Genomic DNA, 116,781 nt, shown 5'->3' on the forward strand with positions numbered 1-116,781 from the left:
GGAAAATGAACCCAGTGATGAAACCTATGGCGCCCCAAACCCAGTGCTGGACAGGTTCTTGCAACACCCATGACACTGCTGGATGCTGTGATCGCCATCCTGCTGAGAGATAAGAGGATAAGAGCTTAAGTGATTTACTCCTGCCTGGAAGGCAGAGTCAGGGTCCAGGTGTGAGGCCCTCTTCTTTACTCTCCTCTGATGGCCCAATACGATTGTACACACACTCCAGAGGGCTTTGGTTTGCGTCACTTTCCCCCCAACATTATATTATGAAAAATTTCAAACATACAGTAAAACAGAAAGAACTGCACAGTATAAACCCATCCACCCACTACCTAGATTCTGCAATTAAGATTTTGCTCTATTTGCTTCATTACCTATCTCTCCATAGACCGGCTCTTAAAAATTCCAGTTATATGTTGCTTACAAAAGACACATCTGAAACCAAATAGCATAGAAAAGTGTGGTTGCTATTTATCCTCATTTCACAGCCAAAGCCGAAGCAGAGAAGTCACCAACCTGAGGAAGGTCACTCAGCTAGGGATGGGGGAGCTGGTTTCCAACCCAGAGAATCTGAGCCCAAAGCCCTGGCTCTTCCCCACACCCCCTCTTCTCCAGTGAGCCCCACCACCCTGGCCACAAGCCAGCCGTGTTGCATGGATCAAACACCATCAGAAACATTGTATCCGGCACAAAAGAGTACAATTCTATGTATGGGAAATGCTAGAATTGGCCAAACCATTCTCTCCGTGTTTGCCTGGGACGGGGTGGGGGCAAACGAAGAGGCACGAGGTAACTCTTATGGGGTGATGGGAATGTACAGAAAAACAAAGATGCTCCCACCTGCACCCCCGTCCAGACAGCAAAGGGAGGGCCCCAAGCACACCCGCTGTCAAGACACGGGCTGAGCTCAGTTGCTGTCTGCCTGTGCCCTTTCCCACCAGCAGGTGGCATTTCTGTGTTGCACGTATCCACCCTTGGCAAGACCCCAGAGGCCTGGCCATGCTGTTTGCACGTGTGCCTCTGGTCTCTCTAGGCAGAGGAGGCTGGTGTGGAGGCTGTTATAACCCGCTGTGACAGCCACCTCAGAGTTCATGCAGTGAGGCGACTGCTCCCCATGCCTCTCTCGTGATCATGGGTGGGAACATGGGGAGGGGTGGAAGCCGGAGCCAGAGCACCCTGAGTATATTTTCTAAAAGAAGCATCTTCTTGGCCGTATGTACTCATAACATTGACAGAGCATGCAAAAATGATTTGGAGGGTTCTGTTGACAACAAGCCAAGGGTGGCGTGACTGTTCAGTCACTCATTCATTCAACAAATTTTGAGTGGCTGCTCAAAGCGCCAGATACTATTCTGGGCACGGGAGTCAGCAAGCAAAACAGAACGCTCTCCTGTTCTGAGGAGGGGACAGACAACAGACAAGATGAGCAAATCTGTGTGTGGCGATGGTGATGGGAGCTACTGAGCGGGGAAGGAAGGGGACACAGTGCGTGTCGGGGAAGGCATCCTACCACGTTTAGGTAGAACGACAGGTGTCACTGTTTGAGTCCCCTGGGAGGCAGACTGACTCGGAGGTTAGTGGACAGGGTATTTATTAGGGAGTGCAGGTGGGATCCACACATGTGGGCGGAGGGGAAGGAAGTGGGCTGCGCGGGGAGAAGAGCTGTGATGCAGGCTCCACAAAGGCCTCAGCCAGCCCCACGGGGAGCTCTGGAGACACAGCCCTCGGACCCGGCTCAGCTCAGGCAGAGCGAGATGGAGGGGAAGAAGGACCCTGAGGAGGCCTCCACCTGCAGGCCTCTGTAAAGACTTTGACTTTTATCGGGAGTCAAATTGGTGCCCTTGGAGCGTTTTGAGCAAGGAACGATTTGGCTTGCATGTTGAAATGATTCCAGCTGTGGTTTCACGGGTGGTTTAACCAATCAGGTGACAGGGCTGCATGCATACCAGGGCCTCATGCAGGTGGGGAGCAGACAGAACCCACTGCCCCGCTGTAAGTTGGCAAGCTGCCTGCCAGGCCCAGGTGGGTGGGCAGGGAGCTGGCTGGGCACGGAAACTCCACTCGGGAGGAAAAAAGAGGCTTCCTTGACCTTGACTCAGACCTGCTGGCAAGCGAGCCCAGAAGAGGGACAGAATTGGATCCCTCTCCATCCCTTTCGTGTGGCCATGTGCACAAGCGGTGTGGGGGATGTGAAAGGATGGCATTGGTGTTTGGCTCTGGGCTTCCTTCACATGGAATTAGCTGCACCTGGTCAGACTCTTTTGCCTCCTCCCAGGGTCCCCTGAGCCAGGCTTGGCGCAGTCACGATTGCACCAAAGCCTGGGAGGGTCCTGGAAGTTCCCGGGGCTGAGGCTGTCGGGACCTGATGGAGACCTGTTGTCTGTGGGAGCCTGTGTAGTCCTTGTGCAACGATGGTGCCAAGGGGCTTCAGAGGGAAGAGCACGGGCCTGGGGCCTATGGGAGGACACAGGGGCAAGCTGGCCTCCCTCAGACCCAGGTTCAGCTTCCACCACTTACCGTGACTTCAGACAGCTGGTTTATCTGTGAGGCTCAGTTTCCCCAGCTGTAAAATGGGATCATGACACCAACCTATCTCTCAGGGTTACCCAGAGGAGTGAGGAGATGATAGTGTGTAAGGGCCCAACCCACCCACACCTGGCTATGGGCGCTAGATGCACGCAGGGATAGTGGGGAAGTGGGCATGGATGTCACATTCTCCCGCCTGAGATACCCATTCTCCCTCTCACTAGCTGTGAGCCCTTGAAAAAATGACCTACATTTCCCAAGGTGGCATTCCCACATCTATAAATGTGGGATAATAAGCATATTATCACCCTAGAATTACTGCAAGAATTAAATGAGATAATTTGTTAAAGTGCTTGGCATATAAGATGATCTTCATAAATGTTAGCTATTATGTACAAAACATATTTGGGGATATCCGGGACGCATGAATGGAGAATGCTATGCTATATCAGTAATGTTATTAGAAAGGACCCCAAACTACTAATAGGAAATTTGACAGAGGGAAGGATAAAATTCTCCATCAAAGTTCAAAACATTAGTTACGTATAAATACTTATAATTTCTGTCTTATAGAAGCCACCTTTCCCTGTAATAAGCCCTTAGAGCCTTTGGAAGGTAATGTCAAGTGAGAAAACCCAATGTTGCCTGACTCATGACATTCAGCTGCTTCTCTTTTTCAGTAATAAGTCTTTGCACCGTCTGTGTGCCTGGGTGTGTGTTGGGTCTGGGGATGACCAGGAAAACGTCCAGGTCTTTGTCCCTAAGTCCATAGGACCTTCTCCATTAAAAGTTCAGACGAAATCTACCAAGTGTTTGGCTCTCCTCCACCCCGAAACACACTGGAAAATGGATCGTTAGAAGAGTTTATCCAACAGTCATTTCTTGGAAACGTAAATGTCTGAGGTCTGCTGCAATCCTTTAGACTATCTTGTTTTCTTTATCCAAGGAAGCCAAGATTTTAATGCTACATCTGTGTGAGTATCGCTGGATAATAAGAACCAAATGTTGTCAGTGAAAATGACTGGAAATTACACTCAGGATGAGAATGTGGGGTTTTAGATTTCCTCTTGGAAGGCAGTGCGAAGAAACAAACACACAGACGTCCTGCCTATAAATCACGTCAGGATGTTGCAACACTTGGGTCCTCCTGCCTCTCCTCTATCCACCATGATGACTGGGATGGAACGAACATCCTGGGGGCAGGCGTCCCCCAGTTGGTAGTAAGTACCCCACAGCCCTAATTAGACCTCCAGCCCCCATCCTTCTCTGAGCTCCTCCTTTTTCTGTGAGTAGGAATCTCCACCTGGATGTCCCACAGGCATCTCAAACTCAACATGTCTCAACTGAAGTCATCGTTTTCCCCAAACCTGCTCTTCTGTCTGCAAATTCCACATTGACAGAAGGCACCACATGGTCCTGGCCGGAAATCTGGGAGTCATCCTCCACCTCCCTCCTCCACTACGTCAATCAAGTGCTGGCCCTTTGCTCTCTGATTTAGTCACCACTTGCCCATCCCCCTGCCCATTTTGGTTTGGGAGTCTTCCTCCGGAGTCTGTCCCTTGTAGCAACCTTCTCCTGCGCCCCCCTCCGACAGCCCACTCCCCACCCTTCCAGCCAAAGTGATCTTTGAAAAAACCCAGATCCCACTTGGCTGTGGCCCATTTTGAAAACTGAATTGGAACCCAAATCCATCAGTTTCTCCCCTGGAACTCCACCTTCCAAGAAAAATGTAAATAACAGCACTATAAACTCATATCTAGGGTTTAGCACAAGAAGGGACCTTCCAGGAAGTGGCCTGAGACGCGGACGCTCTGGGTGAGACTGTGCCCCTCCTTGCTGTCCACCATGTCCCACTAATGACACTGATGGTCTGGTGGCAGGATTCTGGCACCTGTGCTGGGCAGGGCCTGAGACATGGAGGTGACCCACATGGAGTCCTTGCTGGAGGGGCTCTGAGGATGGGTAGTTAGTAATGAAAGGAAAGTTTCCAGAAGGAGGAGCCAGAGAGGGGCAGGCTTGAGAAGGCCAAAAGTTTGGGCTCGTGCCTGTGGGCTGGGGCCGTTGGCATAGCATTAGCAGGCCAGTAGGTGGGCAGAGCTGGGCATTGGGCCAATAAGGCAGGCCACAAGCTCTCCCACACCCCCTTCCCAAAACTTAGGCCTTTCACTAAGGCTTTGCACTTGGGAATCCCGATGGGAGAAAGAGAGCTCCCTGGACCCACACCCTTCACCTGGGATCTGCTGCTTGGGCCGGGGGCCTGCGTCTCCACTGGGCTGGGAGGCCTGTCTGTGGCAGCCTCCGGGGGCTCTGATGAGTAACAGATTTGTATGCATTTGCTTCGCTTTGCTTTGTTCTTAGGAGGCAGCCAGGAAATAAATATTTGCTGGGTGAATGCATACTTCCCATTTCCCTAAAACAGCTCCCCTACCAGTGTGCCCAAAGGGCAAAGCTAACAAGAGCTGGGTGCAGGTCTTGTCAGCCTGGCGAAGTCTCTAGTAGAATCGTCATAGCTGGTGCTTGCTGAGTCCCCGCTGGGTCCTTTGCTTGGATCACTTCATGTCATCCCGACAACAACCTGTGAGCTACATGCTGTGTTACTCCCTTTTGTGGATGTGAAATTGAAGCCCTATTCAGTGAAACCACCGGCCCAGCTTCACACAGTCGGTTAATGGTGGAGCCAGGCTGTCCCAATGCAGAGAGCACACAGCAAAATGTCACATGGCAGCTTGCACGTTCTCTTTCCCTCTGCTGCTGGGCACAGATGGGAGCCGGCCACCCTCACCCAACCTCAGCACAGAGACTAAGGGCGTCATGTTGCCCAGAGCCCAGAACAAAGTCAGGACAGCGCTGGCACTCATCATAATGCACACGGATGCATTGTTTACTCAGATGCCCAGCAGCCACCACCACCACCAGCTCCCCATCCCACTGCAGCAAACCCTGCCCTCCCCAGCACCACCTCTTTTGGAGTTGGCCCTAGGGCAGCTGTAAATTGCTGTCTTGGAGGGGAAGTCCTCACTCTCCATTCACTTAATAGAAATGGACCCACCCACCCTTTCCAAATGGTTGAGTCTATTGCTGCTCCCTACCAGCGGTCAGCTCAGCTCCGTGGTCAATAATTTGTTGAACACCCACCAAAGCGCTCAAACGTTTCAGCGAACTCATGATAAATGATGTGTGGTTTTCCCTTGGGAAGGCAGGCGTGGGCTCCGGGCACAGGCAGATCACAGGACTGACAGGGGGGTGGCCCGCGCGGAGGAGGCCGTCCTGAAGCGCCATGCCAAATGGAGTCACGGCCGCCTCTGCGGAGCGCGTAATTGGTTCTGCATGGCGCTGTGATGGTTTGAGTCAAAATCAGAAGGAAAGAATTCGGTGGGAAGGCCGCTGTCAAAGACCACATGGCCGACTCCCTGTGGACGCCTCCGCTAACCTGTTCCCAATTAGGGACTTGGGGGGCTCAGGGCCCCCCGGTTCGTTTGCAAAGCGCTTTGACCACATTCTGCCTCTCCCTTTGTGGAGCCTTGCGCGTCTTTTCCTTTTTAAAATGCAGCCTACACAAAAGCCCCTTGGAGGTGAGACAACGCGAGATCTTGCAGTTGGGCCCCTACCTCGGAATTTATGGGAAGGACTGGACAATTGTTAAGCCTCCTTCTTCTGTACGGAACCGTGCCCAGCACCCGGTTCATGGTTGCTGACACTCCCTCCGCTGGACGCTCCAGATGTGGCTGGCCACCTTGATTCAAGAAAGAGCTAGATGGAAACTTGGAGAAGCTGTATTGTCTTCCTCGGCTTGGGCACCGATTTCACCATCTACAAAAATACACTGTACTATTTTTAGGCAGTGCTATTCACAGTTCTCTCCTTTTTATTCCTCCAGAATGTTCCTCAGGTTGTTTTTGTCATTTAATTTTTTTCCCCTACCACCTGGGGAAATCATCAAGCACTCAACATTCCTGAATCAACTTTTCCTGCTGCTTGCTAATTAAAATAAACCTCTGGTCAAATTCCAACTTTCTCATGTACCTGAGGTGTCTGTGGAAAATACTGGTGTGTATTTTGCCCACCTGGAAGGGAGAGTGCAGGGCCGCCATTTCTGGGGCATCCGCTCTGTACCAGGCTTGGCGCTAGTGCCACCAGCACGTATGTTCACTCCGGACTCTTGCCTACCGCGTGTTGTGGGAGCTGTTAGGTTATCATCACACGTTGTTCCTGATGAGAAAACTGAGCCCTGGGGGATGGAGCCACCAGCCACAAGGGCTTGGGGCACTGAGATTGGAATCCAGGCTCATTTGACTAGTTCTTTGTTGAACACAACGCCCAGGTTAGAGCCAAGGAGACACATTTGGGTCATTCACTACCAAAGTTCTGTGGATTTTACTTTAACGTCGAATTCCAAAAGGCATCTAACTCCTCCAAGAAGTGTGCTCCATGGAAGGGGTCCCGCCTGACCTGGGGGCTTGACCTCCCTCCTAATTTGCCCCTGCACCCCAACCAACACCACCTTGAGAACTCTGCTTAGCTTCAAACCTTCATCCACAAATGGAGGCGACAATGAATCACCTTCACTACGTCCTGGAGGCCCCAGGACTTGATTAAGAAAGTCCCCCTAGGGCCACATGGCAGGCCTGACAAGCTCAGTGACTGATAGTAACCACACAGGATGGTCTGACCATAAATTCCTAACTGGGCAGGCCACGGCAGTAGTCACATCCCAGGGCCATAGCTTCCTTAGCAAAGGTCAGTCTATACCTAAAGGGAGGCTGTCTATTGTTTTTACACATCTAGCATAACAGGCCTTTGAAATTTCGGAGTAGTTTTCTCTTCTAAACCCCTCAAAGGCACAACTGCAGTCATCAGAACACGAGACCACCAAAGCAGGAGACCACAGAACCCCTCACTGCTATCGTGTTGCCCACATACCATCTCTGTGCTGTAATTGTACATTTCAACTGTCCTGTGTCCACCAATGGCAAAGAAGGCAGTGTCTCTCCATTTTACTTTCTATCCAATCCCAGAGATTTCCCTGCTGTGCTTTCTCCCACCCCTTTAACTTACCACCATGGATTTCACGTAACCCTCTTTACATCTCCTTTTATTCTAATGTATAAAATAAACTGCAAAAAACTGCCATTCTCCGGAGCATTTTCTCAATCCGTTGAGATCTTGCTTCCGGGCACGTCCTCTAATATTTGGCTCAAATAAACTCATAAAACATTCCAAAAAAAAAGAAGAAAGAAAGAAAGAAAAGAAAAACCCCCCCTAACCCCCTTTCCCAATGCAGGGCTTGCAAATTGAAAACAGGCGCCTGCTGTCCGGGTGGGTGTGGTCCCTTGTCCAGACACATGGCTTGGCCAGCTTGCGGTGGGAGGCACCCAGGCCACCATTCACCCCTTGTCCTGGCATCTGTGTGCGGTAAACAGCTTCACACTGTGTGGCCCTGACTCCTCCCAGCAGGGAGGCTACCAATCATAAATGCACAGGCCATGGTTTCCAGAACCCGCCATTTAGCCTCAGGGCCTGACAAGTGATAACAGTCACAGGACAATAAAATAAGTTGCATTGATGAAACACTATGTGCCAGGAACTATTCTTAGAACTTCTAGTTGTACTAAATCATTTACTCTGCGTCACAAGCCTATGAGGTAAGTTTTATTATTATCCCCATTTAACAGATGGGGAAACCGAGGTTGTCATTTGAGAATACAGGGATCATGGGGCCAAGCTTCTTTTAAAAACACAAACCTGACTCCATCACTCTGCTCCACCCTTGGGCATCCCTCCACATAACATCAGAGCAGGTGGGTGTGGTCTCCAATGTGCTCTGTGGTCAGGCTCCGGCTTGCTGTTCCAGCCACATCTCCTCTGGGGTCCCCATACCCACTCTGCTCCAGCTGCACCCATCATACCTGTGGACCTTTGCACCTGCTGTCTGTCCCCTTGGACTCTCCTTCCCCACCTGGTTGGCCTGGCAAGCACCTCTTCTTCATCTTTCCATACTTGTTTGAGCATCAGTGGTTCCTGCCATGTGTATGTGTCATGGGACTCCTTGCAGCTGCTCTAGATTCCCTGTCCACCTCCTGCAGTTGGCAGTGGGTCCTAGGAGACAGGCACGGGCTGCGGTGGGAGCCTTGTGTCTTTGACACCCTGCTCAGGGTCTGGCAGGGAGTGTTTGGGAAGGGCCCTGTCCCCCTTCTTCCCCACCTCCAACCAGCCTCATCGCACAGCTCTGGTCCCTCATCTGCTTCCCATGATACTCTGCGTGAGGCTCCCATTGGTGATGCAAACCATGAACTTACTATTTGCTGAGACTATACTAGCATCATTCCACATCTGATGGTTGCAAGATTCTGGGTGATAAAACCTCACCTGTTCTTTTCTCACACCTGTTTGCTGATGTCCTGGGAAATGACCCTGTAAAGGCCTGGAGAGAAAGCACGCAGACGTGTAGATCTAATGGACACTTCATTCATTTCAAAAAACCCAGAGGCCATGTTCTTGGCAAAGCAGCCCAGGAAACGCCTGGGGAGGGACGCCTGGTGGGCAGCGCCCTCAGTCTCCCACTTCCTAAAGGAAGATGTGTTCTGGTTATGGAGACAGCATTCTGTTAGTCCAGGGCCAGGTTGTCCTGAGTGGAGAGGGGCTATGTTACGGACTTCTTACACTCCTAGACACGTCACTCGGAAACGGCAGCATCATTGCCTTGTGTGGCTGCAAAAAATGTCAACTGGTCTGATACCCAAGTCTCTGATGCCACTTCTCACTACTACAGCACCGTGACATTTTGGGACGCGGTCATGGGTTACGTAGTAATGTCTGGGCAGTACTCCTGTGGCCATGAAATGATGACCAGTGGTTGGCCGTGTGTGGTTGTGTTCGCCAAAGTTAGGTCCTGAGACACACTGAGCCTGGCAGTTCTGCCCATTGTGTGGTCAACCAGCCTTGCGGTTGGGTTGGGGGCTGTAGAAATAGAAAGAAATGAGTAGATTTAAGTACTAGTTAGGAGGCTCGATTGCCCAGATGTGACTCTGGTTGACTGGGTGATAAGAGAGGGGACGTTCTGGCTTGGGCAGTTGGCTAGGTGGCGGTGTCTTTCACAGAGGCAGGAGACACAGGAGGCAGGGCAGGTGTGAGGTGAAAGCGTGTGTGTAAGTTTGCCAGGGCTGTCATAACAAAGGACCACAGACTGGGAGGCTCAAACAACAGAAATTGGTTGTCTCCCAGTTCCGGAAGCTAGAAGTCCAGGATCAAGGTGTGGGCAGGGTTGGTTCCTTCTGAGGCCTGTCTCCTTGGCTTGTAGATGGCTGTCTTCTCCTCGTGTCATGGTCATCCTTCTGTGCGTATCTGTGTCCTAATCACCTCTTCTTACAAGGACACCAGTCAGATTGGATTAGGGCCCACCCTAACTTTAACTCAATCACCTCTTTAAAGACTACGTCCAAATACAGTGACATGCTGAGGTCCTGGGGTTTAGGGCTTCGACATCTGAATTTTGGGGGGATGCTATTCCCCCATAACAGCATGTGTGCCGTTTGACTAGGTTGAGTCCTGAGAACCCCAGAAATATCCAAGAGGTGACGTTGGATGTGTGGGTCTGGGTTCAGAGGGAAGGGCTTGGCTGGAGCTGTGAATTTGGAAGTGGGTGGCAGAGAGATGGTAACTGCAGCCACAGGCAAGGAAGAATAAGTCCAAGAGAGTGGAGGGAGAAGAGAAGAGATCCAAGACCAAGCATCCAGCAAAGCAACATGGGAAGGGCAGGTGGAAGCTGTGGCCGGTGGGACAGGAGAAAATCCAGGGGAAGGTGGAGTCACAGAAGGGACCCAAGGAAGGGACGGCTTCGGGGAAGAGGGAGAGCCGCCATGTTGAGTGGCCTCCATGTAGGGGTGGGTGCCTTTTTTCTGTCTGTCACTCATCTTGTTTCGTGTCTTCCACAAGGCAGCGGATGACTTGGGGCCGGGGATTCGTTTTGCTTTTGTCCAAGTCCCCAGCACTCACCCCAGGGCCTGGTGCAGGAATGGAATAAAAATTGAAATATGGAAAGATTCATTTCTGGTTTTCCTGAGGCAGGTGTGAATTTCTGTTCTCAAGAAATCAGTCTACTTTCTGGGAGCTCAAGAGGGGTAAATATGTTCTTTGATCACAAGAAACCCATATCCCCTGGCTCCCAAGGCAGTCCTGTGGCAGCAAATGGCTGTGAGCTAAAATGAAACACCCAGACGTGCTGTTCTACTTGGGAGGAAAAAAAAACAAAAAACCTAACCTGGCTGTGCTCACTGTGGCTTTGTTTGGCCTTTAAACACTGATTGGTGGAGGCAAATGATGCTTTCCAGATGCTCCCATCTCCAGCCTGGAGTCCGGCAGGCCAGCTGGGCCCCCACTGCGGGCCTCTCCTTCAGTCTGGCCTCCCGCCCAGCCAGACAGCCTTGCTTGGGCTCAGCTTCCCTCCGTCTCGCTCCAGCTGTGTGGCTGTGGTCTCGTTTCCTGCTGTAGAGGAGGGCCAGGCAGATGGTCCCCACGGACCCTTCCGGCTCTAATATCCTACCCTTGTGTGTCTCCTGGGCTTGCATCTGCCTCAGAATCAAAGTCGGGCATTGGAGGACGGCCCCCCACCCTGGGGTTAGCAGGAATGAGGCTTTTCATTTGAAAAGTGCTTCATAAACTTCTGAGATGCCACCCACAGGCCTGTCCAAGCCGCCTGCCCAGCCCTGACTCTCTGGGTACTGTTGGTGCTGTTCAGGGTACTGGTCACCACTGCCATGACAAACCCCCTTCCCGGTGGTGCCAGCCCCCCAGCCGACCCCCACCTTCTCCTGCCTCTGAACAGCTGGTCTTTGGGATTTATCACACAGTGACCGCATCGATGGAAGCTTTCTTCTTTTAGAGTAGATATCTTTCTTGGATTCTGATACTGGAACAAATTGGTGAGATGCCTATGTTAAAACTCCTTTTTAACTTTTTATTGTGAAATACTTATAGATTTCCAGGCAGTTGCAAAAATGACAGATTTTTTGTTTCTGGAAAGATGGAGTAAACGTACTTTTCCCTATTGGTCCCACGAAGTACTATGAAAACCTCTGCACGTTGGACATAAAACAAATGTAAAAAGATTCTGAGGTGGAGAGAAGCAGATGGGCTGACGAGGGGCCTGCCGGGCCCACCGAGCCACGCAGGGCGTGCTCCCAGGGATTTCTTTGGCCTCATACATCCCAAACTTGGAGCTGAAGAAGCTGGCTTCTGGAAATGCCAACAGGCACAGACGAACAAAAGCCCAACAAAAGCCTGCTGTCTCTAGCCGAGGACCAGGAGAGGGCAGCCCCGCAGGACAGAAAACTTTTACACAATAACTGCCCTACTTTAGCTAAACGCACAGAAGGAAGCCGGCTCCACCCACATCCACACCAGGAGGTGAAGAGGTGTTCCCGCATCCCCACTGGCTGGTGTCAGAGAGGGCTGGGTGGGGAGCCAGCACTGCTATCCCTACCAGCCAGTAACCTCTCCCTGGGTCACTAAAGACACATGGGGAGTCTGTACGTCTACCCTCACTTGGCAGACACAGTCTCTCCCCTCCTCCCCACAGGGATTTTGTCAGAGGAGGCCTGGTAGAGAGTCAGGACCTTCACCATGGCCCAGCAGGAACAAGGTCACCCCTCCCCCTCCCCTGTGGCTCCAGGTGGGGAGAAGTCACAAAGCACTTCTATCTCTCCTGGCCAGGGAGCTTTTAGTGGAGGCCTAGTGGGGAGCCAGAACTTGCACCCCCACCCAGTGGGAATGAGGAGCACCCTGTCTCGGGTGTCAGTAAAGGATAAGCAGGAAACCAGGACTTCTCTCTCCACCTGGCAGTCATGAGACAGGCCCCCCTTCCACTGCCAGAGCGACGTGAGAGAAAGCCAGCTGGAACAGAAGGTTTAAATAAGACCCAGACTCTCATATGGAATATGAGGAGAATGTCCAGGTTTCGACTGAAAATCACTCCTCATACCGAGAACCAGAAAGATCTCCAACTGAATGAAAAATGACAATAAATAGATATCAACCCTGAGATGACAAAGATGTTAGATTATCTGTTAGACATAGACTGCAAAGCACCCATGATAAAAATGCTTCAACAAGCAATTATGAACACGCTTAAAACAAATTAAAAAGTAGAAAGTCTTAGCAAAGAAACAGAAGATATAAGAAGGAAAGAATCTGTGAATCTGGGAGATAGAACAACAGAAATTACCCAGTATGAACAACCAAGAGACAATAGATTGGAAAAAGAAATGAACAGAGCCTCAGGGACCCATGGGATTACAACAAAAGATCTAATATTTGTTACATCAAGTCCTGGATGGAGGAGAGAAAGGGTGGAGCTGAAATAATAACTGAAAACTTCCCAAATTTGGCAAGAGACATAAACCTATAGATTCAAGAAGCTGAGCAAATTCCAAACACAATAAACTCAAAGAAATCCACACCAAGACACATCATAGACAAAATTCCAAAAACTAAAGAAAAGAAAAGAAAATTTGAAAGCAGTGAGAGAGAAAGAATTCAGCAAGGGAAATGATTCAAATGATAGCAGATTTCTCATCATAAATCATGGAGGTTGGAAGGAAGTGGCGACATTTAACAAGGGCTGGGGGAAAGAATTCAGAATTCTATACTAGGAGAAAACATTCTTCAGAGAATGAAAGGAAAACCAAGACTTTATCAGATGAAGGAGAACTAAGAGAAATTTTTGTTAGTAGACTTCTAAAAAATTTACTAAAGGAAGTTTCCTAAACAGAAAGGAAACAATAAAATAAGGAACTTTTGGAAAATCAGGAAACTAAGCAAAAATATGGGGAACTACAATGTTTTTTTTTCTCCTGTTGAGTTTTTTAAGTTATGTTTGACATTGAAGCTAAAAGTACAACACTGTCTGATGTGGTTCTAATATATAGAGAGGAAATAGTCAAGACAATTATAAATGGGAAAGAGTAAAGAAACCTGAAAGGAGATAAGATTTCTATACTTCACTCTAACTGGTAAAATGACACCAATAGACTGTGCTAAGTTATGTATGTATATAATGTCATACCTAGAACAAATACTAAAGTAATTATACAAAGCAATATATTCAAAACTATATATAAATGAAAATGGAATTCTGAAAAAATGTTCAAGTAATGCACAGGATGACAAGAAAAAGAAAACAGAGAAACTGAAAATAGAACACATGTTTCAAAAGGGCAGACTTAAGGCCTAACTTGACAATAATTACATTAAATGTAAATGGTCATTTACCATATAAACACAATTAAAAGACAGACATTGGCAGAATAAATTTTGACTATGACCCAGCTTTGTGCTGTCTACAAGAAACTCACAATGATATAGGCAGGTTAAAATAAAAAGGGTATAAAAAGATAAATTATGCAAATATTAATCAAAGGAAAGCAGGTGGCTATGTTAATATCAGATGAAGTAGACTTCACAGCAAAGCAAATTACCAGAGATAGAGAGATATTATATAATAATAAAAGGGCAAATCCACCCATAAGACATACCAATCCTAAATGTTTGTGCATCAAGGACCAGAGCTGCAAAATATGTGAGGCAAACACTGAAAATTGTGAGGGGAAATAGATAAATCTACAATTAATTTGGAGACTTCAACATGCCTCTCTCAATAGTTGGTAGCACAATTAGACAGAATATCGAAAAAGGTACAGAAGAACTCAAAAACACTATCCACTAATAGTGTCTAAACAGCATTTATAGACCACCCCATCCAACAATAGCAGAACACACATCCTTCTAACTGCTGGGGAACAAATACCAAGATAAACCATATCCTGGGCCATAGCACAAACCTCAAAAAAATTAAAGAAATTGAAATCATAGAGTCTGTTCTCTAATTACAGCGGAAGACAACAAGAAATGAATAATCAAAAGATAACAGGAAAATCTCCAAACTCTTGGAAACTAAACAACATACTTCTTTTTTTTTTTTTTTAATTTATTGGGGTGACAATTGTTAGTAAAATTACATAGATTTCAGGTGTACAATTCTGTATTACATCATCTATAAATCCCGTTGTGTGTTCACCACCCAGAGTCAGTTCTCCTTCCATCACCATATATTTGATCCCCCTGACCCTCATCTCCCACCCCCCACCCCCCTACCCTCTGGTAACCACTAAACTATTGTCTGTGTCTATGAGTTTCAAACAACATACTTCTAAATAATCATGGGTCAAAGAAGAATCATGGGTCAAAGGGAAGTCAAAAATACATTGAACTGAATTAAAATAAAAAAATGCAACATACTAAAATTTGTGAGACTCAGCTAAAGCAGTGCCAAGAGGGAAATTTATAGCACTGAATGGGTATGTCAGGAAAGAGGAAAAGCCTCAGATCAATAATGTAAAAGGGGTGGCTGGTTAGCTCAGTTAGTTAGAGCACAGTGCTCTTAACAGCTAGGTTGCCGGTTCAATCCCCACATGGGCCACTGTGAGCTGTGGCCTCCACAGCTAGATGGAAACAACTACTTGACTTGGAGCTGATGGGTCCTGGAAAAACACACTTAAAACAAATAAAAGTTAAAAAAATAATAATCTAAGAGTCCACCTCAAGAATTCATAAAAGGAAGAGGAAAATAAACCCAAAGCAGGCAGAAGGAAGGAAATAATAAAGAGCAGAAATCAATGAAATTGAAAATAAAGAAACTCTATGAAACTAGGAGCTGGTTCTTTGAAAATATAAAACTGACAAACTTCTAGCAACACAGACAGATTTTTAAAAAAGAGAGACTGTATCAATTATCAAAATCTGGAATGAAGCAGGGCATATCACTACAGATTCTATAGACTCTAAAGGACAATAAGGGACTTTTATGAGCAAACCTACAAATATAAATTTGACACATTAGATGAAATGGATCATCTTTGCAAAAAAAAAAAAATCATACTGTCACAACTCACCCAATATGAAATAGATAATTTGAACAGCCCTATAACTATTAAGGAAATTGAATTCATAATTTTAAAACTCCTAAAAAAGAAGCTTTCAGATCTAGATGGTTATACTGAAAAGTCCTGCCAAATGTTTAAAGAAGAATTAAACATTTACACAAATGAGATAAAAACAGTATAATTTTTTTTAAAAATGAAACAAAAAACTACAGAGCAATATTCCTCATGAATATAGATGAAAAAATCCAAAATACTAGTAAGTAGAATTTAGCAATGTGCAGAAACAATTGCATATCATGACCACGTGGGCTTTATTCCAGGGACGAAAACCTGGTTCAGTATTTGAAAATCAACCAATCCACTTATTAATGGGCTACAGAAGAAAAATCATGTGATCATATCAATTGATGCAAAACAAGTACTTGACAAAATTCAACCCCATTCATTAAAAATTCTCAGAAAATAGGAATAGAGGGGAACTTTATAAAGAATCTCTACAAAAAAAAACACTGCAGCTAACCTTATCCTTAATGGTTAATGCTTTCTCCTTAAGATCAGGAACAAGGCAAAGATGTCTGCTCTTACCACTCTTATCCAAGACCATGCCTGAAGTTGTAGCCAATGTATTACAGCAAGAAAAGGAAGAAAAGGGCATACAGATTGGAAACGAAAAAAAAAACAAACTGTCTTTACATGTCGATGACATCATTTGCTACATAGAAAATCCCAAGGACTCTACAAAAACTCCGGAACTAATAAGTGAGTTCAGAAATATCTTGAGATACAAGATAAGCATACGGAAATCTATTTTATTTCTGCATACAATGAACATGTGGACATGAAAATTGAAAGAATACAATGCCATTTATAATCACTCAAAAAAAAGAAAAATACTTAGGCATAAATCTAATAACACATGTACAGGACATATACACTGAAAATGATACAGTGCTGATGAAAGAAATTAAAGATCTAAGTAAATGGAGACACATACTTCATTGACAGATTCGTAGGCACCACACAGTAATGATGTCAGTTCTCGCCAAATTGGTATAAGTGTTTAATGCGATTCCTGTCGAAATTCCAGGAAGACATAAACAATATATAGATATAGACAAGATTATTCTAAAATTTATAGGAAAGGCAAAAGAACTACAACAGCTTCAAAAACAATTTTGAAAAGGAAGAATAAAGTGAAAGAAATCATGTTCTTAATTTGAAGACATATTGTACAGCTACAGTAATTAAAACTACGTAGTCCTGCCAGAGGAATAGACACGTAGGTCAATGAAACAGAATGGAGAACCTAGAAATAGACTCCCACAAGTACACCAAATTGATTTTTGACAAAGGTGCAAAGTAATTCAATGGAGGGAAGATAGCCTTTTCTACAAATAGTGCTGAAACAATTGGACGTGCATCAGAGGAAAAAATAAACCTCGACCTAAGTCTCACACTAATTAAAAAATTAACTCAAAGTGGATCACAAGCTTAAATGTAAACTATAAAGCTTTTGGAAAAAAGCATAGGAGAAAATCTTTGGAATCTAGGACTAGACAAAGGGTTCCAAGAGTTGACACCAAAAGACTCTTGGAATAGGAATTATTCCTATTCAGAAAAGGAATAATTCATAAATCTGACACATCAAAATTCAAAATGTTTGCTTTGTGAAGAAACCCTGTTAAAAAGATGAAACAACAAGCTACAGATTGGGAGAAAATACTTGCAAACAACATATTGTGGGGACAGAGCCCCAAAAAGTAGTTTACAGGCTCTCGGCCTCACGTGGAAGGGTGCTAGCTCGGGTGGTGAATGGCCGTCGGCTGTGGTGATTGGCCGTCGGCTGTGGCCGGTTAGCCAATTGGCCACTGGTATAACTGCTGCAACTACGGAGGATTGCAGAGGGGGGCCGAGGAGAGCGGAAGAGGAGGGCTGAGGAGAGCGGAAGAGGAGAGCCGAGAGAGAGGAACAGAGTCGAGAGAGTGGAGGAGAGTCGTCGGTCGGTCGGTTGGCAGAAAGGCGGCCGGCAGGTCATGCGTCCGGTGGGCCCAGCCTCCAGTGAGACCATAGTGGTAAGCCTCCCCTACCTATGGCTCCGTGGGTGTTCCTTTTCGGCCTCACCATATCCTGCGTTCTTGTGTGGGGAGCGGGAGCAGAGACCCCACAGGCCGCCCCGCCTGAAAGATGGCGCAGCGAGAAGGCCTCCGCGCACGACAAATGGCGCAGCGAGCAGGGTCTCCCGCATGACACATATCCAACAAAGGACTAGTATCTAGAATATATCAAGAACTCTCAAAACTCAACAGTAAAAAACTCAAACAATTCAATTAGAAAATGGACAAAAGACATGATGAGACATTTCACCAAAGAGAATATACAGGAGACAAAGAAGCACATGATAAGATGGTCAAGATCATTTGCTAGTAGGGCCATGCAAATTAAAACCATAGTAGGATGATTCACTACACATCTATCAAAATGGCTAAAATAAAAAAAATAGTGACAACACCAAGTGCTGGTGAGCATGTGGAGAAACTGGATCACACGTTGCTGATGGGAATGTAAAATGTATAGCCACTCTGGAAAAATAATTTGACAGTTTCTTAAAAAATTAAATAGCCAACTACCATATGCCCCAGTGTTTGTCTTCCTGTGTATTTATCCCAGAGAAATGAGGATTTATGTTCACACAAAAACCTGTACACCAATGTTCGTAGCACCATTATTCTTAATGGTCCCAAACCAGAAGCCATCCAGGTGTCCTTCAGCACTCACTGAGCGGCAATGTAGATGACCTTCATCAGGGGGGAGGGTCTCCTTTCCATTCCTCAGTTGTTGAGACTTTTTCTCATGAATGGATGTTGAAATTTGTCCAGTGCTTTTTCTGTAGACACTGAAATGATTATATGATTTATATCAATGTGGTGAATTACACTGATTACTTTTAAACACCAAACCTACCTTGCATTTCTTTGATAACTCCATGGGTCATGATGTGTTATCCTTTTCCCATATTGCTGGATTTGATTTAATAGTATCTTGTTAACGATTTTTGTGTCTACATTCACAAGGGCTATTGAGCTACAATTTCCTTCCTGTAGTATCCTTATCTGGTTTTGATAAGCAAGTAATGCGGGCCTTATAAAATGAGCTGAGAAGTGTTCCCTCCTCTTCTATTTTCTGAGGTTGCGTAACTCGGTATTATTTTATTCTTTAAATGTTTGCTATAATTTATTTATTAATCTTTGAATCTTCCCTCTATCCCTCAAACCTTCTATAAACACAGTAGATACTTAGTACATGTGGAATGAGTGATTTTGTGCTTCTAGACCAAGAGTTGCAAATTCAAATGGCTCCAAGGCTGGGCTGGTAACATAAGCTGAAACAGCAAGGTCTAAACAATAAGGGCCTGTGGCTAGGGAGTGAAGTGTGCAAACTTTAAAAACATATTTGTGGGTCTTGCCTGCAGGCCTTTGGTTCACAACCCCTATAAACAAATCTAATTCCATATTTGGTTAGGACACAGAGACGATGCCAGAGGACACCTTATGAACTCTGTCCTATTTAGAAATTAAAAATGTACGTACAAGATGTGATCAAACAATATGGTGAGTGTTTAAATTTTTAAAAAATTATTACAGTAAAAGACACATTGCCATTAATCTCCCTCAAAATACTCCCCCTCACTTCGAACACACTTATCCTATTTTTTTTGCCACTGTCTGAAGCAGTTCTGGAAGTTCTCTTTTGTGAGTGTCTTTAGTTGTGCTGTTGTGGCTGCCTCGATGTCCTGAATCATTTTGACTTTGGGGAAGAGCCAGAAGTTGCACGGTGCCAGATCCAGTGAATAAGGTGGATGAGGACACACCATAATGTTTTTATTTGACAGAAATTGTCATGTACCAGAAGCAATGTGTGACACAGAGCATTGTCATGATGGAGGATGAAGTAAAGACACTCATGAAAAAGGACTTCCAGAACTGCTTCAGAAAGTGGCAAGAATGATGGGATAAAAGTGTTTGAAGCAAGGGGGAGTATTTTGAGGGAGATTAATAGCAATGTGTCTTTTACTGTAATAATTTTTTTATTTAAACATTCACCGTATTTTTTGATCACCCCACATATATGGGTCTGGTCATTGCTCTCCTTACATTGATTCTTCCTTCCTTCTGACCTCACTTATTTTCTCTCCCTCTCTTACTACCCTGAGATCGCAAGCTTCCAATAAAGCATGAGCACATTAAAAAAAGGGGGGTGGGGAGAATGATGGTATGATGTACCTATTGCCCAGCAAAGTGGTAGATACTTACCCAAAGGTATAGGCAGGTAGGTGGGCAATACCTGGTGTCTTTCTTGCCAGCCCATCCAACCCACTTAGGATGCTTGCTGGCAGTGCACAATGTTGGCACAGCATTTCCTGGCTCGCAGGCCATCAGTGTGCACGAGCTGAAATTCTCTCTCTGGGTTGTCTTGACACCTTCGCTCATACCCTCAGTGTTTGGGGGGCAGATTCTTTGAGAAGAGGTCACGGCACTTGTCGTCATCCATCCTGGACTGCTGCCACCGCTCTCCTTGTCTCAGTATCTTCTGAGTCTCGCTGGTGGAAAGGTCCATCGGCAAACCATCTCTGCGTGTGTGTCCTGGGCTGGGCCGTGAGCTGGGTGCTGAAGGATGAACCAGACACAGACCTGCCCTTGATGACTCCGGCCTGAGTACTGATAAGCAGAAACCATCAAAGCAAAACATAATGAAATAAGCTCACGCTCTGTTCCTAAAGGCATGAAAATGTATTCCGCATTTTGGAATTCCTTCCACTCAAAAGTGTCAAAATAAGAAAACCAGGGCTTGTCGCTTTGAAGGGATAAATTTCGAGACTCGGGGGAAATTGCTCATGTGGAACTGGTCTTTTCCAAACTCATCGATGCGCCATTAGTGCATGGCGTTTTTAGAGGGGAGTTGACCTGTTGTCCTGTGACAGCACAGAGGGTCATATAGGCAGCATGGTCCCTCACTCTAAGTTTCGGTGGTGACTTCAGTGTTTCAACCCATTGTGTTGGACCAGCTTTGAAGTCTCACAAATGCTGTATAACTATAAACCAATTCTTACTTGTCTCTCTAAAGTAGGTCTCACATCTTTATGGGCTGTTTCATTTTCCCACTAAAGCTTAAAAAATATCTTTTGAATTTTCCCTGGCTTCAGAATGAAGTCATAAGACCTGAGAATTACCAACAGATGCTCTCTTGCTAGAACGTGAGTGTGTGGGGAGGTTTTATTAAAGTGATTTTCATGCACAGAAAAAGATTGGGTGTGTGTAAAACCTGCCATAAAAAGTACATACATTCTCCGGGGAAGGCTGTAGATTTGGTTTCAGGGCTCAGTTTTGCATAGATAATGATAGTCTTTAATATATCCTTTTTTTTTTTTTTTTTTTTTTTTTTTGTAGTGTAGGCTTGCTTTTTACTTGTTTGGCCTACGTCCCCATGGTGACTCTAAATTGCCAAAACTTAAACCTGGAAAACCAGCATTTGAGATGAGGCATAAAATGATGAGATTTTTACACCTCCAATTTTTTTCATGCATTTTGAATAGTCTCTGTTCCAATGTTCTTTTATACCAATAATGAACGTGTGCTGGGAGCAGTGCAGGTTGTTAAAAGTGCTGGCCAAACCTGCTTCTACAGCCAACCCCACTAGCAGAAAAAAAGAATGAGCCATTTATTGCAAAAGCCATTTACCCCATGGTTGGCCCCCAAATGTTTCTCGTTAAGTATCTTCCCCAAGGGCAGGCCGTGGACGCATTCATTCCTTAATTTTCGGTACCTAGCTCAGTGTCTGACAGTGTCAGGTGCTTAGTAGATGTCAGCTAACTGGATGATTTGAAAATTTTGGATACTAAGAGGTCCGTTAAATGGGTAGGTCCCCAGGAATATGACCCATGCCTCAGAGCAAAGGATGCTGTACAGCCCTCACTTCCAAAACGGACTTTTGGAACTCTGAGCAGACATGGTGACTTGAAATCCAAAAAGCTGCTTTGCTTGGAGGGAGAGATCCCAGAGAGGGGAAGAAGAGAGCACTGGAGCTGCAAGTTCCCGGTAGGGCCTGTGCCCGCTCCTGTTCCCTTCTCAAAACCTGTGTGTGGGGAGGAGGGGAGGCGATGGATTCCCAAGAGAAGTCTGGGGGATCCTGAGGAAAAGGGACCTTACACTCCTGAAGGCCCAGGCGATGGAGTGGAGGTAGCCTTCGGGAGGTTGGTGGCATCTACCTGAAACATCCTCCTCTCTTCCCTAGCTGGGTCTCACCTGTTCCTCAGGACCCCGGGCAGATCTTCCCTCTGGGAAGACTACCGGCACCCCAGTCTGGGTACCTGTCTCCCCTCATCTGGATCTCCTCGTCCTCCTGTTCATCCACGTGGCATAAGCTAATCACACAGAATTGAAATTCTGTTTCATCCCTAGACTGTGAGCTCCTTTGGGAGGGACCGTGTCTGATGCATCTTTCTATCTATGCAATCAGCACAGGATGCTCTCGTGCTCCCCACGTCCCCTCCCTGTCCGCACCCCAGTTTGTCGAGGTTCTTTTCAAGATAATGTATTTCCCCACCCCCACTCCCACCCTCAGCTGCTTTTAAGATTTTTCTTTGTGTTTATTTTTCAACAGTGACTATTCTGTGCTTAGAACGTGGTTTTCTTTGTGTTTATCTTGTTTGGGGTAAGTTGAGCTTCTTAAATCTGTGGGTTGGCATCTTTCATTGTTTTTGGAAAATTCTTGCCATACTGAGTATTGCTTTTGCCCCCTGCCCCCCCTTTTCTGAGGCTACAATTACATGTATGTTAGATTTTTTTATTATGTCCCATAGATCTTTTATCTTCCGTGCATTATAAAATCCATTCTTCTTTATTTTCTGTTTCACTTTACATATTTTTTATTGACTTGTCTTTGAATTCAACTTTCTTGTGTTCTGCTGTGTCTTCATCTGTTGTTATATCTTTTCACTGAGTTCTTAAATTTTCATTCTTAGAATATCAGTTTAGTTATTTGGTTCTTTTTCTCTAAAGATTCCAGTTTTCTTCTGAAAAAAATCTACCTTTCATTATCTTGTTTTCATTGTCCTTTATTTTCTTTGACATACATATCAGTATCATTTTAAAGTCCTTGTCAGCTAACTTCAATATCTGGGTCAACTGTGGTTGTGTGTCCTCCCTGTCTTTCTCTTCATTATTTGTCAGATTTTCTTCAGTCTTTTCATGTCTAGTAATTTTAACTGAATGCTAGACATCATGCATGGAAAGTAAGAAGGCCCTTGGTGACTTTATTTTCCTCTGGTGATGGTACTTTCTTACCTCCTCAAAACATTCCTGCGTAAGTGAAAAATGCTAAGTACAAAACTGTCTCTATTGGATAAAGAGTAGGAGGGGCTTTTCACCTCAATCCAACCAGAAATTGAGCAGGGAGGGGGCTGGATTGTAGAGTTAGTCATACTCAGTTTGTCTCTGGGGTGTCCTTCTTCACACATCATGCCTCCCTGAGCTTTTGATTGAAAACATGGTGGGACTTTGTCTCCTCAGCCCTGAAAGACTACAGGAAAGCCATCTCTGTCCTCCAGAGGCTACAGCCCACCTCTCCCTCCTCCTGCCTGAGTAGCTTCATCAACTGGCAAACATGTGAAGCAGGAAGACTGGCGGCATGTATGAGGGAGGTCTCCTCTCAGGCTGGTCTTTTGTGTCCTAAGCCCCAATCTGCCTTTCCGACATCCTCCTCGCTCCCCAAGTCCCTGCACAGCACCAGAACTCAGCAAGTAGCCACCAGAAAAAGTGGGCTGTGCATCCAAACCCCCTTGAGTTTCCTTGCCACGCTCCCACGTAACCAAGCAAATACTTACTGGCTTCCCTTTCCCCTGACAGAAGCTCACTGCCAGGAGCAGTCCAGTCCTTAGGCCTCAGAAAAAACAACGGCTGGAGATTGTCAGTTACCTCGAGGTCTCCCAACGCTGGAAGCTAATCTAATCTAAGCCTTATTGCTTCAACTGCTCTTGGAGGCCTTAAAACTATGATTTTAAGAAAAGCAGTTTATCCACGCTTTTCTAATTGATGCTTTGGAAACATTGATGATCTACCACTTACTCCAATGTAAAGAGTAGAAAAAGAATGTCTCCTGTATAGTCAATCCATGTATTGTATTTGCTTTTTTTTTTTTTTTTTTTTTAAATCATGCTTAAGTGAAAAAACTAATTACACAAGTGTAACTGCACCAGATCACAATGGTAAAAGTCCCCCATGCACATGAACAAGAACCAGAGGGGAACAGTAAAAAGTGAGCCTAATGGGCTGGGTGGTGGGATTCTCAATTTTCCTCTGATTTTGAGTCCCTTTAATATGACTAAAATGGGGTTTACAGAATTTGCCAAAATCCCATTTTGGAAATCCAGGTTTGGCTGTGCAGCTTCGCTGAGGTCTGCTTGCAAGATACTGTCCCAGGTTCTTTCAAGGGACCACTGACCATCCACTCTACCCATTCTGAGCCACCCAGCTGCTCTTTCGGAGAATTGCCACACCTCGTCTGACCCCTGTCTTCCTCCTCACCAAGATTAAAAGTTCGGGAAGACTAAGCATGCCAACCCAGTTGAGTCTCCTGCCCATTCTTGGTGCTGTAGCAGGTTGAGCTCCAGACTTAGAGCCAGGAGGGCAGGGGAAAGGAAGCACCCAGCTCGACTTCTCACTGGCTGCATGACACCCGCTAAGCCCCGGCCCTTCTGAGCCCCAGTTTCTCCATCTGTAAAGTGGCACAACGTTCCTATCTCACAGGGTTGTTTGGGGACTATGTTTGACTTGCCAGAGCTTGGCTGAGTCTGCATTTGAGTATGAAGTCCATGGATGTGAGCAGATGGCAGCTGCAGAGGCTCAGGCCACAGGTGGAGGGACACACGCACAGCCCAGGGCATGCTGGGTGGGGCCGGTTAGGCACAGTCACAGGTCAACCTTGTCTGTTCATTCCCCACACTTACAGGGAACAGTAAATGTGGGCAAATGCAGGACAAATGTGTATTTTGTCCAGGCAAGCCCTGAGCTGGGGTCCCTGAGATGAGCAAAGCGCCCCCTACCCAGTGGTGAGGAAGATGGGCAAGCAGCCCATGGCAGGACAGGCTGGCAAGTGCGAGACCCAGAGGAGGGCCGATGGGAGAGAAAGCCTGCATCTGACATGCCCCACAGGCCACCCAACCTGTGCCCGATGACAGCGCCGCACCCCACAGGGAATTAAAGACGTTTGGTGGTCTGAAATGTGAGGACACATCAAATATGGTCGTAATGACGTCAGCCTCATAAATTGTGAAACCCAAGACACAGGCTGACTTTTCCTGTGTCAGAGTAAACACTGCACATTTTCTATTAAGACTGAAACTAAAACCAAAGATAAAGTTGGAGCCGTGTTCTCTGGTGTGATGCAGCAGCCTATATCAGGGTGGGTCAGAAGGGCAATGCTGGGCTGTCCCACCCTGTGATGACACTGCTCCCAAGAGGGGTACCTTTGGAAGGGCGAGGATGGATTTGCTGGAGGGAAAGGGCCTGCCCGGTGAGGAAATGGCAGCTGTAAGCAAAGGAAGGATCGTTCGTGTCTGAATGGAAACTCTACCCTCCAGAGCGTCAGCTCCATGGAGGCAGGATTTTGTCTGTTTGGCTCACTTCTGCACCTACGACAATGCCTGGAACATAGTAGATATTCAATAAAATGCTGGTTGCATGGATGGATGAATGAGTAATTTGCTGGGTATTCAGAGAGAAGAGGCTGAGGATGAAACTGAAGGAAACAGATGGGGCAGAGTGTCCCAGGGGCCTCGTGTGGCAGTTTGAGGTCCTGGGCGTGCGCAGACAGCAGGGAGCCCGCAGGATGCAGCAAGATCCCTCTGCTATCGCTCAGCTGTTCCAGGCACCATGGGAAGGAGGGGCGGGCGTGGGGCTGGCTGGACCTTGGGCATGGCCGTGGGGCTTGGCCTGGTGTCTTGTAACGTCTCCTGGCCACACTCACCTCATGGCCCCACAAACAGGAGCAAAGCCAAGTGGCCAAAAGGAAGGCAAGGGGCCCAGCAGACGAGTGTGGGACATCGAGTGGAGGCCACCTGTGCCCTGGCAGACTGTGCTCCTGCCCCCAGTGCTAACACTTACCAAACTCTGCGTGCTGAGAACAGATCTAAAACTTCACGTACGTTATTGGCATAGTCCCCCCAACACCAGTATGAGGGTGCTGTCAATCACCCTGCTTTATAAAGAAGCCACTGCAGCCAAGAGCAGATAAGTGACTTGCCTCAGGTCATCCAGCCAATGAGGGGGAGAGGCACTGTTTAAACAGAAATCTGTGAGGATAAAGCTCGCTCTTGGCCATCAGGAGCCCGTGCCAGGTGGCCGTGGTCTCTAACCCTGTCCCTTGGTGCTCTACGTGCACAGAGGAATCCTGATTATTTTCCTTGGGGATTTGCTTTTCACACGTGTCTTTATGCAGGAGATTGAGCCAGGCCCAGGCCCCATGCGCCCAAACGCACCGCGCTCTCCTCTTGTGGTTCCTTCTTTCCTTGCCCACCTGGCAAACCCCTCCTGGACAACAAACACTGAGAGCCCCTCGCCCCTGCAGCCTGCCTCTTGGGGTGCCCACCCTTCTCCCTAGCACTGAAATGGCCAGCGTAGGTCTTTCCCAGACTGTGAGGTCCGTGAGGGTTTTGCCACTTAGTTACTGTGTAATTGCAGGCAAGTCCCTTCACCCATTGAAGACTCGTAGAACGGGGGCCATTTGAGGCAAAGAGAGAAGAAGGCACTTCATAAATTCCGAGTTGCCACATGGTGGTGAGGAGGGATGACGGAGGTTCCCAAGCCCAGATCCAGAGAAGGTCTGGGGGACCTGCTCCTTGCTAAGCAAAGCAGGCATTTTGTAAGGCTCCCAGCTACGTAGATTTTCCTAAAACATGAGTCAGTGCAAAAGATTGTTGCGTTCCTTTCAGCAGAACACTACCTATGGAGACTGTCTGCGCCAACCATGCAGTCTAACGAGATTGCTCTGCTTGCAAAGACCCCCGCGCTCCCCCAGCCACACAGCTGGAACCTCTGAGGAAACTTTGGGCCTTTAATTAAAACCATTTGTCCTTCCAGTGAACGGCAGGTGGCTGACCCAACTTAGAGACAGATGCTCATTAGAGCCGTGTGTGCCCTTTGACCCATCCTCCGACTTCTAGGACTCTGTCCTGAAGAAACAATCCCAAAATGCGGAAAGACTCATGAACAAATAAACCGTCCTTGCAGTATTTCTTATAATAGCAAGGAAACTGGAATCAACTCGAATATGTAATAGGAGCCTGGGTCGATGACGTTTTCCCAACTCGATGATGTTTTATTGCCCACTGAGCAGGAATGGAGGCTTTGTAGTAACACAAAGCATGTGTGTGATGGGATGTTAATTAAGGAAATCAGGTTACAAGACTGTGTGCCCTGAGATGAGCTGTGTAAACAGTGCATATAAAACACTGGAAATAAACACACCCCTGTTCCAGTTGTATCAAGAGAATGGGATGGTGGATACATTTTCTTCCTTCATCTTCCCAATTTTCTGCAGCGTGGTTCTAATTAAAAGGATATTATAAGCCTACAAAAAACAAACAAACCAAAAAAACAAAGCAAAGAAACAATGGCTGGTTTTACAAAAACCAAGTTCTGCAGAACCACTGGGATGGCCTAGTTCAGATTTTTTTTTTCTTTAATGAAAAAGTAATATATGTAGAGAGTAAAACATATTTGGTGCAGAAATATCTACAAATGTCATTATCCTAATGAAACTGCCGTTCTCCCCAATATTTCTCCATATTTATATATTTTAACAAAGACTAGTAGACATACAATTTTAAGTTCTGATTTCATTTTTATTTTATTTAATAAAAACCTCTGCCGCAAATCTTCATATTTATGAATATTCCATAGTGGGAATGTCATATATTTACTTAACAATTCCTCTATATTACACACTAGTTATGTTTCCATTTATGTTTCTGCTTCTATTATAAATCTCATGGCAACTGATGTAATTATATATAGTGTACATAGTTGTATATAATGAACATGTAAAAGCTTATAGTTTTCCTTTATACCAACAGTAACAAGTTAGAAAACGTGATGGAAAAGTACTCCATTCAGAATGATAAAATATAAAGTGCTGAGAACTAAAGAAGTGAGATGTAAGATCTGTACTTTAAAAACCTACAAAAATTGTAATAAAGGGTACAGTTCTCAAAGGAGAGAGTCATGAGCTGGGCTTAATTCCCGAAAGGTACCCACTCCTTTCCACCCCTTGGCTGCTTAGTACATTCATATACCCTTTCTCTCTATATACAAACTTTGCTTAACTCCACCCAACTATCTCGCAACCCAACTACAAATTAACTTTCTCTCCACCACAGGCAACCAAAGTCATGTTCAGATATTAAATCGACGCGGTGAAATTAGGGCCACTGTTTTCAGTGTCCGCCTCTTTAGGCAAATGTGCACTCCTTTAATTCTGTAACCATCCCAGTATCAGTCAGGACCCTCCATTGCAAGCACCGGAAACCAGGTCTGGCTGATGTAAATCGGAAGACATTTATTGAAATGGTATTGGGCAGCTCCTAGTATCCTCAGGAGCACCGCGGACCAAGCCTAGAAACTGGGCTAGAATAGGGACATGTGGAGTAAAGCCAGGGCCACAGCCAAATTCAGGCCACAAAACCAGTCAGGCGATGTCACTGCCACCTACCATCGTGCCACTCAACACCGGAGGTCACGGCTGGCTCTGCTGCCAGTGCCCACCCCAGAAGGTCCACGTTTTTCTGCTGCTGCTGCTTCTAACTGCCAACAAAATGGCTTCACCACCAACCCTGCTTCTTTCCATCAGAGTCCCTCAGCATCACAGCTCCCTCTTTGAAATCTGGGCGGTTCCGTGATTGGCTCGCCGTGGTCACTGGCCAGCACCCTTGCTTTAAGGGAGGCTGGCGTGGGAGAAATGAGTTTCGTTTCTGTGAGGCTCTTAAGTGGGGAACTCCTCCAAAAAAGGTGGGAAAAGAATAGATTCTCCCTATAACCCCACTCACGGTTCCACAACCTCATTCCTGTATCTGTGGTGGCAACGGCAAATGAAATGCAAATCTGTCCTGGAGCAAACAGAAAGCCAAGTGCAAGACTGTCCCATCCCAGTCTCCACAGCTGCCCTCAGGGCATCAGGGGGCAGTTTTTGCAGAACCTGATCAGAGTTCTCTCATTTTGTCAGAACAAAATTGCATTTGCTTCAGCCATGTAATGGCTCCTTCGTCTTCTTTTTCAACCACATGAGTTCCAATGCTTTTAATCCGTTTGAGAGGTCACGGTTTCCACTTTGCCAGTAGGACTCTTAGGACAGCCCACACTCATGCCCTTCCCCCCAGCATCGGGCTGTCTGCCGTCGTTTCTGTTTTCTGGGCTTCTGGTTGGGTGGCGGAGGAGCGTCAACCTGCAAAGCAGAGGACAGCACTGCAAGAACTGTGTTTTAGCATACAAATAAATGAAGGTGGTTTTATTTGCATTTGCCCTCATTATTCTTCTGATCCATAGAGTCCCAGGACAGCTGTGGTTCTAGAATGTTCTGGAATGTGCGTGCTCTCCCTCCCCCTTCCATCCCTGGTCCAATGTTGTAAACCACAGACACAGCACGTCTTCCTCACCCTCTCTTTTTCTAACAGTGTTTGTCTTCTAGGGCTGCATAACAGAGCACCACAGGGCAGCGGCTTAAACAACAGAAACTTGTTTCTCCCAGTTCTGGAGGCCGGAAGTCCAAGATCCAGGTGTCAGTAGGTTCTTCTGCGGCCTCTCTCCTTTGCTTGGCTTATCGATGGCCATCATCCCTAAGTCCTCACATGGTGGTCCCTCTGTGTGTGTTTGTGTCCTAATCTCTTCTTGTAAGGATGCCAGTCTATTATATTAGGGCCCACCCACATGACCTCGTTTTACCTTAATCACCTCTTTAAAGACCCATCTCCAAATATAGTCACTTTCTGAGCTACTGGGGGTTAGGACTTTAACATATGGATTCTGGGGGGGACACAATTCAGCTCATGACACTGACAAACCGGCTGGTACTATGCTGGTGGGAACTGTGGGGTGGGGGTGTGAGAAACACGTGGGCTCAAAACCAGACATGCTGAGGTTGTGTCCTGGGCCGGCTGCTGGTCCACGGGAGGCTGGCAGGTCCTCGAGTCCCCTGCTGTGAAACGGGTCCTACAGAGAGGAAAGCACGCCTGCCTCAAGACTGGCTGTGTGAGTGGAGAGAGAGGAAGGCCTGGGGAACACTAAAGTGCTGGACACACGAAAATTACCATCGTTAGATGTCATGGGGGAGACAGAATAATAAGCTGGGCCCCCAGTGAGAGACTTGCCTGGTCACCACATGCCCTGATGATGTGGGGTTGTCACTAGATGTGAAGGAGCTCCATGAAGGCAAGGGGGGGTGTCCGAGGTGCCCAGCACAGGTCACTGCAGCCCCACTGCCTGTGAGAATGAACATGACATTCAGGGGAGACTTGATTTGGTGCTGAGCTGTGTGGGAGGCACAGATTCAAGAGGATGGGAGTTTGAGGAGAGTCTGCTGCAGAGTTGGGAGAGCCCAGCCGTTCTCTGTATTTTGTGTATGTAGCATAATTTGGAATCTCTTAATGTTCCGCAGCCCACTTGCAGGGGCAGAATTCTTTTTGCATTTGTCACCTTAGTCACATGAAAGCCCCTAGGGCCTTCCTAGTCAGGAAAAGACCTAGTGTAGGAGTGGAGAAGGGACCCAGAGGGTGTGGTGAGTGGGCCGGGAGTGAAGGTGATTGGTTTTCAGCACCAGGCCAGCTCCAGGGCTGGCAGAGGACAGTGCCCAGGGAGCCCCACTGGATTTCAGGGATTCCCTGGGCTTGTGGGCCCAGCTCTGCCACTTCCGTAAGCCGCAGTCTCCTCAGCTGCTGCGTGGAAGGGGAATGCCCACCTCAGTGGTGGTCGTGGTGCTGAGCGAGACTCTGACCCCAGGCTCTGCTCTTCTCATGATGCTGCTAGGAATGCGGCTTTCTCCATTCCCACACTCAACAAGGATTTATTGCTCACCAAAGATGCGCAGACATAGTCCTTGCCCTCAGGGAGCTCATTGGCTGGAGGGCAGGGAGAAAAACCAATGTTTTAACAAAGAAATACAGGCGTATGAAGAGAGATAAGTATCATAAAGGAGTCGGTTGAGCAAAGCGGCAGGAAAGGCAAGGAGGGTGCTTGGGTGTTCCAGGAGCTGTGCAAAGGCCCGGGGGCTGTCGCCAGTGAGTGAGAGGTGTGGGGCCAGGACGCATCTGGAGGGGTGGGCAGGGGCCAGGGCAGCTGCCACCCTCAGAAAACCACCCAGGGTGTATTGCAGCATCACATGAAGAACCACTGGAAGCTTGTCCTCCAAAGGCTGGGCAGCATGAAAGCCAGTTGTTTTCTGACTTGGAGAAAAACAGTTCACAGGTGCCAACAATGATCTTTCAGAGAGCTATTTGTTATTGGGGGAAAGCAAGGAGTTATTCAGCTTCTCTGAGAGGGGAAAAAGCTGCACTGTCACAACAGAACATAATGAACGACTTCCTGCTTGGAGCTGAATCCAAAGGGGGTGGGGTATCATCTTGCCTCGGCCCCAGGAGTCAGAGAGTGGGGGCCTCCCCCAGGCCCTAATTCCCCAAATGGAACCTCTCTAAACACCAGTCCCATCTTCCATGACCTATGAGCAAATGGGCCGCTCACCGCTTCTTGACTTTCACATAAAGACCCAGAAGGGAAATGCTTAGGACCCGGTGCCACAAAGGACCTTGTCTTTCCTGATTAAGTGGTCACAAAACAGGAACTGTGTAAGCGATCATAATTCGATTTTTACTTCAGTTGCCAAGAAATTCAGGGTAAAGTTTAAGTGTAGGAATTCTATCACTCCAGGTTTCTGGTACAATTATTCCTCCTTGCCTCGACTGTTTCCTAAAAAAAGTAAAATAAAATAAAATAAAATAAATGTTAAAAATAAAATTTTTACCAATCAAATACAACATCCATTTCCATTTAGTTTTCTTTTGATCTTTAGCTACATGAAAGCAGCTTTTACAGTCGTGATTGCCGTGTGGACCTATACATTTACATGCAATTTTGTTTTCTATTGTTTGTTTGTTTTTTTACATGATATTAGTTCACAAAGATCACATTTCTTCTACTTAGGCCTCCTCTTCGGCCTTTTCAGCCATGGCACACTATCCCACATATCTAGTTGAATCCAGTCACACATACCATAAGTAGGCCATGGTTAGAAATGGCATTTTCCCCCCAGATTTTCACTGTAATAAATGATTCTGCTATTACAAAAATAAATGAGTAAATGTTATGAAAGGAGTCACAAAACAAGAAATGCAAACAGCAAGTAAGCACATGGAAAATGCTCAACCTCTATAATGATTAAAGACATACATTGGAACAATAAGACACCCGTTTCTTTTGCCTGTGGAAATAGCCCAGATTAAACAAAGACGTTGCCCAAAGCTAGAGAGAAGAAGGAGAGACCCAGGGCTCAGCTCATGCCTCTCCCAGGGATATGAGTTACTCGATTTTGAGGTGCAGCCATGGCTCTCCTGGAGCACCCACGCTAGGAGCTGAGCCCAGAGCACACAGCTGTCACTGCAGCATGATTCCTAAGGCCCCAAATGCCAACCACCTCAATGTCCACTGACAGGAGAGCAGTCAACAACACGTGTATACGACTTTCCTCGTCACTCACTAGACGTGTAATGCAGATTTCTAAGACAGGGAAAGGTTTATGGGCTCTCAGATGAGAGAGCCTGGGATTGGCAGTCCAGTGTCCTGGATTCAAATCACTAGTTAGGAGAATTTGACCAATGATCTCACGTCTCTGAGCCTGGTTTACTCATCTGTAGGAAGGGGGTCATAAAGCCTCCTAGAGCTGTGTGAGTACTAAGAAAATAACGTCTGGGCACGTACGACACCTTCTCTGGTGCTCTAGCCTCTTTCTAGGGCACCCTTATTCTCCCATGGCTTGAAAAAAATCAATTTAATACCAAAGTACTAACGAGTCTCTAATTTGTCTCCAGCTCAGAGCTCCCCGGCACCCCATATCCAACTGCCTGCAGGACCTCACCCCCTGCATGTGCCTCAGGCATCCCGTCCAGTCAAAATGGACCAGGTCATCTTCCCGAGCTGCCCAGGGTCTCTGGTGCCTGTTTTCGCAGATGCATTTGGTCTGCCCAGGAAAGCCTTCACACCCTTCTGCTCGCCGTTCAGGGGCCAGTCCCATGTCACCTATTCTGGGAAGGCTTCTTCACCTAGGAGGCAGCTAGCAAGTGGGGCCTTCTTCATGAACTTTCCAGGGCTCTCTGCAAACGTCAGCTATATGAGGCATCCTGTGGGGAGGTGAGCGTTTTGTCTTTTTGATTTTTAAATCTAACATTCATTCAGAAAAGGACATGTCATAAGTGAACAGCTTGATACATTTTCATAAATGGAGCCAACTTGTAACCAATACTCAGATTTGAAAAACAGATCATCAGCGCCGCCACCACCACCATCCCTCCTCGTGCCCCCTCCAGTCACTGAGCCACAACCAAGGGTCATCACTCTCCTGACTTGTAACTCGCCCTTGCCTTTCAAAGGCAGAATCCGTGTTCATTTGTGTCTGGCTCTAGTGTCGTGCTGTGTCTGAGAGAGCCATCCTGTCGCTGCAAGAAGTACAGAGCTGTCCCTGTTCAGAGCTGTCGAGTGCTCCAAGGTGTGGCCACGCCAGTGTTTTCACTCTGGGGCTGGTGATGCCGGGCACTTCTGGACAGGATGCTGCTCTGAACATTCTGGGACAGCCTTTCTGTGCACACGTGCACGCGATGGCATCCTGCTGGGTCAGGGGATCAGTACATCCTGCTACGTGGTGTTCCTATGGGTCTCATCCCATTGCTCCGCATCTTCACCTGCATTAGTTTCCTGTTTGTTCATTTTTCTAATAAAACCATTTGTGGTTCCAGCTGACTCAGTCACTACTGACTGGTTGCAGCCACAAATTCCTACACAAAGAAGTGGCCCCTGTCCACCCAGATCCAAGGCTGCTTCCCCTCAGGCAAATCCAGTCTCTGTTCCTCCCGGGCTTCGCTGTAGGGCTCATCATGTCCCACCAGTGTGGGGATGCTGGCGGAGTCTGTCTGCCTCTCCTGATTGGCAGTCCCTGCATGGGATACACCTGGGGTCAGCTACAGGCCTGCCGACCCCCTGGGCAATCTGCGCTCCCAGGGCAGCTGAGGGAGGGGAACGAGCAGACAGTGTATGCGGGTCTTTGCTCGCTGGCCACCTCCCGCAGACAGTCCCCCGAGTGGACACCGCCCTTATTCCCACTCCCCACCCCCACAAAGGCACCTCCAACTTTCGGGGATCCCCCGCCGCCTCAGTCTCTCCTCGCCCATTCCGAGGAGTCAGGCAGAGCTAACCTTTGATACCTAGCGGGTCCCTCGAGCCGGCGGGTGGGGAGGAGATCGGGTTTCACTGGCGTAAGGCTGTGGGGTGAGTAGGGGTGGGGGTGCATCCCGCGAATGCACCCCCGTTCTTTGGCCCCACCAGGGAGAAGTTTGGGGTCTTCGCTCCCACCCCTCGCTGTGGGCCTGAGCGCCCCTCCTGGCCGGGGACGGGAGGGAGTGGCCCCAGATGTCCAAGGCGGGGAGGCAGCCTGGGGGGAGTGGGGACCCGGCGCCCCGCGGCCCCGCCTCCGCCACGCCCTCCCCCCCGCCCTCCTCCCGGGCGGGATAATTGAACCGCGCCGCGGGGCCCAGCTTTGGCTGCGGAGGCTCGGCCGGTACGTGGAGACGCGCTGTCCCCGCGCCGCGCACCAGCCAAGGAGCCGCGCCCCGCGTCTTTGTCCGCTCCGCCGCCCGCCAACCCGCCACCGCCAGCCTCATGGAGCGCGCTGCGCCCTCGCACCGGGTCCCGCTGCCGCTGCTGCTGCTGCTCGCTGGCCTCTCGGTGCTGGCGGCCCCAGGTAGGGGCGCGGGGGGCGGGCCAGCAGGGAGGGGACGCCCCGGGTCCACGGCCCCCGCTTTAGTATCTCCCCAACCACCCAGCGCCGCACTCCTGGGAAGTTCTGGAGCTGCTGGCGACTCAGAGCCCGTGCGCCGCTCGCGCTGCGCCCCACGGCCGCGGAGGCCTGGGCGATGTTTCCTCTCCCTCACCCCACTCCTAGCTCCCGACCTAATCACCTCGCTGGTTTGCGGGACTTGTTTTAGAGCCCGGATCCCCTCCTAATACTTCCAGCTGCGGCCCTCGCACATCCACCCGCCCGGGCCAAGGTGCTGCGTTGGGGAGAGGAAGCGCTACCCCGCGGTTGCCTGCCAGCCTCCTCAGCTGTTTGCACCAGGAGTGTGCTTGGCATATCTTTTCTCACTGCATCCACCTTCACCCCTAGGTACGGGCTGTTGTGCCCAGCTTGCTGATGAGAAAACCGACACTGGGAGGTGGGGAACAGTAATTTGCCCGGGAGACAAAACCAGTCATGGGGTGGGGAGTGGACCTGAAGAAATTAGAAAGGAAGGGAGTCGTCTGGAGGTGTTCAGGGTGATAGCTATGTGTGTGGGAAACCTCTGCCTGCTACCTTGGGAAACAGAGGCCATGAGTCAGAACTTCTGCCAGGCTCCATACTGAGCTGGGGCTCGGACAGGCCACTTCCAAACCCACCCAGAGGCAAGGGGGATGGAGTGTCCACCAGCAAACCCGTGGCCCAGACCCCCCTCTCACCTCACCCCAGGACTGAAAGCAGATGGCCAGCATCCAGCTGTGCCGTTCTTTCTCCCTTAATCCTTAAGGCCTAGCTCCTGGGGGGTAACCAGGAGGCCCTAAGGATCAGAGCCATGACCTTTGACCTCTATGCTGACCAGTCATTTATCAATCATTAGCCAGGCCCACCTTCCTGGAGGCTTTGTTCCTCCTGGAGCCAGGCCCAGATAATTGCCCGACCACCCTCAGAATCCCAGATTCTTTATCTCTGGTTTAGCTGTGTTTCTTTTAACTCTCTGGTGACCACACTCCAACGTGGTCAGAAGCTCACTTGACCACCCTTGAAATCCCAGATTCGTTATCTCGGGCTTAGTTGAGTTTCTTTTAACTCTCAGGTGACCACCCTCATCCTTGGTCAAAAGGTCACTTGTCCCAGCTAATGCTAGTCAGGGGATTCAAGGAAAGGCTGAGGGCCGGGGGCAGGGGCTCTGTAGAGGTTTCTTGGCTCACTTGCTGGCTGAGCAGACCTTTGTGGATCTCTGACTGTTCTGGGCACCAGCACCACTCTGGGCATGTCCTGGGGGACATCAGTGGGGGAGATGGTGTGGGGAGGGACAGGGCTCAGCCACCCCGGCCCCCAGGGCTCACAGGAGACTTCTTAGAGGAGATGGTGCTTGGGCAGGAGCTGGTCAGGCAGGCAGGGGAGGAAGGCATTCCAGTGACTGGTGACCACTGGCTGGAGTGAAAACCAAGTGGGGCTTGGATTCAGGGCCACACAAGACTCCTGTTGGAAATGGAAGTGGCCCCAGAGAACCCCTGTATTTCACAGACGAGGAAACTGAGGCCCCGAGAGAAGGCATGAGCCTCTCCTGAGCCTGAGTCTGCAGATACTCCATTGCTGTTCTGTGCTGCCCACCGTGTGAGAAGGTCCCCCTGCAGCCTGGCAGTGCCCAACTTGGAGAGCACACCCAGGGCTGGTTAGGTTGGAGTGGCACCCTAGGCCCTCAGAGAAGGTCCTAACTTGAAGTGTCCTAACTTCATTGCACACTTTGATGAGAACACCTGGGTTATCCTGTGGCCTTTGTTTCTTGCGGGGAGGTCCCTCTTCTGAGTCTGAAAAGTTTGGCATGGTTTGGGGTGAGGGAGTTAGAAGATTGCCGGCTTCCTTTCTGTGGCTGCAAGCTCAGAAGCTGTAAGGTTCCCCGAAGCCCTGTAAAGCCAGTGGTGACACTGTCCCTACCCTCTGGAGAGCAATGTAAAAGCCATCACAGAAAAGACCATCCAGTGGTGAGCCCTTAGCTAATCTGCTGAAACTCATTTGGTGACTTGGCCACCAAAATGCCATGCCAAGGAGCAGAGCCGAGCCACCAATCTGTCCTGTTGGGAATTACTGAGGGCCCTGATGGGAGGGAGAGGAGAGAAAGAGGGAGGGGATTGTGTTTTCTCCAAGACAGTCTTGGCCTCTGGCTCCAACTGATTACAGAGAAAGTCCTGGGAGGGAGAACAAAGGGAGAGCGACTTGGCTTGCAAACATGTGGCTTGCGCCCCTGCTGCTCCTGGAAGTTTCCCAGTCGGGTGGCCGGGACCAGACAGGCGGGGTGGGGGGTGGGGGGATTGCTGGAGCACCAAATGCATGAACATGAGACTTGGGGTGCCTCGAGGGGCAGTCCAGGGCCTCTCCTGTGCGTGCCACAGAGCAGTCATGCCCTGCTCCTGGTACCACCCGAGCCCTTCCCCCAACGCAGGGCTACATTTACTCCCCACCCCACCCCCTCTCGCAGGACTGTAGTGTATGTGTGTGGTGGGAGGAAAGCAGGGCTCACTCATCTTTGGGTCCCAGCAGGCGCCACAAGTGTTTGTGGGTTGAAAACAACTCTGTCTGTCACCCCTCAGAAAAAGCCCACGGATGGTTTGGTGGTTTTCTCACTTATAACATGGACGTAACAGAAACCTACTTCTTAGGTTGCCCTGTGTTGCGAGAACAAAGGACGGTGCCTGTCGTGGTGGCTGGATTATTATGTTATTTGTGTTGCCCCCTTTTCTGAGATAGGACAGTGTTCTTTTCCCCGAGATGGCTCTGAAAGTTCTACTCAATACTGAATTTCCCCCGGAGCTGGGAAAGAGGTCCAACAGGGCCACCGAGCCAGCAGCTGAGGAGTGCCAAAGCCATACTGGTAAAGGTCATGCACAGTGGCCTCAGCTGGCCTCCTTAGGTATTCTGTCACTAAATCGCCACTGAGGGCCAGCTGTGTGCGACACTGTTCTAGGCCTTGGGGATACAGCGGGGAGAAGAGAGACCCAGCCTCCCGGCCCCCCTCCCCATGGGGCTCATCCCCTGGGGATCCAGAAAAACTGAACAATTACAAATGTCGACTGGACAAAGTAATTCTCCAGGTAGTCCACCAAAAGAGCGGTTTATTCGGGAAAAGAAAAAGAAACGAAACCACTACAGCAGTGTGTGAACGCACTCCTCGGACTGGGGCTCCAACCGGCCTCACACGTGCAAAACCAGAGCTTCCCATGAGGTTCTCTCTCTCTAGAAGAATCCCTCCCCCCGGAGGTTACCACAGAGTTTAACAGGAAGTCAGGACTAGAGAGTTAACAAGGCGGCCTAGCTTCTCCCATTAGTCCTCCCAGCTTTATGGTTAATCATCCTAAGATGCTAGTTCACTTTTATCAGAAACCAACTCCAACTGCCAGAAACTCAGGGAAGCCTTCCTGGAGGAAGCAGTCTGCAAACGGGGCTGTAAAGGAGCAGAAGGAGTTGACTAGGTTTGTGCGGAGGTTTGGGAGGAGAGTGGGGAAGGTATTCCCAGCACAAGGAAAGGCATGGATAAGGGCCCAGAAGGCGAGAGAAAGTGGGACTTCCACGGAGCTTGCAGGAGTTGGGCCTCCTCCTCAGGCTTGGGGAGGATGGCAGTGCCTACGCACGGTCCCCCGCCCATTCCTTTGCTGGTGGGGCTCTTGAGCAATGGGTGCAGTGGGGGGGCAGCTTTGCAGGTAGTTTTATGAAAACAGTTCTAACTGACACAATTGTTTTGCCAGTATATTACCTACAACAAAAGATTTTCCTTTTGTGAAACGGTGAATTATAATGATTTCGTTAATAATAGCTTGTACAGGCTCTGTATAGTTCCTTACAGTAATCTCAAATGTGGCCACATAACAAAACAGAGGGGGACACCCATTAAGTCAACTTTCCTGGGATCAGAGACCCTCAGCCTGGAGGGGAGCATGGAGATGAGAGGGTGTGGCATGGAGGCTAAGTCATTGTCCCAAGTCATCCAGCTCATAGCAGGCAGGCAGGACCAAAGGCTGTGCTGGGGGGGGGAGGGGGGGGGAGGCAGTGCCCTTTCCAGGGGTCGGCCTCTTTTAACCCCCAGCTGATCTCCCCAACTCCCACACCCTCTCTGCTTTATATGGAATGAAAACACACTCTGCTCCAAGAAATTATTATAATTGAAATGTCTGACATTGGGCCACTAATTTAATCCTCTCAACAACACTATGAAGTAGGAGCTATTATTATGTCCATTTTACAGGCGTGTAAATCAAGGCCCTGAGCAGTTAAGTACCTTGCCCAAGACAACAGGGGTAGTAAGTAGAGGCCTGGGATATGGGACTCCATGCTCCTAACCACTGGGCTGCACAGTACTTTAACCCCAATGAGTGCTGTGTATGTGAGAAGAATCCTTTGGAAGAAGGGCATTTTTCCACACACTGGGGAGGCCACAGAAGCAGGAGCCACAGGCTGGGTTCTTCAGGGGCTTGTCAGCTGGCTTGACTGGATATGACCCTCAAGGTGGTGGCCCCTGTCTGGTTGAGATCAGTGGATGAGCCTGTCTTGTGCTGGTGGGAGGGCTGTTTGCTGGGGTGTTGAGCCCATGGTCTGGCCTGGCCCTGCCTCTCCCTCAGGTATAGCCCGAGTCAGGCCCTCCTTGCTGCCATCTGGGGTGGGGTGCAGGAGCCCCGCAAGGAACCATCAGCCAGCGGTGCTCCTGCCACCGCAGGGGAGGCATTGCATGTGGGGACAGCTGGCTCCAGGAGGTCTGGAACTGTCCATGGGATAGAGAGAATCGCCCCTTCCTGGCGCCTCTGGAGAGGAAAGTGCTTTGTGCTGGTCCTGGGTACTGGAAGCAGCAGGGCAGAGGACAGCCTCGGAAGTTGTTCGGGTTGTGTTCCTGCTTGATTCCTGGGCCATCTGACCCTGCCAGAGGGCTGTGCTGACATGGCCAGAACCAGGAGATAGGATTTCCCCCCAGCTTTGTCACCAAGTTCCTGGGAGACCCAATGGGCAAGGGGACCCGTTACTGCTTCCCAAGGGACAGGGGCCCAGACCCTTCTTTTCCCCAAGCAAAGCATTTGTGATGTGCACTGTTACCTGTAGTGCCAGCCCAGGCCCCTCGGGGATGGGGAGGGGTACCACATACAGGGTCTGGGCTCTCTAGGACCCTACTCCTCCTGGTTCGTGTCAGAGAACCAGCCCTGGGGTCCGATGGAGCCCAGGTTTTATGATGGAGACTGTGATCAAACAACACGGTGAATGTTTAAATGAAAAAAAAAAGTATGGTAGCAAAAGACACATTGCTATTAATCACCCTCAGAATACGCCCCCTCGCTTCGAACTCCCCAGGTGTTTTCACGGGTGTCTCCTCGTCATTCATATCTCAGCTCGAGAATCACTCCCCACTCCACGCACCTGAGAGCTTGAGAGCCACCTGGTCCCGCTGCCACTGCCCTGGTTGGTGCGGTACTGATCCCACCATATGTTCTTGTTAGTTCATCTGTTCCTGTGTTTACTGTTAGCGTGTGTGGTGGGTGGAATGGTGGCCCCCCCCAATAGACATGTCCACGTTCTGTCCCCTGGGACCTGGGAATGTGATCTTCCTTGGAATAGGGTCTTTGCAGATGGAATTAAGGATTTCAAGAGCATTCGGATGAAGGGAACAGCAGGTTCCCAAGTGGAACCAGGTGTGTCAGAGGGGCTGGAGGCAGGTGTGTGCCGTGGGGAGAAGAGTGGAGGGTGCCTGAGAGGGTGGTCGAGGTGGGAGGGGCCCACGCAGTCACGCAGGTCCTTAAAAATTAGGCTGCAGACTATGGGTTTTATCCTCAATGCACTGGGAAGCTGCCCGTGGATCTTAAGCAGGGGAGTGACATTATTTGACTTACATTTCTAGAAGCCACTCTGGACAGCTGCGTGGTGAACGGATTATAGGGAGATTAAAGTGGAGGCACAATAGGCCAGCCAGGGGCTCCTGTAGGCGTCAGGGGCTAAAGGTGCCCTGGACGGAGTGGAAGCCAGGCGCTGGTGAGAAGTGCATAGACCCAGGGCGTTTGGGAGGCAGAGCGGACAGCACTTGCTGAGTGACCAGACGAGGAGGGTGAGGGACAAGGGCTAAAGCAGGCTGACCTCGTTATTTTGGCACAAGCTCTGGTGATGGCTGATTACTAAAATGGGGAAGGCTGGACGGGGGTGGTGGGATTAGCGTTCTTTGTGGACACTCGAAGTGTCCTGGTAGACGTCCATTCATTCCTTCTCAGACATTTATCGAGAGCCTGCTTGGGGCAGGCATGGGGCAGGGTGCAGAATGAGACAGAGCCTGTCCCAGCCTTCCTGGAACTAAGCACAGTTAATGATTTGTGCTAAGTGCTGGGAAGTTCGGGGTGCAAAGAGACCAGGCAAAAAAGGAAGTGCTTCTTCCCACCTTCGTGTGTGTATGTGTTGGGGGTTGGGGGTTAGGGAGGATTTCCCGAGGAAAGGACCCAAGGAAAGGACCTTTGAACTGGCGTGGGTGTGAATGAGCTAGGCCAGGACAGGAGTGGGCCCAGGACCACCCAACCTGAGGAGCTCTAGCTTCCAAAGCCAGGAGCAGAGGACATATGACAGTGTGACACATGGCCAGAGAAGTGAGAGGAAACCCAGGGGAGATGGATTGGGCAGGGTGGGACGCTGTAGACATGTCCGGGGCTGTGGGAGGGTGGGGTGAAGACAGTCCCCATGTCCACTGGCCTTGGTCACAGGAGGTCGCTGCAAGGAGGAAGCAGTGTAGAAGATGTCCCCCTTCCTTCCCAGAGATGTGCCGTCTGCCCTCCCCCGCTGCCTGCCTCCTTGCCGGTTCTATCCAAGACTCCTGTCTCTGTGATGGGTGCTGTCGCATGTGTGTTGAGGGCAGCAGGAGTTCTTGTGCTGGGGGGGTTCTGGAACCGGAAGTGTGGCCTCAAGCATGCCCTGCCTCTTCCTGGGGAGGTTTGGTGGCCTTGAAGGGGGAAAGGGGCTTGTCCTCATGCTAGACCTGCAAGGGATGGGGAGGCACAGGGACGCAACCCACTGACAATTGCCCGCCGTCTCCCTGGCTGTCTCCTTGAGGACAGGCTCCTGCCTTTTCACCTCTGCGTTGCTCACCCCAAGCTCAGAGCCTGGCACACGAAGGGCTTTTTGAACAGAGAGATGAGTTCGGACAGCACGGAGAACTGTGGGAAGGCCCAGGCTGGACCCCTCCTGGCTCCTCAGCCTCGGAGGGCAGGGCGCCTGGAAGGGGTGGACTGAGTCTCACCCAGTTCTCTTTGGTTGGAATTTCCTGTTGGCATTTTCGTAGTCAGCGTCTCGTTTCATTTCAGGCTTCCCAGTTATGCGGGTCCTGTCACCATGGGGACCCCGTCCAACTTTTTGCTGCAGCTTCAGACAATGCTAAACGGAGCAGGTGGGGCATGAGCTCACAGCGTGGCACGTGCAGGAGACCCACAGGGCACGTCCACACCCCCGAAACACCCACCTCTGGGGCTTTTACCTTGAGCAGAGGAAATCAAGACCAGTGACTTGCTAACTAGCTTCTGATGACACACCTTTCCCCTTCTAATTTATTCATAGAGCTGGTCCACTTTTTATTTTGCTAAATGAGTATATTAAAATGTAAAACAGAGACCCAACCAACCACCACCTCGTATGTCACCATTTTTTATACAGAAAGGGCATTTAATGCCCCAAATTTTGGAGGGACAAGGTCTCAGAATAAAAGAAAGCCTTTTACACAGAATCAGGCTGGCTTTGTGGAAAAGCTCCCTTGGTCGTTTCCATTCTCCCTCATTTGTTGCAATGCTGTGGAAATTTTGTCAGCCTAGTGTCCATATCCAGGGTGGAGTCGGGAAGCCTGTGTTTGACTCCAGGCCAGCTCCTCCCCCCAGTTTACAGATGAGGAAACTGAGGCCTGGACTTGCTCCAGGTGGAAGAACCCTCGATGGTAGAATTATAACCAGACCCCCAAGCCCTAGCCCTGTCCCACCACAGTACTCTGCATGATAAGCAACCTGGCTCTTACATCTCAGTAGCTCCCGGGCTGACCAGACATTGCCCAGAGCCCCTGTGGTGCTTACAGCCAGCAGGCTGGTATCCTGGAAGCTTCCACCTGAGGAGCCGTGCGGAACCCTTCCAACTGCCGGCCGGCATCAGTAGCCTTGGGAAGAACACATCTTTACCACTCGACAAGGCCATCTGCTCCTCAGACTATGAGCCTCAGAACACGTAACATGCTCTTGGCATCTATCAGAACCACCACGATTCACAACCTGCGCCATAATCTTTCTGAAGCCTTCATTCACCTGGAAGACATTTCATTTCAGCTGCTGTCTCAGGTGACAAATAATATCTGACACCTGTGCACCAGGCTGTCTCTATCCACCTGCTCACCGATTCCTTCGGGCGCTGGTGTGTCACTTCCCTGAAGAGATGTGACATAGTGGGTCCCCAGCCATCTGGCCTTGTCAGCCTGGAGGGCTGTGTGATCCATATCAAACAATGTTCGCCCCACACAGGTACGATCACTAATGTTTTTATTTTGTTTTGAAGATTCTGTTTTTTTTCTGTGGTCAGGTTCTGATTTAAACCCTTTGCCTGAGTTATTTATGCCCAGTTATTTATTTATTGGTTGATCTTCCCAGCCAAGCACAGCGGGCGCTGTTAGCACCCCCTTGGCCAGGAGAAAGGGGCTCAGGAGGTTTAGTGAGAGATGGAGCTGGTTCGGGGCTGGGCAGCTTTAAGCCACAGCGCTGCCTTCCTTTGTGATGTTTGAGTCAAGATCAACAAGGTTTTGCAGGAGAGTTTATTTTTGGTTTATATTTGGCATTATGCTTCCTGGATCTAATCCACACAGTCAGGTTACAGAACCAGAGATTGAAACCGTTGGATAGAAGCGTCTTCTCGGAAGAGAGGGACATGATCTATCTGACAGAAGATTCCAGACTGGCCCGAGGCCCCATCTCTCCCTTAAGACCTCCTGCAGCCCAGCAACGGGCGCTGAGTGACCAGGAGCGCATGGTGGGTGTGGGCGGGCTGCCAGCGTGAGGTCGCCTGAAGTATTTCACAGACGTTGGCATCGCTCCCAGGGAGGAAGGGTGATGGGCTCCTTTGCCCCAGGTTGCTGAGGGCTGCTCAGATATGGCGGGTCTGGGCATGGAGTGTCTTCAAATGTGCGCCCTTTGGAAGTGCTGCCTGGGAAGGGGGGTCTGTGTACCCTTCCAGAGGTGCTGCCGGGGGCTCTGTGACTGCTGGTTGGCCTGGTTGATCGGACACTGTAACCACAGCCAAAACCCTCCATACCAGTGAGGGGTGTGGTCAGACTGGGGGTATCGCTTGGTTCTCTTTGCCATCTGCCCCGTCTCCAGTATATGCCCTGTGTCCGACAGCAGGGCCATTGCCTGGGAACCCCCTTCCTCTTTCTCTGGCACTGACATTGCTGAGTTCCTACTGTGCGTGGTCGGGGGAAGTGATGCTGGAAGGGGGCCCTCCTGACACCTCCCGAAGGTCTTCCCTCTGATTGATATCCTTGGGCTCTAGGAGTGAGTGTCCCCCTTTGCTAAGGGCTTGTTCCACTCCAAGGTGACAGTCACTTGACTCAGCTGCTCCCTGAGAACAGCTGGGCTGGCACTGAGAAGGTGCGCCATGGAGGTGTGACATGTGACAGGATGAGCAGTTGGAGAGCGGGGCAGGAGAGGCGCCGGTGTGGGCCTCAGGCTGTCCCCAGCTTTGGTGAAGGTGAGGGCCCTAGCTCTCAGAGGAGTGACAGGGGCCCGTCCCCCAGGTACGAGGAGCAGGCGGAGGTGTCCCCAGGATGCGGGCGCCAAAGCCCGGGCCAGTCTGAGCATCGGGCCCTCTGGCGTCTTTGTCTGTGCCACCCTCCGCCACAACCACTGAGTCTTGGGGGGAGGCGTGTGACTCCCAGGATTTGGGGGGGTTTGTGTGCTTGTTTGTTTTTCACTTTTATATCATCTTTATTTTGGTTACAAAGTTACAAGTTATTGAACTTAACAAGTTACTTTGTTACTTAACGTTTTATCTGCTCTCCTTTGCGGTCTCATAGCTTGCCATGTGAAACATTGTATTCACTACCAAACCGCTGTGCAGGATGTTTAATACACGTTTGAACATGATTTACCAAATTAGTACTCTGTACTGTCTTCAGATTAGTGCATTAAAACGACATCCTTTGAAAACAACAAGTGAATTAATCGTCAGAACAGCCAGTCCCTTTCCTAACGAAGGTGGAACAAAATGGCACACACTCAATTTTTTTTTAAGTATTTTTTATTATGATGAAATACATAACATAAAACCTAATATTTTAACCCTTTTTACGTGCACAGTTCTGTGGCATTAAGCACATTCACAATGTTGTGCAACCGTCCCCACCATCGTCTCCAGAACTTTCTCATCGTCCCAAACTGACACTAGGTTCTCATTGGACACTAGCTCGACACTTCCCCTCCCCCCAGCCCCTGGCACCACCATTCTCTCTGTCTCTATGAATGTGACTCCTCTGGGGACCTCATGTAAGTGGAACCATACAGGATTTGTCCTTTTGTGACTCGCTCATTTCACTGAGCGTATCTTCAACGCCATTTTAAATGAGGTGTTTAGGTTAATGTCAGGTGCTCAGCTTCCCCAAGCAACCATCAAGGGGAAGTTAAAACTAATTTTAACCCAAGGATGCGTATGCAACCATTATTCTGCAGGACATAAAGAAAGATAGATAATGGTCCACAGGCCACTTCATGCACTCCAGGTGGTTTTAGCAGGATAAGAAGTTAGGATCTTTAGAATCTGAACACAGAAGGAATGATTTTTCATGCTCTTTCTCTGGGTTACCACAAACATTTATGGTGACTACACTTCCCTCCGTAAACACCAGGATCAAAGCAGCGACACCAGCCCAGGCTCCCTGCCCGACACTCTTTCCCTGGGTCACTGCACCTCCCCTTCTGACCTAATGTGATTTTCATCACCAGAGTAAAGCTTGTTGATTACAAAGGGGACAAGTATGAAAACAGCAAAGGCCACTATTTAGGTTCCCTTCTAATTGGGACATGTCTTGGAGGAGGTGTATGCAGACCTGGGACTGGGACTGGCTTTTCTGCCTCAGAGAGCCCAGCCCTGCACCATCTAAAGGAAGTGCTCAGACAGAGGTGGGCAGCTCCGTTTGTTCGGAACCCATTACTGGAAGCTCTTTTCTTGGACAGGACGCACAAGTCCAACCTGCTGCAGGTGGCACCTTGGTTGCCATCTTGAGTTGTGACACCAGAGTGCTGCACGGCGTTCCCCTCTCCACCAGTCCCCTCCTTTCCCTGCAGCTCAGTTTTCCTCTGATGGGTGGGGGACCACACTCTCCAAGGCCAAGAAAGTCGCAGGTGTGGCGTCTCAGACCCATGCTCCCTCCACCTCCCCCCTCACCACCACCCCTTGCTGAAATTCTAACCAGCCGTGCATTTGGCTGGGGCTCCAGCCAAGGATTGTCCCTCGGGGGTCACTCCCTCTAGCCCGTGATTGAGGAGGAGGCCCTTGTGCAAGTAGCTTTTGCATTTCAAGGACAGCCTTGGGGATCAGGCCCCTGGTCGAAGGTCTGTGGCCAATCTGTCCTGTTTAACTAATATGTACCGAGGCTCGCGGTTTGTACTGGGCATGGGTGGTGCTGTAGGGACACAGACAGGAGAAAGGAGTTTTTAATTCGGTGGGTGGCAGACTAAAATAGCTTTGGAGGTTGCCAGAGCCTAGCCCGAGGCTTGGCTTTGCCACTCTCTGGCCCCTCTGGCTGTGTGACTTCTGGCTAGTGCTCAGGGGTGACGTGCTCAGGGTACTCTCTGAGCTGAAGTTTTCTTATCTGAAAAATGGGCAGCATAATGAACCATAATGAACTGGGTTCTTGTGAGAATTAAGTAAGACTCCCCGGTGCTGTGCCTGGCACACAGTGAACGCTCAGTGATAATGGAGCGCTAATGGCAGTGGCAGCGATGGTGGGAGACTCGGTGTGGAGGGACAGCCCAAGAGAACTGGGTAATGTCTGGAGGTGACAGGGCTGGACAGAGGAGGACCAGAGCTTAGAGGGGCCAGAGCCCAGGCAGAGGAGCAGTGGGATGAGAGTTTGACAGGAGAACGTCTGGGGTTTTGACTGACAGCTGAGCTCCTTGCAGACCTGGCTAGGAACTGGTTCTGGGCGGTTGAGGCAGGGTCTGCTGGGGACACGGGAACCCCTTAACATTTATGCTCACATCACTGGTGACATCACTCTATTGGGCTTCTTCTGTTCTTCCTTCCGTGTGAAGTGCAGGTTCCATACCGACATTCACTGATGTGACAGTTTGCTGGTGGGTCACTTAAGCCATGCAGTTTGAGAGAGAGTGATGAGTGAGTTAGAGGTGGAATGTACGGCACAGACAGCTTCAGAAATGTGCTCAGGGGTGACGAGCTGCTAAGTGTGGTCAGGGCTTCACAGCCAGGTCTACCTGAAGCTGAAACCTTCCTCCACTCTACACCGTGATGTCCCCAAGCACTCCAGAGGAGCAAGATAAAAACAGGAGCCGCACACTCCGTCCGGTCCCCTCTGACTTTAAGCGGGGCCTCTGCTCATCCCCAGGTCGATACCTCAGCCTGGCCCGGGAGCCCACGAGCTTTGGCCAGTGAGCCCCGGCTCCAACTGGCTGTTCACAGACCCCTGGTCACCGGCTCCCGGCACAGGGCTGGCTGTGTGAGCAGGGACTGCAGTCCACTGTGTGTATCAAGAGTTGAGCGTGTTCTCTGTTTGACCCAGCTCTTCTTTTTCGGTGGCTCTGGCCTAAGGAAATAATTGTGGCTTTAGGAATAAAGATTTATGAATAAAGACGGCCAACCAGGACTGTCTGTTGCCAATAGTGACAAATCCTAACCGACGTAGATGCCAGGAGAGGGGGACTGGGCTGGAAATTACGCCACTTCTACTCGGCAGTGTGACTCTGTGTGCCTGGCACGGTGGCGTACAAATGGATTGAAGGGGTTGAGAGATGGTGAGTGAGGGGCCTTCTCTGCAGGGCCCATCACGTGTCGGGCTGTTGGCTGCAATGAGGACGTGACACCCTGCCCAGCCTGTCCCCACACCTTCACCTCGTCACGGTGCAGCCTGCCTGTTGTTCCTTGGGGGGCTCGTCATGGCCTCTCCGACAGGCCCTGATGGGGGCCTCACGCCCAAGGAGGGTGAGCTGATCCTCGGCAGCTGTGAGGCTTCCAACCGCCCGCGTGCGGATCCCACCCGGACGCGGCCCCCAGACAAGTTCCAGCTTTGTGGCTACTTGGAGCATTCCAGGGACATTCCAAGTTTCTGGGCTCAGTGAAGGACTTCAAGTTTTATTGTCCTGCTGAGAATAAGGTTCAAAGTGCTCAAGGCTCCCAGCTGGAATCACTTCCAAATGTCTCTCCAGCTCAAGGCCCCAAGTTCTCCCCTGCCGAGGAGGCGGCCGGAGTCTGAGCTTCACCAGGCTTGCCTTTCTCAGAGTTTTGGGGCTGCTGCTCATCCCTGGGGGATTCTACACCCCAAGACGGGGCCATGGCTCCTCCATCGCTCCTGGGCAACAGCGAGCCAACCCCCTTTGTTCCTTTAACACGTAACCAAGCCATGTCTACTGGAGCACCATGTGCTCAGAACTTTTTAAGCTTTATCCATCTTCTGCGCAACTCCAAAGGTATTTTAAGCCCCATTTTACCACCCAGGAAGCGGAGGCTCAGAGAGGTGCAGTAGCCTGCTCAGGGTCACACAGCAAGAAACCACAAGCACTGGGATCAGAGCCCGAGTCCGTCTGACTCCAGTGTTTATGCTCTTTCTACTCAGGCTTGCAGTGTTGTGTGCCAGCTTTGTTCTGAGGTACAAAGACAGGAGACAGGCCCAGCTCTCGAGACATTTGGGGTGGGAGGCAAGGCGGACAGTGTGCCGTGGGAATACAGGGCCACCCAGGCCAGGCTGGCAGGCAGGCTGCAGAAGGGGGTGACATTACACCCCCTGGGGGGGCAGGGCTGGGAAAAGGCTGGGAGAAGCCAGAAAAGGTGAGACCATAGGCAGGAGAGCTGAGCGGGCCTGGCTAGAGTTGGGGTGAAGGGGGAGCCGGGGTTGGCTGTGTAGGGGAGATCAGCCTCGGTGTCAGGCCATGTGGTGGGTGCCAATCATCCCATGGTGAACCACAGCCATGTTTTGTCTGAGATCCACAAGTTCCTATGTTTTGTAAATGCTTTCTTAAATTTAGTTGGAGCAAGAATGAACAAAGGGAGCATTCGGGGATCCCCTAACTGCTGGCTTTCCTTGTAAGGGATCCCCTGCTTTGTGCTGGGAGGCCTGTGATGAGACACAATTTTATGTGAACCGTAGCCCGAGGTGAGTCTCCTGCGTTCACCAAATGGTGTCACGGGAGCATGGAGAGGGGATAACTGAGGTAGTGTCTGGCCGGGTGGCCAGGGGGCAGTGGGTTGGCGGGCTTCGTGGGGTGGACCATCACCCTTGACCAGACTACTTCAGACTCTCTCCGCCAGCCTGAGGGAGCCCGTGAGAGTGAGGATAGAAGCCCTGGGAAGGGGGCCTGAAGCTCTGGCTGTCGTCGGTTGTCGGGGGGTTTTGGTTCGGGGCGTGGTGCCTCCTCCTCACTCAGGCGCTGGCCACCCCGGGGTCTCTGTGGGCAGCAGCGGGTTGCAGAGCTGCTGTGGTGGTTGACAGCAGGCAGTCAAGGCCAATGTGTTTGGCCGTGTCAGCCTCATGCGAAGCCCAAGAGTAAGCTGTCCTTCAGGGTCCACCCTGAGGGCCCGGCCTTGGGAGAATAATGGGCTCAAACAGAACACCCAGGACCTTCAGTGCCAGGAAACACTGCTGGGCCTGGCAGTGGGTGCTGGACAGCCATCAGTAAGAAAATGGGGTGTCTCTCAAAGCCCCATTTTGAAATTTCCTGCCGCGAGGTGACCTGCCCAGGCTACAGAGGCTGTGGTGCTAAAGCTCCCTGCCACGTGAGCCCCTTATGCTTAGGGCCACTTGGTACCTGGCTGCTCCCCCCTGGGGGCACAGTGGGGTCCTGTCCTTCCTGGGAGCCGAGGGGCCCGTGGGGGCAGCAGCCTGGGTGGGGCCAAGAGCCAGCTGGGACCGGAAGGCCTGGGTTCCCATCTCTGCGCAGCGTGAGGGCGTGGGTGGGCCAACTGCTCCACCCATGTAAGCCTTTTGTCCTTCTGTAAGCAAAGACGCAGTCTTGAGGCAAATCAAGGATGGAAACCATCGCCAGCCTCAGTTTCCCCATCTGTATGAGGGCTGATGCCTCCCTACCACGTGACTACGCAGATTGAATGTGAGAGCAGGACATGGATCCCAGAAGCTGGTCCAGAAATGTTGGCCCTCCTTCCCCCACCCCAAGTTGGCGTTCTGCACTGGAGGCCCCCCTCTCCATTTTCTCCTCCTCGCTTGGCTTAGGCTGTGCACCCCGTACTCCTTGGCTGAGTCCCCACTCTCAGGAGAAGCCTTCCTTGGTTGTCCCACTTTTTGGTACCAGCCCTGCTCAAACCTCCAGACCTCCCCCTTCTGCACTGTCCATCCTTAGTGGCACACGCCATCTCTGACCCTGTAGGAGTGGGGTTGCTTGTATCTGGGTACCCTGACTGCTGGGTTCCTTTGTCAGCAGTAACTGTTTTTCTCGCCCTCTGGACTGTGAAAGCAGGGTCCCATCTGGGCAGAGTTCTCATCTGGACAGGGTCCCCATCTGAAGGTCCGGCATGTGGCCAGAGCAGGGATTCAGCTGGGTGAGCGTGGACCCCAGGAGCTGAGCGCAGCCCTGTCAGAATTGGATTTGGCAGTTACCTGGTAGCAGCTGAGGTTTCAGGCCTTTCTAGGAAGGAGTGGGGTTTGTGCTTCCAGCCCAGTGAGTTTTCTGCATGGGTTTGTTGAGTGACTAAAGGAATGAATGTGCCCGCCAGCCAGATGCTGGAGTGCAGACCTAAGGGCCTCCAGATGGTGCTACGGGCAGGGGAACCCTTGGCCAGCTGAGGGAGCTGGCACGTCAAAGCGGACCTTGTGTGGGGTGAGTGGGGGGTCACGAGTTCCCCCTTTCTCTTCCCTGCACAGCGCGTGCAGATGTCCCCATGGAGGCTTGCTGTGCAGATGGACACCGAATGGCCACCCAGCACAGGGCCTGCTCCCTGCCGTACACTTCAGAATCCAAGGAATGCAGGTATGTTTTCAGTGGCTACGGTGATGCCAGGACCATGTTTCTTCAGAAGAAAGTGGGGGAGGAAGGGACAGCCAGACCCCCCTCCATGCAGAGTCTGGGCGCCCAGGGCCAGATCCGCCCAGGCTGCCGGGAGGTGCGGTGGGCCATGTGCTCCCGCGGTCCATGGACAGACCCGGCTCCCCCTCACTGTGCTGTCCCGGTGTCTGTCCCCTTCACTGGGCTGCCAGCACGACGATCTGGGTGTGCAGCTCCCTGGGCCACAGCTGGGTGCTGTGGCCAAGTCAGTTTCCTCCTAACAAAAAGAGGGTCATTGTAGGGGCGTGATGAAATCATGAGCTGGAGGCGCTTTGCAAATCAAAGTGTGGGTTGCCTACAGACCCCAAAACCACAAGGAGCCCGTCCAGAACAGGGAGTCCCCCAGATGGCTGCCCACTTTGCACAGCAGCCAACATCTGCACTGTTTGTATTCCTCTTTCCCTGAATGGACTCAAGCTCTGATAGAGTCCTGGGAGAATATGGAAGCTTAGAATAAATAATGACGATATGATGTTGATCACCTTCGTCAAGGTCATTGTGAAACAGCAGCAAGCCTTCAGAAAGCACCTACTTTGCGCTGTGCATTTGATGTGCATTTCACCCTGCTGTTCGCCCCATTTTACAGATAGGAAGCCGAGCTTCCCCAGGACCCAGAGCTGGCAGGTGCTAGCGTCCCAGTTTGGCCCCAGAGCTGCTTGCCCTGGGAGCAGGTGTCAGGGACGCGAGGGTATGAAAATGCCATCAGTTGCCATCCGTTCGTTTCTGATGCGAGTCTCAGCGGCTTTGACGCTGGGAGCTGTGGGCAGAAAGAACGTGCGGAGAAGGCTTGCTCGCCTCAGTCTGGAATTTGCGTTTGTGTTGGCATTGAGCATCCCATGCGGCCTGCCAGCAGCGGCAGAGGATGTAAATCTTAATTTAGGAAATTCTTGAAAAGTCAAAAGCCTTATAGACAAAACAAAGAGAAAACAGGACACATGGGTTGTTTGAATCCACTGGGAGGCCATGGGGTTGGGATTTGCGGAGCGTCTGATGAGTGACATCTGGGACCCTGGCTCCCCAGGGCGGCTCAGCACTGGAAAGGCTGGAGGGGCCGCTGGCAGTTGCCCGGTGAAGCTGGGAGCTCAGCCCCAGGCGTTCTGTTTACAGACTGTGCTGATGAACCTGGACCCCTCCCACGCTGGATTTCTGGCTGTGCGACCTGAGCCAGCTCGGAGCCTCAGTTTCCCCAAGTGTAAAAGGGGGACCCTGATACCTTGTTCCTTTCAGGGCTGTGGTAATGACCAAAAGAGAGAAAAGCCAGCGCCACCAAGCCCAGCGCTGGGCTCCTCCACCACCTGCCCTGCTGGGGCACAGCTCAGTAACTGCTGCCCCAGAAGCCCCCTCTGTGCGAGAGGCTGTTCTTCCCACCAGGCCAGTCCTCTCCCCACCCCTGAAGCCTTTGCACGAGCCTGACACACAGTCGGGATGTAGCCAACTTTTGTTTTGATTGTAGTAAAATACACATAGCATACTTTTATCACCTTAACCACTTATTAGTGTACAGTTCAGTATCTCCCCATGGTTGTATGACCGTCACCACCACGCATCTCTAGAACTTTCTCATCTTCCTGAACTGAAACTCTGTCCCCCTGAGAGAACTCCCATCCCCCACCCGCCCCGGCACCCACCGTGCTACCTTCTGTGTCTGTGAATTGGATTTCTCCAGGGACCTCATATAAGTGGGATCACACGGTGATTCCTCTTGTGACTGGCTTGTTTCCCTTAGCGCGATGGCCCCCAGGTTCATCCGTGTTGTAGCGCGTGTAGAATTTGCTTCCTTTTTAAGGCTGAATAATAGTCCACTGTATGTAGAGACTACATTTTGCTTATATGCTGCTGTGAACGTGGGTGCACAAATGTCTGTCACTGTTTTCAATTCTTCAGAGCATATACACAGAAGTGGGTGTATAGTAGTTTTAGCTTTTTTGAGAAACCTCCGTCCTGTTTTCCACAGCGGCTGCACCATTTCCCTCCCGTTCCTACCAACAGGGCGCGAGGGTTCCGTTTTCTGCTCATCTGATTCAGTACTTGGTGTTTTCTATCCAGCCAAAAGTTTTTAATGAATGCGTGGATGGATGCATAGCTGGGTGCTCTCCCTGATGATTTAATGAAATGCCTATTATTTGCAAATCCCCCCAAAGCTTGAGTGAACTGTTATGTAGTCGCACAGTACAAGACAAACCCATCCCAGAGCTTGGGGGCAATTCTGGAAACACGTGGGAAGCTGGGTACAAAGCTCTGCAGGGTGGAGGCAGCGGGAAGAGCAGGCTGGGGGCTGATGCCCGGGGCAGAGGAGGCCTGGCTGGCAGTGCACGGAGCCCGAGTGCATCCCACGCTCTGGGCAGGCACAGCTCTGGCGGCTCGTCCCGCCCTTGCTGGCTTTGGCCGAAGCCAGGGTTATTTTGGGTCTATTGGGAACCACACCTGTGACGTACACATGCTGCCCTGCGCTCTGTGGCCTTGGTCAAGCTACTCCACTTCTTTGGAGCTATTTCTTCTGAGTCTGGAAAATGGGGACAAGTGCTGAGATGAATTCATCCGGTAAGGAGGGGAGATCCAGCCCAGGGTCAGCAATGAGCTGTTTATCTTTTAAACAAGTGGGAACATTTTGGGGGTGAGGCTCAGAGCTCAGAGAGGTGAAAGGGGATCTGGGTCTCCTGACTCCACCCAGGGCACCACCTTGCATTCATTCTTTCTAACGAAACACTTATTGAGCACCTTCTGTATGCCAGTCCTGTGTGTCTCTCTGTGTCTGGGTGAGCGGGGGAGGGCTGGGGAAGGGGCGGCACCCAAAGATGACAGAAGTCCCATCTGCAAGGGGCTGCTGCTCCCAAGCCCGTGCACCGCCCGGCAGGCCCCCCACCCCCCAGAGCCTTGGCCCTTGGCCCAGCCCACCCCTCCATCCGCAGGATGGTCCAGGAGCAGTGCTGCCATAACCAGCTGGAGGAGCTGCATTGTACCACAGGTATCAACCTGGCCAATGAGCAGGAGAGCTGTGCCATGCCACACGGTGACAACGCCAGCCTCGAGGCCCTGTTTGTGAAGGTAAGCACCTGGCCTGCCAGCCCCCAGTTCCCGGGTCCCTCCCAGCTCAGCAGCCACTGCCCATCGGTGGGGGGCCTTGGGCGCTGTCCCCCTTGCACCCCTAGTTCCAGGCCACCTTTCCTTTTGAGCAGCAAGGGGTGCCTAGCCCAGGAGGGAGGAGGGACCACTGAGTCTCCCTACATCCTCCAGTTTAATCAGTAAACCCCAGACAACACCCTGGGCCCAATCCAACTCTGGGGAAGCAGAGATGGAGTGACCCAGCCTCACCCTGAGGACCTCCAGTCCTGGGGTTTCAAGCAGGAACACAGAGGTCAGAGCAGGGGTTACCTCTTCTCAGTTCAAGGTAGGCACCCCTGCCCCACTCAGGAGGTCTTCAAGCTTCTCTGCCTTCCAGAGCCCAGAGCTCAGATTGGGCCTGTACCTCCATAACCACCCTAGAAGAGAAAACTGAGGTTCAGAGAGGCCCACATTCCAAAGTTGCCTCTCAGGACCAACTGGGGAGTGGTCTGGTGAGGCAGAGTTGGGAGTGGGCTCCATCAGGCCCAGAGAGAGTCCTACACTGAAGGTAAGCTGGGAGTAAATGACGTAACCCATCTGGGGCTCCAGGTCCAGGCCAGGCCACTCAGGGCGTCCACCACTGTGGAAGGTCTGCATCTCTGCATGGGTGTGGAGAAGTCCCAGACAGCATTCCCACGTCCGAAAACTGCACATAAACTAACGAGATGTCCAGGCTGTCCCTCCCTTACCATCTACTGAGGGAGGAAAATGGCTGGCCAGACGAGCTCAGGTTTGGAAAATTACCCTGGTCGGCGGGCTTTCTCGTGGAGGTGCCAGGTGACGAAAGCGAATTCCTTGGAAAAAAGATTTCCTGCTCTTTGTGAGGAAGGCGGTGGAGTCATTTCAAGAAGCCAAAATTGGAGTGGAGTCTGATTTCAGGAGGGGCTGTGTGGGCTCCTTTCTGGGGGTTCTCTCTCTAAACAGATTGGGTTATGGAGGGAGATTCCACGGAAAAGAATTGGGGGTCCAGTGCCCCTCTGGCCACCCTCAGCCTTTGTGCGCTTTCATGGGAGGAGGGTTCTGGTGTGAGCAGCTGGGTGGGGTGAGGGTGGGGTGGTCGGGATCTCGGGCATTCGGTGCCTGCCCCTCAGGCCAGGATGGGGCTCCACAGATGCCGTCTGCCTGGCAGATATCTCTGCCCATGTCCGCCGACTTGAGAGAAAGGGAGGTATGGGGAAAGCATGGAATATTCTAACGGGAGTGGAAACAGATCGCTCTGGCAGATGAGAGATTTGTGTTTCCGGGAAAGGTGACTCATGTCCCCCATGGTGGAGGAGGCAGCTAATGCTCCCCCTCTTTCTGGCAGCAGAGGTTGTAGAACAAGCAGGATGGAAGACCCATCACCCCCTCACACACACACACACACACACACACACACACACACACACAGAAACAAGTGGCTCACCTCCCTGGCTCCTGCTATGGACCTTTTGGAAAGTTCTGGGCTCTTCCTGGTTAGGATAGTAAAGACTGAAAGGGCTTTTTGTGTCAGGGTGAATGTTCACCCCAGAATTCAGGTGTGACTTTTGGGAACACGAGCCCAGGTGACAGACAGCGACTCTGTCCCCTGCTTGACGACTTGTCTTGAGGTTCCTGTGTTTTTCACATTGATGACGCCACTCCTGCCACCCGAATCACCCTAACTTGGGAAGGAAGGTACATATGAGGTCTGACAATTAAGTTCGCGAGCTTACTGGTCCAACCTTGTATTCATTCTTCCAGACATGCGCGAGGGAGCGTAGGCCATGTAAGAGGAACGGTATCTTAGGCAGCTCTGTATGACTCTACGAGGGTCCCTCTCATAGCTCCCTCTTCCTGGAGGTGTGTAAATGGCTAGGGCAGGGATGTTGGGGGCCAGTCATGTATTGGGGAGCACATGCTGGGTATAAGCCCTTTTAAGCTTTCCTTCAAAACCAGGGCCTGGGAGATTTGGGGGCAGCAAGCCTCAGGCTCGACTTGTTTTGCTATTTCCTGCCCACATTTAGAAGAGATAGTTAAGACAGGCACATGTTATCACCTTCCAGGGTGGGCATTCATGGGGGGGCGGTCAGAGAGGCCCGTGGGGCCGCGCTGTGCTGTGGGTCCGGCTTCTCCATCTGGAGTCTCCGCCTGTGTTCGTAGAGGTGCTGTCACTGCTGCCTGCTGGGGAGAGTGGCCCAGGCCCAGGGCCAGAGCTGCGAATACAGCCTCCTGGTAGGCTACCAGTGTGGGCTGGTCTTCCGGGCGTGCTGCGTCAAGGGCCAGGAGACCACAGAGTTTGCCCCTGCCGACATTGGGGACCTCCCAAGAACAGGTAATTTCCTCCCTTCTTTCCCTCTTGGGCAGTGCATTAGTCAGGGTTGTCCAGAGAAACAGAACCAATAGGGTGTGTGTGTGTGTGTGTGTGTGTGTGTGTGTGTGTGTGTAGAGAGAGAGAAAGAGAGAGAGAGACAGACAGAGAGAGAGAGAGAGAGAAAGAGAGAGATTTAGGTTAAGGAATTGGCTCATGTGATTGTAGGAGCTGGCAATCTACCTGGGGGGTGGGCAGCAGGTCAGAGACCCAGGAAAAAGCTGATGCTGCAGCTCAGGTCTGAAGGCCGTCTGCTAGCAGAATTCCTTCTTGATAGGGGGAGGTCTGTCTGTCTCCTGTCTTTCACCTGATTAGACAAGGCCCACCCACATTATGGAGAGCAGTCCGCTTTACTCAAAGTCTGCTTATTTGAATGTTAATCTCATCTCAAAAATACCGTCACAGCGATGTCCAGATGAGTGTTTGACTAAATATCTGGATACTGTGGCCCACCCAAGTTCACACATAAAATTAACCCTCATAGGAAGTATGGGCACACGCGTCTACCATTGCCTTAGGTCAGAACACTCAGGTTCTAGTTGTCAGAGCAGTTTCACTTTTGTCACCTAATCTGAGAGCCGCTGTCCTGGAGTGAGACTGGGGGCTTGGGATCCGAGACCTGACAAATCGTGTTCATGTCCCTGTCCTAACATGTATTTTTGGCAAACTGATTTATCCAGGCCTCAGTTTCCTCATCTGTGAAGTGGGGAGAATTATAGTCCTACTTCATAAGGTTGCTGAGGATTAAGTGGGAAAATGATGGAAGTGCTTGGCACGGTGCTTGGCTCTATAAACGTTTGCCATCACAGTTCTTCCCTGTCTCTCCAACAGCCCTGGGCAGCGTGGGTGGCTGGCCTGGCTCTCATCTCACAGATGACGACCTGATGCTTAAGGCCACATGGCCGACACGTAGAGGAGGGGGGACGCGGGCCTTCTGTCTCCTCGCCAGTGCCCTCTGTCTCCATCTGGAGCTGATGACATATAGACTAGAGGCTGGGGGGCAAGGGACAAGTGACCCCAAGAGCAGCTTCAAGAGAGCTGCCAGCTGTGGGTCCAACAGTTCTGTCTCTCCACCCTCCACTCGTCCAAAGCCAGATAAATCCTGAAGCCTTAGGCCATGGTTCAGTTACATGGTTCAGGAAACTTCTTGGTTGCCTAATAACCTCTTCCCCTTATGCAGGGTTTCCTGTGCCACAATGGAAGTAACCCTGGAAATTTTCAAGGAAGGGTCTGCTCTGCCCCAAGCTTGCTGCATGACTCTGGGCCCTTTCCTTCTCACTCTGAGTTCCATTCCCCCTTTATTAAAAATGGGTAAGGGGCAGGAAGGGATTAGGAAGGAATTGCTCACAGATCCATGGTCCGTCTGTAAGTCAAGTCATCCATTGCTCTGGTTTTGTGATTCTCGTGGCTTTAGGGGTTTGGGTCAAATGGACCAGTCTTTCATTCTTTGTTTTTAATTTGTCATTTCCAGGGCCCCATGGATGCCTTGGGGCTGAGTTCCAAAATCTCCGTCATAGAGATTGGAACCACATTCTGACTCCTTCCTTAACTTTTGAAATCAGACATGACAGTTTTACTTTAAACAAACCCAAACTCTTCACCCGGGTGGAGAATTTCTCCTTTTGTCTCTGGGGAAGGCTTTTGATGATACATCTTGTTTCAGTAATCATCTCTGGACTTTTCTGCTGCTCCAGATGTCTTATCTTTTATCTGCTTCAGTTCTTGCCTCAGACTGTGCTCCAAGTCCTGTGAGGACTTCCCCGCCCGCCGTCCTCCAGTCACAGCCGCGCCTTGCTCCCTTCCACTAAAGTTTACTGCAGACCCACTGTGTGCTGCCGTGGGGTCACACAGAGGGGCCACAGAACAATGCTGGCCTGTGACAAAATAAATACAGAACTGAGAATAAGCTTTTAGAATCTTCTAGAAGCACTTGATAGGGTCACTTATGTCTGTTTAAATTTAAAAATCAAGACTCATGTCAATTTAGTTTTTCTGGTAATTTGTTTTTTATTGTATGTGATCTGAGAATTGGTCTAAGGATGGGGAAAGAATGCTGTTCCTTTACGATGGGTGCTTTGGGAAGAACTGTGCCAGGGCACATCTTGTCTATTCCCATTCTACAGATTGGGAGGACGAGGCTGGGGAAGCACAGGTTCAGGCTTCATTTTCTAGCAGGAATAGCGGTCTTTCTGTGCCAGGCTTGCTGGCTTCCACAGAACGCCGTGGAAATCTTGCTGACCACATAGCTCGGTTGATAAATAGTTCCTCACGAGTTCTCCTGGCCATGTCACGATGAGCCCTTTGGAGGATGGGGTCTAGACACCCTGGCCTGTGCCTGGCACATGGGAGGGACTTGGCTGGGATTCAAGGCACCAAGTGAATGAAAAGTCCCCAGATTAAATACCCCGAGCAAAGGTACTCCCAGCTCCTAACCTAGAAGAGGTGATTCACACCCTAAATGTCTTTCGCTTGGTGCCTCCGTTGGTGAAAAGTTCTTGGAATTATTTAGAGACCCTCACCGTATTTTACTAGCCCCTGAGAAGGAATGTGTTGTGCATAGTTAATATATGTAAGTTGTGTTATATTGCGTTTCATAGCAGAATTACTAATATGTTTCTTCTTAATCGTGGTTATTTTTCTAGGGGGGTGCATACGTTATAGGCTCCATGTGGGCATTTTAGAAGACACTGAAAGGTGGAAGAGGAAATGGACAGAGATAAATACTGTTGCCATTAAGCAGCATTTCTTTGCAGTCTTTTTTCTACGTCTCTTTTTGATCATTTTGTCTGGTGGAAGGGTCCTCAACATCCAACGACTTGGTGTTCAAGTATTTCTCAAGATTCTTCTTGGCTCGGTCCCCCCAAGTTAAAAGGACTGACCTGTTTCTTTTATGCCAGATGACTGGAGTTCCACCCTATAAAGTTAGGGCCCCGACACCCCACCCAGTGTCTCTCCCATTGTCCTGTTGCGTTTTCTACTGAGTTGGGGGCCTGGTCCGTGCCGAGGGCTGACCCACAGAGCCGGTGCTCACCCTCCTTCGTTAAATGAATTGAGTGAGTGAATCTTGATGACTGGCACTAACTATAGTGAGCTTTGCAGGCAAACTGGGTGAAATAAGTGTGTTTATTTTCTGGGGCTACTGCGATGAAACACCACAGACAGGGGATTTAAACAACAGACATGTATCCTCTCCCAGCCTAAAGCTGGAAGTCCAAGATCAAGGTGTCGGCATGGCCCGTCCCTTCTGAGGCTGTGACGGAGGACATGTCCCAGTCCTGTGCCCTGGCTTCTGGTGGCCTCAGGCCTGCCCTGGCTTGAGATTGCCATCTTCTCCCTGTTTCTTCACATCATTTTTCCTATATGTGTGTCTGTCGCTATGTCCAAATTTCCCCTTCTTATAAGGACACAGTCCTATCGGATTCGGGCCCACCCAGTTACCTCACTTTAACTTGATTATCTGCAAAGACCATTCTCGAAAATAAGGTCCTTTCACAGGTGCTGGGAGTTAGGACATCAGCACCTTGTGGGGGACACAATTCAACCCACAACAGCACTCAGCATTGAGTCGATAATGACAGGCCCTTATGACGGTGCTTTTCTGTTATCATAGATCTTTTAGAGATTTAACTACATTTGTGGCATGATCCTACTTTTAAAAAGGAGCAGATGAATACTGAGCTGTCAGGAGATATACTGCTTGATGTTTACAACAAGATACAATATTCAGGGTGTCTGCTGAGAGAAGACGGGATGTTGCATGTGGCTAAGTGTGTCTACCCGTCTCGCCCCTTAGCTAAGATTTCTGAGATGGAGGAGGAACAAGAGGACCCATACCTGAATGACCGCTGCCGAGGTGAGCCTCTGGGCCGTTTGCGGGTTCGTGAAGCCCGAAGGACAGTCAGTGCTAATCTCATTGGGCGATGACCCCAGGGTTTACCCAGGTTCACCTGGGAACTGCCCTTTGGCTGGGCGTCACCTGTAAGTCACTGTCATCCCCACACTCCTGGGCTCCTTGCTTTCACTCTCCCCTTAGCTGGGGCCTGGTTGGCGAGGGAGGGAGAAGGTGGGCCGAGAGAAGGTGGTGTTAACTGCCCCCCACCCAGCGTCCACCTGAGCATGGTCTTGCTCCCAGGCTCTATAAGCGGTGAACACCAGCTGCCCCCAAAGCTGGGGGCCCCTCGGGGGGGTGGGTATTTGACTTTGTGTTCTGGAGCCTGGCGGTACCAACCGTAATATCCATTTGTCTTACAAGAGAGATGTTTGCAAATTTAGAGTTAGCAGGTTAGTTTTTCATATGAATAAAACTTTATTTCTCTTTCATAGAACATTCTAGCATGTCTAGACTGGCAGGTCTGCTTCACAGGTTCATTCAGCAGCTTGCCCTGTGGTTGAGGTATTCATTAGGGAGCCAGTTTAATCACCAAATGATGTGGTTGGTATATAGTGACAGTCGGCACAGAGGCCTGGGGAGGAGGGCAGAGAGCCCCGGAAAGCTCTGTAATCTCTGGCGGGCATGGGAGGGTCTTCCTGGGGGAGGGCATAGCTGGTGTGCAATGGGTGAGGGTGGGTTAGCCAGGAAAGCAGCACTGGAAGGGGAGTTTGGGCATCCGGAGTGGAGACCCAGAGGGATGAGGGAAGAGGCTAGAGACGTGGACGGGGCCCAGCAGGCCTTGGGCAGCTGTCACACTCTATCTCCTGGACCTTTACCTGGAAGATGTTTGAACCCATGAGATTTGCTTTTGGAGCATCACGCTGGCTGACCTATAGGAAGCGTGGTTAGAGGGGTGGTCAGGGCTGCTCAGGGAGCCAGGTGAGCAGCTAGCCAAGCTGAGACAATGCTAGTAGGGTTGGAACCATGCGCTGGTCCAAGAAAGATGTGGGGGGCAGAGGGGGCCCCTTCAGACCCTGCCTCCCTTGTGGGCCAGCTCCCTTGGTGTCTGGGCCTGGGCAGCAGCCTCACACTCTTGTCTGCCTTGCCCCTTCCAGTTCCATTACAGCTGACAGGGTCCGACTGCCCTGCGTACTCGCCCAATTTGTCAGACCAGGGCTGGGACCGAAGCAGCAGCCCTGGGGGGTACCCAGAGCCAGACCCCAGGGTCTCCTGTGGGAAGGGAGGGATACTGTGGAGGCTGCAGTGGGCTCTAGCCTGGGAGCCTGCCTTTCTCTATCCATCCACCCCGAGGACATTTCCTCAGGTCCAGTCCACACAGAACTGGAAAAGCCAAAGGTCAGGGGTGTACGTCTGGCCTCCAGCTCATGCTTGCCCCGATTGCAGGCGGCGGGCCGTGCAAACAGCAGTGCCGGGACACGGGAGAGGAGGTCGTCTGCTCTTGCTTTGTGGGCTATCAGCTGCTGCCTGACGGCGTCTCCTGTGAAGGTACAGTTCACCTTGCTCTGGGGGCAGCAGGATGCCAGGTCACTGCACTGGGGACCATCTGCCTCTACTTGCCATCCAGGCAGGGCCCACTTTGCACAACTCGGGGTCCCGCTCGTAGGTGAAGAACAACCCCGGACCGGCTTTCCAGCATTCCTTGGAGTGTGTACCACATGCTCTCACCCAGGAGAATATAAACACTGTGTTGGGAAAAAGGGTTGGGATTGGGATTTGACTGGGCTCTGAGTCCAGCCTCTCACGGTCCCTCGTCTATGAACTAGCAGGTGGAGGAAAGTTGTAGCCCCGTAGAGGGTCCTTAAGGGTCACATGACTCCAGTCTGGCCTGGCACTTGCTTAGCGGGAGCTCAGAAGGACGAGTAGGTCTGAAACGTAGCGGGGGAGAGAAACTGCTGCCCTGATTCTGTGGTGAGTGCCCAGGACTCCAGTCCAGTGCACAGCCTGAATATGCAACGTGTGGGGACTCGATGGGTGCAGGGACCCGACCTGCTCTGCCTTCTGGTACATTCCTTCTGGTAAAGTGTTCCCGCTGGTGACCCCTGTGTCGGTCTGTGTCTCCTAGACGTCAATGAATGCATCACAGGCAGCCACAGTTGCCGGCTTGGAGAGAACTGCATCAATACAGTGGGTTCTTTCCGTTGCCAAAGAGACAGCAGCTGCGGGACTGGCTATGAGCTCACAGAGCACAATGACTGCAAAGGTATAACATGTTCCATGTCTAAAACCCTCCTCTCCGCAGTAGATAATGTGATGGGAAAGGCGGCCTGGGCTCAGTGGTGCTGCGCCCCCTTGTGGCCAGTGGTGCTCGTAAAGATTTACCTCCTTTACCTGAACGCTGAGTTAATGACAAAGGCCAGTTGGGATTTCTGAAAAGGCTCAGCGCATGGTCATTTAAAAACAAGACCAGGAATACATTTCAGGTGCTTACATGCGCTTGTTACAAAAAAAAAAAACGCAAGCAAAAATTATATTTTGCACAACAGCTGCCTTCCATCTGACTCTAAGCTTCCCTAAAGTTCAAAGCGCCCTTCTCACTGCTTGAAAACATGACATTTCTGGCTGCCCGCCTTCCCCCACCAAGCCATAGATGTTATTTGGCAGATAAGGCTTTGATGAGGATCTGTGAGAACATAGTTTTCTGCTGAGGGTTCCCAGCCCTTCAGACAACAAACCACTTGTGTAAAAACCTTGGTTGAATTATGAGGGTAGCTCAAAAGCAAGGCACACCCTCCTGACGTCTGAGGGCTTTGGACAAGCTCAGCCCACTCCACCCCTGCAGACTCGCTGGGTGGTTTGGACCCAAGAACCCAGGGGCCTGGCCAGCTGAGTATACACTTTTGAACATTTGACAGCCATGAACTTCAAGGGAAGGGCAGCCAACACTCGGATCATGACAATCCCCATTGTTCGTGTTTGTAATACTTTGACAAGTTCAGAATGAATGAATTTATAGAGACAGTGTTTATCACCACTAAGATCGTTGCTTTATGAGCTAAACAAAACATGCGCTTATCCTAAAATGAAAAAATAAAATCAGCCACATATTGCCAGGAAAATGCCTGGGTTATTTGTTATATAACAGAAAGTTTGTCTCATAAGAGCGCTGGGAAAAAGTTAGCATTTTAAGACTTCAGCGTCGCGAGCACTGTTTGGCTAACTCAGGCCCTTTTTGTATGTGACCTCTGTATTGAAATGTTTTGGGTTATAGTCTGAGTAATGAGCATTATAAAAACAACAAAAGAAAAACATTCTTGTGATTTTAAAGTGTTGTAAGATGCTTCTGGCGGGACTCTTGCTAACAATTTCCTTTTTTTATGATGTACCAGATATTGACGAGTGTGAGAGTGGTATTCATAACTGCCTCCCCGATTTTATCTGTCAGAATACTCTGGGATCCTTCCGCTGCAGACCCAAGCTACAGTGCAAGAGTGGCTTTATACAAGATGCTTTAGGCAACTGTATTGGTAAGACACTGCCGCCAGGGGTCATGGGGTCCACCAGGCGGGGTGAACAGACGTGGGGGCTGCACAGCGTACAGAACAGAGGTCTGCGTGCTTTTTCTATAAAGGGCCGAATAGCAAGTATGTTAGATACTGTGGGCCTTTCAGTCTCTGTTGCAACTACTCATCTCTGCTGTTGCAGTTGGAAAGTAGCCACAGACACATAAACAAATGGGCAGGGCTGTGTCCCAATAAAACTTTATTTACAAAAACTGTCAGCAGGCTGGGTTTGGCCCCAGAGCTGGAGGTTAGCAACCCCTGGTTTAGATGAGAGAACTTGAGTTTTGGAGTCAGAGACACCTGGTTTTGAACTGAGTGACCTAAGGTAATTTACTTACTTCCTCTGGGTCTCAATTTCCTCCTCTATAAAATGGAAACAATCACAATATCTGGCTTATGGGCTTGAGACAAGGATTACACAAGGTGATTGTGAAGTGCCAGGAATATTAAAAAATTGTTTTAAAAAATAATCTGTATTAGTGGTCAAATCCATAGAGATGGTGTAGAAGGGTGGTTGTCAGGGGGTTGGGATGGGGGGGCTGAGGAGTTAGTGTTCAAGGTCACAGAGTTTTGTTTGGGGAAGATGAAAGAGTTCTGTGGGTGATGATTACACAACAATGGGAATGGACTTAATGCCACGGGACTGTACACTTAAAAATGGTTAAAATGGTAAATTTTGTGTATATCTCACCACAATAAAGCAAAACTGTGTTGCTATCAGAGGAAGATCAATGTGAAATGAAAGGAAATCCCATGTGAACTTAGTAAAAATAGGAGGTCTGGGTAAGACTGCTCACGTTGGAGAAGTAGCGTGGGGTGGGGGTGAAGAAGCAGGAGCAGCTGGTGGCTTTAGCTGTTCTCCAAACAGGACGTGACTCCCCTTTCTCCTGCAGTTGCCCAGGTTAAGCACCTGGCCTGGTCACTGTTTGCTGTTGGCATTGAGGTCCAGATCTGCTGGCCTACCCTTGCCCTCTGCTCAGCAGAAGCGTCTGGGTCCTGCTTCTGAGGTCAGAAAGACTTTTCCCCTGGCCTGAGCTGCAGACACCACTAGTCAGAAGCCACCCTCCCTGGGGCTGCCCCAATCACCCCTCCTTAAAAGGCTGTCACTTCCATGAGCGAGAGACTAAGAGTTTCTGTCTGATTTCTAGCTCACCTTCTCTTAGAGAAATCTGTATTGATCTTTGATTTGAAATGGTAGTTGGCAATGAAAGCCCTTCTTTTAACCACCCCAGGACATTTAATGACAAATAGAACAGCGACCCCTTAGGGCAGGGGCCTCGCCTGAACCTAACCCAACCACCACCAGCCTCCTGCCAGCCGGGCTCTTGTCACTCGTCACTCAGAAGGGCCAGTGAGCAGGAGGCCTCGGGCTCTCCCAGGGCCAGCAGGGAGGAGAGTCCTGCCCAGACTTGCTTCGTGCTTGGACGGGGTTCAGTGGAGGAGGCTGGCATCTGTTGGAGATGGAAACCCTGACTCATGGCAAAATCAGCTCGATTTTCACCAACCAGGGGCATTTGCAAGTCCCAACTTAGCCCGGCTTTCCCTCCATAGAGCGCAGCACTGTCCAGGGGGAGACATAAGAGCAGCAGGGACAGCCCCCTTGGTGTCCCCCCCTAGATGGGGGAGGTCCCAGGCGAGTGGAGCAAAACCTTGCAGGAGCCCAGGCCCCAGGACGTGGGCCGAGGTCCAGCCTGCCAGTACCCGTTTATTCAGCCATGGACCAATGTTCTGGGGCACCCTCATCTCTGCACTGGGGGGGGGGGGCGCCTTCTCATGGGCACATAATCCTTGCAGCCAAATTCAGGATTCTTTTTAAAATTATTATTTTTTACTTCAAAAGTTATACACATTTTTATTTACCCAGAAGCAAACAAAATCCAAGTGCAGAAAGGAAAAACTTCTCCCCTGCTCGGCGGGGTCTCCACCCTTCTCAGCCCCTGCTCCTTCAAGACTTTTTGTTTTTGATGAAAATGGGGCCAGACATCTGCCACTGACTCCCCCCCACACCTGCTTAACACTGTGTTTGGACGTCATTTTATGTCAGTAGCTTTGTGTCATCTTTTTAAAAAACGACTGCATCATCCAAGAAAATGCTTTACAAGAAGAGAGTGTATCAAGATCGAATGATTGTTACAGGATCATTTCAGGGAGAGGGCAGTTCCCCTCTCTGCCTGAGCCCTGCATCTTCTGCTTGCACACCTCCGCCGACGGCAGGCTCACTCTCCTAGGTTAGCTTGGTCAGTGGTGGGCAGCTCTGACCTCACGTGTAGCCAGAGTGTGTCTTCCTGGAGCTCCTGGAAGCATTCTTGGGGCCTTGGACCCCCTCTGGCCACTCAGCAGACAACCCTATAGCTGGAGAGCTCCCTCCCCCCACCAAGGGGCCAACACAGAGGGCAGGGCAGGCTCTTAGGAATCAGAGGCTTCTCTCCCTATTATAAAATGTTCTAGAACCTTGAGGTTTGGTCGCCAAGAGCCTTGAAACTCTCACATCTTCGTTGGGTTTCCTTTTTCTTTTTCTTCCTGTCCCTTCGCTGTGCTTACCATCCGTCTTCTTTTCTGCTTAGTGAGGATGAGAGAATGGGCCAGTGCAGGCTTCCCACACTCTGATCTACTGGGTATTGGGACGGTCACAGGTCCTGAGGCAGCAAAGGGTTCCGTGGTCATTGGATTAAACAAAGTGAACAGGGCCCTTTGCAGCTGTTGTCTGGGCTTTGCCCAGGTGAGCCCCTGAGAGGGAGAGATTGTCCATCCGATAAGTTCCCAAACTTCTCAGACCTTTTCTATTTATTCTTTGTTTGTTCACTCTCCCATTCACTCACCCCCTCACTCACTCACTCACTCACTCACTCACTCACTCACTCACTCATTGATCGCCTCGCCTGGTCCTTACCCCACGCAGCTCACAGGCTGAGAGACTTCCCTCTCTGTGGAGCACACAATGTCTCTGGGAGACCAGTGTTCCATTGCACAGAGTTTGGGAATTGTGGAGCTTAGTGGCAGGCGTAAGGCTTAGATGGAAGGGAGCAATATTGTTAAACACTGTATTTATTCTTGACACAAGGCAGAGGCCCAGGAGTTTTTCCTATAAAGGGCTAGATAGTAACTATCACCTTCACGTGCCATAGAGTCTCTGTATCAGCTTAAAGCAGCCTGCACACTACGTGAAATATGGGCTATGCTCCGGTACCATTATTTGCAAAGACAGGCAGTGGGCTGGGTTGTAGTTTGTCAACCCCTGATTTCAGGAGACCCTCATGCTAGACCTGCATGGGCCCCACCTCCAGCCTTGTGCTTGGGGGAGTTTCGTGTTTATAAAACGCATACAGTAATCCCGGTCCTGCCTAACTTGCAGGCTAGCGGTGGTTGTCGAGGGCAGTAATGGACATAAAAGCTTTTGTAAACTGTAAAGTGCTTGGCAGGTATATGAAGGTTGACTCCAGTGGTGGGAGAGAGTCAGGCTGATTAGTCTGTCTGAGGAGGATGGGCTTGGCTGGGAGGGGAGAAGTACAGCTGGTCCCTCTTTTTGCCTTCAGCTCAGGGGTCCCTTTGCCCCCTAGATACTTTGCAAGTGTCTGAATAGGTGACTCTGAAAAACTTAGGTCCTTTTAGAAGACAATCCCTAGTATGGATTAATCTGTGTGTCTTTGCACCGATGTGAGCCTGAGGCGTGAACAGATGTGTAACCTCGTTCTCCTTGTTCATTTACTGGTTCACACTTGCTAGGTGTGTGTCCATCACAAGTGAACGACTCATGGTCCCTGTGTCAGAGGTGTGTCTGGTCAGGGAGGGAGACCTCTGTACAGTGAACTTAGACCGGGCAGCCCTTCCCACTGGGCCTGAGTCAGCACAGGCCCCGAGGAGCCCAGATGGGGGCGGCAGGAGGTGTCCCTGAGGAGGTGGCACTAAGCTGGGCATTGGAAGAGGCATGTTTACCAGGCAGACAAGGGAGGTGGCTTCCCAGTAAGGGACCATGTGAATAAAGGTACAAAGGTGGAACCCAAGAGGCCTATCCAGGATCCATAGGTGTGTTGTTAGGGCTGGAGCCTGGGCTATAGGACAGACTGGCCAGAGTGAGGCTGGGACCAGGCGGGGCCTGGCCGGTCACAGGAGGAGCCCAGAGCCTCGCCAGGGTGGCAGTGCTGGCACCGAGGGGACGGCCACCTGTCTCCCTCACCCTGCACCCCGCTCAGGGAGGACACTCGTTTACCATGTGGAGTGCATGGATACAGATGGCACCCGAATTGCCATCCACCATGTGGGATTCAGAGGGGACTTGACCGTGGAAGGGCCTGGAAGCCAAGCAAGCATAGGCCTTTATCGTCTGCTTCAGACTCAGGGCAGCAAAAGAAGGAGGTGGTGAAGGTTTAGGAGCAGGAAGATGGGCCAGGATGGTGGTATTTAAGGTGGTGTGTGCTGGCGAAATCTGGGAGCCCGTTGGGAGGCTGCGACGTGGTCCAGGGTGAGGGCACCGTAGCACCTGTTTGCAGTTTTACCAAGAGCGGGGATGTGGGGTTTCTTTGGAGATCTGCTTGTTGCGTTTGGGGAAGCCCGCCATGTGTAACCACGTGTTCTCCATCTTTCCCGCTACAGATATCAATGAGTGTATAAGTATCAGTCCTGCGTGCCCTGTCGGGCACACATGCATCAATACGGAGGGCTCCTATACGTGCCAGAAGAACGTGCCCAACTGTGGCCGTGGCTACCACCTCAACCAGGAGGGAAACCGCTGTGTTGGTTGGTATTAAAAAAGAAAACCAATCTGAAAGGCATTTTTTTTGTCTGCTCCCAGCACAACCCTTTCGTCTCTGGAAGGAGAGAGTAGATCCCCAAAGTGAAGCCATTTCCGCCTGTCCATCCTGTTGCTGTCTCCAAGCATAGGCCTTTATCGTCTGCTGCCTGGACTATTGCAGCAGACTACCAACCCACCCGCTGCCTCCAGCTCTGTCCCCTTCACTCTGTCTGGTCCTGAGCCAAGAGCGCTCTGGCCCCTCCACGCTCACAGCCCCCATTGCTGACAAACAGATGCCTATGCTTACAATTCAGTCATCCTGAGCTGGTCCCAACCTCACAAACCTTATAATCCAGATGAAATAGGTCTTGCTGTGCCCTATGCAAGCCCTGCCCTTTCCTCTCTGTGGGCTTTTTGCTCTTCCACTACTCCCTCCGCCCACCTGCTCCTCCATTCCCTTGGCTCCAGGGCAAAGGCTTTTTTGCACCCAGGCTGCCCAGATCCCTGCCAGCTAGAGGGATCTTCTTCCCTGTTACTCCCAGGGCACTTCCTCAGCGTCTCCCCTCATCACTGGGCATTTCCTGCCTTAACTAAAGTCACTGCTGGCTGGCCAGAGTGGGAGTGCCCCAAGGGTAGGTGGGTGGCCAGGTCAATTGCCTCTCCAGCATGTGCCCAACACATAGTAGGTGCTCCGTGAAATCGTGTTAAAGAATAAATGGTGCTGCTTTGTCAGTGTACGTTTTAGTTTGCTCCCCCCTTTCTTTCCATTCTGATCTAGGGGAAACGCACACATACTAAAGGTTTTTCCACGTGTCTTTCTCTTTTGCAAGATGTGGATGAGTGTTCGTCATCCGCCGAGCCCTGTGGGCCGGGGCACCTCTGTGTGAACTCCCCTGGAAGTTTCCGCTGTGAATGCAAGACTGGTTACCATTTCGACGGCATCAGCAAGACGTGTGTGGGTACGTGGGTATCTGCCCAGGCCTTGGGGCACCCGGCCAAGTGGCACCAAAGAGAACCAGCCTGTTACAATCCCAGAGAAAGAGTCCGAGTCAGCAGACCCCATCCCAGTTCCAGCTCTTGCTGCTACCTCCCAGGCAGGAGCCAGTTTCCCCACTGTACAGCAGGTGCTGTGTTTGACCTAAGACCCCCAAATGTTGACAAGGCTCCAGCCCACTCTACAAATGCCCCAAGGATTAGGGATTTCCCAGGGCAGTCGTCCAGGGCAGTGAGAACCAGAGACAGCATGGTGGCCTGAGCACCAGGAGTGGAGCCAGGCCTCACTGGCTGGCGCCTGCCATCCCCAAACCAGGATGTTCAGGGTAGGCTGGGACCTGCCCCACGCACCCCCAGGGCCCCTTGGTCAGATCCCATGGACCCTCCCTTGGGGCTCTGGGGTGGAGCATTAGACGTGCCGTTGTGGAAGGGACATGAAGCTGGCCCAGTGTGGCCCCAACTCCCCCACTGACTTGCCCTGTTTTGGAGACAAGTCACTTTGCCTCTGAGAAATGAGGATGAAACCATGGAGGGGGAGGCGGAGTGTGGCACTGCCAGGGGAGGACGCTGTCCCTGAGCTGTCTGCCTGCTCTGTTTTAGACGTCAACGAGTGTCGGCGTTACCCCGGGCGCCTGTGTGGCCACAAGTGCGAGAACACGCCGGGCTCCTACTACTGCAGCTGCACTGCGGGCTTCCGGCTCTCGGCGGACGGCCGGTCGTGTGAAGGTGCGGGGCCGGGCAGGGCAGCCCATCTGGGCCTGACACACATTCATATTAAATGACATGTTTGCGGTGGGAAATGCCTACAAAAGGTTGCTTGTCAGAGCTGACTGCTCCCCCGATTTCTCCTGGGCCCTGGAGGGGCTGCTGACACCTGCCCTCCAAGGCCACGCATGTGGCGTTAACAAGCTGGCAGAGATATGGCTGAGATTGCAGGACCTAGAGGCCTCAGACCCACCACTTATTCACGTGACCTTAGGGAGTGGCCGACCTCACCTGCCTCAGTGGCCTCATGGGGGAAATGGGGTTGATATGTCAAAGAGAAACAAAAGCTGGACACTTGTTTACAGGTAAGACAGATTTTATTTACAGCGCTGCAGTGGGGGAGGGAGACCTCACTGTAAGTTAGTCTCAACTCCACCAAAACAAAAGGGGCTTTTGAAATGCTGGGTCACGCTCAGGAAAAGCACTGACGGTACTAAGGGAAGAGGGCCCTGTGACTAAGCCAGCTGTTCCTGCTAATTGTCTCCTTCCCTCTGGCAGAGACTGGGAGGCAGGGGCCTTCCCTTCTTGATGATGACATTTCAAAGGCATGCTTCCCAGTCCTTGAGGTAGATGGTCCTGGGTTGTAGAAGGTACATTTCAAAGGGACGGGGAAAGGATTCACATTTGCAAGTTTTCTAAAGGAAATGTTTCTAAGAGAAAGGGAAGTGAGGGCCTGTAGTCAGATGTTAGCTGGAACACACAGGAAATTCCTTTGGCAGCTGTGAGCCGTCTCAGGCAGGCATTTAAAGGGGGCTGGGGTCGTCATCCTAGGGACACAGTCTCAGGCCAATAGAAGCCGTGCTGAAGTCTGCTCAGGTCCCTTAGTGTAGTGTGCAGGGTGGGGGTTGGATGCAGTCATTGGCGCCCAGAGTCTTGAGTTCTAAGACGACACTGACCTGTGATGGGACAGACCAAGATGTCGTGAGCAGTGTATTTAGCACAGGGTTTGGCTCAGCAGCTATCACATCTTCTACGGGGATCAGGTTCTGAAGTCAGCTGAAGTTGAGAACTTTGACAGCTGTTGGGGATCCCCCACATTGTCCATCAATCCCTACTGCGTGCAGTACAATGCCCAGGACAGAGCTGGTGGAGTCAGACTGAAGACATGGCAGGCCTTAAAATTCCGGATTAAGAAGGATGTGATCACATAAGGCCGATCTGCCAGAATGTGCCCCAGTGGACATAATTCTCTCCCTGGAGGATGGACAGTATAACAGGCTCCTGGGTCCTAGGTGTCCCCTGAAATTCTGGAATGGTCTCCAAGAACCATATGTATATTGGCAAGGAGCAAGATTCATGTGTGGGGGCCCTCGGGCCTGGGTGCACATTCCAGCTCTGCTATTTTTATGACCTTGAAGAAGTAACTCAGTGTTTCTAGGACTCAGTGTCCTCATCTGTAAAATGGGGGTGTTAGGACCCACCTTGTAGAGGGTCATCACGATGAGACAAGATGAAGCAGGTGAAGGCTTATCACATGCCCGGTGTGAGACGGAATGCTGGCAATATGGAGATGGCTGGTATCTGCTGTTGTCAGTCATGGCTTATGCTGTCCCTGGTCACCTCTAAATGACTGAAAAGTAGACATTCGTATCTACGTTAGTGAGCAATGTTGTGGATACAAAACCCGGGCCTGGCCAGCCTTGCCATATTAGCCCACTAACCATTTATAAAGAACCCCTCCCCATCAAGGTGTGCGGCAAGAACATGGTTGCTGCCTTCAGGGAGTGTCACTGGGAGGTGACGAGGAACCACACTGGGTAGAGGTGAGCAGGTGAACAGGTGCAGCCAGACTGGCCGTGTGGGGGCTGCAAGGATGACACGTAGGGTGAGAGGCTATTGGATGTGCTTAGCTGCTCACCCCTCCTGCCCTGCAAGAATTAGCAGTAAAAACTGCTAAGAGAAAGAGACTTGTAGGCCAGAGGTTGGCAAACTTTTTTTTTTTTTTTTTTAAGAGCCACATAGTAAATATTTTAGGCCTCGTCAGCCACAGTCTCTTGCAACCACTCAACTCTGCCATTGTAGGGCAAAAGCAGCTATAGACTGAGGTAAATGAATGAGCATGGCTGTGTGCCAATAAAACTTTATTTACAAAAACAAGTAGAGGGCCGGATATGTGCCCATCGCTGCTGTCACCAAAGGGAATAGATGACAGGAGCCCAGAGTTGCTGAGTGGCCTGGTGGAGTTCTGAGCATTGGAGGATTAGGTATTGGCATATTAACTGGGTCATGCGGGGCCACCCTCATTTGCAGAGGACGTCGTCTGGGAGGTAAAGTGGGGAGGACATGATCAGATTTCCATTTGAGAACTAGAACTGACTCTGGGACCTGGTGGTGGTGGCGGCTGGGTTGGAAGGAGCTGAGGCTGGAGGCGGTTACTGTCATCCTATGGGAGCTGGTGCAGCGTGAAGCAGGTAGTGGTGGGGATGGAGAGATTCTAGGTCCATCAGTCATGGGGGGCCAGCGGGAGAGCCTCTCTCCCTGGGGGAGACCCCCCTGGGTCCCCAGCCCCGCACTCGGGCACCTCCGCCTCTCTGTGTGCGTAACTTGAGGGAGGTGCTATGTTCACTGTCACGCCACGGATGTGGGGCTCGGCTCTGAGTAGTGACCCCCAGGGACCATCTTTTTCAGACGTAAATGAGTGCGACAGCAGCCCCTGTAGCCAGGAGTGTGCCAACGTCTACGGCTCCTACCAGTGTTACTGCCGCCGAGGATACCAGCTCAGCGACGTGGATGGGGTCACTTGTGAAGGTGAGGACGCCCACTTGCGGGAGAGCACCCTCCACCCCCTCCTACTTAGCGCCCTTTCAGACTGGCGGGTGGTTTGTTTTTTCCCCCTAATTGAGATTTATTAGAGTGCACTTTACCCACCATTGATAGTGAGGTTTGGAAAGGAGCAAAGCCACTCACCAGATGTTTGTTTAATAAACACGTAACAGTGGTGATCGCCATGTGTGCAGGGACCCTGAGTGGGGCTTGGCGGTGGCGTGTGACTCAGGGGTGAGGGGGCATCACCCACGTCCCTGACTCGCAGCTCGGCCTCTGACCTTTTGGAAGCCCCTCGCCCAGCCTGGGCCCTCCTCCCCTGTAACACGGGTTCACCCCAGGGTCACCAGGTTGTCAGGGGATGAAACCGGTGACGACTCAGGGCTTCCTACAGTGCCTGGCACAGCAAGGTGCTCAAAGGGCAATTGTTAAGATTATTACAATTTGCACGAAAGGGGTATTTTTTATTAGCTCAATTATAATAAGCATTAGGATGGGCTTGCACCTGTCCTGCGTGTCATTCTGAAGCCCTTGGGTACCTGTCCTGGGTCTCATTCTGAAGCCCTTGGCCTATCCCCTCTGCTCAGCCCCCATTCTGCCTCCTGCCCCCACATATGCACACTTCACACCATGAACTTGCTGTGTGGCCCTAGGCTAGGTCCTACCCTCTCTGGGCCTGTTTCCCCTTCTGACGTGATAGTCTCTGAGGCTGCCCCAGCCCCAGCACTTGGAGGCCTCCTGTGTCCAGCTGGCCCTGGGAGGCTACCCTCCCAGGCCCCAGCCTGTCCCACTGGGGTGACGTGGCCTGGCCAGGGTCTACACAGGATGCTGAGGGTGGGATTTGCCATCGCAGACATCGACGAGTGTGCCCTGCCCACCGGGGGCCACATCTGCTCCTACCGCTGTGTCAACATCCCTGGAAGCTTCCAGTGCAGCTGCCCCCCAACCGGATACAGGCTGGCCCCCAATGGCCGCAACTGCCAAGGTGAGTGGTGGAACTCCCCAGGTCACACAGGCTGTACTTGGGGCTCTGCAGTGTTGGGGGGCTGAGGCCAGGCAGTCCCCAGCTGGGAGGATGTGCTTCCCTGACTCAAGGGCCACATCACAGGTGGGGTGCATTTGGGAAGGGTGAGGGAGGCCTCTGTATCTGAGATGTGGGGGTTCCACGTACACCCTGGTCTCTCACACCTGTCCCCACCACCAGCAAACCTGTCTTCAGGGGTCTGAGCCCTCCTTCCCTGCCCTCGGCATCCCCGAGGGGCCTGGAACAGCCCTTAGGAAGATGCCTACCAGGGAGGAAATGCGAAGTCGGTGCCCTGAAGACCCCACTCCACAGCAGTGCCGTTTGTTCAGTCTTTCATTGTCGTTCAACAAACCCTTGCTGTGGGCCAGACCCTGCTGGGCGTTAAGGGCAGTGAGCAGATGGCGGAGGCCTCTGTGCCAAGGTGCCCAGGCCAGAGGAGGGTTGTGTGACAACCCGGGGTCTCTGTATCTATGGACACTATGGCTGTGAGGGTTCCACTGGCACTGGGGGGTGGGGCCAGCTCCAGCATGGGCTAAATTAGGGGGACCACTCGGCTCCCATATCTAAGAACACTCTAGGGGTCATCCTGCGACCTATAACCGTCCTTTGGGTAACAGAGGGGGTGCTGACTAGATATTTGTGAATGAACGATTCTGGAATGGAAACTTTGCCTCACCTCGGGGAACAGGCCCAGAAGCTGAATCTAGTGGGGTCTGCCCAGCCCCTTCCTCATGAACCCCTCATGGGGCTGGTGACCCAGAGGCTTGAGGACCCGGGTTCTGCAGATGTCATTTCTGGTCATGAAGAAGGTGACTTTGATCCAAGGCAGCAGCTGTGGCGTTTCCTGGGAGGGGCCCACTCAGCTGGCCCCTTGCTCTGGAGCTCTGGGTGGAAGTCGCTCTATTTTCGCATTTCTGATGGAGCAGATGACTTTCTGGCCTGGCCTGGCTCCCTCACCACAGCCTGGGGGCCTGCCAGACACAGCAAAAACACATTCCTGAGCCTGGGCTTTGAGATTCGCAGTGTTGTTTTTGCCACCAAGGTCAGGCATTTGGCACCTCTTAACAGATATCTCATGGGGGACGGCTCCCCATGTCCAGGGCTCAGCCCAGACATCACTGGCCTCGGACACAGGGCACGATGTAGAATCCCATTAAGCCTCAGTTTGCTCATCTGTAACATGGGCTTATAGCTTCTGCTCCTTCCTTGTTAGCGTGTTACGAGTCACACGTGACGTGAGCCGTGGAGAGGTGCTGGCTGATTAGAGCACAGGTCCTTGTGCCAGCCTGCCTGGGTTCAAAACTCAGCTCCACCTCTTACAAAATGTGTGGCCTTTGGCATGTCACTGAACCTCTGAGCTGCTCCCTAAAATGAGGATAATACAGTACTTGCCTCACTGCATTATTAGGAGAATGGAGAGAATTCTGCAAAGCACTTCCAGGCCCATCCGAATGTTGGCTGTTGTAATTGTTATGCCCATTCCAGGGATTGTGAATAATAAGTGAAAACTCTATAAATATAAACGTCCTATAAATAAAAGAGCTGGCACAGGACACTGCTCCAGAGAGCAGCCAACAGAGGTCAAGGATGGCAAGATCCTGGTGGAGGCCTGAGCAACCCTGTTTGTGGGTGGGGGCTGCTTGGGTGGCCTCGGCCTTCACCGTGCTGCCTTGGGGGGGTCTCTCGCAGACATTGATGAGTGTGTGACCGGCATCCACAACTGCTCCATCAACGAGACCTGCTTCAACATCCAGGGCGGCTTCCGCTGCCTGGCCTTTGATTGCCCGGAGAACTACCGCCGCTCTGCAGACACGTAAGTCCTTCGGCCTGCGGTTGTCTGTCTGTGTCGGCCTTCCTGGGGTTCTGGCTCCCAGCCTGGGCAGGTGGTTAATGAGCTGTGCCCTCCCGTGGGGGTCTGAGGCAACTTGAGGACCCCTGGTTCTCAGACCCCTAAATGCCAGCAAGGGTGGTCTCAGAAACCAAGGTAGTGACTTCAAATGAGCTGAAAGTCGGCGGGCTGCTCTCAGATCAGCCTGTGTGTGGAACCCGGCAGAAACCTCAGCCCTCTCATTACCCAGGGTGAACCTTGCACAGGGGACAGCTCTCTGGGCCTCAGTTTCCTTAGCTGTGAGACACAGATGTCAGACGTGCTGACTTGTGGCAGTAGCCATGACTCCAGGTGGGCCGACGTGACTTGTTGGGACATCAGGACTAGGTGACCCCACCTGAAAGCCAGATTCTGTGCAACCCAGTGAGTTTGTGGGAATAGCACGGAAGACTCCGCGTCCTCAGTTTGAAGCTGTGTGTCCACACGTCATTGGAAGCTCATTCACTCCTAGGCCACCGGGATGTCTACTGGGGTGTGGAGGAGCCCCTCCCTCAGGGAGTAGTGAGGACCCTCTGGACTCACCACACACCATCTCACCTTAGTTTTATTTGGAAACTCATTCAGTGCCACCGTCAGTCATTTCAGGAAAAGCTTCATGGTGGGAGCCCATCTCGGGAGTGTGGACACCTGACCCCTCCCCGCTCTAGCCCCTGGAAATGCTCAAGCCAGCACACAGCCAGGCAGACTGTGTGGCTTGGCCTCTTGACCCTGGGCCTGCTCTTCCTGCCAGACAGTCAGTGACTTGGATGGTACACCAGGCCCCAGGGTCCAGTTGCTCAGCCTGAAAGCCCTGGCTCCAGGTTCTGGCCCAGCCTCCAGCTTTGCGAAACCTGGTGCAGGAGATGCTCAGACAGCCCCAGTTTCCCAGCCACCCTTGTTCCCTCAGCCTCAGGTGCTCATCCACCAGCCTCGTCACCCTCCCCAGGCCAGCTCTGTTCCCCCAGCATGTGTCTTGTCTGCTTAAAAAAACAGTACTTTGCTTCTTTCCTGAGCCCCGGCTAGGGAAAAGCCACTTGAGAACTGGGTTTGTGAGTGGACGGCATTCGAAAGAGCTTGTGGGTTATGCAGTGGCCCAGCGGGCAGTGAAGGCGCTCCTCTGAGCTGGTAACAAAGTTCCCTGTCCTCATTTTGAGGCTCTGCTGCCATTTGTCATTGTGAGGTCCCTCACTCCCAGAGCTTTGTCCGCGTCTGGGTTTGAGGATACTGGAAGAAGGGCTGTTTGCGGTCGACCCTCTAACTCACACACAGCTATGAAAGCAGAAGCAGGGCAGGCGGCCCTGTGTGGGGTCTTCACACCTGCTCAGCCCGAGGGTGGCATTGCTCATTGAGGTTGCTGCTGGAATCTGCAGACCACCTCGTCCCCGTCATGTTGGCATGCACTCTGGATGCCTTTGCCAACCCTCAGTGCTGGAGAAATTCACTTAACTCATATGCGGAATGTTCACTGTGGGCCTACTGTGTGCAGACACCTGGGCAGATAGTGGGCTTGCAAAGGCTGCCCACTAGGAGCATGTACAAAAGCCAGCCATGGCTACAGAGTGCAGAGGTGCTGAGACCAAGGATGGCCCCCATGTGATTGGGGTGGGTGTAGGGGGTGCCTGGAGTAGGCGCTGCTTGAATGAAGGAGAAAGGAGGAACTGACTTAGGCAGAGACGGAGGGAGTGGGGGGCGGGACTGCAGCAGGGGTGTGGACACGTTAAATGGGAAGGAAGGAGTTCCCAGCAATGACGTGCGGTGTCCCCCAAGCAACAGCACAGTGGTCACTGAGGGGTCAATGCTCCGACTCCTGATCTGTCCCCATCCCATGGGGTCATCAGCCTGTCCCCCGGGGGTGATGAAGACGGGGCTCGTCATGCTTCATAAGTAAGGGCAGGAAGTGGGCACCTACCTGCAGTAAAGGCGAGGGGCAGCATGAAGCTCCAAAAGGCGCCTCCAGGCAGGATGGCTGCCGCATTAAGGCCTATTCCTGCTCGCTAGTGCCACCCAGTGGCCTGAGCAGAGGCTGGGTGGAGAATGGAGCTGGGACAGGAGTGCGCCCAGAGCTGAGGGTGCTGCCTGAGCAGGGCCAGGCAAGCCAAGTGCCACCCCACACCCCACCCCTGTTATGCCCCCATGACTGTTCTCACCTCATGGGGGTGCTGAAGTGCTAAGGCATTCAGAAAAGATCCTGCCTATGGAGTTAGGCTCGCTTGGGTTTGCCTCCCAGCTCAGTCCATTCCCGGTGCCTTGACCTTGACCTTGAGTTGGTCCTGTGAGTGTCTCAGAGCCTCCATGTCCGTAGCTCTACAGGGGGTGAGGATGCCACCCTCCCGGATTCCTACAGGGTAACCTGTGACTGTGAGACAGAGCCATTCCATAAAGTTTGTTCTGGGTTCCGCTTTGGTGGGGTGTGTGGGTGGGCACCCCAAGGCATATGTTACTGCCAGTACAATGGCTCTCCTGTTCCTTGGTGCCGTGACCTCGTGTCAGTCTCTTGGTCACCCAGGGGCCCTTTCTTCATCTGTAATACCTGCTTGGCAAGGCCTTAACGAGTGAGGATTGGCAGTAACAAGCTCTGGGTGCCCAACCAGTGCCAGCATTGGTGCTTAGAAAACGGTGGTGAGGAGGGTGATTATAAGCCATCCTGTGCTCCTCTCAGGGCACAGCCAGTCAGGACACAGAGGTCCGTAAGGGGAACTGCACCTCTTGCCCTGCTGTGTGCTGACTGGGACCGACTGAGTCCCTCGGCCCTCCGATGGGAACACGAGACATGGCTCCTGAAGAGCTCTGTGGTCATGGGGCCACCACTGCCACTCACAGGAATCTGTCTGGTTAAGTTTTCTGCTTTTTTGACCCCTGTTGGGGAATCATGGACCCGCCGGGAGCCCAGCATCATGTGTAGGAAGTGTGGATCAGGCCTGGAATCCCACATTGAGGGGCCATGGGGGGTTTTATCCTGGCTGTCCCCTCCCAGTCAGGGGAGTTACTCTGGGACCACGGGAGCACCGACAACTTAGTGTGAGCATAGTGCTAAGTCATTGGCAAGTCACATAAACCGACATGAGCAAGATGCAGGCCGGAGCTTCAGATGGGGAAGAGTCAGCCTTCTCAGCCCTGCTAATTCCTCAGCCTGGAATTTTCTATTTTACAGCCCATTTCCTTCCTCCTCAAATACCCTCTTAAAGAATTTATTATATGCCTTTTGGAAAATAATTTGTAAAATCTGAAAGAGCTCTCTTAGAAAGGACCCGGTGGTCAGTACTTCTGTGGTTCATATCCAACAAGACCGGCTTGTTCCAGGAGCCTTGACAGGCAAGATTCAAGATGGTTTCTTGCTCTCTCTTGCTCTCTCTGGGCTTTTAGCCTTCTCTGTCTCTCCACACAGTCTCCTTCTGGGCAGTGTCCGTGGTGGCTGAGGGGTGGGAACTGGGCCACAAGACACAGTGTTGGGCCTTGAGGACCAACAAGCTGTTAAGATTCTGACCACACAGTTCCCCCCTGCCCACAGGACAAATGTTCAAAATGTCCCAGAGCCTGGGATGGGACTGAAAACATTCTCTTTATCCCTCCAGCAGGGCCGACCCCTGAGACTCATGGTCTTGGAAGCCAGAGCGAGGCTGGGCAGCCTTGGTTGGCACAGCTCTCAGCCTGAGGGTGTAATGCGGGTGGACAGAGGGGGTTAGTCCTACTCTGGCCCGTGTCTGGGACTTGTCTCCAGAATGGGAAGAGCATGAAAGCCAGAGACGGCTGCAAGTATCCGACAACCTGCAGGTGGCCAGAGCGGCCATGTGTCTCAGAAGGAGGGACTGGGCCTTGACACCTTTTTTCCCTGGTATATGGTAGCTTTCAGGAATTACATTTTCACAGAATTTGGGGTGTTCTGATCAAATTTGCTGAACTGAAAATCGAGGCACATTTTTCTCTTGTGCTTGATGAGATGGAAACCAAAGCCTGGGTGCCAGGGGCCTGACCCTCCTCTGCTCTGTAATAGATGCGGTGACAGCAAGCCCTCCTCAGTCTAGATATACCGGCTAACAGAGACTTTTGTGCCATTCCCAGTCTGACCGTTTGCCAGATACAGTAATTCTATTTTCTGGGGTGTTTCAAGAAGTCTAGGGTAGAGCAGGATAGGACAAAAGTGGAAACTGATCAGGAAAATCAGGGCCATATTTATTTGTACACATTTACTAAACACGTAGTAGGAGTTGAGCCCATGAGGGGTACTGGAGGTAAAGCCAAAGAGCCACAGCCCTGCCCTTGGGAAGTGAGTGGTCTAGAAGGAACCAGGCAGAGAAATGCCTTGTGTGAGGAAGGGTGTGGGGGACTCTGTGGGGCCGGGGGTGTGGAGACCATCGAGCAGGAAGGAACGTCCGTCTCTCTTGTGTGCGATGGCGGCGGGAGCTATACCAGAACATCACACACACCTTACATTCCCTGCTTCCCACACATGCTGGGATAATGCTTCTATGTGACAAATCACAACCGTGTCCTTGGACAAAGGACTGGCCACACGAATGTGGGAAAGCTTAACTCACATAGAGAGACTCTAGCGCCACCTGCTGGCCAGACCCGCCAGGCCTTTCCTAAAGCGGCTCCGGCTCTGTGTGTGTGTGTGTGTGTGTGTGTGTGTGTGTGTGTGTGTGTGTGTGTGTGTGTGTGTGTGAAGTCATGGACTCACTGCGCTTCTGTCTTCCCATCAGTAGAATAAGGAGAACGATATGAGTCAGTGAAGTGAGCAGGTGGAAGGAGAAACTTGGATGGACCAGCATGATGCTGGACACCATTCCTCAGAGCCTCCCAGATCACCTGGAGCCCTCCCATTCGCCCTGACCTGGGTGTCGGGCCTTGGGCCGCCCCTCAGCAGCGCCCATGCCTGCCTTCTTCCTTACCTCTCCTCCCCGCGGCCTTTGGGCCCCTCCCACGCATGACTCCCTTCTTCAGTGTTCCTGACCCTCATGTGCCTTTAGTACCACAGAGCCCATCCCCAGGGCCGTTCTTTCTAAGAGCCCAGAATGGTACATGGTCAAGCAAATGAAAGGATTGCTATCAGTGCTGATAAAGAGCCTGGAAACAGGATGTAAAAAGAGACCACTCTCACAAATGCCAGTGTGAAATCAGTAACCCAACCGGAGGCATGGAAACTGAAAGGGAGACATGGTGCAACACTGGGAGAGTAGATGTGCCTGACTGGAGAATCCAAACACAGCCAAGATGGCGGAGCTTCCGTGCTCTGCCAGGTCCCACGGGGCTCTGCACCTTGACTTTCCTTCCTAAGGCAGCTGTCTTCATAGTGTGACGGGCCTAATGTTCAGGTGGCAGATGATAGTCCCTGTCCCCATCCTCTCACAGGAAGTTAGAACCTGTCTCCATCCTGTTACAGGAAGTTAGGATCTATAACAGGAAGTTAGAACCTGTCTCCATCTCCATCACAGAAAGCTAGAACCTATCACCATCCTGTCACAGGAAGTTAAAACCTATCCTCTTCCTGTCACTGGAATTTAGGAGCTATCACCATCCTGTCACAGGAAATGACTATAACTGGAAATTAAAACCTGCTTCCAGCCTGTCGTAGGAAGTTAGAACCTATCTCCATTTCCATTCCAAGCTCTGGCTGGCCCTGAGGGCACAGACAGGAACCTGGGCCTGGAGCATAAGGCCTAGTGAGGGGGGATGGGGAATAGTCCTCATGACCCGAGCACAAATCTGGCTTCCTCTCTCTGTGACCTTGTTTCTGAGGCCATTGACTCTTTCAGCCTCAGTTTCCTCATCTGAAAAATGGCACTCATCCCACCCTCACAGTGCAGTTGCAGTGATCACACTAGAGAATGCATGATGACAAATAGCCAAGCACTTGATAAATGGCAGCAGCCATCACTGCTAGTAGCGGAGATGGTCACTTCTAGGGTCATCTCTACAACCCACCCAAGAGCCCTGTGTAGCCCTGACCGCTGATGGGCCAGGGGCCAGGAGCCTGGATGACACTCAGAGGGCAGGGTATGCCTGGTGAGTGTGGCCCGGGGAGGGGCTCTGCCAGTGAGAAGGGGACACACCTCACTCCGGGCGCAACCCTTGACCCCGGCCACCCAGTGCCCCCTGAGGGTGTTGGAAGAGGCTAGTGCCTGAGTCAGCGGCCCGGAGGTCCACGGCACCTCCCACAGGTGAGTGAGGGGTGCTCTTCCCATTGACTGAATTGGCCAGAGGGGCGGCGGGAGGCCCTGCACAGTGAGCCCGCGCTTCCCCTGTGCTCTGTTGTTCCTCCGCTTGCTGAATTTGCCCTAACCCTCTTCTTCTCTCTCTGTCCACTTTTCTTGCAGCCGCTGTGAGCGCTTGCCTTGCCATGAGAATCAGGAGTGCCACAAGCTGCCTCTGAGAATAACCTACTACCACCTCTCTTTCCCCACCAACATCCAAGTACCCGCGGTGGTTTTCCGCATGGGCCCCTCCAGTGCCGTCCCCGGGGACAGCATGCAGCTGGCCATCACCAGCGGCAATGAGGAGGGCTTTTTCAGCACCCGGAAGGTGAACCACCACAGTGGGGTGGTGGCCCTCACCAAGCCCGTCCCTGAGCCCAGGGACTTGCTCCTGACTATCAAGATGGACCTCTATCGCCACGGCACCGTCAGCTCCTTTGTGGCCAAGCTTTTCATCTTTGTATCTGCAGAGCTCTGAGCACTTGCTTTGGGCCGTGGGGGCTCCCTCTTGTTGCTTTCCTAACCCTCTTCGCCGGGATTTTAATAAAGTGTAGCAGGCGATCCCATACCACATGCCTCCTGTGCCTTGGTTTTATTTGGCGTGGTTGGGAGTATCCGCTGCTTATCACCCTGGGGTGAGCTGCACTTGCCACTGCCTGGTGCCCTCAGGGGGTGACCGAGGGGTGTTTTCCATAGTGGAGTATGTGCCTGGGAGTGTCTGTCAATAGAAGTCACTGTACATAACACCAGGGACTCCAGGCAAGGGGAGAACGAGGCCTGGGTCTACCATTTCAGATAAATTCTCTCTCCTCCATTTTATGTTGAGCCCAGAGGACAAGGTGATGTTTGAGAAGGGCTCTCTGAGATTAGTGAGCTCCAGCCCGTCTCATTTTACAAATGTGGAAACTGAGGCCCAGAGAAGGGGGAGGGCCTTGGCCAAGGTTACACGGCCTGTTTGTGGCAGAGCCGGGCTGCTGGTTCCAGCTTGGCTTCCTTGCTATATTGCTTGGAGCTGAGGATCTCACCGAGGCACAAAAGCTCTAACCAGAAAATCAAGCCTCCCTTTTCTGTTTGTCTTGACGAGAAGCCCAACCTTGTAGTGGAAAAACACTGAACACAATTGCAGCAGCTCTTGTCAAAGTGAGGTCTGTGCATCCTCTGAGGATGCTGGTCCCGTGCCGGGAGGTGGCAGAGGGACGGCACAGTGCGCTGCTCATGAGAACCAGGTCCTTCATATGCGTTGCCTCCAGCCCTGTGGGGCAGGTGTATCCTCTTCATAGAGACTCAGAGAGGGTGAGTGACTTGTCCAAGAAAGCACAGCCCCTATGTTAACCTCAGTTTGCTGATTCCACAGCTCTGACTATTCCATTCTGTCACGATACCTCCAATGTGGTTATGACCCACCTGCTTCTCTCCATCTCCACCATGATTCCAGTCAAGCCACTGTCACAAGTTCCCAACATGGCTTTCAAGGCCCTCCATTATTTAGTCCATTTCCAACCCGACCTCATATTGTTCTCCCTTGCTCACTTCCTTCAGGCCACAGTGACAGGCTCTTTGCTGCCTCAGGCCCTTTGTACCTGCTTTGTACCCTTGGCCTGAATGTTGGTTAAACTTCACCTTAAGTGTTCTTTTCTCAGAGAAGCCTTCCTTGATACCTTGGGTTTATGTTTCTTCCGTCCAATTTACTCACAGTACTTCCTTCTCGATGCTTATTATCACACTTTGCAGTTCCCATTTACCTGTGGTTTTCATTTGTCTTCCCCACCATCACCCCATGGAGAAAACTCCGTGGAGGCAGGGACCAAGTCTGTCTCATTCAGTGCATGTCCCTAGCTCCTAGCAAGGTGCCTAGCACACAGTAGGTGCTTTGTCCATGGATTATTTTGGAGGTAACATGAAATTACACCTGACGCCATGTCTGGTATATGGCAGGCAATCAATATGTGTTGGTGTGTTCACTCATTAGAAGGTACTTGAGTGTTCATTTGGATCTTGATTTAAATGTGGAGTGAAGGTTTAGAGGGTTTGGATATATTCAAGGTCACTGATATGTTACAGCTGTCATCACTTCTGTACTAAACCAAACTCCCAAGGGGAAATGATAATAATCGCGATTATTGTTACTATAATGACGGTGATGCTGACGGTGATGCTAATGGTAACAGCTAACACTTGTGTGCTACTTCTGTGGACCAGGACTGTCACAACCACTTAACGAATCCTCACAGTGGCTTCGTGATTAAAGTACTGGTGTGATCCCCATTCCTCAATGAAGACATGGAAGCTTAAGTAACTTGTCCCAAGTCCCACAGCTGGTATCGGGGGGGGCCGGGATTCAAACCCAGGCAGGCTGGCTCCGGGGTCTGCGCTCTGAAGCCTTGCCCCAGCTGCCTCAAATGCTGTGCAGAGGGCAGAATTACTGGAATTAGTCCATGCTGGTTAGGTTATTACTCTAGCCTCATCTCAAAAAGCCCTGGATGCAAGCTCTGTAATTCCCAAGTACAAAGCAGGATATTGTATTAGCTAAAGAAGGAGGCAGTGTGGTGTAAAGGAAAGAGCTGTGAGGATGAAATGAGATGTGTATACCATGTCTAGTGTAGAGAATCCGGGAAGATGGGAAGATGCAGCACATAGTTTCTGAAGCTCTCTGGATCCCAACCAAAAACACACAGAACAACTAGATAAGACATTTTTAAAGTACATAGAAAACATTTACAACTAAAGGTGATGATGTATCCCCACGAACCCCTAAATACAGTTCATGTCCACATGCATGGTATTGGCATCCAGCCTTGAGAAAGGAGTGGGAGACCCCAAAAGAGTCCTCAGGTTTTCCATACAAAGTCCAATAGACCAATTTGGGCATAGCAGCTGAGACTGGGAGGCATTTTGCTCATCCCAGTGGCCAGTGTGTACAAGGGGCTCATGGAAGGATTGAAGGATGGAGCAACCTGGCCCCTATGGAGTCTTGAAACTGAGCCACCAAACTTCCCTTAAGGTCAGGATCTCACACTGTGGGGGAAAAAATTGCTGGAAATGAAGCAGAAAACTGAGTAGGAATGAAACAACAGGAATGATGGAGAAAAAAGGTCCAGGTAATGTAGAGGCATATCAGAAAGGAAGCTGCCAAAAACAACAGATGAGGGAGCTCTGGGAAGTCAGAAAAACCACTGTGAACCATACCTCTTACTTAGATTTCAAGAAAACTAGTTTCACATAAAAATGTTCAACCAAAAACTATCAAGCTTAAATCTCATACAAAATTCTTATAAGAAAAAAAACTTAGTAAAAACAGAATGACGTCCCTCTGGGTAATGAAAGTACACCAGAAAGATATGCTCACAAACTAGATCAAAACTGTAACCTGTATCAAAACAAAATAAAACCACTAAGAAAATGATCAAAAATAGAAGGACAATGTAAGTCTGTATTAGGAAAAACTCAGGAGCCAAGATTATGCATAAACATCATGTATGATTTTATATGAGATCGTTTATTTTTTCCCCTTTGGGGAAAAGAAAGAATTAGGAAAAACTGAGAAATGAAGTGATGGAACTCAGGAAATAATTTAAAACTAAAGCAAAAAGCAATTTAAGAAATAAATACTTAAGAAAAAGAGAAGCTGAAAAGAAGAAAAATTTTATAAATTTAAAAACAAATAACAAAAGAGATGAAAAGGCTTGAAGAGAAAGTGACAGATATTGAAGATAGGCAAATAAGATCCAACATACAGGTAACAGAAACCTCTGAAGAACTAACCCCAGCAAGAGGGGGGAAATAAACACTAAAAATGATAACTCAAGATACTTTATAGAAATTTAAAAAAAGGATTTGAAATTCCATATTGAAAGAACATACAACATAACTGAACATATCTACTCAGAGCAACCAACACAAGACATAGTCTAGTAAAATTATTGGACTTTAAAGAGAAAACAAACTATGGGCATCATGCAAAAATGGCAAGTGACTTCTAAGGGAAAAAATTATATTATCATCGGACTTTTTCACAGCAAGATTTATACTGAAAGAAAATGAATGATAAGATGCTCAAGAAAATATAATACCAGGATTTCATACCCAGCAAAACTAGCTTTTGTATACAAGGGCACAAATTATTTTCAACATGCCAAATTATCAATATATGAGCATTAAACACAGTTACTCATAGAACTATAACTAAATGAGTGTTACAAGAAAAAAATAGTGTGAATTGCTATATGCTCAGACACTGTAGATATACCACATCTATTTAAAATTTGTAGGTAGAATGGAGAGATCCTACCCCCCCCCCCTAAAATTATTCATTTAAGTAATTAGGGGTGGTAATTTTAGTATTATTATTCTGAGACTACAGTGTCAGATTATGGAATAAGTTCAATAAATAATTATGGGATATTCTATCATCTCCTTTGTTCTTAAGAACCAAGGTTCTGATATGGAAAAAAGAAGTTTCCTTCATACTGTACAAGAGATTAAGTAAAGAACGGTGTGGTCCTTATTTTGAATTGAAAATATCAGTATGCACTCATGATGTATTTTTTATCTTTAAAAATATTCACTGACAGAGGCCTAGAAACAATGAATGTTCCTGCTATCCAGACTGTGGTCTTGAAATACTATTTCCACAAAAACAAAACAAAACAAAAACCAAACCCAAGATTTCTTGGAGAAATAGCTGGGGCAGTAAAAGTACCATGTGAGGCTGTACCACCCTGTCATAGCAGACAGCAAGAGAGCTCTCAAAAGCTACTGGGTCTAGGTCTAAAGAACTCAGGAGCCAATCTGATTTTGCTGCTGGCCAAAGATGGGAAATCTTGAGCTCCAGCGAAGGATAATGATTGCGATGTATTGAAATCCATGAAATAGTTCAAGTCCTTGAGTTCATACTGATATTTTAAAAACCCATTAATAACCTCTGGATGATGATAGAGAGCTAGTTCTTTATCCTGAAAACTGGTAAATACAAGGGAAAAATCAAGCACGGATGTTGCTTTTGTTCTATGAACTATACCCACTGGTAACCAGATAGCACATAAGGGAAAGCATCGTTTTACAGAAGTATTCCAAGTAATAAGTGAAAAAGACTTGGTAGAATCAGCCTTTCAGCATTTTGCAATCCTTGATATATCAGTGGGTCTCGGCCCTGAGCATTAACAGCTGCTGACATCACAGAAAGAGATGACCAGACACCACGTGCCCTCTGATGGAAAACACGCCACCAATTGTCATCTTTCCGAAGGGACTGGGCCTGCATCTGATCAGGCCTCTGGATCAGCGGCCAGTGTGCAGGAAATGCAGAGGACGAAGGAACATGCTGGACTGCACCATGCGCCTGTACTCAGCAAGTCCAGATGTCAGAAGCTCTACAATTCTAAGGTTTCTGGTTCCTTAGCAGATAAATTGTGGGAAACGAAGAGGATGGAGACAAAACCTGTAGATGAAAAAGGACTTAGAAGACATAAAACTTTTTAACGGACGCATCTAAATGATCGTGTCCCGAGATGCACACTTGTGTAACAGAAACTATAAAGAAACCCAGGTAGGCGATTGCTAGGAGACTTCAGATAGGGGTTACTTTGGGGGTGCAGGAAGGGGTTGAAATTGGTGTGGGGCACGTGAAGGAGCCTCAAGTGGCTGGTGTATCTTGACCTGGGTGGTGATTATAAAAGTTTTTGCCTCATAATACCCAAACTGTAGCCTTGTTTTGTGTAGCATTTATTTGCATTTGTGTTTTAAGATTAAGAGGTTTTAAAAATATTTCTAGCACAATGCGTGAAACAAATTGCCTCTTTTCCCTCCTCCCCACCAGTCACATGACACTGTAGATTTGACTTCTTTGCTGGGTACCAGAGAGGGCACTTTATAAATGCCCCCTCATTTATGACCCGTGTGATCCACCCAATCCAGGGCTCCATGAGGCAGGACTCCCTTGGTGTCCCCGGCGCCTGACGCCCAGCAGGCACGCAAAACATACTTATTGAGAGAGTGAATGAATGCATGGGTTTTGCTATTCTGGAAACTGGAGCTCAGTCCGTAGTGTTGGCAAATAGCAAAGCCTCGCTTATGCACAGCGAGGGCAGATGGAAACCGGGGTGTGTCTCTGGCATCTGGGTCCCAATCCCGTTTGCAGGGAGGTATCCCCACGGAGCAACGGGCTGTGGAGGCCATTGCTGTTCTCTGATGGAGCCGTCTCTGAGCCAGCTCTCCCCGCCTGGCCTCCTGCTGCTCCTCTCTAGACCCCGTCTCTGTAGGTGTGCTGGTTCCAACTTTCTCATCCGCTCTTGTGTTCTGGCTCCCCTCAGGCTCCGCCAAGAGAAGACGGACACCGTCCGCTGCGTCAAGTCCTGCCGCCCCAACGATGTCACCTGTGTGTTGGACCCAGTACACACCATCTCCCACACTGTCGTCTCACTGCCCACCTTCCGAGAGTTCACCCGCCCGGAAGGTGAGTGACAACTCCCACGGCCCGGGATTAGCGTGGGGCCCCAGGGGAGGCCGTGGTCTGGGAGAGCTCCCTGAGAGGCAGCCACTCCTGGGTAAGATGTGGGTTGGGTGTAGATCTCCCCCACCTCTGCCCCACGTCAGCTCTGTGTCCCCAGACTGCAGGGCACCATGCTGCCTGCCCACTCCCGGATCCCAGTTCAGGAGTCTCTTCTTATGGGTAACCATTGTTCAGCAAATAGCGATTAAGTGTTGATTCTGTGCCAAATGCTGGGGAGTCAGGGAGGGCGTCCAGGAAGAAGTGACTTCCATGTTGGGGCCTGGGCAGTAGGAGGTAATCCAGTGAAAGTAGGGAGCAGGGAGAGAGGAGGGTGCCAAGCAGAGCGGAACACGTCTGGAGGTAAGTAGGGAACGTGGGCATTTGAGGAACTAAACCTGGTTTTTCTGGCTGGAGCAGTAGTGGCTCGGCCAGACACAAGCTGAAGGATAAGTGAAAGCCTGAACTTGGGGCTGCGACTTTAACATCACCCTGGACACCAAAGGATCCACAGCTGGAGGGGCTGCACTGAATCCAGTAGTCAAGGGGTCAGTGTTGCCGTGCCGGCCCCTGCCTGCAGGGGGTGCCTGGCCTGCCATGTGGACCTGCTGTCACCGTGCCCTTTCACTAGTGCGGGGCCAGGGACAGCCTGCGTGGGCAGATGGCTGTGAATGGGGTGCTACTCTGTACACCCCGCTTTGGGGGATGCAGCCCACATACCAGGGCTGGAGTGGTCTCCAGCCACCCCCGTCCTCTGTGCAGGTTTCATCCCTGGCCTCTGGAGGAGCTCACCATGATTCATTCAGCAATGTGGACTGAGTCTCCCCTGTGTCCAGCTCAGGGCATGGCTCTGGGGCCCAGGGATAAGAAAGAGCCCTCTGACCCTCTCAGGGAAGACGTGCAGTTAAGCCAGCATGAGTACCCCCTGTGATTATGCACAGTGACACAGGGTCCTACAGGAGCGCACGCCAGAACATGAAACCTAGTTGTGGTTGGTGGCAAGGGCACGCGAGGCTCCCTGAGGACGTGGTTGCCTGAAGGAGCAGGTGGCTAGCCCTCAACCCGCTGACTCGTTCCTCTTGAAACGGAGAGGCACAGAATCTTTACAGGGTGGCACAGACTTGGGATGGAGAAAATCACTGACTGGTGTTTGCCTTGTGCAAAATGACAGGTTCCACCAAACCACATACGAATCCTTTGCAAAACCCTAACGGCTGGTTCTGTGGCCTCTCGGCCAGTGCTGACCTAAGTGGTTCTACAGGGAGTTGGACATGGCTAGAGACACCTGTTAGCATCTCAGGCCCAGGAGATTCAGACCTTGACCTCTGGCACTGAAAGGACCCTTAGTGGGCACTGGTGGGCTGCCTCCTTCCCTTTACAGATGAGGAAAATGAGGCCCAGAGAGAGGACGCCCCTAGATGGCCCAGCGCTGGCATAGTCAGGGCCTCGTGCTCCCAGCCCAGGCAGCTGCCCCAATCACACCAGGTGGTCTGGGAGATGGACACAGCCAGCAAACTGCCCAGCCAACCCTGAGAAGGGCTTTGTCTGACCCATATCACCGTGCGGCAGGAGACCAGCCTGCTCCCTTGCCTTTCCCTTTGTCCCCTCATGCATCTCCCTTCCCCGTTCTCCCAGCTTCATGAAGATTTGTGGCTAATTACTAGTTACTTCTCAACGCTGGCACTGACACTGATTAGCTCCATGACCTCAGGGAAGAGCCCCCAAAAAAAATCTCTCCAGGCCTCAGTTTCCCCATTGGTAGGGCAGGGTGATAGGCTGTGACCTAGGACCTCTCAGGACCCCTCCAGCGTCTCCATGCAGGGGTCCCTCCTATTGGGCTCTCATTACCTGAGGGTGCATTTCTGGGACGAGGGGCCCAGTGCTGCTCCCCTTTCCATGCCGTGCTTCGCTCTGGCAGAGATCATCTTCCTGCGAGCCATCACGCCAGCCTTTCCCGACAACCACGCTGACATCATCTTCGACATAACGGAAGGGAACCTGCGGGACTCCTTCGACATCTTCAAGCGCTACATGGACGGCATGACTGTGGGTGAGTGGCCTAAGACCTCCAGGTCTGTGCAGACACGCTGTCGTCCTCCCAACCTGTGGTGCTAACTGGGCAGGCAAACCTCTCTGGAGCAGCCCAGCTCCCATCTGAGTCCCCTTCCTAAACGGACCCCATCCATTCTTCAGGGCCCTGCTGGAACTCCGGGGAATTCCAGCGCGAGGAGCGCCTTGGGTGGCGGAGCCTGCCTGGCACCCGCCCTAGCTGTGCCACCAGGTCTCGGGCAACTCCTGTGGGTGGCGGAGCCTGCCTGGCACCCGCCCTAGCTGTGCCACCGGGTCTCGGGCAACTCCTGTGGGTGGCGGAGCCTGCCTGGGACCCGCCCTAGCTGTGCCACCGGGTCTCGGGCAACTCCTGTGGGTGGTGGAGCCTGCCTGGGACCCGCCCGAGCTGTGCCACCGGGTCTCGGGCAACTCCTGTGGGCCGAGGCTCCCTCCGCGCCTGTAAATGGGTGGATTCGCTAGATCTCTGCGTCTCACAGCCGTGAATTTCAGACGAGATTGCACAGGCGGAGCGCTCCTCCCAGGGCTCGGCTCACTGGGAGCCGATGTGATTTTCATTCTTGTGATGTAACGGAAGGAATAACAAAAAGGGAGTCGGGCCTGCGGTCTGGTCTCCCCTGGGCTTGCCCGCGTCTGGTTGTTGTCCCCTCCCGCGTGGCAGCCCATTAGAGGACCAAGGCCACGCCCGGGCACGTACATGCACACAGCCTGTCTGACCTGGGAGCCCTTTGGAGCCTTCCCCCTGGAGACACAGTGCCTTGGGCGCATGCAGGACGGACGGGGTGGATGAAAGTTACCGGAGGTGGCCGCTGAGAGGAGTTTTCAGGTGAAGAGGGAGGGGAAGGGCAGCAGCAGAGTCCAGGTGGAGAGAGCGGGTGAATCTGGGAAACTGGGTCACAGTACCTTCCTGAACTGTCACCTTTTAAAGAATTTAAGCTCGTGGGGCATGATAACCATCACAGCTGCCATTTGGGACTTAGATTTAGACTCTGAACATTTTCAAAGCAGCTGAGCCACCGAGGGCCAGGCTCTGTCCTCACCTGGGCCTCAGTTTCCCCACTGTGAAGGGGGGAGGAGAGGAGTGGGCTTGGGGGTCTCCTAGGCCCTGGATTCTGTGAGGTCCTGACCAGAACCAGAATCCATACAGTTGCCCCCCTAACCCCTAGCAGAGCGTTTTGGAACATGGTCTCTAGGTGGCGCTGTTGGATCTTAGAACCCCCATGCCTGAAGCCCCAAACCCGACCGTTGTTAAACTGGCAGCTGGAGACAGGGAATCGTTATTTCCCTGTTGCCAGAGAGCCATTTATAGCGACTTTACAAGCTCTTAAATGGGTTTGCGTGTTGTAAACATGACTGAGTCATTTGGGGGCTCTCCACCCCCAGCCGCCTCCTCCTTCACTGGCTGGCAGCAGGAATAATTAGTTAATTACAATTAATGCTACATTAACCCTCGCTCCAAGGGGAGGGCATGCCATGTGTGGTTGTCAGCAGTCATAAAACGTGCTGCTTGCCCTGGAGTCACTGCCCACTCTGGCCTCAGTATCTCCCACTGGTAGATGAAGAGACCCTTCAGGGACCTTCAGGCACCTGGGGGTGAGAACAGGCAGAAGGAGTTAGGGTCAGAGCTTGTCCCACCTGTGTGTGTGCTGGCGCAGAGGGAGGGGGACGACCAGCCTGACCACACTCACAAGCAGAAACCCCCCTCATGCCAGTCCTGTGCTCACTGCTGGGCTTGCAGGTAGGCTGTGACACGGCCACCCTGGAACCTGAGAACCGCTTGGAACCTTAGGAGCTGGAATCGGAACCTTCCTGAGCCCCCACCTGTACCAAGCCCTGGGCCGGGCACTGTGGCTACAGAGATAGGGTGGTACCTGTGCTGCTTTGCATTCCAGCAGGGGAGGAGACGGCCTCGTACACAGATCGTGAAAACAGGACACTGTAGCTAGCGTGCACAGAGACTGGGACCAGCCCCGCAGCCTTTGAGAGCTCTCCTGGGGTTGGGTTCCCTGTAGTATTTGCACCTTCGGCTCCCAGCTAACTCCTCCCTGCGGTGAACCAAGACAAAGGGTTGGGCAGTGGCCAGGCCCAGACCCAGTGCCCGCCAGCACATTTTTCCAGCTAAATCTATACTCCAAACAGAACCACCTGGGAGGCTCTGTTTCTTGGCTTCCTATCCACTGGGGCAGAGAATTCTGGCCTGTCATAGCGTCCTGGAGACCACCTCTGCCAACTCCTTCTTTTGTAGAGGGGGAAACGGAGGGCCCAGAGAGGCGAGGGGCTTGCCAGGGTTCTCACTGTGATCAGGCAGAGTGGAATGGAACAGATCCCAAGTGTGAGAGGCGACCACAGGTGCCACCCGCTTCCTGGGAATGGAATGTGGCTAAGGCCACAGAGACAGAGCAGCCGTCTCTCACTGTGCTTGGTCACACGGCCCTGGTCTGTGGAATTCCGGGCTGGCGCTGCAGGCGGGAGGGCCGAAGCTGGCTCTTGGGAATTCACCCTGCCTGTAGTCCTGCCTCCTGTGTGGGCCCAGCCTCTTCCACTTCTCAGTGTGTTTGCAAGATGCCCCACCTGGTTGGGTTCCTGGAGTCTGCCATGTCCCAGGTGGAGGACCAAGGCCAGAGCGGGCAATGTCTCGCTGAGGTGGGACCCAGGCTGTGTTTCGGGTTGGGCTCTTGTTTCTAAACCTGCTGGTGGCTGCCTTATTTCTCTGCCTGGGGTCTCTTCCCTCAGTCTCCTTAACCCCACCTCTTGCCTCCCCTCTTCTAACCCAAATAACTTCTGTGCACCCCAGGAACTTCTGGGCCTCTGGGTGTATCCATTCTGCATGCACGGGCCTTGGACATGTGCGTGTGCTGTGGTTCCGGGTCTGTCCTCCCGCAATGGATTGTTCTGCCGCTGGACTCAAGCCCAGTGTGAGCAGCCTGAGAACCGTCGTGGCTGAGCTTGTTCACTCCCGCGTCCCCACTTGGTCCTCACAAATACCCGTGAAGACAGGCGGGGTTGTCTCCCTTGAGCGAGGGAGGGAACTGAGTAAATGGCTTCGTGAGACTGAGTAACTGAAAACCAGCAGGCCCGGGGAATTTGGGAACTTGTTTTCAGGGGTGCACTTCTCATTTCAAACACGTCTTAGACAGAAACCTTTATGTCAGCGGAGCGGGAAAAGCGTTCTCTGGGGCTGTTCATGCCTCCCACGTGCTATGCCCTGGCAGGGCCTGGGAGGTGGCTCCCTACCCATTGAGAATCAGCATGCAGGCCCATGCAGCCTACGGCACCTGGGAAGAGACACCTATCTACTCACAGGTGTTAGCTGAACACCTGCCTGCTCTAGGCCACGCCCTGTGCCAACACTGGGTGCCAGGGTCGGGAAGGCTTCCTGGAAGAGGTGTGGTCTGAGCTGAGTGTCAATGCATATGAAGGAGCAATTAACACTTAGTGGGTGCCAGAAGCAGGTGTTTCATCGCCACCACAACCCTGTGATGTGGGGGTGTATCTGCATTATTGGATGAGGGAATGAGGGCCACAGAGGGCAGGAGGCTTGCCCGAGACCACTTAGTCTGGGGGGCAGAGTGGTCCGAGAGCCCCGTCTTCCCCAAACACCCAGAGCTGAAGCCCACAGATGGCTGGCGCTGCTTGAGCAAAGTTGCTAAGAGTTTGGGTGTCCCAGGAAAATAGTGTACAAGCCTCCAGGACCACAAGGCAGCCGCATTCATTCTCCACCACCACCCCCACCCCACCAGTAACAAAAGAAGAAAAAAGTGCCCTGAGTGGACTAAGAACCTAAAAAGGGCCAGGCCTTCCCCTAATGTGTCCTCTAAAACCCAGGTCTTAGCGGGGATAAGGGCAGCTCTGGAGCAGGGCTGGGCCTGTGAAGTGCTGGACAGCCGTCCCAGCCGTCATCGCATTCCTCTTTAACCAGCTGTCAGCAAGAAATAAAAATGCATTTTCAATCTGTGCGAAAGTGCTCTGTTAGTGCCCCGGTATTCTCGGGCCAGTACAAAGCCTTCCTCATCCAGTTCTGATTCCTTCCTCGCTCTGCAGGGTACCGGCTGTAATGGGGATACTTGGAGAAGGGGTCTTTCAGGTAATAGCTCCCTAGTTCCTGTGTTACAGTTTCAGGGATCCTGGAAATAGACAAATGTATATTTCATGTTGCTTTCATTCAGCTGGAAGTAACAGGTTCAGATGGGCAGTGTCTCTACAAGCAGCCTCTCTTGCAGTTCTGATTAACTAGGGGAGAAGGTCTGCAAGGAGCTCAGGTTTGCCCCACTGGCTTCGCGCCTCTGTGGTCGGGCTTGGGGAGAACTTCAGCCCTGGAGCTGTGGGGAATCACAGCGGTCAAGGGGCGCACAGGCCTGGAGGGCACTGTGACTAGTCAGTTAACTGCCTCATCCATTCCACGGTGCTTCTTGGGCTCCTACTATGTGCTGCGTGAAGAGGATGTAGTCTCTGCCTCTGGGGAGGATGATAGTCCCCAGAGAGTGACAGGAGGGTGCAGTGAGAGATGCTGAGGCCCCTGCCTGGGCAAATCAAGGCAGGCTACAGGGCGGAGATGGCACCTGGGCTGGCTTGCCGTTGGCCAGGTGAAGAATCAGAGGGCATTTCAGGACTTTGCCCCTTCCTCTGCACGGTGGTGTTTTGAACCTCCCCCCTTGGCCATATAGACTTGAAAGGGGTCTTTACTTATAAAGAGGTGGCCTTGAAGCTTCGAGACAACCATCCCTATAGGAACTGTCCAGTGACAACCCAAGTCTTGCCCAGTCCCTCAACTTAAATGCCAGTGCAGGTCAGCAGCTGTCAACTGTAACATCCCAGTGTCCCGGGGCTCAGACTACCGTCACACTTGCTCTACACTGACCCAGGGACCTTCCCGCCCAGTGTCAAATGCAGGTTGGGCTATGTGCTCTCGTGACCACATGCTACACACACACACACGTGCACACACGTGCACACACACACACACACACATGCCAGCTCTCGCTCTACTCCCTCCCCTGGTTCCCACTGAGTCTTGCCCACCCGCTGCCTTGCCCCGTCACCTACCCTTCCTGGCATTCCAAGAAACACTCCGAGCCCCTGTGAGCCCAGCCTGGGGTGGCTCTGGGGAGGCTGAGATCATTGAGAGACACACATCCCACGCCCTCGGGATCTGCCAGCCCTGTGCAGGAGACAGACGCCAACCCAGACCCTTCTAACAGCACATGCAATGTGCTGGACGTGCAGAGGACGGGCAAACCATTTGACCTCACGGAGCAATCAAGGGAGGCTTCTTGTAGGAGGTAATGCAAGTGTTGGGTCCTGACAGCCAGGCAGGACTGAGCCAGGTACAGAGGCACTCGCGGCCCAGGGGCAGCAGGCCCAGGGCACGGTGCAGTTTGGTGCTGCCGAGCATCCAGAATGCACCAGCAAGGGCGAGAGGAGAGGCTGCAAGGGGCCACTGGGTCTGGGGTCTTGGGCCCCCTCCCCTTGTGAGTAAGGAAGCGCTTCAAGTCTTTACGGTTTAAACACCACCATGAGGGAGGTGGACGGGGCCCTGGAACATCGCTCTGCTGCTTCATCAGGCCGGTGCCGACCGCTCTTGCTCACACATGCTGGCCGCGTGGAAGCCCCGGGCTAGGCAGTCTTCTCTGGCCAGAAATGTGCTTTAATGACGACTGCAAATCTGAACAGAAATTCAGACCCTACTCCATTTTGTCAACTTGTTTCTGGGAAAGCCCTCCGGGCTGACTCAGTGTGCACACGGAGCTGAGTGCGTGTATGTGAGTGTATATGGAGGGAGTGTGTGTGTGAGTTTAGGTGGGGCCGAGTGTATGCGGGTATATCTAGGTGTATGTGTTCGTGGGGGTAGGAACAAGTGTGTATGCCCACAGGGTTTGATTTCTGAGGTGTTTCGTACTCACTGGCGTGGAGGAAAGATGGCCCTGTAGTATCAAGGCCTGGCCTCGTGTCCCAGACCAAGGCCATCCTGGGCCCAGGGACAGGATTTGGAGATTCTGCTCACAGCTCACTTAGGAGTGGACGAGTCGCCTGGTGTCCCCATGTGCATTCACTCTCCCCATTCACAGAGCTCTTCGCAGGCTCTGCACTGTTAGATCCTTGCGTGGCCTCGTGGGACAACAGCCAGGGGTGCTAGGCTGGCATCACTGTTTATATAAGAAGAAAATGAAGGGCTGGCCTGGGGTCCCACAGCCAGCGAGTCAGAGCTGCAGTTGGCGGAGAGGTGTGCAAGACCCAAGTCTGTTTTCGGTCACTCCCCAGGTGGCTCTGAGGGCCCCTGGGTCCCTGAGAGACCGAGGGTTCCTGTCCTCACTAGCTGGCCCCGGGGCAGCCAGTCCTGCGCTCAGGAAGGTCTGAGTGAATGCAGACTGATGGTTGACCGGCCCCCCTTGGAGATGGTTATCTACATTAGGTTTAGGAGGGATGGGCCCTAATTACTGACGCCAATTAATGTAATTAGATGAGCCGATTATGTGGAAGCTCCTAGGTGTGCAGGATGTCGATCCTAATGGGCACCCAAAGCCCTTCCACGAAAAGGGGCTTGACAGAGCCCATTTCCCACGCTGTCTGCACTGAGCATGATGTGGGGGCCTCTGAAATTGACCAGTGCCAACACCCTCCTACGGGACCTCCCCTCCCTCTCCCTCTTAGAGATAACTAAACTCTTTTACATGTTGAAATGACATTCTAAATTTCATCCGAGTGTATAAGGATTACTCCTCTATTTCAAGTTTCCCATTTGAAAAAGATCAATGACTCATGCGACCATTTGGGGGCAAAACGCAATTGAGTCTCTGCTCCTGCTGTTCACGCATCGATCTTGGGGGAAGACGTTCTGGGCTTGATTCTTCTCTGTTTCTAGCTGTGTGACCTCAGGCAGGTCACATAACCTCTCTGAGCCTCAGTTTTCTTCTCAGTAAAATTGCCATGTAATACTAGCCCTGTCGGGTTACGAGCCCCAGAGGAGTATACATGTTTTAACACATCTGGTAAGTCCTTAGGGGAATAAATAAGCTGCGGTGAGGGTACCATTTGAAGCTGGATTGCTGGTGAGAGCTTGGAGCCCCCTGAGGGGACAACAGGCCAGAATGAAGCACACAGGGCAGTGCCAGGATGGTTCGTCCCCAGGTGTCTCCAGCTACCTGGGAGCTATTTACTAGTTATGTCGTGTGGCCTGAGCTGGCGAGTCAGGCCCACACTGAAGCAGGATGGTGGAGGCCATGCCTCCCAGGTCCTGCCATCCCTGAATTTTCTCACTCAGTCAATAATAACATCCTGGGTTTCTACTCCATGCCAGGAGGGAGGTGGGGACAAATTAATGCCTAAGCCACAGATCCTGCTTCTAAGAAGTTGCCTGCTAGCTTCCCTAGCGTCCTGCCATCTGAGGTCCTGAAGCTGAAAGTGCTTGTTTTTGAGGGATGGCTCCATCCCTGTTAATGTTTCAGAGGGAGAGAGAAGTGATGTGTGGCAGGGCTGCTACGTACAGTTGAATAGGTTGTGCACTGCAAAACCCTAGGAGGGTACCACTGTGTTTCTCTGAAAATACGACCTACCCCGAAAATAAGCCCCAGTTAAGATTGTTAGCCAGACAGACGCATTTAGTACTTTATGACGATGTTCCAGAGAAGAAGATGACATGACTGTATTTAAATAAATATAGATTGTTGTACGTGAAAAAATAAGACATCCTCTGAAAATACACCCTAATGCGCCTTTTGCTGCAAAAATTAATATAAGACCCGGTCTTATTTTCGGGGAAACACGGCATTCACAGCCAAGTCTGTGTGCAATGCATAACCTGGTCAACCGTACACAACAACCTGGGTACAAGAGCTTGTGAGTGAAGATAGCAGCTGAGCTGTGCCTCTGTCCCTGGCCAGGCACGGCCTCAGTCAAGAAAAGAGCTCGCTTGCCCAGCCATCTGGCTTTGTCACCATCAGTCATACCAGCTAGCAGGGCCCAGATCACTTCTTTAAAATCATTACCTCTGAAGGGGTTAAACATGTGCTGCTGACCCCATCCTGCAGCCTGATTCGGAAAGCTTGGCCCGGGATCAGTACACATTATGAGTGAGATTCAGAAATTCCACCTAAAAACAACAGCACGGCCGTCCCTGCCGGGTGATGAGTGATTGGCCCTGTCCCGGCTTTCACGGCAAATCCCAGGGATTAGGCACTTTCTCTTCTCCGGGAGGCACAGCGCTGTCACCCTGGGGCCACACCCTGGCCAGCAGCCAAGTGGTTTCCCAGGGTGACGGCCCCGCCGCCTCCAGGCCCACAATGGGCTGCGGCCTGACTACTTTGCGGCTGGTCGTGTCACTGAGGGTGGTGGGAGAAATGGGCAGGAGGGCATCTCTGAGAGGGGATGACAGGGTACAAACACTTTTTGTGCCCCCTGTGCTGTGCTCCTTGGAGCAGAGATGGGGTTGACAGTGTCCGGCCCAGCGCTGTGCCTGACATGTGACCACTCTGAAATGGCCACTCTTGTCCCTCCCAAGCCCTGTGAAGATGGCTCTCGACCCCAATTTCACTGACGCAGAAATTCTCAGAGGTCACCCCAGTCACATAGCTGGTGGTCCCCCCAGGAAGCCCCCGGGTTCAGACTGGACTCTCAGAGGGCTCGGTGGGGTTCAGTGGGGCATAGTCCCCAAGGCCCCTGGAGCGAGACACGGGGAAGACCACGGGGAATAGCGCTGGAAGCATCCCTGCTCCTGTCCATGCTCGAGCTGGACCTGCAGCGGAGTGAACGGCAATCATCCAGGGCCAGGACCCAGAGCCTTCCTCTTCTGCACTTTAACCATGACATTCTCCTCCTTCTCCTCTTGGTGAACTCCTATTCATCCCTCAAAGCCCAGCTCAGCCATCACCTCCAGTCACATGCCTCCACAGGCAGTGTGTGCAGCTCCTTCCTTTGTGCTCCCACAGTGCCCTGGCTGAGCCTCTTCCAGAACTCTCATCATACCCATTATTTCAGCAAACAATGGGTGTCCCTTTGGAGGCAGGACCCGCTCTAGGAGCTGCAGCATCAACCAACACAGAGACAGACATGAATCCCTACCTCATACATGTTTTAGTCCAGAGGGTAAGAGCAGACAAGAAACAAGTATAACATATACACTGTCTGCTGATAGCGAGTGCTGTTCAGAGGGCAGGAGATGGTGCGAGGTGGAGGAGCAACTTTAAATCTGGGGGTCGGAGACATTTGCCTGAGCCCCAGGAGCTGAGGAAATGAACCATACAGAAATCTGGAGGAAGAGAGAACATGCAAAGTCCCTGGGGCAGAGGGGAGCCTGCTGTGTTCACACTGCAGCAAGGAGGTCCGTGTGGCTGGATCAGAGACACGAGGTGGTGGCTGATCAGGAAGGGTCCCGAGGCTGCTGGAGTGCCTCTGGCTTTTGCAGTGAGCAAGGTGGGGGCCACGTAAGGGTTCCGAGATAGGTGAGATGACTCAATGTTTTTACGGCTCCATGTGGGTGCTACGGTGAGGCTAGAAGCAAGGAGACACTGAGGGCTGTTACAGTGGTCCAGGCTGGAGGGGCTGATGGCTTTGGCCATGTGGCTCCAGCAAGAGGGGTGAGCAGTACACAGATTTGGATGTAAGTGCCAGGTAGTGCCAGCTTTCGCTGGTGAGTTGGGTGTGGAGTCGAGGTTAACCCTGAAGTTGTCATGAGCTGAGACGGGGACGGCTGTGACATGGCAGCTTCTGGGGAGGCGGGAAGTTCACTTCGGACACTCAGTTTGAGGTGTTTTATTAGAGACCCATGCGAGGCGCCGTGGAATAACTGAGTCTGGGAGACGTAAGGATGTGGGTGATAGAGCCCGGAGGCCAGACGAGCTCACCAAGGGAGTGTGAGTACACAGAGGGGAGGAGGCCAGAGACACATGTTCGCAGCGCCACCCCCATGGTGCTCAGAGGTCCTGGAGATGAGGAAGTGAGCCTGGAGCCCTGATGGCCTGGAAGAGGAAAAGGCACTTCCAGGAAAGGCAGTGAACCCTGTCAGCACTGCTCAGAGTCCAGTCAGATGAGGACCGAGGGCTCAGCGTCAGATTCAGCAACACGCAGACTGTTGGTGACCTTGGCAAGGTCATCTCCATGGAGCAGGTGGAGGAGAGACTCACTAGACTGGGAGCGCTCGAGGCGGTGCTGGGAAACTCCTTCTAGAAGTTCTGCTGTGGATGGAGCAGAGAAGTGCTCAGGCCCGTGAGAAGGGTGTATAGCCAGGGCAATGTGAGATTTTGCTTGACTTTGCTCTTCCACCAATTGTGAATTCCTGGAGGCAAGAGCCTAAAAGGCGCACATCGTGCAACGCCTCCCTCTATCAGTGTCTGTCTGTCTTTCTCGCACAGGCATGTGCACACACACGCGCACACACACGCGTGCACACAGCACACCCCCAGGAGTCACCCAGGCCCAGAACCCGGCTCACTGCAGGATCGCACACACTGCTGACTCCCAGGGTCGCCCAGGGTTACAGCCCCGAGCAGCCTCTCGGCACCTCCCGCCTGAGGTTTTCCTGGGGTCGTCTGTGTCCAGCCAGGATGATCTGTGACCCTCACTACCGCAGTGATGCACTTTTTGAAAAGCCTTTGATATCACCGGGCACATCCATAAATTACTCTTTTTTAAAAAAACTGAAGTGTTTTAGCGAAACAGGAGCAGAGGCATGTTGTGCAAAATTATTTAAAAAAAAAATGATGATGATAGGAATCTTGTGAGGGCCTCACCTGGAAAGCTCCCAGACACTGACTGTCACCCACTATCATGGAGGGCGCTTCCTTCAGCCTAGATGTCGGGTGTTTCCACATGGGTGCTGCCAGGGATGGTCAATCTGTGGTCCAGGCTGAGAACCCCAAGTAGCAGGTCCCGACGACCAGTCATCAAATTAACAGCTAACCTCCGGTGGCCTTTGCTGTGTGGCAGCCACTCTTCCACATGTCATATATGCTCCTCATACAGCCCTGTGGGTGATTGTCCCCATTCTCCAAATGAGGAAACTGAGGCACAGAGGAGATTCCAGGCTCAGGGGCATGACTGAAGAGTGCATGCAGCAGGTTAGGACTCATGTGTGTGACCTTGGGCAGGGCAGTGTCCTACTCTTCAAGGTCCAGCGCAGTCTGGCAATTTCTCTGCCTCTGCATTTTTCTGCATGTCTGAGCCACTCCCCCAGCCTATTTCCTGCCAGGCCACCTTGTCTTTCAAACGTCAGCTCAAGACTAACTCCTTGGTGAAGGTTCCATGAGTGCCCGGTGCCTGGTCTGGGGTGAGCGTTTCTCCCTCACCTCCCGAAGTACCTTTGTTCTCCTTTACTGGCATCTGCTGCCCCGCCATCTGTGTCTGCCTTCCCCCGCGGGCCGAGAGCTCCATGAGGACCCAGGCTGGCGCTGGTCAATGTTTGTGGCCCCAGCACAGGACATGCCCAGAGCAAGTGCGCCATGCTTGCCAAGTGAATAAAGAAGAGAGTGCACTAGCTCCAACTGGCAGACGTAGGGTTTGGGGTGCCCCTTCCACACTCACCAGCTTCATGCCAGAGGCCTCTTAATCCCTCGGGGCCTTAATTGCCACTAAAGAAGGAGGCAGTGTGGCCGGAAAGCCTGGAAAGCAGAGGGCAGGGCTTGTCTCTCTCTGGGGTTCCCGGGTCCTTAATTCTAAGTCAAGTTGAGTTGGTGAGCCTGTGCTCATCCCGCCCTCCCACGGCCTTGGCTCATCTTGGGGGCATTGCGACGGGTACAGCATGCCTGGAGCACAGACTGTGCCGAGAAGCCAGGCTCACAGGGCGGCGGGGGCCTCATCACGCTGCGCCTTACCTGCTGTGAGCCGGGGCTGGGGTGGGAATCAGCAGAGTTTTCAGGAGAGCCACAACACGACCCTGGGATCAGGTTTACATTCTAGAAACCTGGTTCTGGCCGCAGGGGGAGGGTGCATGGGGTGCGGGGTGAAGAGGACGGTGGTGTTGTAAGCATTCAGGCCGAGAAGAGGAGGCCTGGCCTGAGGCAGGTGGGGCGTGGAGCAGAGAGGAGAGTCTAAACATTCTTAAAAATGGAGTTCAGCAGCCCCAGTATGACTGAATGTGGGGGTGGAGGCCAGCGGCCCAGGCCAAGTTCTCAGGGGCTCAGAGAAGGGCAGTGGGTTTGGGGAAAGAGGGTGGGACGATGTGTGAGTTGCTCATCTGGGGGCGTCTGGAGGGATTTGAATGGGCTGATGAGTTTGGGGGGTAGGGAGGGACCCCAGCATGTAGGTGAGTGGGGGCTGATCCAGGTGGGGGACACACAGAGGCCGAGGAAAGGACTTCTTATCCTCCTGTCCCAGTCACATTTTTGGTTAACATCCGACGGCAGCATCTCCCTTCCGGAACACCGCCCAGGCCTCTCTCTCTTCCTCTGCATGGCCACGCAGCTTGGTGGAAGGGGCAGTGGCCCAGGAGCTGGGTTTGAGGGCTGGTGTGCTGCTTACTGGCTCCTGGGGTTCAGAACTCACTTCTCCACGCTGAGCCTCGCGCCCTCCTCCATGAACCATGGACAACTACGTGGAGATGAGGGGAAAAGAGACAGCAGACGGGAGCAGGTTTCATAATGACAAAGCGAGGTAGACATGTTAGTTGCCAGTCAGGGACGAAGGCTGGAAGGTTTTGTGCAAAGCTGACAGTTCTTGCCATATTTCTCCTTAAGGGGAAACGTGGACTCTGGGGGTTGACTCTCCCTCAGCTACTTGCAGTGGCCCCGTCCAAACTGTCTGGTTTAGCTCACAGAAGACCTGTACAGGGAGCACATTTATAACAATCAAGAAATACGGATGATGAGTTTTGCTGGGACATGTTGAGTGACAGTTGGTATTTTAAATATGCAGCCCAGACACCTGTCCCCCTTCCTTCCCAGCTCCAGCCTGGGTGTTTTTCAGGGCGAGAGGCGAAGACAGGGTTTCAGGAACTCAGTTCCTTCACTGCCAATTACTGATGCGATTCCTCCATAATTCCTTTCTGCCACTGTGGCCCTATATTTATGACTCAGTCAAGGGCAGTGTGTTCTGGAAATTTCCTCCACATCACATCGCCGTGTGAGGAGGGAGGAGGTGCAGTGGGATGGAGAGCTGGGCTTTGGGGTCAGTCGTGTCTGGACGGAATCCATGCCCCTGTGAGCTGTGTGGCCGGGGACATGCAGCGCTCAGAGCCTCCTTCTTCTCCCCAGTGAGAGGAAGGGGGTCACCTTCCTCCTTAGGACCGTGGTGAGGACTGAGTGAAGTAGTGGACACATGGGGCCCATCGACTTCTCCCCCTCTCCCTGCTGAGCACCCCCTTCCCAGCCCATCCATGCTCTAGTTCTTTGGCTTTGCTTTGTAGATATGGATGGTATTTCTTTGTGTTTTTGATTTTTCCTCTTTGCCTTTGGTCTGTGTTATTAATCCTAGCCTACAGGGATCGTTATTTCTGTCAAGGAAAATTCACCGAGATGAGGGTGATGATTGGCTTCTTCCCAGTTGCCCATCATGTTTGTGTTGGTGAGACCACGTGGGTCTCCTCTGAGCTCCCGGGTTCTCCGTTCCAGAACCTTGTCCACACAGACCCACACTCCACCTTCCTCACTGCTCGTGGTTCTGTGTGAGGGCCCTGGAGGCCAGACAGTGAGACCTGGCTCTCGTTTGTGGCTTTCTCCTTTCAGGTAGTCAACACCTGAAACCTCAGTGACCTGCAGCTATCGTCCATTCTTTGCCAACACTTTGATTTCTGGGTGATAATTTTCAACTTTATAAATTGTGCTTAATGCTTTGAACTTTAGTTCACTCATTCATTGAACAACTGTTGGTTGAGTGACTCCTGTGGGTCAGGGACAAAGTAGGTGCAAAGACCTACTGTGTTCCAAGAGCCAGAATACAGGAGTGGCCCAGAGAAACAGTATCGTTGACTTACATTGCAGTGGGGAGACTGGTGATAGGCGAGAAGACAAATGCCCCTGTAACGTGATTTCAGACAGTGATAGCCCCTTGCTGCTTTTATGATGTTGGCAGGTGGTTTTCTTATGCCTTTTCCAACTTGAATCTCTGTCCTTGAAGCACAGGTCATTTCCACAGGCATGAGATATTGCACGGTCTCTTGGTTCATCTTCTTGTTAAAATCCTCCTTGACAACCGTGTTCACGCCATTACACTCTGTCAGTTTAGACTCACAGGACTTTTGAGTTTGAGGCTGAACTTCAGAAAGCTTGGCGACTTGCACAAGGTCACACAGCCGATCAGTGAGGAACCGACATAGGAACCCCAGGCTGTGACTCCAGGTCTCGTTAGAGATCGGTGTCTCATGTTGCAGAGCGCCCAGTAGGTAGTTTTCTTCCTTTCAAACAACTGATGGACAGTCCCGTGCAGCCTGAAGCACGAGAAGCTTGGGGATAGCTTCAGGGCCCCGGAATCCAAGGCACAGGCCCCAAGAGGCGATGAAGGTCCCCACTGCACTCGTGTGCTCTGTGTTCAGGCTCCGTGATCCCCCACACATCAGCTGCAATTTACCAAGCAGAGGAGACATGAAGGTGAACGGCCCGAGGGGGCCTACATTTTTCAAAGGGAAAAAAAAGGCTTAATTATATCTTTAAGAGGCACAGACACGCCGAGGAATACCAGCAGTGTCTGAGACCCGAAGCAGAAATGCCAAGGACGAGGATTTGGAAGATTAACAGTTGAACTCAGCACCATGCCCTTTTTTTTGCCCCCTGGGGCTCTAGAAAGCTGGGGAGGTAAACACTCAACGGGTAAATGGACGAGGCAGACATGATGGAAAGCCCCCGCCCTTCCTCCTGCACTTTGCTGCAAGAATGGTCATTCCAAATAAAACTGCCCTCACTCAGAGGCTTTAGTGCCTCCCCCCTCCCCCCAACCCCCCATCCTTTAGGACAAAGTTTCAGCTTCCCCCTAGATTGTGGGGGCCTCAAGGACTGATGCTGCTGCTTTCTTGTCTCCTTCCTTCCCTGTCTCTCTTCTTCTTTCTTCCTCTGCCTTCATCCCTCTCAATAATCTTGACGGAGCTCCTGCTACATCTTGCCCCAGGCCCCAGGCTGGGGACAAGGGGGCAAAAAGGAGCGTAATGCAGACCTGCCCCTAAAGCAGGAGCCGACTGTGAAGGTTCCCGGCAGTGGGCAGATGCCACTGGTGTTCCAGCCAAGGGAGACCAGGTACCAGCTGACCCAACGTAAGGCTGGGGAGGCTTCACGAAAGAGGATATAAGCAGTCCAGCCAGTCCCCAGTCCCCGGCACGTGGCAGACACCAACTTCATGTCTGTGGAATCAAGTGCAGGGGTGGAATTGGACGCCTGGTGGAGGCTTTCCAATGTTTGTGATGCCACAGATGGGCAGCAATGTTCCCCTTCCTTCCTCCCTCTCGTTTCCTGCACCAGGAAGGTTGGTGGCGGTTGTAAAAGAACGCTGGCCTAGAATTGGTGGTGGGGAGGAAGCCAGGAGGCTGCAGACCCAAATTCCTGGTTCTGTGAGATGTGAGGTCCCTGGACCAGTCCTTTTCACCTCTTCAAACTCACCTGCCCATCTCTCTGCAGAATTAACACTGTTCCCAGAACTGGCCTGAACCATCATACTTTTGGGGTTTGCAGATGTCCTTCCTGCTTCCTAGGCTCCTACTTAGTCTTCAAAATCCAATTTAAAAGTCAATTCCTTTGTAGAATCTTCCTTAAACTTCCCCTCTGCTGGATGGATGGATGGGTGGGTGGGTGGATGGATGGATGATGGATGGATGGATGGATGGATGATGGATAAGAAAGCTGTGAAAAAAGAAGTGATATCAGGAGAAAGCCTGGGTTCAGTCAAGGTGAAGACGAGGAGGGGGAACTGAAGCTCGAACTAACCTGGGAATGGAGGGAACGTGTCCATCCAACCAGAGCTCCAGGAGTGTGGTGAGCCTGGAGAAGTAGTGGTCGGGTCCACTGAATGGGCGTGGCCTGGGAAAGGGACCCCTGGGCTGACCAGGGTTATGGATGGATGTGAGATTCAGCATGAACTTCAGGTTAAAGGGGAGGGATGGAGACGCTGGTTGTGGGGGGCGGGAAGGGAGGCACACCCCTGAGCTCCTGCTACATGCACTCATGCGATTTCTTGCTTACCCCTGCAGCATGCCTATTGGTCTGCCTTAGTCATTTTTCTTGTTAAATGCAAAGATGCTGAGAAAACCAGGCCGTGGATATGACCTGCAGCAGAAATTCCGCCTCCCATCGCCTGTCTCCTCCGCCCCTTCCCAGTGCCCTCTTCACTAACCAGCCCTTTGCTTCCTTGCGAGTGCCTTTTGTCTCATCATTTAGCTGTTTACAGTCTGAACAATTCGTCAACAGTGTGGGTTCTGGTCTTTGGCTGTCATAGAAACAAGGCTTGTGAAGTGCCCTTCAATACAATATAGGACGTATTTAGATACAAACGTTTTCTACACATTCAGAGCTTTCCTTTCTCGTAAAATTTGAAAAACAACCCCGTAGAAATAGTTAACTCTTGCTCTATTTTCCAGGCGTGCAGGAATTCAGCCGTACTGTAACTGAAAAGCAGGTCACATTTAAACAGTGGAATGCTTCTTAATATCCAGTGGTCATTTCTGAGGGAGGGGAAGAAGGATGTCGGGTGTTGGTTTCTGATTTTGAAGGTGGCTATTTTGAAGCCCTGTTTCATAGAAGAGGAAATTGAGACTCCGAAAGGTTAAATAACTCGTCTGGGGTCGTACCACTACTGTTTCCTGTCCCCCAGTCAGGCTCGCTGCCTTAGCACTGTCTCTGTCCTCTCTGTCCCCAGACTGAGCCCAACGGGGACAGCCCATCATTTTCTCCCCGTACTTACGTAGCCCAGGGCCTGGCACACACACATATGCCCAGAAACTTCTGTGCGTTTGAACTGTTGATGCCATTAAAGCTCCCACAGGCAGCAAAGAGTGTTTATTTAAATGTGTGTGTGTGTAATATAATTATTTACATTTTGTAATATTTATTTATATATATAAATTTATAATATAGCTCATGTAGTAATAATATATATTACACATTTTATATAAAATTAATATACATTTATATAAAATATATAGATACACATAAAATTTTATATAAATTTAAAATACATTATATAATCTAGTGTATCACTATTATGTAATTATTATATATAAATTAGATTTGACTATATTTAAATAAAGATTTATATTATATAGTTAGAATACATATTCTGTATTTATAATTATATTATATATTTCTACATTCTATATTAATTATATGACATATTAAATATAATAATAATATATAGAAATAAATATATATCCGATTGTGGCTTGCGGAAGTGTTTCCCCACCCCCATTGTTCTGTTGTTCTAACATAGGCCTCAGGCTCCCCCAGCCTCCCCCTCTTTCCTTCAAGCCTTCTGAGCCCCTCGGAGCACTGGAAGCTCAGTAATAACCTTTTCTGCCCCTGGGATGGGTGAAGTCAGCAGGTAACCCAGGCCACTGAGGCTGGGGGGCGCCGCTGTCTGCCTCAGACCTGGAGAGAGAAGAAGGTGATGTTGACGGGGGCACAGAGCGGGCAGGAGAGCATGGGGGCATGCACCCCACATGGGGCAGGGGGAGCCCACACCAACCCCGGCCCACACTGTGCCCAGGGAGGGGCAGGCAGGAGTGGCCCGGTCATCAGGGGGCTCTGGCTAACCCAGGGTGGTGACAAGCCCACGTCTCTAGCCGGGAGCTGAAGATGTTCGTGGGCGTTCAAACAGGACAAAGCTGCAATGTCATCGCCGAGCAGAGGCAGAGAAAGGGTGCTGACAGCCCGCAGAAGCCTGTGCTTATCTCTCCATCAGAGCTAAAGCCCTTGTTTGCTTAGAATAGCCTGGAATTCCAGCCCGGCTGCTGGGCATTTCACTTTTGAAACCTAAGACCAAGGAGTGAAAGGGGGGACGGCGCGCCCAAATTCCCCTTCTGAGCATGAACTTGGTGCTTTTGACGGGGAAGGAGCCACTGGTACACAAGGCCTTTGCGACCCCTCAGTCTCCTTGATCCCTTGCTGCATGTCAGGCGGGCACCCACGGCCTGACAATGCCACCCTGCACATTTCCTAAGTCTGCGGCAGGGCTGCTTGTGGAAACCAGCTCGGAAGCAGCCCTTTGACCAGGAAACAGTGGCTGGCTGTTTCTTAACAGTGGTGGGGGCTGCAGGCTCCATTGCTCTTCGCGAGCCCCTGGCAGTGGTGTGCAGGAACCCGATTATGTTCTCTTCCCACCCCGCCTTCAGTGACTTCTCGTTGGGAGCTTGAAACCAGCCACAGAAATTGTCATATGGTCCAACCAGAGCGCCGGCTGTTGAGCAGTTCCAGCATACCCGGCGCCCTGGGACTTTGGGCAAGTCCTACTGTCAGAGCAGGAGGGACCTTGGAGTGGTTCCTTCATAAATGTCAGCAGCTGGTGGTGGCACCTGCTCTGCACCAAGCACTGGGGATCAGCCTGCAGGCTTCCCCTGCACGGAGGGCCACCTCCTCCAGGAAGCATCTCCTGATGCCCCCAGCCTTCCTCACCTCCATTCTGGCCTCTGCTGGACAATGTGCCACCTTCTATCAGAGCACGGCCCTTATCTAGATCCTCCATCGGCTTTGAAAGCAGGATTCTGGTAGTTTTCTCTGCATCGCTGAGAACAGCTCGCATGCTTTTTGAGGAATGCGTAAGTGTATGTGGAGGTCTGGCGGGGAGGTCGCCCTGCACACCTGGACCTCACATCTTTGGCAGATGCTGTCCTGGGGTGTCTGGATCATGCAGGACAGAAGCACAGCATCACATGGCATCATTTGCTCAGTGAGGAACCCGAGGCCCGCAAAGGGCGGTAGTCTCTCCATGTCTAGCCAGGATGACAACACTCACCTTAGCCCCGCCTGTCTCATCCCACAGTGCAGGAGAATTCTCTTCGTGAGCCTTTGGGTGCCCTGCAGAGGCAAGGCGGGGCCAGCAGGACCTGACCAGGCACAGGTTGGGCAGAGTTACGGAGTCCGCTCTTACCACCCAATCCTGCTCCCCTGCGAATCTGCAGAATGCCTGGGGTTGCGCCCTCTTCTACCCCGACCCAGCTGAGCTTTGTCTGCGACCTGCACTCAGCCCCAGCAGGAGAGGCGCCAGTCATGGCCTTCGCCTGGTCTCTACCCTGGACCAGGCAGAACTCCCTGCCACCCCAGCAGCTTCATAGCAGATTTCTGCTTCCCCAGAACTCACACTTGTCTTTCTTCTGTCACCTGTCCTCCTTCTGATTGTGCTGGCCTATCTCTGCTGCTCGGGCTGGATGCACTCCAAGGCCTTGTCCCTCAAGCCGCCTCTTACTCACCTATTACCACAAACACTGAACAATGAGTTGAGGTGTCACCCTCCACAGAGGTATGGAGAACGAGGGATCCAGGGGTATGTGCCATGGGGAATTGGAACTTTTGTGCTCAGATAAAAAGATTCTAGGACCCCACTGCAATCCTCAGTATGACGGGGAAGAGGCTCACACCTGCTTTGTTTCTACTCGAGGGACAGGTGTCTACTGGGCATCTACCTCATGCCAGGCCCTTTCCTAGGCTCTTAAGTCCTCTGTCAGGGAGATAGTGATAGAGGAAGAAACCTGGGCTGGGAGCAAGCAGGAGCTGGCATTGACCCCAGAGCCATCTGATTGCAAAACCTGCCACACAGATTCCCGCACAGTCCAAGCTGCGCACAATGGAAAGACTGTAACGAGCTCATTGTCACTCATCTCTGGAGGTAGAATGGAGCCCGGGATGACCACTTAGAGGGAGATGCTATAATGGGGATTCAAGCATCTGGCTCAGTGTGGGATCTGATGAGGTCTAAGGCCCCTTATAGCTCTGAAATTCCTCCAGGGAAATCCTTTCCCAGATCTCTATGTTATTACAGCCCTTGCTAACTTCCAGAACACATTCTGCTCTCTCCCCAGGGGTGGTGCGCCAAGTACGGCCCATCGTGGGCCCGTTTCATGCTGTCCTGAAGCTAGAGATGAACTATGTCGTCGGGGGTGTGGTGTCCCACCGAAATGTCGTCAATGTCCACATCTTCGTTTCCGAGTACTGGTTCTGAAGGTGGGGCCACGGAGCAGCCAAGTCTGCACTTCCAGGCCAAGTCATTGCTGCCAACCACTGTACCCTGTCCCTGTTTGTACCACCCAGACATTTCTTGATTTTTATGTATTTGTTTGTAGTGTTAGGCAGGCATGTATTAAGCTGGGCCAGATGAATAAGTCCATCTGATGTATTTTGGTGTTTAAATGAGTCTAATTATTCAACTATTTGGTTGAAAACCTTGCCTAATTTTTAGTGCAACAGTTAAATTTTGCTCCCTGTATGCTGGGCATTGCTAAGGACCAAGGAAAGAAAGACATTTTTCAGGGGTTAGCTCGTGCAAATGCCAAGAGAAGACCAGTTTTTGTCCTGATTGTATGAATTTTGACATTTGGTACTTTTTTAGCCAATCAGATTTTGTATGCCCAAGTCTAAGAACACGGCCGCTGTAGACTAGTAGGTATGGTAAATTCTGCCCAGAGCAGCATGACACAATGCCTTGGGGAGCACTTGGAAGATAAACTGCTGTCCGTTGAAACAGAAAAACCCCTTGGTAAAGACACAGCCTGTTGTTTGTGTGTGGCCGCATATGATCACCAGGAGAATGGCTGGGTTTTCTCTGCTCCCTGCATCGTCTTTTCTTATCGTAGGTGGGAAAATAAACAGTTTTGTGATTCTCCTGATGGCCTGTGCATGAAAGTCTTTCAAAAAGGGATTCCCTACTATCAAATGGCCTGGGAATGTTCCCCAAGGCCTTTGTCTCAAGGTTCTGGGGTGGGACCCGGTGTGTAAATTGGAAATGCCTGCCACCCACACCATTTCTGGTACCATGCCCACCATCTGAGGAGCACAGCTCAAGTACACTCCATGCCCATGTCCAGCCCTGCTAGGCAAGTCACTGAGCTCTAGCTTCTGATTGTGTCCCTCGTGGACATTCTGATCCACTCCAGAAATGGCTGGGGAGAAATAACAATTCTCTTCCGTAGGAAGGAGAGACCAGTGTGGGCTGAGTCCCTGTGCACTTGGCATGTGGTGCTTCATTTATTCCTCCTGGCAGCCCAGCGAGGTAGGTGTGATCATGCCCAATTTAGAGGTGAGCAAACTGGGCTCAGAGAGAGGAACTCACCTGCCCAAAGTCACACAACTTTTTAAAGACAAAGCCTTCAAATTCTGTTTATCAGACTCCAAACTCCGTTCCTCTCTGAAACCCTATGTCAAATGAGACACGGACAGATGGGATTTATGGGGTGTCCCAACACCACCCGCAGTGTGTGTGTGGCGGGCGGGGGGAACAAGAGCACCCTATGCCCCAGAGCCCACTTGGATCCGTAGAGATTCCGCACACAGACCTTTGTTCCCACACACGCCTCTCCTCCAAATCCTGCCCTGGGCTAATCCCGCCTTTTTAGGCATCCTGTTCACAGCTCAGCGTAAGTCCAGTGCCACAGCTCATCTCAGCAGCCTGGACCGTGGCCCACATAGGACTTCAGCCTCTTTGGGATTTCAGTGTGGCTGGGGTTCTAATAATTCAAGCCAGCACTACTCCAACTCTGTGGAACGTGGTCTCTCGCCTCCGTTGGGAACGCCCAGCATTTCTGAGGTCACTCATTTGGGGCACTGGCCTGTCAAAGGCAGGCGTGGGCCAGCCAGGCACAGGCCTGCTGAGGCCAGGGCATGTTCAGCTGGGGGGAAGGGGAAGAACTGGTGTGGGCTAGACAGTCCGGAGAACCAATTCCAGGGACGAGGAGAGCACAGGAGACATCTGAGCAGCTCTTGATGCAGTGAACTGAGCTCTTGGCCAGGAAGAGATGGGATCCTGGGATCTGATCACAAAAATGGAAGCCTCAGGATGAGGGACAGGAAATGGGGAGACCACACGCGGATCCAGTTTCCTACCTGCAGCTTGGGGGACAAGTCTGCAGGAGCCAGACAGTTCTGGGCCCAGGCCGTTGGAGAGATTTCTGGGTGCCTCCTCCTTCCTGAGGCCTCTGTGGGGTGGGGGTGAGAAGACTAAAGTGCCGGCTCCTTCTGGGAAAGAGCCCTTACCATACTCTTAATAGGGGTTAGGTGGGAGCTGCCATTAGTGGGCAGAGCCAAGTCTCTTGCTGTGGATTGGCTCTATGATGAGCACATGACCCAAGCTGGCCAATCATCCCTTTCTGAGGGCGGGCATAGCGGCATGGGAGCTGACAGACCGAAGGCGATGAAGGGAGGGATTTGGCGGGTGGAGAAGCAAAGAGGGGAATAGAAGGAACCCAGTCCTGATTCAGAGACACAGAAGCCGGGTCCGAACCTCACCTTGGCAGGACCTAGCAGCATCATTCACTGCCATATGCGGGGCCTCAGGTTCTGCAACTGCCAAATGGAGCAGGTAATTCCTGCGCAGCTAGCTGCCCTGGCCCTAGGTGGCAGTGAGCAGCGCTGGAGATGAGTGCAAAAGAGCTTTGCAACTGGAAAGTGCCGTGTATGGGTGAGATCTTACAATCATTCGTCCTTAAAAGTAAGGATGATGATGATGATGATAACGGTTGCCACTGGCAATCGAGACACACAAAAGCTCTGCAGAAGCCAGGTATCTTTTAAAGTATGCATTTCCTTTTCTTAATTATCCGTGAGAGATTCGGCAGACAGTTATGTAAATTACACGCAAGTGTAACTCTTCATATTTCATTTCATGCTCCGGGTTGGGCAGCTGATGGATAGATATGTACTACATTATTCTTGCAAAATAATTACTGTAGGGGCCCAGCATTCACTGCATTTAGGGACTAACTAACGCTGCTAGCAGTACCTTTGCCACAACCCACACCCCCACAGTGATCCCTTCTTAATTTAGGCCCTAAAACAAAGTAATTGGGAGCAATCGCTGAAGGGGAAGCAGTTTACAAGCAGGGTGAAAGGGCAAACAGAGACACCAGGTTGAATCATTTTCGCTGATCTGGTTGTAGAAGAAAGTTGGAGGGAAGGTTCCAGAAAGTCTCATTCTGTAATATTCTACTAAAAAGCTGTGTCCGCTTTGAATAAAGGGAACCTACTCTAATGTTGAAAGGAGTGTGGCGGAATGTGGCAGTAATGTCTGAGTCGCCTGGCGCCCTGGAGAGACCGGAATTAAGGGTGGCAGGACCCACCCTGCCAACTAGAACTCAAGTCAAGGAGGTAAGCCAGCTTTTCTAAGTCCTATCAAGGTTCTCAAGTTGGTTCAGGTGAAAAAACACCTGGAAATCATGTTGAATTTTTTCTTTGCTAGTATTTTATTATGAAAAATTTCTAACATACAGCAAAGTTGAAAGAATTTTACAATGAATGCCAGGGTACCCACACCTAGATTCTTCCGCTAACATTTTACAAGATCAGTTTTCATTTGAGAAACGATGATTTGATGAGATATTAAATTGAACTTTAAAAAACTGAGTTTTGTGAGCTGTGAGGCCTTGGGCCTATTAATGTCTCAGAGCCTTGTTTTTCTTTACTACAATATGAATATAGTTGCATGTACTTCATAGGGGTGGTTGTAAGGATGAAATGGGATGATTACATAAACACTCAGCACGAGAACATAGTAGGTCCTCAATATGCAGTACCATCATTACAAATACAGTCGTAGAGGATATTCTTTATTCAGTTCGATGCCATGTTTTATTAGAGTCTAGTGTGAACGAGCAGTAGAGGCAGCAAAACTCCAGAAGAGTTTATAAAAGACGAATCTTAGGTGGTTTTGTGTGATGTGACTTCAGGCCTTGCTCATTGGGTCAGGGACACCGGCTGCGAGAGTGCGTGTCTGCTTGTCCTGGACCACTTGCCCTGGAAGTGGCCACTTTCTGGACTATAGCTGACTGTCACCCTGGGCCAATTCAGATCCACATTCAGGACAGTTTACATAGTGTGTCGCTTTCCCTGGCTCTGGTCTACCCCCCTGGATGACGTCTGGGTGCCAGCAACAATTCCTCAGTTCCAGTCACGTTTTCCAGAATCACTCATGACAGAGATGGGCTTTAAGGGGCTGTTCGCTTTCATCCTACAAGTGGAATGAGATGAAAATTGACTCTCAAATGACTTTTGAAGTCCTAAGGGAGAAATAGAGCTATTGCAGAAGCTTTCTAATATGGCCTGGGCAAGTGTGTGACAGTCACCATGACTCCTGATAATCACATTACACTTTGTTGAAGACCTACTATGCACCCCTTTGCAACCCCACCAACAGTGCACGAGGGTTCCCTTTTTTCCACATCCTCGCCAACTCTTGTTGTTTGTTGATTTATTGATGATGGCCATCTTGACAGGTGTGAGGTGATAGCTCATTGTGGTTTTAATTTGCATTTCTCTGATGATTAGTGACATTGAACATCTTTTCATGTCTATTGGCCATCTGTGTGTCCTCTTCAGAGAAATGTCTATTCGGGTGCTCTGCCTATTTTTTAATTGGATTGTTTTTTTGTTTTTTTTTGGTATTGATTTGTATGAGTTCTTTATAAATTTTGGATATTAACTCCTTATCAGATGTATCGTTGGCGAATAGCTTTTCCCATTCAGTAAGCTGTCTTTTTGTTTTGTTGATGGTTTCCTTTGCTGTGCAAACACTTTTTAGTTTGATGTAGTCCTATTTGTTTATTTTTTCTTTTGTTTCCCTTGCCCAAGGAGATAGATCAGAAAAAATATCACTAAGAGCGATGTCAGAGAGTTTACTGCGTATGTTTTCTTCTAGGAGTTTTATGGTTTTCGGTCTTACATTTAAGCCTTTAATCCATTTTGAGTTTATTCTTGTACATGGCAAAAGAACGTGGTCCAGTTTCATTTTTTTGCACATATCTGTCCAGTGTTCCCAACACCATTTCTTTTAAAAGTTTCCCTATGATTCTTTAAATATAAGTTCCCTTTGTTTATTTAAATCATTTTACACAACTTTTTTTTGAACTTTTATTTGTTTTAAGTGTGGTTTTCCAGGACCCATCAGCTCCAAGTCAAGTAGTTATTTCAATCTAGTTGTGGAGGGCGCAGCTCACAGTGGCCCATGCAGGGATCGAACCGGCAACCCCGTTGCCAAGAGCATCGTGCTCTAACCAATTGAGCCAACCGGCTGCCCTCCAACACCATTTTTTGAATAGACTGTCTTTACCCCAGTGTAAATGCTTGCTTCCTTTGTCACAGATTAAATGACCATATAGTCGTGGGTTTATTTCTGGACTCTCTCTTCTGTTCTATTGATCTATGTGTCTGTTTTTACACCAGTACCATGCTGTTTTGATTACTGTAGGCTTGTACTATAGTTTAATATCAGGTAGCATAATATCTCCAATTTTGTTCTTTTTCTCAAGATTGCTGTGGCTACTTGGGGTCTTTTGTGATTCCATATAAAATTTAAGATTATTTCTCCTAGTTCTGTGAAAAATGCCATTGGTATTTTGATGGGGATTGCATTGAATCTATAGATTGCTTTGGGGTGTGGTAATTTGTTATAGCAGCCCTACGAGACTGATACTGTATGTGTGGGGGGGTGTACGTGTATGTGTATGCATACATTTTTAAATTAGTGCTCACTAATGTATCTCTTGGTTTATGTATTTCTTGGAGAGCATAGAGAGAGGGTTGATCCTGTTATTTTCTCATGTTTCCCTACAAAAAGGCATAATTGAGTGTAGATGTACGTGCCTCACATGTCCCCTTGGTCTCAGTCTTGAGAGTAGCTCCATCTGGGTTGCATAGTTCCCTGGGAATTGCTGCCAGGCGCAGGGCACAGAGCACAGGAAATAATGCAGCTCAACACGACTGCTTCAATCAAATCAGTATCCCTGGTGACAGGAAGTAGCATAGAAGATAAAGGGCAACTGCATACCATTTGGAGAATTCAGCTGTGATGCACGGTGTCCCCTGCAAGTTCAAGGTGTCACAAGTTAATTATTAAACATGATGAAGCCTTAGGAGGCTTTGGCACATGATGAGGAGTGATCTGTTTTTAACACAGCTGGTTTATAATATTTGTGGCAGCTCCTGCATGAATCAGTGTCACTTAACCAAGCAATGGTATCATAATTACGCATGAAATTATGTATGGGAAGGGGTCAATGGTACCAGTCAGACTAACTGATTACTTTGAATCATTCAGACCTCCCTGCAGATAAATGTCACTCTGGCTTGTCCCCTGTTGATTTTCTGCAGGCACTGCGAGTCCAGTGCTATGATTCTGTGAGCTCTCCTCTGGTTGGTGGGTTTGGTGCTGCGTGAAATAAACAGAGGTCTCT

General features: G+C 51.1%; 1 protein-coding gene across 2 annotated transcripts; it reads left to right on the plus strand.

Annotated features, from left to right (window-relative positions):
- Positions 1 to 34,283: 34,283 nt before the first annotated feature.
- FBLN1 (fibulin 1) lies at positions 34,284 to 111,228 on the plus strand. Of its 2 annotated transcripts, XM_019739265.2 has the most exons (17): positions 34,284 to 34,508; positions 50,623 to 50,728; positions 53,713 to 53,848; positions 56,027 to 56,198; positions 60,028 to 60,087; positions 61,510 to 61,611; positions 62,189 to 62,326; positions 63,453 to 63,590; positions 68,217 to 68,360; positions 69,186 to 69,314; positions 69,949 to 70,074; positions 72,742 to 72,861; positions 73,730 to 73,861; positions 75,590 to 75,713; positions 88,267 to 88,409; positions 90,361 to 90,492; positions 110,425 to 111,228. In XM_019739265.2, exons 1-17 carry the CDS (start codon positions 34,427 to 34,429, stop codon positions 110,562 to 110,564), a joined length of 2,124 nt encoding a protein of 707 aa, XP_019594824.1. In that variant the 5' UTR covers positions 34,284 to 34,426; the 3' UTR covers positions 110,565 to 111,228. The 2 variants fall into 2 exon arrangements, with proteins under 2 accessions (XP_019594824.1, XP_019594826.1); XM_019739267.2 differs by lacking the exons at positions 88,267 to 88,409; positions 90,361 to 90,492; positions 110,425 to 111,228 and adding an exon at positions 82,082 to 82,526 and having other exon boundaries at positions 34,292 to 34,508.
- The last annotated feature ends 5,553 nt before the right edge of the window (positions 111,229 to 116,781 follow it).

The sequence above is a fragment of the Rhinolophus sinicus genome, linkage group LG02 (assembly GCF_036562045.2).
Source record: "Rhinolophus sinicus isolate RSC01 linkage group LG02, ASM3656204v1, whole genome shotgun sequence".
NCBI lineage: Eukaryota > Metazoa > Chordata > Mammalia > Chiroptera > Rhinolophidae > Rhinolophus > Rhinolophus sinicus.

What these genes read in the sequence shown, in the direction of transcription:
- FBLN1 (XM_019739265.2), top strand. Translation starts at nt 34,427, where the DNA reads ATGGAGCGCGCTGCGCCCTCGCACCGGGTCCCGCTGCCGCTGCTGCTG. An exon ending in TCGAGGCCCTGTTTGTGAAG is followed by an intron (nt 53,849 to 56,026) that starts GTAAGCACCTGG and finishes CTGTGTTCGTAG; the next exon opens with AGGTGCTGTCACTGCTGCCT. An exon ending in CATGGACGGCATGACTGTGG is followed by an intron (nt 90,493 to 110,424) that starts GTGAGTGGCCTA and finishes CTCTCTCCCCAG; the next exon opens with GGGTGGTGCGCCAAGTACGG.